The 144,179-nt window shown below is 45.2% G+C and overlaps 4 protein-coding genes across 12 annotated transcripts in view; 1 reads left to right on the top strand and 3 right to left on the bottom strand.

Moving 5' to 3' along the window:
- The window catches only part of snap25b (synaptosome associated protein 25b), a 107,153-nt gene extending 78,154 nt beyond the window's left edge, over window positions 1–28,999 (bottom strand). Inside the window, exon 1 of one of the 2 annotated variants that reach the window (XM_036955261.2) lies at window positions 28,632–28,999. The gene's annotated coding sequence lies outside the window, so the exon portion shown is untranslated. The remainder of the gene's footprint in view (window positions 1–28,631) is intronic. The other variant, XM_090211611.1, reaches the window with a different exon arrangement.
- A 34,538-nt stretch (window positions 29,000–63,537) lies between these two features.
- On the bottom strand, window positions 63,538–84,339 carry ankef1b (ankyrin repeat and EF-hand domain containing 1b). Its single transcript, XM_036955269.2, has 11 exons — window positions 83,974–84,339; window positions 82,167–82,302; window positions 78,416–78,615; window positions 77,973–78,122; window positions 71,629–71,752; window positions 70,497–70,816; window positions 69,734–70,248; window positions 68,538–68,764; window positions 65,981–66,135; window positions 65,071–65,205; window positions 63,538–63,867 (listed from the first exon to the last, which is right to left on the bottom strand). Exons 1-11 carry the CDS (start codon window positions 84,211–84,213, stop codon window positions 63,712–63,714), a joined length of 2,358 nt encoding a protein of 785 aa, XP_036811164.1. The 5' UTR covers window positions 84,214–84,339; the 3' UTR covers window positions 63,538–63,711.
- A 2,549-nt stretch (window positions 84,340–86,888) lies between these two features.
- On the top strand, window positions 86,889–99,490 carry khk (ketohexokinase). 7 transcript variants are annotated; one of them, XM_036955257.2, is made up of 9 exons: window positions 87,343–87,602; window positions 88,173–88,289; window positions 89,192–89,326; window positions 89,863–89,997; window positions 95,212–95,284; window positions 97,501–97,647; window positions 98,323–98,411; window positions 98,648–98,805; window positions 98,921–99,490. In XM_036955257.2, exons 1-9 carry the CDS (start codon window positions 87,511–87,513, stop codon window positions 99,016–99,018), a joined length of 1,044 nt encoding a protein of 347 aa, XP_036811152.1. In that variant the 5' UTR covers window positions 87,343–87,510; the 3' UTR covers window positions 99,019–99,490. The 7 variants fall into 7 exon arrangements, with proteins under 7 accessions (XP_021430541.1, XP_036811152.1, XP_021430540.2 ...); XM_021574866.3 differs by lacking the exon at window positions 89,863–89,997 and having other exon boundaries at window positions 86,889–87,602; XM_021574865.3 differs by lacking the exon at window positions 89,192–89,326.
- On the bottom strand, window positions 99,046–132,379 carry LOC110498234 (hippocalcin-like protein 1). Of its 2 annotated transcripts, none has more exons than XM_036955262.2 (4): window positions 132,020–132,379; window positions 105,331–105,874; window positions 101,458–101,563; window positions 99,046–100,368 (listed from the first exon to the last, which is right to left on the bottom strand). In XM_036955262.2, exons 2-4 carry the CDS (start codon window positions 105,706–105,708, stop codon window positions 100,271–100,273), a joined length of 582 nt encoding a protein of 193 aa, XP_036811157.1. In that variant the 5' UTR covers window positions 105,709–105,874; window positions 132,020–132,379; the 3' UTR covers window positions 99,046–100,270. The 2 variants fall into 2 exon arrangements, with proteins under 2 accessions (XP_036811157.1, XP_036811158.1); XM_036955263.2 differs by lacking the exon at window positions 132,020–132,379 and adding an exon at window positions 109,011–109,495.
- Window positions 132,380–144,179: the final 11,800 nt, after the last annotated feature.

Below are 144,179 nucleotides of genomic sequence, written 5' to 3'. Positions count from 1 at the left end.
GAGGAAAAAGGGGGAGACTTGCAAGCTGAAGAACACCATCCCAATCATAAAACATGGGGGTGGCAGCATCATGTTGTGGGGGTGCTTTGCTGCAGGAGGGATTGGTGCACTTCACAAAATAGAATGGCATCATGAGGAAGGTCAATTATGTGGATATATTGAAGCAACATCTCAAGACATCAGTCAGGAAATTAAAGCTTGGTCGCAAATGGGTCTTCCAAATGGACAATGACCCCAAGCATACTTCCAAAGTTGTGGCAAAATGGCTTAAGGACAACAAAGTCAATGTATTGGAGTGGCCATCACAAAACACTGACCTCAATCCCACAGAAATTTTGTGGGCAGAACTGAAAAAGTGTGTGCAAGCAAGGAGGACTACAAACCTGACTCAGTTACACCAGCTCTGTCAGGAGGAATGGGCCAAAATTCACCTAACTTATTCTGGGAAACGTTTCACCCGAGATAAACAATTTAAAGGCAATGCTACCAAATACTAACTGAGTGTATGTAAACTTCTGACCCACTGGGAATGTGATGAAAGAAATAAAAGCTCAAATAAATCCCTCTACTATTATTCTGACATTTCACATTCTTAAAATAAAGTGGTGATCCTAACTGACCTAAGACAGGGAATGATAGAGCTGGAGAAATGTAACCATGTAATTCATAGACAGAGCTATGGATACAAGGACTGACCATCCAGGATATCAACCATGTATTGAGGCTTTAAAGCTTATATTTTGGGTTCTGGGGGGGTGTGACAGCTGAACTAAGCTCATGAAGCATCTATAAATGATATTCTTTAACAATCAATTGAAATAAACTGAGTGTACAAAACATTAGGAACACCTGCTCTTTCCATGACATAGACTGACCAGGTGAATCCAGGTGAAAGCTATGATCCCTTGTTGATGTCACCTGTTAACTGTTTTGTACGCTCAGTGTATATTATTAATTTATACTTTTTAAAATTGATGTTACAGATTGTCCCTTTTTAAATACAAAACCAATAACAAAACTCCAGAGATAACATTATATGAGAATGTTATTTTTTACTGTTAACGTGACCTGGTGAGACACGATAATGCAGAAAATAAATTCCCTTTTGGTTATGCATTAAGCACTTTGTATTTAGACCTAGTGGATCTGTAGCTATGGTATGTGTTCTATAATCTGGTATTCGCAGAGGAATGGTTTAGGCCTGTTGATTGTCTATGGGAGGAACTGAAGGGATATTCCTGTTTCCTACAGCGTTACAGTCTATAGATGTACTGCTCCAGGGTCAGGGCCATCTGCTCTCTATACACACACCGCACGCACACACACACACACACACACACACACACACACACACACACACACACACACACACCACACACACACACACACACACACACACACACACACACACACACACACACACACACACACACACACACACACACACACAATCAGAGGATCTTTCCTCCAGCACATAGCATGCCTTCCGGCTTAACTCCACCAAAGCCCTGATCCTATGAAGTCAGGGAGACTCCCATATGGTCTGCACCGGAGCAATGGAGACAAGGACCACACACACACACACACACACACACACACACACACACACACACACACAAGCACTGCAATGTAGTTCATAGTCATAACTCATCACCAACTCAGGACCCTGAGACTGAACACTTCCCCTTGCAACTGGATCCTGGACTTTCTGACGGGCCGACCCCAGGTGGTGGGGATAGGCAACATCACCTCCGCCACACTGACCCTCAAACCGGGGGGACCCTCAGGGGTGTGTGCTTAGTCCCCTCCTGTACTCCCAGTTCAACCACAACTCTGGCAACGCACGACTCCAACACGATCATCAAGTTTGCTGAAGACACGACAGTGTTGTGCCTGATCACCGACGATGATGAGACAAGCCTATAGCAGTGGTCACCAATCGGTCGATTGCGATTGACTGGTCGATCTCCAAACATTTATTTTTTTTGTGTGTTTTTTTTGTTGTTGAATTTTACCCCTTTTTCTCCCCAATTTCGTGGTATCCAATTGTTTTAGTAGCTACTATCTTGTCTCATCGCTACAACTCCCGTACGGGCTCGGGAGAGACGAAGGTTGAAAGTCATGCGTTCTCCGATACACAACCCAACCAAGCCGCACTGCTTCTTAACACAGCGCGCATCCAACCCGGTAGCCAGCCGCACCAATGTGTCGGAGGAAACAACGTGCACATGGCCACCTTGGTTAGCGCGCACTGTGCCCGGCCCGCCACAGGAGTCGCTGGTGCACGATGAGACAAGGATATCCCTACCTGCCAAGCCCTCCCTAACCCGGACGACGCTAGGCCAATTGTGCGTCGCCCCACGGACCTCCCGGTCGCGGCCGGTTACGACAGAGCCTGCAACAAATTGGCCGATTACGTAAGGGATGGGCGTGAACCCAGGGTCTCTGGTGGCACAGCTGGCGCTGCAGTACAGCGCCCTTAAACACTGCGCCACCCGATTTCCAAACATTTCGCTTTAAAAAATTATGACAAAGCCTTGGTTGCACACATGATTCAGCAGCCCTAGCGCCTGGAAGGCAAAGTGTTTTGAACCACTTCATGTTTCTGCAGGCCCAGAGTGAAAATCAAGTGCACCTATAGCCTTACCACTGGCCAATCAGATAGCTCAGATCACCACGTCTGTACAGTTTCCTCAAGCCATAGACAGTAATAAGAAGCCTCGAACAATGTTAGAACCAAGACATCAGAGAGACTCAAGGAATACAGCACAGAGCTGCTGTATTTATGAGTAAGTTCATGTTTAAGTTTCTATTCAGACTGTCAACACTTTCATGAGCCATAAAATGTGCGTTCTCTCTACTTCCACTCAGGCTACAACCAGCACTGCAGCTGCACTGAATGAGTATAGCAAAGTGTTCTGGTAAGATTGCGTTGTTATATTAGTGTCTTGTCTTTTTTTTTATATCAAGAAATATTTAACTTTCTCTGGTCATAGTAACATGAGTAACATGATAAGATTGCATTGTTATATAGTGCGACTTGAGTTTGGCTATCAGCCGGAAGACAGTGTCTCCTTTTCTCAGCGGAGGGAGGGAGAGCGGAGGGAGGGAGAGCGGAGGGAGGGAGAGCCTGGTGAGAGACAGCCTCACCGCTGCTCCCTCCGTTCTCCCTCCCTCCGTTCTCCCTCCCTCCGTTCTCCCTCCCTCCGCTGAGAAAAGGAGACACTGTCTTCCGGCTGTTCAAAATTTTGTATCAAGATTGTGCCAAATGTTTTTATTAATAACTTTTCATGTTCAAAATTGTGCACTCTCCTCAAACAATAGGATGGTATTCTTTCACTGTAATAGTTACAGAAAATTGGACAGTGTAGTTAGATTAACAAGAATTTAAGCTTTCTGCCAATATCAGATATGTCTATGTCCTGGGAAATTTTCTTGTTTGCTTACAACCTCATGCTAATCGCATTAGCCTACGTTAACTCAACCGTCCCGTGGAAGGAACACCGGTCCCAAAAGTGACTAGTGTTCCATTATTAAAGTGACCAGTGATTCCATGTCTAGGTATATAGGGCAGCAGCCTCTAAGATGCAAGGTTGAGTAGCCCGGCGGTAGCTGGCTAGTGATGGCTATTTAACAAATCTAATGGCCTTGAGATAGAATCTGTTTTTCAGTCTCTTGGTCCCAGCTTTGATGCGCCTGTACTGACATCGCCTTCTGGATGATAGCAGGGTAAACAGGCCATGGCTCGGGTGGATGATGTCCTTGATAATCTTTTTGGCTTTCCTGTGGCATCGGGTGCTGTAGGTGTCCTGGAGGTCAGGTAGTTTGCCCCTGGTGATGCTTTGGACAGACTGTACCACCCTCTAGAGAGCCCTGCACTTGTGGGTGGTGCAGTTGCCATACCAGGTGTTGATGCAGCCCAACAGGATGCTCTCAATGGTGTATCTGTAGAAATTTGTGAGGGTCTTAGGTTCCAAGACAAATTTCTTCAGCCTCTGGCGCTGTTGCCTCTTCTTCACCACACTGTTTGTGTGGGTGGACCATTTCAGATTGTCAGTGATGTTTGCGCAGAGGAACTTAAAGCTTTCTACCTTCTCCACCATGGTCCCATCGATGTGGAAGGGGGCGTGCTCTCTTTGCTCTTTCCTGAAGTCCACAATCAGCTCCTTCGTTTTGTTGACGTTGAGGGAGAGGTTATTTTCCTGGTACCACTCCGCCAGGGCCCTCACCTCTTCCCTTTAGGATGTCTCGTCATTGTTGATAATCAGGCATACTACTGTTGTGTAGTCTGCAAACTTGATGATTGAGTTGGAGACGTGGGTGGCCACGCAGTTATGGGTGAACAGGGAGTACAGGAGACGGCTGAATACGTACCCTTGTGGGGTCCCAGTGATGTTGTTTCCTACCTTCACCACCTAGGGGCAGACTGTCAGGAAGTCCAGGAACCAGTGTGGGTTCAGACCAAGGGGCAGAGCTCATTGATGAGCTTGGAGGGTACTATGGTGTTGAAGGCTGAGCTAAAGTCAATGAACAGCATTCTGACGTAGGTATTCCTCTTGTCCAGATGGGATCCAGTAGTGTGCAGTGCAATTGCATCGTCTGTGGATCTATTGGGGCGGTAAGCAAATTGAAGTGGGTCTCGGGTGGCAGGTAAGGTAGAGGTGATATGATCCTTAACCAGCCTCTCAAAGCACTTCTTAATGACAGAATTGAGTGCTACATAGATAGTAATTTAGTTCAGCTACCTTTGCTTTCTTGGGTACAGGAACAATGGTGGGCACATTAAAGCAAGTGGGGACAGCAGACTGGGATAGAGAGAGATTGAATATGTCCGTAAACACACCAGCCAGCTGGTCTGCGCACGCTCTAAGGACGCGGTCAACAATGCTGCCTGGGCTGGCAGCCTTGCGAGGGTTAACACGCTTAAATGTCTTACTCACTTCGGCCACGGAGAAAGAGAGCCCACAGTCCTTGAGAATGAGCCGCGTCACTGGCACTGTGTTATCCTCAAAGCGGGTGAAGAAGGTGTTTAGCTTGTCCGGGAGCAAGACGTCAGTGCCTGCGACGTGGCTGGTTTTCCCTTTGTAATCCCTGGTTGTCTGTAGACCCTGCCACAATCATCTCATGTTTGAGCCGTTGAGTTGCGACTCCACGTTGTCTCTGTACTGACGTTTTGACTTTTTGATTGCCTTATGAAGGGAATAACTACACTGTTTGAATTCGGCCATGTTCCCAGTCACCTTGCCATGGTCAAATGTGATGGTTTGCGCAAATGCTGCCATGTATCCACGGTTTCTGGTTTGGGCAGGTTTTAATAGTTGCATTGGGAACAACATCCCCTATACACGTCAATGTTATTCTCAGAGGCTACCCGGAACATATCCCAGTCGGCATGATCAAAATAATCTTGAAGCATGGATTCCGATTGGTCAGACCAGCATTGAATAGACTTTATCACGGGTACTTCCTGTTGGAGTTTCTGGGATAAGTTCAATTGCCCTGGGGGTACCAACAAAATATCCAATTTGGGAAAGTTGTATTCTTAGTCGTAATGCTGGTGAGTTACCACCACTTTGATATCCAAAAGTTATTTCTGGCTGTCCTGTATGTAATAACATAAAATACGTTCTGGGCTAAAAATGTAAGAAATAACACACAAAAAAACAAAATACTGAAAAAGTTGCTTACGAGCTAGAAACAGAGCTGCTATATCGGCGTCATCTTACTTATACAAAAAACTGGGAGCATTGACTTCTACTGTATTCCACTGTATGTAGGCCACTGTATTTAGGCCACGACGCCTTGCTATTCTGTGACTCTGATGCCTTCCAATGTTTGATTTTGCGCCTCTCCCCGAGACAGTCCTGTTTGTGGGCCTCCAGACACTTAAGATGAGAGAGAGAACCCGAACACAACGCTACTCAGCCCTACCCCTAACCCTGCCCTCTCCAGCCCTACCCCTAACCCTACCCTCTCCAGCCCTACCCCAAACCCTGCCCTCTCCAGCCCTACCCCTAACCCTGCCCTCTCCAGCCCTACCCCTAACCCTACCCTCTCCAGCCCTACCCCAAACCCTGCCCTCTCCAGCCCTACCCCTAACCCTGCCCTCTCCAGCCCTACCCCTAACCCTGCCCTCTCCAGCCCTACCTGCTCCAGCTCTACTCTCTCCAGCCCTACCCCTAACCCTGCCCTCTCCAGCCCTAACCCTAACCCTGCCCGCTCCAGCCCTACCCCTAACCCTGCCCTCTCCAGCCCTACCCCTAACCCTGCCCTCTCTAGCCCTACCCCTAACCCTGCCCTCTCCAGCCCTACCTGCTCCAGCTCTACCCTCTCCAGCCCTACCCCTAACCCTGCCCTCTCCAGCCCTAACCCTAACCCTACCCTCTCCAGCCCTACCCCTAACCCTGCCCTCTTAAGCCCTACCCCTAACCCTGCCCTCTCCAGCCCTACCCCTAACCCTGCCCTCTCCAGCCCTACCCCTAACCCTACCCTCTCCAGCCCTACCCCAAACCCTGCCCTCTCCAGCCCTACCCCTAACCCTGCACTCTCCAGCCCTACCCCTAACCCTGCCCTCTCCAGCCCTACCTGCTCCAGCTCTACTCTCTCCAGCCCTACCCCTAACCCTGCCCTCTCCAGCCCTACCCCTAACCCTGCCCGCTCCAGCCCGACCCCTAACCCTGCCCTCTCCAGCCCTACCCCTAACCCTGCCCTCTCTAGCCCTACCCCTAACCCTGCCCTCTCCAGCCCTACCTGCTTCAGCTCTACCCTCTCCAGCCCTACCCCTAACCCTGCTCTCTCCAGCCCTACCCCTAACCCTACCCTCTCCAGCCCTACCTGCTCCAGCTCTACCCTCTCCAGCCCTACCCCTAACCCTGCCCTCTCCAGCCCTACCCCTAACCCTACCCTCTCCAGCCCTACCCCTAACCCTGCCCTCTCCAGCCCTACCCCTAACCCTGCCCTCTCCAGCCCTACCCCTAACCCTGCCCTCTCCAGACCTACCCCTAACCCTAGCCTCTCCAGCCCTACCCCTAACCCTGCCCTCTCCAGCCCTACCTGCTACAGCTCTACCCTCTCCAGCCCTACCCCTAACCCTGCCCTCTCCAGCCCTACCCCTAACCCTGCCCTCTCCAGCCCTACCCATAACCATGCCCTCTCCAGCCCTACCTCTAACCCCTAACCCTTCCCTCTCCAGCCCTACCCCTAACCCTGCCCTCTCCAGCCCTACCCCTAACACTGCCCTCTCCAGCCCTACCCCTAACCCTGCCCTCTCCAGCCCTACCCCTAACCCTACCCTCTCCAGCCCTACCTGCTCCAGCCCTACCCTCTCCAGCCCTACCCCTAACCCTGCCCTCTCCATCCCTACCCCTAACCCTGCCCTCTCCAGCCTACCCCTAACCCTGCCCTCTCCAGCCCTACTCTTAACCCTGCACGCTCCAGCCCTACCCCTAACCCTACCCTCTCCAGCCCTACCTGCTCCAGCCCTACCCTCTCCAGCCCTACCCCTAACCCTGCCCGCTCCAGCCCTACCCCTAACCCTGCCCTCTCCAGCCCTACCCCTAACCCTGCCCTCTCCAGCCCTACCCCTAACCCTACCCTCTCCAGCCCTACCTGCTCCAGCCCTACCCCTAACCCTGCCCTCTCCAGCCCTACCCCTAACCCTGCCCTCTTCAACCCTACCCCTAACCCTGCCCACTCCAGCCCTACCCCTAACCCTGCCCTCTCCAGCCCTACCTGCTCCAGCTCTAACCTCTCCAGCCCTACCCCTAACCCTGCCCTCTCCAGCCCCACCCCTAACCCTGCCCACTCCAGCCCTACCCCTAACCCTGCCCTCTCCAGCTCTACCCCTAACCCTGCCCTCTCCAGCCCTACCTGCTCCAGCTCTACCCTCTCCAGCCCTACCCCTAACCCTGCCCTCTCCAGCCCTACCCCTAACCCTGCCCTCTCCAGCCCTACCTGCTCCAGCTCTACCCTCTCCAGCCCTACCCCTAACCCTGCCCTCTCCAGCCCTACCCCTAACCCTTCCCTCTCCAGCCCTACCCCTAACCCGGCCCGCTCCAGCCCTACCTGCTCCAGCTCTAACCTCTCCAGCCCTGCCCCTAACCCTGCCCTCTCCAGCCCTACCTGCTCCAGCTCTAACCTCTCCAGCACTACCCCTAACCCGGCCCGCTCCAGCCCTACCCCTAACCTGGCCCGCTCCAGCCCTACCTGCTCCAGCTCTAACCTCTCCAGCCCTACCCCTAACCCTGCCCTCTCCAGCCCTACCTGCTGCAGCTCTACCCGCCCCAGCCCGACCCCTAACCCGGCCCGCTCCAGCCCTACCCCTAACCCGGCCCGCTCCAGCCCTACCTGCTCCAGCTCTAACCTCTCCAGCCCTACCCCTAACCCTGCCCTCTCCAGCCCTACCTGCTCCAGCTCTACCCGCCCCAGCCCGACCCCTAACCCGGCCCGCTCCAGCCCTACCCCTAACCCTGCCCTCTCCAGCCCTACCTGCTCCAGCTCTACCCTCTCCAGCCCTACCCCTAACCCTGCCCTCTCCAGCCCTACCCCTAACCCTGCCCTCTCCAGCCCTACCTGCTGCAGCTCTACCCCTAACCCTGCCCTCTCCAGCCCTACCTGCTCCAGCTCTACCCTCTCCAGCCCTACCCCTAACCCTGCCCTCTCCAGCCCTACCCCTAACCCTGCCCTCTCCAGCCCTACCTGCTCCAGCTCTACCCTCTCCAGCCCTACCCCTAACCCTGCCCTCTCCAGCCCTACCCCTAACCCTTCCCTCTCCAGCCCTACCCCTAACCCGGCCCGCTCCAGCCCTACCTGCTCCAGCTCTAACCTCTCCAGCCCTGCCCCTAACCCTGCCCTCTCCAGCCCTACCTGCTCCAGCTCTAACCTCTCCAGCACTACCCCTAACCCGGCCCGCTCCAGCCCTACCCCTAACCTGGCCCGCTCCAGCCCTACCTGCTCCAGCTCTAACCTCTCCAGCCCTACCCCTAACCCTGCCCTCTCCAGCCCTACCTGCTGCAGCTCTACCCGCCCCAGCCCGACCCCTAACCCGGCCCGCTCCAGCCCTACCCCTAACCCGGCCCGCTCCAGCCCTACCTGCTCCAGCTCTAACCTCTCCAGCCCTACCCCTAACCCTGCCCTCTCCAGCCCTACCTGCTCCAGCTCTACCCGCCCCAGCCCGACCCCTAACCCGGCCCGCTCCAGCCCTACCCCTAACCCTGCCCTCTCCAGCCCTACCTGCTCCAGCTCTACCCCTAACCCTGCCCTCTCCAGCCCTACCTGCTCCAGCTCTAACCTCTCCAGCCCTACCCCTAACCCGGCCCTCTCCAGCCCTACCTGCTCCAGCTCTACCCTCCCCAGCCCGACCCCTAACCCTGCCCTCTCCAGCCCTACCCCTAACCCTGCCCTCTCCAGCCCTACCCCTAACCCTGCCCTCTCCAGCCCTACCCCAAACCCTGCCCTCTCCAGCCATACCTGCTCCAGCTCTAACCTCTCCAGCCCTACCCCTAACCCTACCCTCTCCAGCCCTACCTGCTCCAGCTCTAACCTCTCCAGCCCTACCTGCTCCAGCTCTAACCTCTCCAGCCCTACCCCTAACCCTACCCTCTCCAGCCCGACCCCTAACCCTACCCTCTCCAGCCCTACCCCAAACCCTGCCCTCTCCAGCTCTACCCTCTCCAGCTCTACCCTCTCCAGCCCTACCCCTAACCCTGCCCTCTCCAGCTCTACCCTCTCCAGCTCTACCCTCTCCAGCCCTACCCCTAACCCTACCCGCCCCACCCCTACCCCCACCCCTACCCCCACCCCTACCCCGACCTGCTCCAGCTCTACCCCTAACCCTACCCTCTCCAGCTCTACCCTCTCCAGCCCTACCCCTAACCCTACCCTCTCCAGCCCTACCCCTAACCCTGCCCGCTCCAGCCCTACCCCTAACCCTGCCCTCTCCAGCCCTACCCCTAACCCTGCCCTCTCCAGCCCTACCCCTAACCCTACCCTCTCCAGCCCTACCTGCTCCAGCCCTACCCCTAACCCTGCCCTCTCCAGCCCTACCCCTAACCCTGCCCTCTTCAACCCTACCCCTAACCCTGCCCACTCCAGCCCTACCCCTAACCCTGCCCTCTCCAGCCCTACCTGCTCCAGCTCTAACCTCTCCAGCCCTACCCCTAACCCTGCCCTCTCCAGCCCCACCCCTAACCCTGCCCACTCCAGCCCTACCCCTAACCCTGCCCTCTCCAGCTCTACCCCTAACCCTGCCCTCTCCAGCCCTACCTGCTCCAGCTCTACCCTCTCCAGCCCTACCCCTAACCCTGCCCTCTCCAGCCCTACCCCTAACCCTGCCCTCTCCAGCCCTACCTGCTCCAGCTCTACCCTCTCCAGCCCTACCCCTAACCCTGCCCTCTCCAGCCCTACCCCTAACCCTTCCCTCTCCAGCCCTACCCCTAACCCGGCCCGCTCCAGCCCTACCTGCTCCAGCTCTAACCTCTCCAGCCCTGCCCCTAACCCTGCCCTCTCCAGCCCTACCTGCTCCAGCTCTAACCTCTCCAGCACTACCCCTAACCCGGCCCGCTCCAGCCCTACCCCTAACCTGGCCCGCTCCAGCCCTACCTGCTCCAGCTCTAACCTCTCCAGCCCTACCCCTAACCCTGCCCTCTCCAGCCCTACCTGCTGCAGCTCTACCCGCCCCAGCCCGACCCCTAACCCGGCCCGCTCCAGCCCTACCCCTAACCCGGCCCGCTCCAGCCCTACCTGCTCCAGCTCTAACCTCTCCAGCCCTACCCCTAACCCTGCCCTCTCCAGCCCTACCTGCTCCAGCTCTACCCGCCCCAGCCCGACCCCTAACCCGGCCCGCTCCAGCCCTACCCCTAACCCTGCCCTCTCCAGCCCTACCTGCTCCAGCTCTACCCTCTCCAGCCCTACCCCTAACCCTGCCCTCTCCAGCCCTACCCCTAACCCTGCCCTCTCCAGCCCTACCTGCTGCAGCTCTACCCCTAACCCTGCCCTCTCCAGCCCTACCTGCTCCAGCTCTAACCTCTCCAGCCCTACCCCTAACCCGGCCCTCTCCAGCCCTACCCCTAACCCTGCCCTCTCCAGCCCTACCCCTAACCCTGCCCTCTCCAGCCCTACCCCAAACCCTGCCCTCTCCAGCCATACCTGCTCCAGCTCTAACCTCTCCAGCCCTACCCCTAACCCTACCCTCTCCAGCCCTACCTGCTCCAGCTCTAACCTCTCCAGCCCTACCTGCTCCAGCTCTAACCTCTCCAGCCCTACCCCTAACCCTACCCTCTCCAGCCCGACCCCTAACCCTACCCTCTCCAGCCCTACCCCAAACCCTGCCCTCTCCAGCTCTACCCTCTCCAGCTCTACCCTCTCCAGCCCTACCCCTAACCCTGCCCTCTCCAGCTCTACCCTCTCCAGCTCTACCCTCTCCAGCCCTACCCCTAACCCTACCCGCCCCACCCCTACCCCCACCCCTACCCCCACCCCTACCCCGACCTGCTCCAGCTCTACCCCTAACCCTACCCTCTCCAGCTCTACCCTCTCCAGCCCTACCCCTAACCCTGCCCTCTTCAGCCCTACCCCTAACCCTAACCCCAGCCCAACCCCTCTCTGAACCAGCCGGCCCCACTGTTAAATATTTGAAGAAATCTGACAAAGATGGAGCGCAGAAATCCATTCCAGGCTCTAAGAGCGTGAAATAGGTGCTGACAGCTTCCACACAATGGCGGCAAGCAGATAAAACCCAACAGACCTCTCTCTCTTTCTCTCTCACTTACTGTCAGGTGGCACCATGGGGAGGTTAGAGACTTGTAGTCATTTACCAGACGCTCTGATCATTGACTGACGTGGTGAGGTGTGATGGTAAACTCATTAGGGATCTATTCAGTCTGTAAAGTGGTATCAATTGAAAGGTAATTTCTGATTGAGCCGACATATGCAGCATTTACCGTGAATGCTGTCTCTGCTAACGATGTAACATTACCTTTAAATTTCAGTCAAGCAGTAAAGCCGAACTTCCCCGATGCATATTGAATAGAGTGGATTGGCTGTGATTTTGGCTGTGGATTGATCTGTTGTGGTGAAAAGGCTGAAGCCTGGACTACTTAAAGTGGCCCTCCAGTCTCCTTTTCACCTTAGTTAATAACACATGGTTTACTTAACAAAAGGCAAATCTCAATAAGTAGTCCAGGTAAGTCATGACATGGCACAAGTGGGAGGGGCCTTTCCTCTTTTATTCTCTATTGATCCTCAGGCAAGATGGAGGCTGATGACATCACAAATGCCCTCCTGCATTGGGCTGGACGTGTCAATGTGTAGTTCATGCATGCATAATCTATGAGTAAAATTACTGTTTTACCGCAATTAGCCATGAAATCTGGCAGCTGTGCGGCGCCATTTTCCCTACATTTTCTCCCACGTGGGCCACCCACCCTAGCAATTTGAGTTCTAGCCAATGCGTAGTATGCTACTTCTGGGGACCTCTTTTGGATCGTGAGCGCTACTTTCAGAACTACTGGCTAAAAAGTACACAAAAGTACCAGAGAATCTCTTTAATGGTGGGTAATTGATTCCTGGCAACAGTCAGTAGATTTGGATCATTACCATGCATCTGTTGGTCAATTTCCTCAACAAATGATCAGGTCTATATAATTATCAAACATACATTAGTAATGGAAAGGAAACACAGCCTCTTTGTTTAAGTATTAAAATACTCCTTTTAGTAATACAATTGTAGGCAGAAGTTGATACAGAGTACAGTATAACAATATATGATAGTTCTCCCCAAGTTCTGCAAAATGTCTAAGACATCTTGTAACATCCTATAACTCATACAGTCTCTCCCAGTCCTCTGTGCGTGAGTTTCCATGGCAACAACATTTTAATACATCTGACCTCCCCCTGACAGAAGTAACCATCTTATCAGCAATTAAAAGTTCAGAAGTGGGTTTGACCAAAACTTGACCTTTCATCACAAGTATAGGGTCATAACAAGGTGAACGAGCATAAGCATCTTCTGACAGCTGGCTGGTTTCATCGGGTCTTTGGCAGCCTTGTGTTCTCAGAAAACCAGATAACCACGGTGGGATCCAGACAAGAGGAGTCTGAATGTAGATGCCTTCTGATAGTGTCTGAAGGTCAGAACACTCAGAAACAGTTTATAACACACACACACACACACACACACACAGAGAGGTCTCCTGAAGAGGAGACCTTACAGTTTATCATAACACAATTGATTAACACTTTAAAAGGTATGAGGCCTTGGTTTAACCCTCTTCAGAACTAGTGTGTGTGTGTGTGTGTGTGTGTGTAACCCTGACAGATTGTGCATCTGTACACACGTGAAACATAATACAACGCACCCCGATAAACGACACAACTCACACACTCACAACACACTGTAACACCCTGCTAGCACCAACACACTGTAACACCCTGCTAGCACCAACACACTGTAACACCCTGCTAGCACCAACACACTGTAACACCCTGCTAGCACCAACACACTGTAACACCCTGCTAGCACCAACACACTGTAACACCCTGCTAGCACCAACACACTGTAACCCACTGCTAGCACCAACACACTGTAACCCACTGCTAGCGCCAACATACTGTAACCCACTGCTAGCACCAACACACTGTAACCCACTGCTAGCACCAACACACTGTAACCCACTGCTAGCACCAGCACACTGTAACCCACTGCTAGTGCCAACACACTGTAACTCACTGCTAGCACCAACACACTGTAACCCACTGCTAGCACCAACACACTGTAACCCACAGCTAGCGCCAACATACTGTAACCCACTGCTAGCACCAACACACTGTAACCCACTGCTAGCGCCAACACACTGTAACCCACTGCTAGCGCCAACATACTGTAATCCACTGCTAGTATCAACACACTGTAACACACTGTAATCCACTGCTAGCACCAACCCACTGTAACCCACTGCTAGCACCATCACACTGTAACCCACTGCTAGCACCAAAACACTGTAACCCACTGCTAGCACCAACACACTGTAACCCACTGCTAGCACCAACACACTGTAACCGACTGCTAGCACCAACACACTGTAACCCACTGCTAGCACCAACACACTGTAACCCACTGCTAGCACCAACACACTGTAACCCACTGCTAGCACCAACACACTGTAACCCACTGCTAGCACCAACATATTGTAACACACTGTAACCCACTGCTAGCGCTAACACACTGTAACCCACTGCTAGCACCAACACACTGTAACCCACTTCTGGCACCAACACACTGTAACCCACTGCTAGCACAAACACACTGTAACACACTGTAACCCACTGCTAGCGCTAACACACTGCTAGCACCAGCACACTGTAACCCACTGCTAGTGCCAACACACTGTAACCCACTGCTAGCACCAACACACTGTAACCCACTGCTAGCACCAACACACTGTAACCCACTGCTAGCACCAACACACTGTAACCCTCTGCTAGCACCAACACACTGTAACCCACTTCTGGCACCAACACACTGTAACCCACTGCTAGCACAAACACACTGTAACACACTGTAACCCACTGCTAGCGCTAACACACTGCTAGCACCAGCACACTGTAACCCACTGCTAGTGCCAACACACTGTAACCCACTGCTAGCACCAACACACTGTAACCCACTGCTAGTGCTAACATACTGTAACCCACTGCTAGTGCTCACATACTGTAACCCACTGCTAGTGCTCACATACTGTAACCCACTGCTAGTGCTCACATACTGTAACCCACTGCTAGTGCTAACATACTGTAACCCACTGCTAGTGCTCACATACTGTAACCCGCTGCTAGTGCTCACATACTGTAACCCACTGCTAGTGCTAACATACTGTAACCCACTGCTAGTGCTAACATACTGTAACCCACTGCTAGTGCTCACATACTGTAACCCACTGCTAGTGCTCACATACTGTAACCCACTGCTAGTGCTAACATACTGTAACCCACTGCTAGTGCTAACATACTGTAACACACTGCTAGTGCTAACATACTGTAACCCACTGCTAGCACCAACACACTGTAACATACTGTAACCCACTGCTCGTGCTAACATACTGTAACCCACTGCTAGTGCTAACATACTGTAAGACACTGCTAGTGCTAACATACTGTAACCCACTGCTAGTGCTAACATACTGTAACCCACTGCTAGCACCAACACACTGTAACCCACTGCTAGTGCTAACATACTGTAACCCACTGCTAGTGCTAACATACTGTAACACACTGCTAGTGCTAACACACTGTAACCCACTGCTAGTGCTAACATACTGTAACCCACTGCTAGCACCAACACACTGTAACATACTGTAACCCACTGCTAGTGCTCACATCATGGGAATATTACGGATCCTTGTTGAGACACTGAAGCAAATCGGAACAGAAACCTGCTCCGAAGAGCAGGGAAGAGTTCCTCAGAAATCAGAGATTCTACAGAAAACGGTCTTTCAGCTAGGGTCTGTATTAGTAACGGACACAGAGGCAATATCTGAATATAATCAGCCTTCATCAAACATGTTAACCACGGTGATGCCACTTTCCTCATTATACAACTGTTAGTGTGTGCATGTGCGTGATTTTGCGTGTGTACATGCATGCAGGTAGTGGTACGGCCTGTGATGGCAACGCAGTATTCAGGAGATTCGAAGCAATCATCTTTCCCAGAGGGGATTATGGGACTAAAGCCAGAGCGTCCCATTCGGAGAGGATAAAACCTACAGTATTAATCTAGTGGAGTAGGCCTGTTCACAGCCCCTCCCCCTTTCTCTCCCTCCCTCCACCCCCACGCCTCCGCACCATTACCAAGCAGAGCACCCACCCACCCTCCCTCCACCAACCCCCACGCCTCCGCACCATTACCAGGCAGATAGCAGACAGAACACCCATCTCACACACTTGCATAACACATAGTCTCTCTGTCTCTTTGTCTCTCTCTTAACCCGCGACTCCCTCCTCATTCACTTCCCTTTTCTTCCCCTCTCGATGTACTGTACGTACACACACACACACACACACACACACACACACACACACACACACACACACACAGAAAAGTGCTCATGCATACGGCTCACATAGACCGTAGACTCGCAAACACATTCGTGCGCACATGCACATCTGCCCTGAGAGACGCACACTCTTTTATCTCCCTCCCTCCCAGATGTATCTATACAACCTGACACAAGCCATTAGCCATTATTCTGCTCATAATGTTCATACAAATATAGCCCTTGGTTCACTCCAGACCTGTCTGCCCCTGACCAGCACAAAAACATCCTGTGGCGTTCTGCATTAGCATCGAATAGCCCCCGCGATATGCAACTTTTCAGGGAAGTTAGGAACCAATATACACAGGCAGTTAGGAAAGCTAAGGCTTTTTCAAGCAGAAATGTTCCTCCTGTAGCAGAAATGTAGCAGAAATGTTCCTCCTGTAGCACTAAGTTCTGGGATACTGTAAAGTCCACCTCCTCCCAGCTGCCCACTGCACTGAGGCTAGGAAAAACGGTCACCCCCGATAAATCCACTATAATTGAGAATTTAAATAAGCATTTTTCTATGGCTGGCCATGCTTTCCACCTGGCTACCCCTACCCCGGTCAACAGCCATGCACCCCCCATAGCAACTCGCCCAAGCCTCCTCCTGCCTGCACCATCCCGCCCGACTAGCATCACTACTCTGGATGGTTCTAACTTAGAATATGTGGACAACTACAAATACCTAGGTGTCTGGTTAGACTGTAAACTATCCTTCCAGACTCACCTTAAGCATCTCCAATCCAAAATTAAATCTAGAATTGGCTTCCTATTTCGCAACAAAGCATCCTTCACTCATGCTGCCAAACATACCCTGGTAAAACTGACTATCCTACTGATCCTCGACTTCGGCGATGTCATTTACAAAATAGCCTCCAACACTCTACTCAACAAACTGGATGCAGTCTATCACAGTGCCATCCGTTTTGTCACCAAAGCCCCATATACTACCCACCACTGCGACATGTATGCTCTCGATGGCTAGCCCTCGCTACTCGTCGCCAAACCCACTGGCTCCAGGTCATCTACAAGTCTCTGCTAGGTAAAGCCCCGCCTTATCTCAGCTCACTGGTCACCATAGCAGCACCCGCTCCAGCAGGTATATCTCACTGGTCATCCCCAAAGCCAATTCCTACTTTGGACACCTTTCCTTCCAGTTCTCTGCTGCCAATGACTGGAACGAACTGCAAAAATCACTGAAGCTGGAGACACATATCTCCCTCACTAGCTTTAAGCACCAGTTGTCAGAGCAGCTCACAGATCACTGCACCTGTACATAGCCCATATGTAAATAGCCCATTCAACTACCTCATCCCCATACTGTATTTATTTATCTTGCTCCTTTGCACCCCAGTATCTCTACTTGCACATTTATCTTCTGCACATCTACCATTCCAGTGTTTAATTTCTGTATTGTAATTGCTTCGCCACCATGGCCTATTTATTGCCTTACCTCCCTTATCTTACCTCATTTGCACAGATTGTATATAGACTTTTTCTACTGTATTATTGACTATGTTTGTTTATTCCATGTGTAACTCTGTGTTGTTGTATGTGTCAAACTGCTGTGCTTTATCTTGGCCAGGTTGCAGTTGTAAATGAGAACTTGTTCTCAACTAGCCTACCTAGTTAAATAAAGGTGAAATAAAAAATAAATAAATACCCATCCTCCACAGAGCTCTATGCTGTTCACACCCATCCTCCACAGAGCTCTATGCTGTTCATACCCATCCTACACAGAGCTCTATGCTGTTCACACCCATCCTCCACAGAGCTCTATGCTGTTCATACCCATCCTACACAGAGCTCTATGCTGTTCATACCCATCCTACACAGAGCCCTATGCTGTTCATACCCATCCTCCACAGAGCTGTAAACATACCTATCCTCCACAGAGCCCTATGCTGTTCACACCCATCCTCCACAGAGCTCTATGTTGTTCACACCCATCCTCCACAGAGCTCTATGTTGTTCACACCCATCCCTCCACAGAGCTCTGTTGTTCACACCCATCCCTCCACAGAGCTCTATGCTGTTCCTACCCATCCTCCACAGAGCTCTATGTTGTTCACACCCATCCTCCACAGAGCTCTATGTTGTTCACACCCATCCCTCCACAGAGCTCTATGTTGTTCACACCCATCCTCCACAGAGCTCTATGCTGTTCACACCCATCCTCCACAGATCTCTATGTTGTTCACACCCATCCTCCACAGAGCTCTATGTTGTTCATACCCATCCTCCACAGAGCTCTGCTGTTCATACCCATCCTCCACAGAGCTCTATGTTGTTCATACCCGTCATCCATGGAGCTGTAAACATACCCATCCTCCACAGAGCCCTATGTTGCTCATACTCATCCTCCACAGAACCCTGTGTTGTTCATACCCATCATCCACAGAGCTCTATGTTGTTCATACTCATTCTCCACAGAGCCCTGTTGTTCATACCCATCCTCCACAGAGCTCTATGTTGTTCATACCCATCCTCCACAGAGCTCTGCTGTTCATACCCATCCTCCACAGAGCTCTATGTTGTTCATACCCATCCTCCACAGAGCTCTGCTGTTCATACCCATCCTCCACAGAGCTCTATGTTGTTCATACCCATCCTCCATGGAGCTGTAAACATACCTATCCTCCACAGAGCTGTAAACATACCCATCCTCCACAGAGCCCTTTGCTGTTCACACCCATCCTCCACAGAGCTCTATGTTGTTCACACCCATCCTCCACAGAGCTCTATGTTGTTCACACCCATCCCTCCACAGAGCTCTGTTGTTCACACCCATCCCTCCACAGAGCTCTATGCTGTTCCTACCCATCCTCCACAGAGCTCTATGTTGTTCACACCCATCCTCCACAGAGCTCTATGTTGTTCACACCCATCCCTCCACAGAGCTCTATGCTGTTCACACCCATCCTCCACAGATCTCTATGTTGTTCACACCCATCCTCCACAGAGCTCTATGTTGTTCATACCCATCCTCCACAGAGCTCTGCTGTTCATACCCATCCTCCACAGAGCTCTATGTTGTTCATACCCGTCATCCATGGAGCTGTAAACGTACCCATCCTCCACAGAGCCCTATGTTGCTCATACTCATCCTCCACAGAACCCTGTGTTGTTCATACCCATCATCCACAGAGCTCTATGTTGTTCATACTCATTCTCCACAGAGCCCTGTTGTTCATACCCATCCTCCACAGAGCTCTATGTTGTTCATACCCATCCTCCACAGAGCTCTGCTGTTCATACCCATCCTCCACAGAGCTCTATGTTGTTCATACCCATCCTCCATGGAGCTGTAAACATACCTATCCTCCACAGAGCTGTAAACATACCCATCCTCCACAGAGCTGTAAACATACCCATCATCCACAGAGCTCTATGTTGTTCATACTCATTCTCCACAGAGCCCTGTTGTTCATACCCATCCTCCACAGAGCCCTATGTTGTTCATACTCATCCTCCACAGAGCTCTATGCTGTTCACACCCATCCTCCACATAACTCTATGCTGTTCATACCCATCCTCCACAGAGCTCTATGCTGTTCACACCCATCCTCCACAGAGCTGTAAACAGAGCTGTAAACATACCTATCCTCCACAGCAAAATTGTAATTATTCGCCTACCTCCTCATGCCTTTTGCACACAATGTATATAGACTCTCCTTTTTTTTCTACTGTGTTATTGACTTGTTAATTGTTTACTCCATGTGTAACTCTGTGTTGTCTGTTCACACTGCTATGCTTTATCTTGGCCAGGTCGCAGTTGTAAATGAGAACTTGTTCTCAACTAGCCTACCTGGTTATATAAAGGTGACATTTTAAAAAAAGAAAGAAAAAAAAGAGCTGTAAACATACCTATCCTCCACAGAGCTGTAAACATACCTATCCTCCACAGAGCTGTAAACATACCTATCCTCCACAGAGCTGTAAACATACCTATCCTCCACAGAGCTGTAAACATACCTATCCTCCACAGAGCTGTAAATATACCCATCCTCCACAGAGCTGTAAACATACCTATCCTCCACAGAGCTGTAAACATACCTATCCTCCACAGAGCTGTAAACATACCTATCCTCCACAGAGCTGTAAACATATCCATCCTCCACAGAGCTGTAAATATACCCATCCTCCACAGAGCTGTAAACATACCTATCCTCCACAGAGCTGTAAACATACCTATCCTCCACAGAGCTGTAAACATACCTATCCTCCACAGAGCTGTAAACATACCTATCCTCCACAGAGCTGTAAACATACCTATCCTCCACAGAGCTGTAAACATACCTATCCTCCACAGAGCTGTAAACATACCTATCCTCCACAGAGCTGTAAACATACCCATCCTCCACAGAGCTGTAAACATACCCATCCTCCACAGAGCTCTATGCTGTTCATACCCATCCTCCACAGAGCCCTATGTTGTTCATACCCATCCTCCACAGACCCCTATGCTGTTCATACCCATCCTCCACAGAGCTGTAAACATACCTATCCTCCACAGAGCTGTAAACATACCCATCCTCCACAGAGCTGTAAATATACCCATCCTCCACAGAGCTGTAAACATACCTATCCTCCACAGAGCTGTAAACATACAGTGGCAAGAAAAAGTATGTGAACCTTTTTTAAATACCTGGATTTCTGCATAAATTCGTCATAAAATTTGATCTTATCTTCATCTAGGTCACAACAACAGACAAACACAGTCTGCTTAAACTAATAACACACAAACAATTATATGTTTTCATGTCTTTATTGAACACACTGTGTAAACAGTCACAGAGCAGGGTGAAAAAAGTATGTGAACCCTTGGATTTAATAACTGGTTGGCCCTCCTTTGGCAGCAATAACCTCAACCAAACGTTTTCTGTAGTTGCGGATCAGACCTGCATAACGGTCAGGAGGAATTTTGGACAATTCCTCTTTACAAAACTGTTTCAGTTCAGCAATATTCTTGGGATGTAGGGTGTGAACTGCTCTCTTGAGGTCAGGACTCTGACTGGGCCACTCCAGAAGGTGTATTTTCTTCTGTTGAAGTCATTCTGTTGTTGATTTACTTCTGTGTTTTGGGTCATTGTCCTGTTGCATCAATCAACTTCTGTTGAGCTTCAATTGGCGGAGAGATAGCCTAACATTCTCCTGCAAAATGTCTTGATAAACTTTGGAATTCATTTTTGCGTCGACAATAGCAAGCTGTCCAGGCCCTGAGGCAGCAACGCAGCCCCAAATGATGCTCCCTCCACCATTCTTTACAATTGGGATGAGGTTTTGATGTTGGTGTGTTGTGCCTTTTTTCTCCACACATGGTGTTGTGTGTTCCTTCCAAACAACTCAAATGTAGTTTCATTTGTCCACAGAATATTTTGCCAGTAGCGCTGTGGAACATCCAGGTGCACTTTTGCAAACTTCAGGTGTGCAGCAATGGGTTTTTTTGGACAGCAGTGGCTTCTTCCATTGTGTCCTCCCATGAACACCATTCCTGTTTAGGGTTTTACGTATTGTAGACTAGTCAACAGAGATGTTACCATGTTCCAGAGATTTCTGAAAGTCTTCAGCTGACACTCTAAGATTCTTCTTAACCTCATTGAACATTCTCCTCTGGGCTCTTGCAGTCATTTTGAGGGATGGCCACTCCTAGGGAGAGTAGCAACAGTGCTGAACTTTCTCCATTTATAGACCATTTGTATTACTGTAGACTGATGAACATCAAGACTTTTAGAGATACTTTTGTAACCCTTTCCAGCTTTATTAAGTCAACAATTCTTAATCTTAGGTCTTCTGAGATCTGTTTTGTTCGAGGCATGGTTCACATCAGGCAATGCTTCTTGTGAATAGCAATCTCAAATTTAGTGAGTGTTTTTTATAGTGCAGGGCAGCTCAGCTCTAACCAACATCTCCAATCTCGTCTCATTGATTGGACTCCAGGTTAGCTCCTGACTCCAATTAGCTTTTGGAGAAGTCATTAGCCTAGGGGTTCACAAACATTTTTCAACCTACACTGTGAATGTTTAAATGATGTATTCAATATAGACAAGAAAAATACAATAATTTGTGTGTTATTAGTTTAAGCACACTATTTTTTGTCTGTTGTTGTGACTTAGATGAAGATCAGATCAAATTTGATGACCAATTTATGCAGAAATCCAGGTAATTCCAAAGGGTTCACATACTTTTTCTTGCCACTGTACACATCCTCCACAGAGCTGTAAACATACCTATCTTCCACAGAGCTGTAAACATAGTCATTCTCCACAGAGCTCAACTCTAATTATACCCATCTTCCACAGAGCTGCTGTTCATACACATCCTCCACAGAGCTGTGTGTTGTTCATAAGCATCCTCCACAGAGCTGTGTGTTGTTCATATCCATCCTCCACAGAGTTGCTGTTCATACACATCCTCCACAGAGCTGTGTTGTTCATAACCATCCTCCACAGAGCTGTGTGTTGTTCATAACCATCCTCCACAGCGCTGTAAACATATCCGTCCTCCACAGAGCTGTAAACATACCCGTCCTCCACAGAGCTGTAAACATACCTTGCTCTGTGGTGACTTCAAAGTGACAGGACTCCTGTGCCCAGATGTGCCCCGTGCCTCTGCTCTACTGTAAAGGCGTCTAAAAGCTTCCCAGCCGAATCAGTTCGGAAGAGATTGTGCATCTATGATGATGACATTTCGTGATGTTTTGGTCTTCGGTGAGGGTTTTTTCAGCTGTTCAGGCACACAAGATTTTTTTCTGGAGGCAAGCCGAAGTTCGGAGCCGATGTCTACGCTACCTTCGTCTACCTTCGATTCTTCAATAAAGTCTTTGTTGTCATTCATCGAGAGACAACTCATTTTTCATAAAAAAAAACATATTAGTTAGATGTAAAATTGTGGGACTAAGATCTCCTTCGCAAAAACTTCAAAATTAATTGACAGATTTCTTGAGTTATCTTAGATTCATTCTGACTATTTTGAGGAAGTGTATGTTGGCTAAGGTGTCTCAAAATGGGCAAACAGTACTAGTCGCCGCTTTTTTCTTGTTTTTCAAGTGAAGGTTTTTTAAGGGTGTATACGAGCACACTTAGCGGAGTTCTGCTAGCATGCTGACACCTTAACTCCCACCCACACAGATGGTGGAATCATTAGGAACACTGTCTGGGCTGGGGCAGTTGTGTCTATGTTAGTTAGTTAGTGAGTTAGTTAGTCCGACAGGCTCCACAGTTCTGATGGATGACAGTATCACCATGCCCAGCTTGCCCTTGCTTTGAGGTGACTTCTGAGTGTGTGTTTGTGTGTGCATGCATCCGTGTGTGTCGGGGGGGGGGGGGGGGGTTCGGGTTACTGCAAATATGCACTCTCATTCAGATCAAATAGGCATTCCCAGATCAGATTCCAAGAGGTTTCAGAAACGATCTGTATACAGTGTCATAGAACCATAGACCCGTCATAGAACCGCTATGTATACAGTGTCATAGAACCATAGAACCGTCATAGAACCGATATGTATACAGTGTCATAGAACCACAGAACCGTCATAGAACCGCTATGTATACAGTGTCATAGAACCATAGAACTGTCATAGAACCGCTATGTATACAGTGTCATAGAACCATAGAACCGTCATAGAACCGCTATGTATACAGTGTCATAGAACCACAGAACCGTCATAGAACCGCTATGTATACAGTGTCATAGAACCATAGAACTGTCATAGAACCGCTATGTATACAGTGTCATAGAACCATAGAACCGTCATAGAACCGATATGTATACAGTGTCATAGAACCACAGAACCGTCATAGAACCGCTATGTATACAGTGTCATAGAACCATAGAACCGTCATAGAACCGATATGTATACAGTGTCATAGAACCATAGAACCGTCATAGAACCGCTATGTATACAGTGTCATAGAACCATAGAACCGTCATAGAACCGATATGTATACAGTGTCATAGAAGGGTACTAACGGCGTGGTATCTGCTTCAGGACACTTGTATTCATCATTATGCAAACACTGTATTGACGTTTACTAACTTCGCATCAATGTAGTTAGATGATGCCTCATAGACCAGTATTGGGAATGTTGACTCTTAATATGATGACTGGCAAGACCCAAGATTCTGTACCTTTTTCCCGTTCAAGTATTTTTCTAAATGAAAAATCATTAGTAAAAATGTAAATTCAGATGATGAACATACTGTGTTTTTCATACTTTCATACTAGTCTGCACAAAGCCATTTGGATGTGAATTTATTCTGACCTATTTCTTACTGAATAAAAAAAAAAAAACTAAATGTTTTATTGCCACATATACTGGATAGGCTCAGTGAAATGTGTTGTTTTACAGGGTCAGCCGTAGTAGTATGGCACCCATGGAGCAAATTATGGTTAAGTGCCTTACTCAAGGGCACATTGACAGATTTTTATCCTTGTCGGCTCAGGTATTCGAACCACTGACCTTTTGGTTACTGGGCCAACGCTCTAACCTGCTAAACTACCTGCCCACAGCCCAACAACCCAACAGGGTTTCAAATCTTACCCTACGAAGTCCGGACTACTGCTGCTTTTCTGTTCTACTTGATAATTTATGGCACCCATCTGGTGTCCCTGGTCTAAGTCAGTCCCTGATTAGAGGGGAACAATTTAAAAAAGCAGTGGAACTGGCTTCCGGGTCCAGAGTTGAGTTTGAGAGCTATGAAGACATGATCAGTACAGTAGAACAGATATAATTCTCCTGACTCTGATATACTGTTAGTCATCAGTTGTCATGCAGGTGGAAGTCAACAACATCTCTCTTCTGCCGTGTACAGTAATTTGTGGATGACTCTTCCCCCTGAACTACACCCCCCCACAGACCTAATTAAGGGGGCTTTCACACCAAATGCTTGTCCCCCCCCCCCCCCGAACTCTGGTGCGTTTCTCCCCTTAGTTTGGTTCGTCTGGACTGGTGTGAACATCATTTATACTCAGATGTGCACACTAAATGACGCACAGCCATTTCAATTTGTCCCGTGGTGCAGTTCGCTGCAGGTGAGAACGAGGTCCGGACCAAACACAGGAAAAGAACCAGAGGCGCACAATATTATTGGTTGTTTGACTGAAGAGGATGTGATGAAATGCACAAGGTATGTGATGAAATGCATGAGGTATGTGATGAAATGCCCGAGGTATGTGATGAAATGCAAGAGGTATTGATGAAATGCACGAGGTATGTGAGAAAATGCACGAGGTTTGTGAGGAAATGCACGAGGTTTGTGAGGAAATGCACAAGGTATTGATGAAATGCCCGAGGTATGTGATGAAATTCCCGAGGTATATGATGAAATGCCCGAGGTATGTGATGAAATGCCCGAGGTATGTGATGAAATGCATGAGGTATGTGAGGAAATGCACAAGGTATTGATGAAATGCCCGAGGTATGTGATGAAATGCCCGAGGTATGTGATGAAATGCATGAGGTATGTGAGGAAATGCACGAGGTATGTGAGGAAATGCCCGAGGTATGTGAGGAAATGCACAAGGTATGTGAGGAAATGCACGAGGTATGTGAGGGAATGCCCGAGGTATGTGAGGGAATGCACAAGGTATGTGAGGAAATGCACGAGGTATGTGAGGGAATGCCCGAGGTATGTGAGGGAATGCCCAAGGTATGTGATGAAATGCCTGAGGTATGTGAGGAAATGCACGAGGTATGTGTTGAAATGCACGAGGTATGTGATGAAATGCCCGAGGTATGTGATGAAATGCCTGAGGTATGTGTTGAAATGCACGAGGTATGTGATGAAATGCCTGAGGTATGTGAGGAAATGCACGAGGTATGTGATGAAATGCCTGAGGTATGTGATGAAATTCATGAGGTATGTGAGTTGCAGTGCATTTATGAGCGCAGTCAATGCAGATTGGGGAAGACGGTTTTATAGTCCTATCAGGGATATAGACTACTGAATATAGACTATTCATGGTTAGGGGAGAAGGGGTTATAGTCCTATCAGGGATATAGACTACTGAATATAGACTATTCATGGTTAGGGGAGAAGGGGTTATAGTCCTATCAGGGATAAAGACTACTGAATATAGATTATTCACATTGCAGTTAGAGCGGCTATTGTAAGCTGATCCTAGATCTGTTCATAAGGTCATATGTGGCTATTGTGCGGTTTCCTCCCACATGTTGTTGGAAGACAACCAATGGTTAAGGTTAGTATTTAGGGACAATAAGCTGATCCTAGATCTGTTCATAAGGTCATATGTGGCTATTGTGCGGTTTCCTCCCACATGTTGTTGGAAGACAACCAATGGTTAAGGTTAGTATTTGGGGACAATAAGCTGATCCTAGATCTGTTCATAAGGTCATATTTTACATGGAGCCAGCCCTTAGGCTACCACTTTGGAAAACCACTCCATTCCGTGTGTTAGTGAGTGATCCTTATAGCCCAACTCAGCCACCAAGCCACCTACTGTTCTGTTCTGTTGTCAGCCTGCTTGGCCGAACCCAGGCTCCCTAACCCTTATCAAAGCCAGGGACAACAAGGAAAGTACCAACACTCCACGTGTAAATACACTACTCATGTGAACAACTTCAACATACTGCTATGTAGCCTACACAGCATCTCAATAATGTGTCTGTCAGACATTCCCTGCTTCCATTCAAACTAGAGCAGAGATAATCTAGTGCTCCTGTCTCATTATCCCGAGTTAGAACAGTGAATGGGAGAGATCGAGGTGAGTTGGTGAAGTTCTAGACACTCATCATTGAAGCGAATCAACTGGGAAATCAGTTTGGATGTCAGGCTACTGAAGTTCTGCCTACACACTGTACCCCAGGAAGACATGAGGGAACAGTATAAACGTCAGTCTGCCAGACCCTGCTTTCAAATCAACTAGATCTATAGTGCAAAGATAGTCAAGTGCTTCAACATCATTATCCTAACTTATCCCATTGAATAGATGTGATCTGGGTGAGTCTCTGAAGCTCTCTTTGAGCAGCTTTCCTTCACCAATTGTTTGTCTGACTGGGTCAAAGAATGCCGGCTTCATCTTCACGGATCAAAACCCTGGAGAATAACATAGAATCTTGTGTATTAAAGCAGCAGCACTATACAGGCCAATGGTAGACCACACAGTCACTGATACAGAAATAAATACGTTTTGATCTGCCTACCTATTTATCCCATATACTGCCTTCCCCCATTGTACCCTTGAGCACGGCACTTTGCTCCAGGGGGCGTTGCTCGGCAGTGTGTCAGGTTGGGTACTATGACAGCAATAAATAAAGCATATCCATGCAAATGGACCAACAAAGCAAATATTGTGTTGTATTCTACCTCAATGTGGATATCTCTACCTCAGATTGAGCAGGTTGTCTCCCCTGACACATTTATACAAATCTAAATACCCAGAACTCCCGGGGTTAAAGCACTGGGCCTTGAGGCTCAATGTAAGCTATTAAGAAGTGTGAAGGAGGGATATCCCCTTGGCAGCGAATCTGGCAACCCCACCCACAGCTCCTCTCCCACCGGGAACTCTGCCTACACATAGTGTATTAGGTAGGCTATATCATAATCACGTCTTATCCCTGTGTTGGCTGACGGAACTGTGACTACTTTAATGTGTGGTTTAAGCTACACCTCTTTGAACCGAAGAAAGAGACACATGTTCACATCCAGCGACGCGAATGAGCTTTTGGCAGAGGCTGTAGGTGGGCACGAATAGCATGATACATCGCCATAGTCGCTTTGGCTTGAGAAATACTTGACATAACACAGCCACGTGTCTCAAGCAAAACTGTCTTAACCTTTCGCTCCATATAACCTACAATTTGAACCTAAATGATTACCAAAAAAAAGGTCAATGGCAATATCTCACCATCTTACCAATTACATTTAAACAGCGTCTTGACATTTGTTTCCCCGAGAAATACCTTACGGAGCTACTGTATTGCCTTGTCTAGGCTACTGAATGACCCATTTCTGTGACAAATGATGAAGTCTAGCTTGCGAATGTCACAATTGGAGAACATCTCTCTTACTCTTTCAATGCTGACCTCTTAATACAAAACACTGAGTTTTTTCAAAACAAATTACACAGTTGAACTTTTTTTACAGCGTTTCTACAAACAAACTTTAAAATCTCTCTCAACGTTTCTGTGTTGTTTTTGTCGGGATGTTGCCTGTTTGTAGAATGAGCGCCCCAGCGCTGTCCAGGGTTCTGAAACCGACCACACGTAACGCGCGCTCATTAGAACAGGTAACATAGTCGGTAAGCGGCTTTATCACTGAGTTAAAACGGGACGTTTCCCGGAGCTAAATATTTACTCTGTCTTAAAAACAATATCATGTGAATTGATACCGACGTAAAAGTGAATTTATGTTGACCAAACTACAGAATACTGCATTGGAAGTGATTAAGATAGATTTTACAAACCTATATTTACAACCACATTGTTTAATATTTTCATCCGAAACTCGGCTCGGTCGTCAGACATAAACACTTATTTTAATTAATTGAATAACATAGCATATATCTAAACTGAATTAAATCGTTCAGCAACCTACCTGAAGTTGTTTTTAGAGGACCGTTGTCGGTTCAGGACTGGAAAATATCAGCTTTTAGTTCCTACTGTCGCCTCGTTTCAAACGGACTGCCCTCTGAGGAATCTCACAGCCACGCCCCGCCCATTAATGCTATATGGGATCCTTGGGACGTCACTACCCTAAACTCTAATTCTGACTATAACCCCTACCATAAGCCTAACCACAACCCTTACATAACCCTAACCTTAACCCATACCTGTACAATTTTAAATGTCAACTTCAATGGGGTGGCGTTAGAGTTGGGACATCCCAAGGATCCAATTTTAGACGAAATGTATTTCCGTCGAATACCCGGAGGCAAATGCCACGTTCAGAACAACTGAGAACTCGGAAACGTCCGATTTCCGACTTCTGCGTGTTCAAGACAACTGAGTCCTCGGGGAAAAAAACTATCCTTGACTGAGAAAACTACTCGGAATTCCAACTCGCGATCTCGGGTCTCTTTCTAGATCTCCAACTTTCCGACCTGAATATCCCTGAAGTCATGACTTGACCTCATATTTTTCAGAATTCCAAGTTGTCTTGAACACACCATATGTGATTAATTTCAATTTGGGTGATTGGCTGAGGGATGTTGGGTGCGTGACGTCCCTCTTAGCCCTTACCAAAACACAAAAGGTGGCGGTCAATTTCTCTCGCCTCGAGCTGGTCGTCAGTAGATACCACAACCAGAAAGTCATAAACCAGGCCTATTTTATTTTTTTTTACAATTTCTCTTCTTAAAATGTGATTTTTCAACCTAACCCCAACCTTAACCACACTGCTAACCTTATGCATAACATTAAATAAATACATTTAAAAAACTATTTTTTTTCTTCAAGAATCTTGATATAGTCCATTTTGACTTTGTGGTAACTAGTGGAAACTGTCGATCTGAGATCAGTAGCTTCAATCAATCAACTTTATTTATAAAGCCCTTCTTACATCAGCTGATGTCACAAAGTGCTGTACAGAAACCAAGCCTAAGATCCAAACAGCAAGCAATGCAGGTGTAGAAGCACGGTGGCTAAGAAAAAGTGCCTAGAACTTAGGAAGAAACCTATTGAGGAACCAGGCTACGAGGGGTGGCCAGTCCTCTTCTGGAGATTATAACAGAACATGGCCAAGATGTTCAAATGTTCATAGATGACCAGCCAGGTCATATAATAATAATCACATTGGTTGTAGAGGGTGCAACAGGTCAGCACGTCAGGAGTAGATGTCAGTTGGCTTTTCATAGCCGATCATTCAGAGTATCTCTTTCGCTCCTGCTGTCTCTAGAGAGTTGAAAACAGCAGGTCTGGGACAAGGTAGCACGTCCGGTGAACAGGTTAGGGTTCCATAGCCGCAGGCAGAACAGTTAAAACTGGAGCAGTAGCACGACCAGGTGGACTGGGGACAGCAAGGAGTCATCAGGCCAGGTAGAGAGAGAGAGAGCATACTTAAATTCACACAGGACACTGGATAAGACAGGATAAATACTCCAGATATAACAGACTGAACCTAGTCCCCCGCCACCTGAACTATTGCAGCATAAATTGGGGCGGCAGGGTAGCCTAGTGGTTAGAGCGTTGGACTAGTAACCGGAAGGTTGCGAGTTCAAACCCCCGAGCTGACAAGGTACAAATCTGTCGTTCTGCCCCTGAACAGGCAGTTAACCCACTGTTCCCAGGCCGTCATTGAAAATAAGAATTTGTTCTTAACTGACTTGCCTGGTTAAATAAAGGTAAAATAAATAAAAAAATAAATACTGGAGGCTGAGACAGGAGGGGCTGGGAGACACTGTGGCTCCATCTGACGATACCCCCGGACAGGGCCAAACAGGCAGGATATAACCCCACCCACTTTGCCAGGGCGCCAACCCGGACAGGAAGATCAAGTCAGTGACTAAACCCACTCAAGTGATGCACCCCTCCTAGGGACGGAATGGAAGAGCACCAGTAAGCCAGTGACTCAGCCCCTGTAATAGGGTTAGAGGCAGAGAATCCCAGTGGAAAGAGGGGAACCGGCCAGGCAGGGACAGCAAGGGCGGTTCATTGCTCCAGTGCGTTTCTGTTCACCTTCATACTCCTGGGATAGACTACACTCAATCATAGGACCTACTGAAGAGATGAGTCTTCAATAAAGACTTAAAGGTCGAGACCGAGTCTGCGTCTCTCAGATGGGTAGGAAGACCATTCCATAAAAATTGAGCTCTATAGGAGAAAGCCCTGCCTCCAGCTGTTTGCTTAGAAATTCTATGGACAGTAAAGAGTCCTGTGTCTTGTGACCGTGGCGTACATGTAGGTATGGCAGGACCAAATCGGAAAGATACAGTTGAAATCGGAAGTTTACATACACTTAGGTTGGAGTCATTAAAATTCGTTTTTCAACGACTCCACAAATTTCTTGTTAACAAACTATAGTTTGGGCAAGTCAGTTACAGACACATGATTTAACTTATAATTCACTGTATCACAAGTCCAGCGGGTCAGAAGTTTACAAACACTAAGTTGACTGTGCCTTTAACCAGCTTGGAAAATTCCAGAAAATGATGTCATGGCTATAGATGCTTCTGATAGGCTAATTGACATAATTTGAGTCAATTGGAGGTGTACCTGTGGATGCATTTCAAGGCCTACCTTCACACTCAGTGCCTCTTTGCTTGACATCCTGGGAAAATCAAAAGAAATCAGCCAAGACCTCAGAAAAAAATTGAACACCTCCACAAGTCTTGTTCATCCTTGGGAGCAATTTCCAAAAGCCTGAAGGTACCATGTTCATCTGTACACACAATAGTACGCAAGTATAAACACCATGGGACCACGCAGCCATCACACCGCTCAGGAAGGAGACACGTTCTGTCTCCTAGAGATGAACGTACTTCGGTGCGAAAAGTGCAAATCAATCCCAGAACAACGGCAAAGGACCTTGTGAAGATGCTGGAGGAAACAGGTACAAAAGTATCTATATCCACAGGTAAACGAGTCCAATATTGACATAACCCGAAAGGCCGCTCTGCAAGGAAGAAGCCACTGCTCCAAAACCGCCATAAATATGCCAGACTACGGTTTGCAACTGCACATGGGGGCAAAGATTGTACTTTTTGTTGAAATGTCCTCTGGTCTGATGAAACAAAAATAAACTGTTTCGCCATAATGACCATCTTTATGTTTGGTGGAAAAAGGACTTCCAAAGTTGTGGCAAAATGGCTTAAAGACAACAATGTCAAGGTATTGGAGTGGCCATCACAAAGCCCCGACCTCAATCCTATAGAAACTTTGTGGGCAGAACTGAAAAAGGGTGTGTGAGCAAGGAGGCCTACAAACCTGACTCAGTTACACCAGCTCTGTCAGGAGGAATGGGCCAAAAATCACCCAACTTATTGTGGGAAGCTTGTGGAGGGCTACCCAAAATGTTTGACCCAAGATAAACAATTTAAAGGCAATGCTACCAAATACTAACTGAGTGTATGTAAACTTCTAACCCACTTGAAATGTGATGAAAGAAATAAAAGCTGAAATAAATCATTCTCTCTACTATTATTCTGACATTTCACATTCTTAAAATAATGTGGTGATCCTAACTGACCTAAGACAGGGAATGTTTACTAGGATTAAATGTCAGGAATTGTGAAAACTGACTTTAAATGTATTTGGTGTTTGTAAACTTCCGACATCAACTGTATATAATTCTCATCAATCAGCCGCTCTCCTCTCCACAGCGCTCTCCTCTCCACTCCTCTCCACAGCGCTCTCCTCTCCACTCCTCTCCACAGCGCTCTCCTCTCCACTCCTCTCCACAGCGCTCTCCTCTCCACTCCTCTCCACAGCGCTCTCCTCTCCACTCCTCTCCACTCAGCCCTTGCCTTAACAGGAAGCCAGTGTAGGCAGGCTAGCACTGGAGTAATATGATCACATTTTTTGGTTCTAGTCAGAATTCTAGCAGCCGTGTTTAGCACTAACTGAAGTTAATTCAATGCTTTATCCAGGTTGCCGGAAAGTAGAGCATTGCGGTAGTCTAACCTAGAAGTGACAAAATAATGGATTCATTTTTGGACAGAAAGTTTCTTATTTTGGCAATGTTACGTAGATGGGAAAAAAAATCTGCCCTTGAAACAGTCTTGATATGTTCGTCAAAAGAGAGATCAGGGTCAAGAGTAACGCAGAGGTCCGTCACAGTTTTATTTGAGATGACTGTACAACCATCAAGATTAATTGTCAGATCCGACAGTAGATCTCTTTGTTTCTTGGGACCTAGAACTAGCATCTAGGTTTTGTCCGAGTTGAAAATTAAAACATTTGCCTCCATCCACTTCCTTATGTCTGCACCACAGGCTTCAGGAAGGGCAATTTTGGAGCTTCACAACGTTTCATCGAAATGTACAGCTGTGTATCGTCCGCATAGCTGCGAACGTTAACATTATGCTTCTGAATGACATCACCAAGCGGTAAAATATATAGTGAAAACAATAGTGGTTCTAAAACGGAGCCTTGAGGAACACTGATATTTACAGTTGATTTGTCAGAGGACAAACCATTCACAGAGACAAACTGATATCTTTCCGACAGATAAGATCTAAACCAGGCCAGAACTTGTCCGTGTAGACCAATTTTGGTTTCCAATCTCTCCAAAGAATGTGGTGAACAGTGGTATCAAAAGCAGCACTAAGGTCTAGGAGCACGAGGACAGATGCAGTGCCTTGGTCTGACGCCATTAAAAGGTAATTTACCACCTTCACAAGTGCCGTCTCAGTGCAATGATGGGGTCTAGAACCAGACTGAATTATTTCGTATACATTGTTTGTCTTCAGGAAGGCAGTGAGTTGCTGCCTTCCTTTTTGAGCGGAATGGAAGATTCGATATAGGCCGATTAGTTTTTAAAATATTTTCTGGGTCAAGGTTTGGCTTTTTCAAGAGATTCTTTATTACTTCCACTTTAAGTGAGTTTGGTACACATCCGATGGATAGAGAGCCGTTTATTATGTTCAACATAGGAGGGCCAAGCACAGGAAGCAGCTCTTTCAGTAGTTTAGTTGGAATAGGTTCCAGCATGCAGCTTGAAGGTTTAGAGGTCATGATTATTTTCATCAATGTGTCAAGAGATGTAGTATTAAAAAACTTGAGTGTCTCCCTTGATCCTAGGTCCTGGCAGTGTTGTACAGACTCAGGACAACTGGACAACTGAGCTTTGGAGGAATACGCAGATTCAAAGAGGATACCTTAATTTGCTTTCTAATGATCATGATCTTTTCGTTAAAGAAGTTCATGAATGTATCACTGCTGAAGTGAAAGCCATCATCTCTTGGTGAATGCTGCTTTTTAGTTAACTTTGTGACAGTATCAAAAATACATTTGGATTGTTCTTATTTTCCTCAATTAAGTTGGAAAAATAGGATGATCGAGCAGCAGTTAGGGCTCTTCGGTACTGCACGGTACTGTCTTTCCAAGCTAGTCGGAAGACTTCTAGTTTGGTGTAGTGCCATTTCTGTTCCAATTTTCTGGAAGCTTGCTTCAGGGCTCGGGTATTTTCTGTATACCAGGGAGCTAGTTTCTTATGACAAATGTTTTTTGTTTTTAGGGGTGCAACTGCATCTAGGGTATTACGCACGGTTAAATTTAGTTCCTCAGTTAGGTGGTTAACTGATTTTTGTACTCTGATGTCCTTGGGTAGGTGGAGGGAGTCTGGAAGGGCATCTAGGAATCTTTGGGTTGTCCGAGATTTTATAGCACGGCTTTTGATGCTCCTTGGTTGGGGTCTGAGCAGATTATTTGTTGCGATTGCAAACATAATAAAATGGTGGTCTGATAGTCCAGGATTATGAGGAAAAACATTAAGATCCACAACATTTATTCCACGGGACAAAACTAGGTCCAGAGTATGACTGTGGCAGTGAGTAGGTCCGTAGACATGTTGGACAAAACCCACTGATTCGATGATGGCTCCGGAAGCATTTTGGAGTGGGTCTGTGGACTTTTCCATTTGAACTTTAAAGTCACCAAAAATGTGAATATTATCTGCCATCACTACAAAGTCTGATAGGATTTCAGGGAACTCAGCGAAGAATGCTATATATGGCCCAGGATGCCTGGAAACAGTAGCTATAAAAAGTGATTGAGTATGCTCCATAGATTTCATGACTAGAAGCTCAAAATAAGAAAACGCAGTCAATTTTTTGTGGGGGAAATTGAAATTTGCTATTGTGAATGTTAGCAACACCTCCGCCTTTGCGGGATGCGCGGGGGATATGGTCACTAGTGTAACCAGGAGGTTGGGCCTCATTTAACACAGTAAATTCATCAGGCTTAGTAACCACCAACTTCAATGATAATTAACATCAAATGTAAATACGAATGTGACATTCCTGCACCCAAATAACCTTAACCTAATTCTCCTAACTTGCTACGTTAATTCTCCTAACCTGCTACGAAAAGTCAAATCGGACATTAATTTGGCAAAAGCTGGATTCCATAACCCTTCCACTCTCATCCAAGATGGCCACGCCCTATGACATCACAATACCTTTATTAAAGGAGAGGCTCATGTGGTGCTTTTATTGCCGCATTCACGTTCTAGTCGGAACTAGGAAACTCAGAAATGTTCGACTTGCTAACTGGTTGAACGCAGCACGTGTATAACTACAACCAGTTAGTTAGCAAGTCAGAAATATCAGAGTTTCCTAGTTCTGACTAGTACTTGGACGCAGTATAGGACAACTGGGAACTCTGGGAACGAGGTCAAATCAAGACGTCAGTCGTCTTCGGGTTGGAAAGTCTGAGCTCTAGAAAGAGGCCAGAGTTCCCGACTTGGAATTCCAAGTTGGATGACTGTTCAACATTTCTTTTTTCCCCAGTCGGAGCTCATTTTTTTCCAGAGTTCCCAGTTGTCTTGAATGCACTGATGTTGGAAGTCAGAGATTTCCGAGTTATTATAAACACGACAATTAGTCCGTTGTTAGTGGTAACCGATAACCAGGCGAAAAGAGGAATGGGAGATGACTGCTTTATCACGGGGAGCAGCTTTGATGAACCAACTAGTAGGGTTGTTTAGAAGATATAATAAAATATGATTTGAAGCTACTTGAGTTCCTGTGAGTACCTGTGACCTATAGGCAGGAGTGTCAGCCATGACAATGCTACTACATCTGCGTGGAAATGTTAACTGAACCTGGTTTTCAAAACTGTCCTTGCTTACGTTGCGTCACATCATGTTGACCACCCACTGGGGACTGGCTCTGTGGTGCTGTCGTCCTCTAGCAAGGTGTTCTGGGTCTCCATGAAGAGAACTAGGTCTCTGTGGCATAATGCTGGAGAGTTAGTTAGAGAGTAAAGAAATGGAGAGGCTACTCACCCTCCCTCTCTCTCTCTCTCTCGATCTCTTCCTTTTTCTCTCTCTCTCTCTCTCTCTCTCTCTCTCTCTCTCTCTCTCTCTGTCTCTCTCTCTCTCGACTATGTTGTGCGTTAGTGTGTGTAACGGACTTGTAATGTTGATGTTGTGCTGTGTTTCCATCGGATCGATCAGGCTTTAATTGTAGAGAGCATATATTCTAGTCTAGGGATGGGGCATGGGAGACGCTAAGAGCTTAGAGGAAAGGAAACGCTAAAAGGGAGGACACTAACAGGAGACGAGGAAAGGAAACGCTATAAACAATAATGAGACACAACCCTTTATCTAACTAGGTTGAGACAGCCCTATATCTAACTAGGTTGAGACAGCCCTATATCTAGCTAGGTTGAGACAGCCCTATATCTAGCTAGGTTGAGACAGCCCTATATATAGCGAGAGTGAGTGTCCATGCCAATAACCAATATGAATAAACAGCCTAAACAACTTACATACCACCTGTTCTGCTGTGCCCTAATATGGTGAACTCCTGTGTCTGTCTGATGAGTCTACTCATCCATTTCAGAGAGGCTCACTGCGTCACACTCACAGCGGGAACATAAATGTACCCTACACCCAGCAATTAATTAATCTCTCTCTCTCTCTTCTTTCCCTCACTCGCTGTCTCTCTCAAATCAGTCCCTTTCTCTCTCTCGCACTCTCTCTATTTCAATAAGTCTCTCTCTCTCTCACTCTATCTGTGGATCTCTCTCCCTTTCTCCCCCTATCTGTGGATCTCTCTCTCTCTCCCTCTCTATCTGTGGATCTTTCTCTCTCTTCCTCCCTCTGTCTGTGGATCTCTCTCTCCCTCTCTATCTGTGGATCTCTCTCTCTCTTCCTCCCTCTGTCTGTGGATCTCTCTCTCTCTACCTGTGGATCTCTCTCTCTCAATTCAATTCAAGGGGCTTTATTGGCTTGGGAAACATATGTTAACATTGCCAAAGCAAGTGAGGTAGATAATATACAAAAGTGAGATAAACAATAAATATGAACAGTAAACATTACACTCAAAGAAGTTCAAAAAGAGCAAAGACATTACAAATAATCATATTATGTATATATATACAGTGTTGTAACGATGTACAAATGGTTAAAGTACAAAATACTATTATTATATTTCCCATTTGAGTCCATAAGGAGTACAATCTGTGTCTTGTGTATGTCCTCAATGGGTGTGGGGGGGGGGGGGGGGGGGGGTTGTCAGGAGGGCTATCAGGGTGGCTCAGAGGGGGTGAGAGCCCCTGGGCTTGGGGTTCTTCATCTGTCTGTTCTGCTGTGATGTCGACGCTATGGTCAGGGTCTGGTGTGGACTGTTCTGCTGTGGTGTCGAGACTTTTGTCAGGAACTGAGGTGGGCTGGTCTGCTAGCTTCTCTGCGGGGGTGGCCACCTCTCTAGTGGGCTGTTCTCTGTCACACGCCATCCCCCTCAACCTCTCCTCCAGCAGTCTGATCCTCTCCTCTGGTGGTCTGTTCTTCTCCTGCGCTTGCTTTTTATATTGTTGAGGTTGTCTCACCACAGTCTAGAGAGCAGATATGTAGCTCTCCGGGTCTGGTTAAGGGGGTGTTGTTGTGCTGGACTGTTGTCTGGGTCTGTGCTGACTGGAGTGTAATCACCTGCTGTTCCAGCTCCACATGCCTTACCTACAACTGGGTCAATGTATCCTTCATTTCAATGAGGGATTAGTACCCTGTGCTGAGAGGTTGACTTTCTGCTTGGGGTTGCTCGTCTGTGGGGTTATATTATGAAGAGGTCTGGTGTGACCCGCTCGGGGTGGGGGATATTTTTCTCAAGGGAGAGCTTCTCCTGCTGCGCTAATTCTTTGATTAGGTGAAAGTCCATCTGAAACTGTTTGGGGTTACCCTGTACCATTACTGTTCCGGACTTATAGAGGTTTATATTAGCTGACTCTGAGTCCTCGTTGTCTAGTATCCTGAGTTTCCACCCCTCATTAACACCCCCTTTCTTAACAAAGGGGTAGTGAGCTAATATAGCACTGGGCCATGCCAGGGGATGGTTTGTGTGGAAGATGAGGTTGCTGATGTTCCCATTTTTATAATAGTCAGTAAAAAGTATCTCTTGATTTTCCATAAGGAGCTTCATTTTGTGATCTTTTCTTGCCTTATCATTCTTTACAGGGTACTGTATTTTAATTACCTCTGAACAGCGGGAGGCAGCTTCTACGGCCTCTCCATTTGGTTGGAGTAGACTGCTCCACTCTCCTGCCATTGTTGTGCTAAATGACTTTGCCACCTCTCACTTGACACGTCAGTGCTAATTGAAGTTGGCAGCATTAATTTAGCATTCAGTCCTTATAAAGTAATGTAATTTTCTTCTTGGCTTTTGGAAATAAAATATAGCTTCAGACTAAACATTACTCACTCAGTTTTAGGTTGGATGGTGTTTTCAGGTTTCTGTTGTTTTCCAGAGCATTTGCTGTATAGCTTTGGAATAATAATCTTTGGTAGTTGTAAGCCTTCCAGGTGATTCCGTAATTCGGTTCAAAATCAGGTTGTAGGTTTTGAGTTTTGATTTGAAGGGAAGGTTATGTTGTAGAGGGTAGCATCCCATATATGTTCCTGACAAAATATCCAAGTTGATCTAACTCTAAATCTATATTTTTTAAAGAAAATACTGAAAAATGCAGGAGCTCATCTGATCATGACCTCCACTGTGTTCTCTCTCTCTCTATCTGTGGATCTCTCTCCCCCCGTCTATCTGTGGACCACTCTCTCTCTATCTGTGGATCTCTCTCTCCCCCCTCTCCATCTGTGGATCTCTCTCTCTCCCCCATCTCCCTCTCTATCTGTGGATCTCGCCCCTCCCTCTCTATCTGTGGATCTCTTTCCCCCCCCTCTCTATCTATGGATTTCTCCCCCCCTCTCTATCTGTGGATCTCTCTCTCTCCCCCTCTCTCGCTCCCTCTCTATCTGTGGGTCTCTCTCTCCCCCTCTCTCGCTCCCTCTCTATCTGTGGGTCTCTCTCTCCCCCTCTCTCGCGCCCTCTCTATCTGTGGGTCTCTCTCTCCCCTCTCTATCTGTGGGTCTCTCTCTCTCCCCTCTCTATCTGTGGGTCTCTCTCTCCCCCTCTCTCTCTCTCTCCCTCTCTATCTGTGGTTCTCTCTCTCTCCCCCACTCTATCTGTGGATCTCTCTCTCTCCCCTCCCTCTCTCTCTCCCTCTCTATCTGTGGTTCTCTCTCTCTCCCCCACTCTCCCTCTCTATCTGTGGATCTCTCTCTCTCCCCCCCTCTCTATCTGTGGATCTCTCTCCCCTCCCTCTCCATCTGTGGATCTCTCTCTCTCTCCCTCTCTCTTTTTCTCTCAATCTTTTATGATCTTACTTTATCGATCTGTTCATGTTATTTTTCTGACCGTCCAGTTCTTGAGTGGTTTAGATCACGTGGTTCTCAGGGTTTTGACTAAATAGTTTACAGCTCGTGTCAGAATTGACCAGAATTGACTTTTCATAGCAGGTTAGGAGAATTTACCCAGCAGGGTTGGATAATTAACGTAACAGGTTAGGAGTATTAGGTTAATATTAGGAAAAGGGTTGGGGTTAGGAATAGCTAAAATACGAAGAAAAAAACATCTACTTCTGATGTTAATTTGACATAAGCTGTGTTCTATCTACCCATGACCTTTATATGTGGCAACCAGTGTGTTGTGAGATGTTTTTTTTCTGTGATTGATTGATTTAGGCTCCTTATCTGTGCTGTGAGTCAGTCACCACTGGATAGAGCAGGGTTATCTAGAGAGAGAAAGTCATGAGTCAGTCACCACTGGATAGAGCAGGTTTATCTAGAGAGAGAAAGTCATGAGTCAGTCACCACTGGATAGAGCAGGTTTATCTAGAGAGAGAAAGTCATGAGTCTGTCACCACTGGATAGAGCAGGTTTATCTAGAGAGAGAAAGTAATGAGTCAGTAACCACTGGATAGAGCAGACACAGGGTTATCTAGAGAGAGAAAGTCATGAGTCAGTCACCACTGGATAGAGCAGGGTTATCTAGAGAGAGAAAGTCATGAGTCTGTCACCACTGGATAGAGCAGGGTTATCTAGGAGAGAAAGTCATGAGTCAGTCACCACTGGATAGAGCAGACACAGGGTTATCTAGAGAGAGAAAGTCATGAGTCAGTCACCACTGGATAGATCAGGGTTATCTAGGAGAGAAAGTCATGAGTCAGTCACCACTGGATAGAGCAGGTTTATCTAAAAGAGAAAGTAATGAGTCTGTCACCACTGGATAGAGCAGGGTTATCTAGAGAGAGAAAGTCATGAGTCAGTCACCACTGGATAGAGCAGGGTTATCTAGGAGAGAAAGTCATGAGTCAGTCACCACTGGATAGAGCAGGTTTATCTAAAAGAGAAAGTCATGAGTCAGTCACCACTGGATAGAGCAGACACAGGGTTATCTAGGAGAGAAAGTCATGAGTCAGTCACCACTGGATAGAGCAGACACAGGGTTATCTAGGAGAGAAAGTAATGAGTCAGTCACCACTGAATAGAGCAGACACAGGGTTATCTAGGAGAGAAAGTAATGAGTCTGTCACCACTGGATAGAGCAGGGTTATCTAGAGAGAGAAAGTCATGAGTCTGTCACCACTGGATAGAGCAGGGTTATCTAGAGAGAGAAAGTCATGAGTCAGTCACCACTGGATAGAGCAGGGTTATCTAGGAGAGAAAGTCATGAGTCAGTCACCACTGGATAGAGCAGGGTTATCTAGGAGAGAAAGTCATGAGTCAGTCACCACTGGATAGAGCAGACACAGGGTTATCTAGGAGAGAAAGTAATGAGTCAGTCACCACTGGATAGAGCAGACACAGGGTTATCTAGGAGAGAAAGTCATGAGTCAGTCACCACTGGATAGAGCAGACACAGGGTTATCTAGGAGAGAAAGTCATGAGTCTGTCACCACTGGATAGAGCAGGTTTATCTAGGAGAGAAAGTCATGAGTCAGTCACCACTGGATAGAGCAGACACAGGGTTATCTAGGAGAGAAAGTCATGAGTCAGTCACCACTGGATAGAGCAGGTTTATCTAGGAGAGAAAGTCATGAGTCAGTCACCACTGGATAGAGCAGGGTTATCTAGGAGAGAAAGTCATGAGTCAGTCACCACTGGATAGAGCAGACACAGAGTTATCTAGGAGAGAAAGTCATGAGTCAGTCACCACTGGATAGAGCAGGGTTATCTAGAGAGAGAAAGTAATGAGTCAGTCACCACTGGATAGAGCAGGGTTATCTAGAGAGAGAAAGTAATGAGTCAGTAACCACTGGATAGAGCAGACACAGGGTTATCTAGAGAGAGAAAGTCATGAGTCAGTCACCACTGGATAGAGCAGGTTTATCTAGAGAGAGAAAGTCATGAGTCAGTCACCACTGGATAGAGCAGACACAGGGTTATCTAGAGAGAGAAAGTCATGAGTCAGTCACCACTGGATAGATCAGGCTTATCTAGGAGAGAAAGTCATGAGTCAGTCACCACTGGATAGAGCAGGTTTATCTAAAAGAGAAAGTAATGAGTCAGTCACCACTGGATAGAGCAGACACAGGGTTATCTAGGAGAGAAAGTAATGAGTCAGTCACCACTGGATAGAGCAGACACAGGGTTATCTAGGAGAGAAAATAATGAGTCAGTCACCACTGGATAGAGCAGACACAGGGTTATCTAGGAGAGAAAGTAATGAGTCTGTCACCACTGGATAGAGCAGGGTTATGTAGAGAGAGAAAGTCATGAGTCTGTCACCACTGGATAGAGCAGGGTTATCTAGAGAGAGAAAGTCATGAGTCAGTCACCACTGGATAGAGCAGGGTTATCTAGGAGAGAAAGTCATGAGTCAGTCACCACTGGATAGAGCAGGGTTATCTAGGAGAGAAAGTCATGAGTCAGTCACCACTGGATAGAGCAGACACAGGGTTATCTAGGAGAGAAAGTAATGAGTCAGTCACCACTGGATAGAGCAGACACAGGGTTATCTAGAAGAGAAAGTCATGAGTCAGTCACCACTGGATAGAGCAGACACAGGGTTATCTAGGAGAGAAAGTCATGAGTCTGTCACCACTGGATAGAGCAGGTTTATCTAGGAGAGAAAGTCATGAGTCAGTCACCACTGGATAGAGCAGACACAGGGTTATCTAGGAGAGAAAGTCATGAGTCAGTCACCACTGGATAGAGCAGGTTTATCTAGGAGAGAAAGTCATGAGTCAGTCACGACTGGATAGAGCAGGGTTATCTAGGAGAGAAAGTCATGAGTCAGTCACCACTGGATAGAGCAGACACAGAGTTATCTAGGAGAGAAAGTCATGAGTCAGTCACCACTGGATAGAGCATGGTTATCTAGAGAGAGAAAGTCATGAGTCTGTCACCACTGGATAGAGCAGGGTTATCTAGGAGAGAAAGTCATGAGTCAGTCACCACTGGATAGAGCAGACACAGGGTTATCTAGAGAGAGAAAGTCATGAGTCAGTCACCACTGGATAGATCAGGGTTATCTAGGAGAGAAAGTCATGAGTCAGTCACCACTGGATAGAGCAGGTTTATCTAAAAGAGAAAGTAATGAGTCTGTCACCACTGGATAGAGCAGGGTTATCTAGAGAGAGAAAGTCATGAGTCAGTCACCACTGGATAGAGCAGACACAGGGTTATCTAGGAGAGAAAGTCATGAGTCAGTCACCACTGGATAGAGCAGGTTTATCTAAAAGAGAAAGTCATGAGTCAGTCACCACTGGATAGAGCAGACACAGGGTTATCTAGGAGAGAAAGTCATGAGTCAGTCACCACTGGATAGAGCAGACACAGGGTTATCTAGGAGAGAAAGTAATGAGTCAGTCACCACTGGATAGAGCAGACACAGGGTTATCTAGGAGAGAAAGTAATGAGTCTGTCACCACTGGATAGAGCAGGGTTATCTAGAGAGAGAAAGTCATGAGTCTGTCACCACTGGATAGAGCAGGGTTATCTAGAGAGAGAAAGTCATGAGTCAGTCACCACTGGATAGAGCAGGGTTATCTAGGAGAGAAAGTCATGAGTCAGTCACCACTGGATAGAGCAGGGTTATCTAGGAGAGAACGTCATGAGTCAGTCACCACTGGATAGAGCAGACACAGGGTTATCTAGGAGAGAAAGTAATGAGTCAGTCACCACTGGATAGAGCAGACACAGGGTTATCTAGGAGAGAAAGTCATGAGTCAGTCACCACTGGATAGAGCAGACACAGGGTTATCTAGGAGAGAAAGTCATGAGTCTGTCACCACTGGATAGAGCAGGTTTATCTAGGAGAGAAAGTCATGAGTCAGTCACCACTGGATAGAGCAGACACAGGGTTATCTAGGAGAGAAAGTCATGAGTCAGTCCACCACTGGATAGAGCAGGTTTATCTAGGAGAGAAAGTCATGAGTCAGTCACCACTGGATAGAGCAGGGTTATCTAGGAGAGAAAGTCATGAGTCAGTCACCACTGGATAGAGCAGACACAGAGTTATCTAGGAGAGAAAGTCATGAGTCAGTCACCACTGGATAGAGCAGGGTTATCTAGAGAGAGAAAGTAATGAGTCAGTCACCACTGGATAGAGCAGGGTTATCTAGAGAGAGAAAGTAATGAGTCAGTAACCACTGGATAGAGCAGACACAGGGTTATCTAGAGAGAGAAAGTCATGAGTCAGTCACCACTGGATAGAGCAGGTTTATCTAGAGAGAGAAAGTCATGAGTCAGTCACCACTGGATAGAGCAGACACAGGGTTATCTAGAGAGAGAAAGTCATGAGTCAGTCACCACTGGATAGATCAGGCTTATCTAGGAGAGAAAGTCATGAGTCAGTCACCACTGGATAGAGCAGGTTTATCTAAAAGAGAAAGTAATGAGTCTGTCACCACTGGATAGAGCAGGGTTATCTAGAGAGAGAAAGTCATGAGTCAGTCACCACTGGATAGAGCAGGGTTATCTAGGAGAGAAAGTCATGAGTCAGTCACCACTGGATAGAGCAGGTTTATCTAAAAGAGAAAGTAATGAGTCAGTCACCACTGGATAGAGCAGACACAGGGTTATCTAGGAGAGAAAGTCATGAGTCAGTCACCACTGGATAGAGCAGACACAGTGTTATCTAGGAGAGAAAGTAATGAGTCAGTCACCACTGGATAGAGCAGACACAGGGTTATCTAGGAGAGAAAGTAATGAGTCTGTCACCACTGGATAGAGCAGGGTTATCTAGAGAGAGAAAGTCATGAGTCTGTCACCACTGGATAGAGCATGGTTATCTAGAGAGAGAAAGTCATGAGTCTGTCACCACTGGATAGAGCAGGGTTATCTAGGAGAGAAAGTCATGAGTCAGTCACCACTGGATAGAGCAGGGTTATCTAGGAGAGAAAGTCATGAGTCAGTCACCACTGGATAGAGCAGACACAGGGTTATCTAGGAGAGAAAGTAATGAGTCAGTCACCACTGGATAGAGCAGACACAGGGTTATCTAGGAGAGAAAGTCATGAGTCAGTCACCACTGGATAGAGCAGACACAGGGTTATCTAGGAGAGAAAGTCATGAGTCAGTCACGACTGGATAGAGCAGGGTTATCTAGGAGAGAAAGTCATGAGTCAGTCACCACTGGATAGAGCAGACACAGAGTTATCTAGGAGAGAAAGTCATGAGTCAGTCACCACTGGATAGAGCAGGGTTATCTAGAGAGAGGAAGTCATGAGTCTGTCACCACTGGATAGAGCAGGGTTATCTAGAGAGAGAAAGTCATGAGTCTGTCACCACTGGATAGAGCAGGGTTATCTAGAGAGAGAAAGTCATGAGTCAGTCACCACTGGATAGAGCAGGGTTATCTAGGAGAGAAAGTCATGAGTCAGTCACCACTGGATAGAGCAGACACAGGGTTATCTAGAGAGAGAAAGTCATGAGTCTGTCACCACTGGATAGAGCAGACACAGGGTTATCTAGGAGAGAAAGTCATGAGTCAGTCACCACTGGATAGAGCAGGTTTATCTAGGAGAGAAAGTCATGAGTCAGTCACCACTGGATAGAGCAGACACAGGGTTATCTAGGAGAGAATGTCATGAGTCAGTCACCACTGGATAGAGCAGGGTTATCTAGAGAGAGAAAGTCATGAGTCTGTCACCACTGGATAGAGCAGGGTTATCTAGAGAGAGAAAGTCATGAGTCAGTCACCACTGGATAGAGCAGGTTTATCTAGAGAGAGAAAGTCATGAGTCAGTCACCACTGGATAGAGCAGGTTTATCTAGAGAGAGAAAGTCATGAGTCTGTCACCACTGGATAGAGCAGGTTTATCTATAGAGAGAAAGTCATGAGTCTGTCACCACTGGATAGAGCAGGGTTATCTAGAGAGAGAAAGTCATGAGTCTGTCACCACTGGATAGAGCAGGTTTATCTAGAGAGAGAAAGTCATGAGTCAGTCACCACTGGATAGAGCAGGGTTATCTAAAAGAGAAGGTCCTCAGTCAGTCACCACTGGATAGAGCAGGGTTATCTAGGAGAGAAAGTAATGAGTCTGTCACCACTGGATAGAGCAGGGTTATCTAGAGAGAGAAAGTCATGAGTCAGTCACCACTGGATAGAGCAGACACAGGGTTATCTAGGAGAGAAAGTCATGAGTCAGTCACCACTGGATAGAGCAGGTTTATCTAGAGAGAGAAAGTCATGAGTCAGTCACCACTGGATAGAGCAGACACAGGGTTATCTAGGAGAGAAAGTCATGAGTCAGTCACCACTGGATAGAGCAGACACAGGGTTATCTAGGCGAGAAAGTAATGAGTCTGTCACCACTGGATAGAGCAGGGTTATCTAGAGAGAGAAAGTCATGAGTCAGTCACCACTGGATAGAGCAGACACAGGGTTATCTAGGAGAGAAAGTAATGAGTCAGTCACCACTGGATAGAGCAGGGTTATCTAGAGAGAGAAAGTCATGAGTCTGTCACCACTGGATAGAGCAGGGTTATCTAGGAGAGAAAGTAATGAGTCAGTCACCACTGGATAGAGCAGGGTTATCTAGGAGAGAATGTCATGAGTCAGTCACCACTGGATAGAGCAGGGTTATCTAGAGAGAGAAAGTCATGAGTCAGTCACCACTGGATAGAGCAGGGTTATCTAGAGAGAGAAAGTAATGAGTCTGTCACCACTGGATAGAGCAGACACAGGGTTATCTAGAGAGAGAAAGTAATGAGTCTGTCACCACTGGATAGAGCAGACACAGGGTTATCTAGGAGAGAAAGTAATGAGTCTGTCACCACTGGATAGAGCAGACACAGGGTTATCTAGGAGAGAAAGTAATGAGTCTGTCACCACTGGATAGAGCAGACACAGGGTTATCTAGAGAGAGAAAGTCATGAGTCAGTCACCACTGGATAGAGCAGGGTTATCTAGAGAGAGAATGTCATGAGTCAGTCACCACTGGATAGAGCAGGTTTATCTAGAGAGAGAAAGTCATGAGTCTGTCACCACTGGATAGAGCAGGGTTATCTAGAGAGAGAAAGTCATGAGTCAGTCACCACTGGATAGAGCAGGGTTATCTAGAGAGAGAAAGTCATGAGTCTCTCACCACTGGATAGAGCAGGGTTATCTAGGAGAGAAAGGGAGAGAGGAAACGGTAGCCTGGGGAGGAGGACAAGGGATGAGGGTACCGGCGTGTTACAAGCTGGTGTGTGTGTGTGTGTACACACAAGTACTGTATGCATTTCAGTGGCGGTCTGGGTGGGTAAGAGTGTGTTTTTTAGCCGAGTGAGAGTCGTAGAGTGTGTGTCAGGGTGTTTCTACAACAGAGAGAAACGATGTGACATGGCTGAGTAGCCACATGGCAGTGATACATAGTCTGTGTTTCAGTGTTTGCTGGTGTCCTATCTACATAAACAAACACATCTGCCTGTTTACCTAGTGATCCTGGGTGACCCACTGATTACTAATACAGTAGCTATGTTCTCTGACCTTCACTCAGAGGTACACACAGGTTAGCCTTCTGATCTGAACGACCTTCACTCAGAGGTACACACCGGTTAGCCTTCTGATCTGAACGACCTTCTCTCAGAGGTACACACAGGTTAGCCTTCTGATCTGAACGACCTTCACTCAGAGGTACACACCGGTTAGCCTTCTGATCTGAACGACCTTCACTCAGAGGTACACACAGGTTATCTATCTGATCGAAGTTTTCAATTTAGCTCATATATCCTGATGGACTCAGTCATTGTCTCATCTGTATGTACGGTGGAGGTGGATGCTATTGGTTGGGGGATGAGTTCCACCAATTACAAGAGAGCTTTGAGTGTGAGAAAAGTGTCAAAACGTACATTCTAATGACACTATTCTCCTCTAACTGCCATATAAACCTCATTGGATATCATAGTTGCACCAGTGCGTGTGCATTTGTGTGTTTGTGTTTAGAACCAGGCTAGTGTTCAGAATACTGATTCTGCACGGTTGAGTCAGAGATACATGTATCACAGTGGGCTAATCCATGCATGTCATAGAGCTAGATGAAAGATTTAAAATGCCTTGCTATTTCACCTGAACCGAATACCTTATCCTTAAATGAAATGTCTCATATCTTCTCAAGCCTGGTTCTCATTACTCCGTCCGGATCGGGAAAATCATATTCTATTGTTTGCTGCATAGATGTTCCATTGATGCCTCTGATGTTCCAACAATAACAGTTATTTATTGATCACGGACACCTAAGTCAATGGTGGATTTGTCATGATTTACACGCAGTATTAGGTACTGGAGGCAAGGTGTTTCTCCGTGATGATTCCACAGTGCATTGCTGAACACATACTAAAGCATAGATCACTAACACAGTCCCGGGCTCTGTACCAAGTGCCACCTTATTCCCTACATAGTGCACTACTTTTGTCCAGAGCCCTATCGTTCTAAGGGTTTAACCAAGCAGAATGAATGTACAATAAATATGAAGCTGCTATGTCACATTTCTGTTGTCTCTAATAGACATGTGACATGCCTTGTAAATACGAGCCAATAGAAACCTACTTAATATCCGCTAGCTGGGGCCAATAAACCTTTTAGTTTCCTTTATTTAAATAAGCTAAGTCATTGAGAACACGTTCTCTTTTACAACAATACTATCTGACCACGATAGAGCATGTCATGTATGCATTAGAATGGATGGCTGAGGTGCTGATCTGTTTACAGTCTATGTGAGAGTAACCTTCGTCTTAATGAGACCATAACATCCCCTATAGAGCTATTCTAAGTGATATACTATACAACACATGACCCAGTGCATGCAGGACCCGGTTCATTAGGAGGGTAATGGAGAAAGCAGAGGCCCACTGATTTCAGGAAGAGAGTCTGCTGCTGCCATTGGTTTGGTATGAGACTAAGGCTACATTCAGACAGCCAACCCAATTCTGATCTTTTCCCCGACTAATTGGTCGACCAATCGACCAATCCCATCAGATCTTTTTCTGAGCTGATCTGATTGACCAAAAGACCAATTGATGGAGAAAAATAAGATCAGAATTGGTCTGGATGTCTAAACGCATTCTAATTGCTTCCTGATGTATTGAGTGTCGCTGTGTATTCAGAGAGGCTCTGCATGCTATAGAGCAGTTTCTTTATTCACTAGACTGGAGGGCTGTAGTGTATAAACCTCCACCCTGTTAGACTGGAGGGCTGTAGTGTATAAACCTCCACCTTGTTAGACTGGAGGGCTGTAGTGTATAAACCTCCACCTTGTTAGACTGGAGGGCTGTAGTGTATAAACCTCCACCCTGTTAGACTGGAGGGCTGTAGTGTATAAACCTCCACCTTGTTAGACTGGAGGGCTGTAGTGTATAAACCTCCACCTTGTTAGACTGGAGGGCTGTAGTGTATAAACCTCCACCTTGTTAGACTGGAGGGCTGTAGTGTATAAACCTCCACTCTGTTAGACTGGAGGGCTGTAGTGTATAAACCTCCACCTTGTTAGACTGGAGGGCTGTAGTGTATAAACCTCCACCTTGTTAGACTGGAGGGCTGTAGTGTATAAACCTCCACCTTGTTAGACTGGAGGGCTGTAGTGTATAAACCTCCACCTGGTTAGACTGGAGGGCTGTAGTGTATAAACCTCCACCCTGTTAGACTGGAGGGCTGTAGTGTATAAACCTCCACCTTGTTAGACTGGAGGGCTGTAGTGTATAAACCTCCACCTTGTTAGACTGGAGGGCTGTAGTGTATAAACCTCCACCTTGTTAGACTGGAGGGCTGTAGTGTATAAACCTCCACCTGGTTAGACTGGAGGGCTGTAGTGTATAAACCTCCACCTTGTTAGACTGGAGGGCTGTAGTGTATAAACCTCCACCTTGTTAGACTGGAGGGCTGTAGTGTATAAACCTCCACCTTGTTAGACTGGAGGGCTGTAGTGTATAAACCTCCACCTGGTTAGACTGGAGGGCTGTAGTGTATAAACCTCCACCTTGTTAGACTGGAGGGCTGTAGTGTATAAACCTCCACCCTGTTAGACTGGAGGGCTGTAGTGTATAAACCTCCACCCTGTTAGACTGGAGGGCTGTAGTGTATAAACCTCCACTCTGTTAGACTGGAGGGCTGTAGTGTATAAACCTCCACCTTGTTAGACTGGAGGGCTGTAGTGTATAAACCTCCACCCTGTTAGACTGGGGGGCTGTAGTGTATAAACCTCCACCCTGTTAGACTGGAGGGCTGTAGTGTATAAACCTCCACCTTGTTAGACTGGAGGGCTGTAGTGTATAAACCTCCACCCTGTTAGACTGGAGGGCTGTAGTGTATAAACCTCCATCCACCCTGTTAGACTGGAGGGCTGTAGTGTATAAACCTCCATCCACCCTGTTAGACTGGAGGGCTGTAGTGTATAAACCTCCACCCTGTTAGACTGGGGGGCTGTAGTGTATAAACCTCCACCCTGTTAGACTGGAGGGCTGTAGTGTATAAACCTCCACCTTGTTAGACTGGAGGGCTGTAGTGTATAAACCTCCACCCTGTTAGACTGGAGGGCTGTAGTGTATAAACCTCCATCCACCCTGTTAGACTGGAGGGCTGTAGTGTATAAACCTCCACCCTGTTAGACTGGGGGGCTGTAGTGTATAAACCTCCACCCTGTTAGACTGGAGGGCTGTAGTGTATAAACCTCCACCTTGTTAGACTGGAGGGCTGTAGTGTATAAACCTCCACCTTGTTAGACTGGAGGGCTGTAGTGTATAAACCTCCACCTTGTTAGACTGGAGGGCTGTAGTGTATAAACCTCCACCCTGTTAGACTGGAGGGCTGTAGTGTATAAACCTCCACCTTGTTAGACTGGAGGGCTGTAGTGTATAAACCTCCACCCTGTTAGACTGGAGGGCTGTAGTATATAAACCTCCACCCAGTTAGACTGGAGGGCTGTAGTGTATAAACCTCCACCCTGTTAGACTGGAGGGCTGTAGTATATAAACCTCCACCCAGTTAGACTGGAGGGCTGTAGTGTATAAACCTCCACCCTGTTAGACTGGAGGGCTGTAGTGTATAAACCTCCACTCTGTTAGACTGGAGGGCTGTAGTGTATAAACCTCCACCCGGTTAGACTGCAGCGTCATGTGGCTGGTGAACCTCCACCCTGTTAGACTGCAGCGTCATGTGGCTGGTGAACCTCCACCCTGTTAGACTGCAGCGTCATGTGGCTGGTGAACCTCCACCCTGTTAGACTGCAGCGCCATGTGGCTGGTGAACCTCCACCCTGTTAGACTGCAGCGTCATGTGGCTGGTGAACCTCCACCCTGTTAGACTGCAGCGTCATGTGGCTGGTGAACCTCCACCCTGTTAGACTGCAGCGTCATGTGGCTGGTGAACCTCCACCCTGTTAGACTGCAGCGTCATGTGGCTGGTGAACCTCCACCCTGTTAGACTGCAGCGCCATGTGGCTGGTGAACCTCCACCCTGTTAGACTGCAGCGTCATGTGGCTGGTGAACCTCCACCCTGTTAGACTGCAGCGTCATGTGGCTGGTGAACCTCCACCCTGTTAGACTGCAGCGTCATGTGGCTGGTGAACCTCCACCCTGTTAGACTGCAGCGTCATGTGGCTGGTGAACCTCCACCCGGTTAGACTGGAGGGCTGTAGTGTATAAACCTCCACCCTGTTAGACTGCAGCGCCATGTGGCTGGTGAACCTCCACCCTGTTAGACTGCAGCGCCATGTGGCTGGTGAACCTCCACCCTGTTAGACTGCAGCGCCATGTGGCTGGTGAACCTCCACCCTGTTAGACTGCAGCGCCATGTGGCTGGTGAACCTCCACCCTGTTAGACTGCAGCGCCATGTGGCTGGTGAACCTCCACCCTGTTAGACTGCAGCGCCATGTGGCTGGTGAACCAATCCTAATCTAGAAACAAAGGAGCTGGAGGAAGCAGTCATCTGCAACTGAAAAATGGTGGAATATTAATTAGCATTTGTGTTACAATCATGATTATAGGTTGTTGTCAGTAATGGCTACTGACGCTAAGCACAATAGAATTTACATTTCAAACAAATGTGTCAATCAGACAATACACTTAACCTAAATGCAATCTATACAGCTATATGATTTTCCATGCGCCAATGGTCAAATATACAGTATATTGCTTGTGAAATCCCAGCACATCTATACCCTGGGGTGATACACAGTAACAGAGAGGTACTACTCCTGCACGGCAGGTAATCACCATGTCAACAATATCCTGCTAGCAGCTGAACTCATGCCCCCTTTATTTAGGTGTGAATCTGTTACACTAAGATTGCTCTCCTCCTCAAGCGTTAGGGGCATCTAGTCCCAGTGGGAATGCCCACAGGGACACTTGGAACACACACACACACACACACACACACACACACACACACACACACACGCTGCCTCGGTACACATTGAGGATCATGTCAGATCCATACATACAGGAGGACAGGGACGTTGGGAATGATTGTCCACATGCTGCTCTGCCAGACTGTGGGGAATACAGAACTTAGAATTTAGAAATCTAGTTACAATTCCCTCAGATTCTAATGTAGAATGTAGAATTCCCACAGATTCTAATGTAGACTGTAGAATTCCCTCAGATTGTAATGTAGAATGTAGAATTCCCTCAGATTCTAATGTAGAATTCACTCAGATTCTAATGTAGAATGTAGAATCCACTCAGATTCTAATGTAGAATCCATTCAGATTCTAATGTGGAATCCACTCAGATTCTAATGTGGACTGTAGAATTCACTCAGATTCTAATGTAGAATGTAGAATTCTCTCAGATTCTAACGTAGAATGTAGAATCCACTCAGATTCTAATGTAGAATGTAGAATTCACTCCGATTCTAATGTAGAATGTAGAATTCTAATGTAGAATACACTCAGATTGTCATTCTATAGTGTCAGATTATTGATAGGGCCAACCTTATCCACATTCATAGTGCTGTCTCTGATCTACAGTATGTAGGTTAGGTGATACATAATCGTTATTGTATAAGACAGTAGCATACTAATTCATGCAGTTATTACATAGTGACATGCTCATACATTAAGAACACCAACACACTGGCAACATGAGCAGGGACAGATAAATGCATCACATCCCAAGGGGGGTTTCAGTGTGAAGAGAGTGGGTGGAGAAAGAGAGTGTAGAGAGAAAGAGAAAGATGGGGGATGGAGAGACGAGAGAGCGAGAGAAAGAGAAATTCATAAATTAATAAGGAAATTATCTCAACAGAGAAAAATGTCCTCATGTGCGCTACCTATATCCCCCCAATAAAATCCCCATACTTGAACGATGACAGTATTCCCTCCCAAATATGCCCCCCTAGACACAACTATGGCAAAACAATCAACAAAAACAGTTCACAACTCCTACATCTCTGTCACACGCTGGGTCTGCAGATAGTTAATGGTAGGCTTTGAGGAGACTCCTATGGTAGGTACACCTACAGCTCTGTCACACGCTGGGTCTGCAGATAGTTAATGGTAGGCTTTGAGGAGACTCCTATGGTAGGTACACCTACAGCTCTGTCACACGCTGGGTCTGCAGATAGTTAATGGTAGGCTTTGAGGAGACTCCTATGGTAGGTACACCTACAGCTCTGTCACACGCTGGGTCTGCAGATAGTTAATGGTAGGCTTTGAGGGGACTCCTATGGTAGGTACACCTACAGCTCTGTCACACGCTGGGTCTGCAGATAGTTAATGGTAGGCTTTGAGGGGACTCCTATGGTAGGTACACCTACAGCTCTGTCACACGCTGGGTCTGCAGATAGTTAATGGTAGGCTTTGAGGAGACTCCTATGGTAGGTACACCTACAGCTCTGTCACACGCTGGGTCTGCAGATAGTTAATGGTAGGCTTTGAGGAGACTCCTATGGTAGGTACACCTACAGCTCTGTCACACGCTGGGTCTGCAGATAGTTAATGGTAGGCTTTGAGGAGACTCCTATGGTAGGTACACCTACAGCTCTGTCACACGCTGGGTCTGCAGATAGTTAATGGTAGGCTTTGAGGAGACTCCTATGGTAGGTACACCTACAGCTCTGTCACATGCTGGGTCTGCAGATAGTTAATGGTAGGCTTTGAGGAGACTCCTACGGTAGGTACACCTACAGCTCTGTCACACGCTGGGTCTGCAGATAGTTAATGGTAGGCTTTGAGGAGACTCCTATGGTAGGTACACCTACAGCTCTGTCACACGCTGGGTCTGCAGATAGTTAATGGTAGGCTTTGAGGAGACTCCTATGGTAGGTACACCTACAGCTCTGTCACACGCTGGGTCTGCAGATAGTAAATGGTAGGCTTTGAGGAGACTCCTATGGTAGGTACACCTACAGCTCTGTCACACGCTGGGTCTGCAGATAGTAAATGGTAGGCTTTGAGGAGACTCCTATGGTAGGTACACCTACAGCTCTGTCACACGCTGGGTCTGCAGATAGTTAATGGTAGGCTTTGAGGAGACTCCTATGGTAGGTACAAATACAGCTCTGTCACACGCTGGGTCTGCAGATAGTTAATGGTAGGCTTTGAGGAGACTCCTATGGTAGGTACACCTACAGCTCTGTCACACGCTGGGTCTGCAGATAGTTAATGGTAGGCTTTGAGGAGACTCCTATGGTAGGTACTCCTACAGCTCTGTCACACGCTGGGTCTGCAGATAGTTAATGGTAGGCTTTGAGGAGACTCCTATGGTAGGTACTCCTACATCTCTGTCACACGCTGGGTCTGCAGATAGTAAATGGTAGGCTTTGAGGAGACTCCTATGGTAGGTACTCCTACAGCTCTGTCACACGCTGGGTCTGCAGATAGTTAATGGTAGGCTTTGAGGAGACTCCTATGGTAGGTACACCTACAGCTCTGTCACACGCTGGGTCTGCAGATAGTTAATGGTAGGCTTTGAGGAGACTCCTATGGTAGGTACACCTACAGCTCTGTCACACGCTGGGTCTGCAGATAGTTAATGGTAGGCTTTGAGGAGACTCCTATGGTAGGTACACCTACAGCTCTGTCACACGCTGGGTCTGCAGATAGTTAATGGTAGGCTTTGAGGAGACTCCTATGGTAGGTACACCTACAGCTCTGTCACACGCTGGGTCTGCAGATAGTTAATGGTAGGCTTTGAGGAGACTCCTATGGTAGGTACACCTACAGCTCTGTCACACGCTGGGTCTGCAGATAGTAAATGGTAGGCTTTGAGGAGACTCCTATGGTAGGTACACCTACAGCTCTGTCACACGCTGGGTCTGCAGATAGTAAATGGTAGGCTTTGAGGAGACTCCTATGGTAGGTACACCTACAGCTCTGTCACACGCTGGGTCTGCAGATAGTTAATGGTAGGCTTTGAGGAGACTCCTATGGTAGGTACACCTACAGCTCTGTCACACGCTGGGTCTGCAGATAGTAAATGGTAGGCTTTGAGGAGACTCCTATGGTAGGTACACCTACAGCTCATCTCTTGGCAGTAGTACTATAGACTACTTTATCACTGACCTCAACCCAGAGTCTCTCAGAGCGTTCAGTCAGTCCACTAACACCTCTATCACATCACAGCAAAATCACAGTCTACCTGAACAGAGCAAAACTCAATCATGAGGAATCAAAGCCAAAGGAACTGCACAATATTAAGAAATGCTATAGATGGAAGGAAAGTAGTATAGAAACCTACCAAAAAAAATTAATAGATAACAACAAATTCAATCCCTTTTAGACAACTTCCTGGACAATACATTTCACTGTAATAGTGAAGGTGTAAACTTGGCAATAGAAAACATAAACAGTGTATTTGACCTCTCAGCTTCTCTATCAAATCTAAACATTTCAAGAAACAACCTAAGAAAATGAACAACAATGACAAACGGTTTGATGAAGAATGCAAAAACCTAAGAAAATAATTAAGAAACCTTTTCCAACCAAAAACATAGAGACCCAGAAAACCCAGAGTCTACACCTTCACTATGGTGAATAACTAAAACAATACAGAAATACACTACGGGAAAAGAAGGAACAGCACGTCAGAAATCAGCTCAATGTCATTGAAGAATAGATAGAATCTATCCACTTCTGGGAAAATTGGAAAACACTAAACAAACAACAACATGAAGAGTTATCTATCCAAAATGGAGATGTATGGGTAAACCACTTCTCCAATATTTTTGTCTCTATAACAAAGAACAAACAGCAAAAACATACACACACGATCAATTAAGAATCATCTATTAAAGACTACCAGAATCCACTGGATTCTCCAATTACATTGAATGAACTACAGAATAAAATAAAAATTCCCCAACCCAAAAAGGCCTGGTATCCTACATGAAATTATAAAATATACACACCACAAATATACAGACCACAAAATATGCAGACTAGAATTGTCTATACTTTAACATCATCCTCAGCTCTGACATCTTCCCAAATATTTGGAACCAATAACTGATAACCCCAAACCCCAATCCACATAAGTGGAGACAAATTTGACGCCAATAACTACCATGGGATATGCGTCAACAGCAACCTTGGGAAAATCCTCTACTTTATCATTAACAGCAGACTTGTACATTTACACAGGAAAAACAATGTACTGAGCACATTTCAAATGATATTTTTACCAAATTACCGTACAACAGACCACATATTCACCCTGCACACCCTAATTCACAAACAAACAAATCAAAACAAAGTATTCTCATGCTTTGTTGACTTCAAAAAAGCTTTAGACTTGATTTAGCATGAGGATCTGCTATAACAATTGATGGAAAGTGGTGTTGGGGGAAAAACATATGACATTATAAAATCCATGTACACAAAACACACATTTCTTTCCACAGGGCCATGGGGTGAGACAGGGAGCAGCTTAAACCTCTTCAACATGTATATCAACAAATTGACAAGGGTACTAGAGCAGTCTGCTGCACCCGGTCTCACCTCTACTAGAATCTGAAGTCAAATGTCTACTGTTTGCTGATGATCTGGTGCTTCTGTCCCCAACCAAGGAGGGCCTACAGCAGCACCTAGATATTCTGCACAGATTCTGTTAGACCGGTTGCCAGGACCACAAATACAAATTCCATCTAGACACTGTTGCCCTAGAGCACACAAAAAACTATACATACCTCGGCCTAAACATCAGTGCCACAGGTAACTTCCAAAAAGCTATGAACGATCTGAGAGACAAGGCAAGAAGGGCCTTTGATGCCATCAAAAGGAACATAAAATTTGACATACCGATTAGAATCTGGCTAAAAATACTTGAATCCGTTATAGAACCCATTGCCCTTTATGGTTGTGAGGTCTGAGGTCCGCTCACCAACCAAAAATTCACAAAATGGGACAAACACCAAATTGAGAATCTGCTTGCAGAATTCCGCAAATATGTCCTCCTTGTGTAACGTAGAACACCAAATAATGCATGCAGAGCAGAATTAGGACGATACCCGCAAATGATCAAAATCTAGAAAATAATTGTTAAATTCTACAACCACCTAAAAGGAAGCAATTCCAACGCCTTCCATAACAAAGCCATCACCTACAGAGAAATTAACCTGGAGAAGAGACCCCTAATCAAACTGTTTTTGGGGTTCTGTTCACGAACAGACCCCTCATGAGAAAACAAAAATATAATTACTTGATACATTGGAAAGAATTAACAACAAAACAGAGCAAACTAGAATGCTATTTGGCTCTAAACAGAGAGTACACAGTGGCAGAATACCTGACCACTCTGACTGACCCATAATGAAAGAAAGCTTTTACTATGCACAGACTCAGTGAGCAAAGCCTTGCTATTGAGAAAGGTTGCTGAAGGCAGACCTGGCTCTCAATAGAAGACAGGCTATGTGCACACTGCCCACAAAATGAGGTGGAAACTGGACAACTGTGTGATCACGCTCACCGGAGCCAATTAGAGCAAGACCTTTAAAGAGGTCAATATTCACAAGGCCGCGATGCCAGACAGATTACCAGGACGTGTACTCAAAGCATGTGCAGACCAACTGGCAAGTGTCTTCACTGACATTTTCAACCTTTTCCTGACTGAGTCTGTAATACCTACATGTTTCAAGCAGACCACCATGGTCCCTGGGACCAAGAAAGCGAAGGTAACCTGCCTAAATGACTACCGCCCCGTAGCACCCTAGAGCAAAGTGCTTTGAAAGGCTGGTCGTGAGTCACATCAACACCATAATCCCAGAAACCCTAGACCCACTCCAATTCGCATATCACCACAACAGATCCACATATCATCACTAAGCTAAGGACCCTGGGACTAAACTCCTCCCTCTGCAACTGGATCCTGGACTTCCTGATGGGCCGCCCCCAGATGGTAAGGGTAGGCAACAACACATCTGTCACGCTGATCCTCAACACAAGGGCCGCACAGGGGTGCGTGCTTAGTCCCTCCTGTACTCCCTGCTCACACAAGATTGCGTGGCCAAGCACGACTTCAACACCATCATTAAGTTCCCTGACGACACAACGGTGGTAGGCCTGATCACCGACAACAATGAGACAGCCTATAGGGAGGAGGTCAGAGACCTGTCAGTATGGTGCCAGGACATCAACCTCTCCCTCAGTGTGAGATGAACGTGAACTTCAGAAAAAGGAGGGCCGAACATACCCCCATTCGCATGGAAGGGGCTGTAGTGGAGCGGGTCGAGAGTTTCAAGTTCCTTGGTGTGCACATCAACAACAAACTATCATGGTCCAAACACACCAAGAAAGTTGTGAAGAGGGCACGACAACGCCTTTTACCCCTCAGGAGACTGAAAAGATGTGGCATGGGTCCCCAGATCCTCAAAAAGATCTACAGCTGCACCATCGAGAGCATCCTGACGGGTTGCATTGAAGAGGGTTAAACCAAGGCCTTATACCTTTAAAAGGGTTAATACATTATGATAGACTGTAAGGTCTCCTCTTCAGGAGACCTCTCTCTGTGTGTGTGTGTTAAAACCTGTTTCTGAGTGTTCTGACCTTCAGACACTATCAGAAGGCATCTACATTCAGACTCCTCCTGTCTGGATCCCACTGTGGTTATCTGGTTTTCTGAGAACACAAGGCTGCCAAAGACCTGATGAAACCAGCCAGCTGTCAGAAGATGGTTTCGTTCACCTTGTTATGACCCTATACTTGTGATGAAAGGTCAAGTTTCGGTCAAACCCACTTCTGAACTTTTAATTGCTGATAAGATGGTTACTGCTGTCAGGGGGAGGTCAGATTTATTAAAATGTTGTTGCCAAGGAAACTCACGCACGGAGGACTGGGAGAGACTGTATGAGTTATAGGATGTTACAAGATGTCTTAGACATTTTGCAGAACTTGTGGAGAACTATCATATATTGTTATACTGTACTCTGTACCAACTTCTGCCTACAATTGTTTTACTAAAAGGAGTATTTTAATACATAAACAAAGAGGCTGTGTTTCCTTTCCATTACTAATATATGTTTGATAATTATATAGACCTGATCATTTGTTGAGGAAATTGACCAACAGCATCACCGCCTGTTATGACGACTGCTTGGCATCCAATCCTAAGGCACTACAGAGGGTAGTGTGTACAGTTGCCTCCTGCCATCCAGGACCTATACACCAGGCGGTGTCAGAGGAAGGCCCAAAAAATTGTCAAAGACTGCAGTCACCCAAGTGATAGACTTTTCTCTCTGCTACCGCATTGTAAGTGGTACCGGAGTGCCAAGTCTAGGTCCAAATGGCAGTGATGGAAAAATACCCCGTTGTCATACTTGAGTAAAAGTAAAAATGCCTTAACAGAAAATAACTCAAGTAAGTGTGAAAGTTACCCAGTAAAATTCAAATTGAGCAAAAGTTTTTAAAAAGTAAAAAAAAAAAGGTTTTATATACGTATCAAAAGTAAATGTATAAATCATTTCACATTCCTTATATTTAGCAAACTAGACGGCACGATTTTCTTGTTTTTTAAATGCCAGGGGCAACACTCAGATATCATTTAAAAACAAAGCATTTGTGTTTAGTGAGTTCGCCAGATTAGAGGCACCAGGGATGTTCTCTTGATAAGTGTGTTAATTTGACCATGTTCCTGTCCTGCTAAACATTCGAAATGGAATGAGTACTTTTGAGTGTCAGGGAAAATGTATGGAGTAAAAAGTATAATATTTTTATTAGGAATGTAGTTGAGTAATAGTTGTCAAAAATATAAATAGTAAAGTACAGATACCCCCAAAAAATTACATATGTAGTAGGGTAAAGTATTTTTACCTAAGTAATTTACACCACTGCCAAAAGGTTCCTTAAAATTAACAGCTTCCACCCCCAAGCCATAAGACTGCATAACAATTAATAAAATGGCCACCCAGACTATTTGCATTGACCCCCCCCTGTTTTACACTGCTGCTACTCGCTGATAATCTTCTATGCATAGTCACTTCACCCCTACCGACATGTACAAATTACCTAGACTAACTTGTACCCCTGCATATTGACTCGGTACCGGTACCCCCTGTATATAGCCTCGGTTATTTCATTTTTTTTAAACTTTAGTTTTTTTAGTAAATATTTTCTTAACTCTATTTTCTTAACTGCATGGTTGGTTAATGGCTTGTGAGTAAGAATTTCACAATAAGGTATTTCTACACCTGTTGTATTCGGCGCATATGACAAATACATTTGATTTGATTTTAATCTTGGTAAGATCATCATATATTGCAGTGTATGTGTCACGACTTCCGCCGAAGTCGGTCCCTCTCCTTGTTCGGGCGGCGTTCGGAGGTCGACGTCACCGGTCTTCTAGCCATCGCCGATCCACCTTTCCATTTTCCATTTGTTTTATCTTGTCTTCCCACACACCTGGTTTCAATTCCATCATTACATGTTGTGTATTTAACCCTCACTTCCCCCCATGTCCTTGTCCTGTGTTGTTTATTGTAGTGCTTGTTCACGTTATGCTGGTGTGTAACGGGTTTTGCTGACCCATTGATTTATTGTTCTGTTTACGGTGGTTTTGTTAATTAAACTGGGCCGTTGTAAATCAGTTTTTGCTCTCCTGCGCCTGACTTCTCTGCCGCCAGTACGCACCCCCTACAGTATGTGACTGTGAGGGCCTACAGAATGGTAAATATTCTCTCCTCCTGTCTGTCCAGTCGGCAGAGAGCTGATAGTCCCTCATGGTAGACAGACAGAGAGCATCATCTCATACAGTTCCAGAGGGGATGTGCTCAGTAGTCATAGTCAGAAACGGACTGGCCAAAGGGCAGTTTGGGCAAAACTCAGATAGGCTGGTCCATTTTTAGCCAAGTGTGCCTGTCCAAATTGATGGTTTAGTGCAATTGATTTGGCTAATATAACGGGCCTCGAGGAAAAACTTTGGCCGATGTAGGGGCCTTGGGGAAAACAATGGGCCAGTGTGGTAGAAATGCCCAAGCCAATTTCTGGTCCCAGTCCGTCCCTGCTACATACTATTGATCTAAATAATGGAGCCGGCCCCTGTCCTGTCCCCTCCCCTCTACCCTCACCATTATCCCTGACTCACTCTTCTCTTATCTCCTTTCCTCCACCTCATTATCTCTATCCCTCTGTTCAATCCCTCCCTCTAACTTTTTTCTAAGAGTGCACCCTCGTTCTAGTTCCCTCTCTCTCTCAGCCCTCCAACCATCTCCCTGCTCATGAATATCTCCTCCTTTAAATGTCTCACCCTCAAAAATCCATTCCCCATCTTTCTCACCCTCCCACATTCCATCCCTCCGTGTCTCTCCCTCCATCTGAGAGTCATGTCTATCACCTCAACAGCATGTTTCACTCTACCCTTCTCTCTCGTTCTTTCTCTCAGATCCCTTTACTGGTTTGAACCCATTCAACACAATGACTCCAGAGGTACAAACCGTGAACACATCATGTTGTTTCACAGCAAACCAGCTCAACATTAGGCTCCAATGGGAAGAGTAGTCTACCTACTAACAGTGCCCCTTTCACACGCTGAGAAGAGTTGGCTCCCGTTGTTTTCTCTGCCTTCTTGGTGGCTCTGACATTTAATTTGTGTCCCAAATCGCACCCTATTCCATATATAGTGCACTACTTTGGACCAGGACCCATGGGGCTTGACACATACTGTCCCAGGTCTCCTCTCCTTCATCAGCACAGGCCGAAAACACAGGATGGGTGACAACAAAGGCAGAAGCCTACTGTAGTTATCTTTTCAACATCAGCAGGTTAGTGAAAGACTGAAGCACAGACTACCGGCTTGGAGAGAGAGAGAGAGGGATACTGGAAGGAGGGTGTGTGTGTGTGTGTGTGTGTGTGTGTGTGTGTGTGTGTGTGTGTGTGTGTGTGTGTGTGTGTGTGTGTGTGTGAGACAGGTGGTGCTCACAGCGAGAGGGACATGTTGTATAAGCACATGAGGGTGGGGTGAGGAAGTAGATATGTTGCCAATGAACCCCGGGCCTGGAGATGTGTTAATTTAGCTTGTTAGTCTTTCTGTTTACTATGTAAACAAACGATGGACATTTACAGTGTCAGGTATACACACGTAATTACTGTGACCTAAATGCAATAAAGAAGGGGTTGTAAAGGAATAGGAAAGATTAAACCCTCTTGCTTTCATCTGCAGGATATCTGAATAAAACAGCTATCAACTCCTATCAACTCCTATACTATTAACTCCTATACCACTAACTCCTAATCAACTCCTATCAACTCGTATACTATTAACTCCTATCAACTACTATATAATAAACTACAATACTATTAACTCCTATATAATTAACTACAATACTATTAACCCCTATCAACTATTATATAATTAACTACTATACTATTAACTCCTATCAACTACTTTCAACTCCTATCAACTCCTATACTATTAACTCATATCAACTCCTATCAACTCCAATACTATCAACTCCTATACTATTAACTCCTATACTATCAACTCTTATCAATTAACTATTAACTCCTATCAACTCCTATACTATCAACTCCTATACTATCAACTCCTATACCATCAACTCCTATACCATCAACTCCTATCAACTCCTATACTATCAACTCCTATCAACTCCTATACTATTAGCGCCTATCAACTACTATACTATTAACTCCTATCAACTCCTATACTATTAACTCCTATCAATTCCTATACTATTAACTCCTATACTATTAACTCCTATACTATCAACTCCTATACTATCAACTCCTATACTATCAACTCCTATACTATCAACTCCTATCAACTCCTATACTATTAGCTCCTATCAACTCCTATACTATTAACTCCTATCAACTCATATCAACTCCGATATCAACTACTATACTATTAACTCATATACTATCAACTCCTATACTATCAAGTCCTATACTATCAACTCCTACCAACTCCTATAATATCAACTCCTATACTATCAACCCCTATACTATTAACTCCTATCAACTCCATCACTATTAACTCCTATCAACTCCTATACTATCAACTCTGATACTATCAACTCCTATATTATTAACTCATATACTATCAACCCCTATCAACTACTATACTATCAAGTCCTATACTATCAACTCCTATCACCTACTATACTATTCGCTCCTATCAACTACTATACTATTAACTCCTATCAACTTCTATACTATTAGCTCCTATCAACTACTTATCTATTAAGTCCTATACTACCAACTACTATAAACTCATATACTATTAACTCCTATCAACTCCTATACTATTAACTCCTATCAACTCCTATACTATTAACTCCTATCAACTCCTATACTATCAACTCCTATACTATCAACTCCTATCAACTACTATTAACTTTAATTAAAACATATAGAGCACAGGAGGCTGCTGAGGAGAGGATGGCTCATAATAATGTCTGGAACAGAGCGAATGGAATGAAACCACGTGTTTGATGTATTTGATCCCATTCCACTGATTCCGCTCCAGTCATTACCACAAGCCCGTCCTCCCCCAATTAAGGTGCCACCGACCTCCTGTGATGTACTAAGAACTATGGTGTCTATCGTTATGTTACAATGCTACAATATGGCATATGTGACCTGTATTTCAGTAACAATATGATAGCATGCTGGCATTATAAAAACTGCTAGTTGAATCAAAACTGACTGGACATATGGTTTATTTTTGTCTCTTTCTGCATGCATCTGAAATGGCACCCTATTCCTCATATACTGCACTATGTTGACAAACACTATGTTTGTGCCCTATGGGCACTGGTCAAATGTAGTGCACTATATAATAGGAAAAGGGTGTCCATTTGGGACACCCTGTCTGTGTCAGTTGTTGAGGCCTCCCAGTTCCTGGGCCTTCTGCCTGATGTTCTGGTTGAAAGGCATCATGAAGTCCTCAAAGTCCACCTCGTAGGACAGACGGTCTCTCCTCTCCTCCTTCCTCTCAATCAGCTGGCTGCTGGTCAGCTGCTTACCCCACACCTGACAAGGGAGTGAGGAGGGAGAGAGAGAGAGCGAGAGAGAGAGAGAATTAGAGAAGGGGAGAAAGAGAGAAGGAAAGATTGGTAGAGAAATAGAGAGAAGAGATGTTAGAGTGAGAAAAAAAGAGAGAGGGGGGTGGGAGGGGCAGCAGAGTGAAACAAAGGGGGAGGACAGCAGAGTGAGACAAAGAGGGTGGGTTGGGAGAGGGGCAGCAGAGCGAGACAATGTTGGGGGAGAGGGGCAGCAGAGTGAGACAAAGAGGGTGGGGTGGGAGAGGGGCAGCAGAGCGAGACAACGTTGGCGGAGAGGGGCATCAGAGCGAGACAAAGGGGGGAGAGGGGCAGCAGAGCGAGACAAGGTTGGGAGGAGGGGCAGCAGAGAGAAACAAAGAGGGGGGGAGGGGCAGCAGAGAGAAACAAAGAGGGGGAGGGGCAGCAGAGAGAAACAAAGAGGGGGAGGGGCAGCAGAGACAAAGAGGGGGAGAGGGGCAGCAGAGACAAAGAGGGGGGAGAGGGGCAGCAGAGCGAAACACAGAGGGGGGAAAGGGGCAGCAGAGCGAGACAAAGAGGGGGGAGAGGGGCAGCAGAGTGAAACACAGAGTGGGGAGAGGGGCAGCAGAGCGAGACAAAGAGGGGGAGAGGGGCAGCAGAGCGAAACACAGAGGGGGGAGAGGGACAGCAGAGCGAGACAAAGAGGGGGGAATGGGGCAGCAGAGACAAAGAGGGGGGAGAGGTGCAGCAGAGACAAAGAGGGGGAGAGGGGCAGCAGAGACAAAGAGGGGGAGAGGGGCAGCAGAGACAAAGAGGGGGAGAGGGGCAGCAGAGACAAAGAGGGTGGAGAGGGGCAGCAGAGACAAAGAGGGGGGAGAGGGGCAGCAGAGACAAAGAGGGGGAGAGGGGCAGCAGAGCGAGACAAAGAGGGTGGAGAGGGGCAGCAGAGACAAAGAGGGGGGAGAGGGGCAGCAGAGCGAGACAAAGAGGGAGGGGAGGGACAGCAGAGCGAGACAAAGAGGGGGGAGGAGGGGCAGCAGAGCGAGACAAAGGGGAGGAGGGAGAAAGAAATTGACGTTATGTAATAGCCACCTAAGAGTGCCTCCATAGAAAAAACAAGTTGAGAACAAAACAACAGGCTAATCAAAGGATGAGGTCATTGGCTAGATCAGGTGCCTTCTGTCACGGAGGAAGCGGAGAAGTGAGAACCTACTGTTTTTGGCACAAAGCTGATGTCGAGGCGGTTGGTGGCTCCGCTGGTGATCTGGGTGTTGAGGAAGATGATGTTGTCCTTCAGAGAAACCTTCCTCACCGTCGTCTCAGAGGAGGTCGCAGACACAGAGTCAGACTGGATGGAGACGGATAGACGGAAACACACACACATGCACACAAACGTTACACAGGCAGATCCACCCATCAAATCAAACACTACACATAACACACATAGCAAATAACATACATATTGAAGCATATGTCATACATTTTAAAAAAACACACTGAGTTTACCATACATAAGGAACATCATCCTGATATTGAGTTGCACCCCCCCTTTCCTCAGAACAGCCTCAATTCATCGGGGGCATGGACTCAACAAGGTGTCTAAAGAGTTCCACAGGGATGCTGGTCCATGTTGTCTCCAATCTTTCCCCACAGTTGTGTCCAGTCGGCTGGATGTCCTTTGGGTGCTGGACCATTATTGATACACACAGGGAAACTGCCGAGCGTGAAATACTCAGCAGCGTTGCAGTTCTTGACACACTCAATCCGGTGCACCTGGCACCTACTACCATACCCCATTCGAAAGCACTGAAATATTTTGTCTTGCCCATTCACCCTCTGAATAGCACATATTAACACAATCCATGTCTCAAAAAATCTCGCTAGAACCTGTCTCCTCCCCTTCATCTAAACTGACTGAAGTGGATTTAACAAGTGACATCAATAAGGGATCATAGCTTTCACCTGGATTCACCTGGTCAGTCTATGTCATGGAGAGAGCAGGTGTTCCTAATGTTTTGTCCACTCAGTGTATATACAAGACACATAAAACTAGTCTGCACTATGTGTATGTTTGTAACCATGGTGAGGAAATAACATAACCCCACAACCAGGTAGTTATTTACCTTAGGAGCAGCTAGACTGGCTAGCTTGGCCACAGGTTTGCCTCCTCCCTTCCCCTTCCCCTCCTTGGACTTGGGGAGGCTGTCAAACTTAGCCTGGACCAGATCAGTTATCCTGATGTCTCCATATGCTCTGGCAATGTCCAGGCAATTCTGCTCTGAAATGAGACCCATAGCGTTTTAATTAGAACCCTATTCTGTACCTTCCCGAGTAACATAACAGTAGCTAAAGCAGTTACACATGCTCTAGATACACGGTGGTCTTACAGAGCTCAGTTGACAGAGTGATAAAAGCAATGATAAAAGCATTGGCTAAATGGCCTATATTATTATACTGAACAAAAATATGAATGTAACATGCAACCATTTCTAAGATTTTGCAAAGTTACAGTTCGTTCATCTAAGGAAAACAGTCAATTGAAATACATTCATTAGGCCCTAATCTATTGATTTCACATGACTGGGCAGGGGCACAGAGAGCCTGGCCCAGCCAATCAGACCGAGTTTTTCTCCAGAAAAGGGCCTTTTTACAGACAGAAATACTCCTCTGTTTCTTCAGCTGTCCGGGTGGCTGGTCTCAGACGATCCCGCGGATAAAGAAGCCGGATGTGGAGGTCCTTGGCTGGCGTGGTTACATGTGGTCTGAGGTTGTGAGGCTGGTTGGACGTACTGCCAAATTTTTTAAAACAATGTTGGAGGCGGCTTATGGTAGAGAAATTTACATTCCATTCACTGGCAACAGCTCTGGTGGACATTCCTGCAGTCAGCATGCCAATTGCACGCTCAGTCATTGTGTTGTGTGGAATTGTGTTGGGTGACAAAACTGCACATTTTAGAGGAGCCTTTCATTGTTCCCAGCACATTAACCTGTGTAATGATCATGCTGTTTAATTAGCTTATTGATATACCACACCTATCAGGTGGATGGATTATCTTGGAAAAATATATTCTGGTTAGAGCCATTTTACACTGTTCTGTGAAGGGAGTAGTACACAGTGTTGTATGAGATCTTCAGTTTCTTGGCAATTTCTCACATGGAATAGCCTTCATTTCTCAGAACAAGAATAGACTGATGAGTTTCAAGAAGAAAGTTATTTGTTTATGGCCATTTTGAGCCTGTAATCGAACCCACAAATGCTGATGCTCCAGATACTCACGTAGTCTAAAGAAGGCCAGTTTTATTGCTTCTTTAATCAGAACAACAGTTTTCAACTGTGCTAACATAATTGCAAAAGGGCCTTTTTGGCCTTTTAAAATGTTAAACTTGGATTAGCTAACACAGGAGTGATGGTTGCTGATAATGGGCCTCTGTATGCCTATGTAGATATTCCATTAAATATCAACCATTTCCAGCTACAATAGTCATTTACAACATTAACAATGTCTACACTGTATTTCTGATCAATTTGATGTTATTTTAAAAATGGACAAAAAAATGACTTTCCTTCAAAAACAAGGACATTTCTAAGAGACACCAAACTTTTGAACGGTAGTGTATATTAAAATCTAAACCAGTGATACACAAATACACATGGAGGTAATAATTGGAAATCAATGTGGACAAGAAATAGCATAGATAACATAACAGTAGTCCTCTACTCTGGACCTTTCATACATAACAGTAGTCCTCTATCCTGCACCTTTCATACATAACAGTAGTCCTCTATCCTGCACCTTTCATACATAACAGTAGTCCTCTATCCTGCACCTTTCATACATAACAGTAGTCCTCTACTCTGGACCTTTCATACATAACAGTAGTCCTCTATCCTGCACCTTTCATACATAACAGTAGTCCTCTACTCTGGACCTTTCATACATAACAGTAGTCCTCTATCCTGCACCTTTCAAACATAACAGTAGTCCTCTATCCTGCACCTTTCATACATAACAGTAGTCCTCTATCCTGCACCTTTCATACATAACAGTAGTCCTCTACTCTGGACCTTTCATACATAATAGTAGTCCTCTATCCTGCACCTTTCTCTCCACCTGTCCACAGTTGCTACAGGGATTTTGGGGATGATAGACCTGTTATCGTATCACATTTTAATTTCACGCGTGAGTGAGGAGCCAGAGACTGTGAGCTGGGCTGGAAGAGGTTGAGGGGGAGGTGGAAGGGGTGGAGAGGGATGGGGGGAGGAGGTGGGAGGGCTGGAGGGGAGTGGAGGAATACATCACATCAAGGGAAACAGGGCCGTCTGCTGGACTATTGATAACATGAACGTGCCACCCTTTTCCCGATACACTGAGTGGACAAAAAATTAGGAACACCTTTCTAATATTGAGGACATGGACTCTACAAGGTGTCGAAAGCGTTCCACAGGGATGCTGGCCCCATGTTGACTCTACAAGGTGTCGAAAGCGTTCCACAGGGATGCTGGCCCCATGTTGACTCTAATGCTTCCCACAGTTGTGTCAAATTGGCTGGATGTCCTTTGGGTGATGGACCATTCTTCATACAAACAGGAAACTGTTGAGCGTGAAAAAAACCCAGCAGCGTTTCAGTTCTTGACACACTCAAACCGGTGCAGAGTGTACAGAGTATGAATAGTAGTACCTTTCTTGTTCTCTGCCTGCACCTTGGCTCCGGCCTTGATGAGGTAGTCCACACAGCACGGTCTGCAGCTCTCGATGGCCCTCATGAGGGGCGTGGCTCCATTCATGGCCACGGCGTCCACCACTGACCCAGAATGCACCAGGAGGTCCACGATGTCCACCTGGCCTGCATGGGAGGCGTGGTGCAGCGGTGTCCAGCTGAACTGGTCGCACGCGGTCACGTCAGCACTGTAGCAGATCCATATACCTGATTAATGGCCATTAACCTGATCACTGACCGAAGATGCATCGGCAAGTATCGAATAAGATTCACTCAAAATAGGGATCAATAGACTTGATAAGTGAAACCCCCTTGTGGTCCAGAGCTGGCTCATTGACTAATGATCAAAAAAAACTAAACTGATCACTACTGAATAAACCAGCATCAGCACTGAGACCTGATCACTACTGAATAAACCAGCATCAGCAATGAGACCTGATCACTACTGAATAAACCAGCATCAGCACTGAGACCTGATCACTACTGAATAAACCAGCATCAGCACTGAGACCTGATCACTACTGAATAAACCAGCATCAGCACTGAGACCTGATCACTACTGAATAAACCAGCATCAGCACTGAGACCTGATCACTACTGAATAAACCAGCATCAGCACTGAGACCTGATCACTACTGAATAAACCAGCATCAGCAATGAGACCTGATCACTACTGAATAAACCAGCATCAGCACTGAGACCTGATCACTACTGAATAAACCAGCATCAGCACTGAGACCTGATCACTACTGAATAAACCAGCATCAGCACTGAGACCTGATCACTACTGATTAAACCAGCATCAGCACTGAGACCTGATCACTACTGAATAAACCAGCATCAGCACTGAGACCTGATCACTACTGAATAAACCAGCATCAGCACTGAGACCTGATCACTACTGAATAAACCAGCATCAGCACTGAGACCTGATCACTACTGAATAAACCAGCATCAGCACTGAAAATGAGGGCTGTATAATGCTCATTGTTCACCAGGATTGGGGTCAATTCCATGTTCAATTCAAATTGCAATTCCAATCATTTTTTCATGCTTTTCAATTAGGAATATTTGGAATTGGTATTTGGTTAACTTTCTAAATTGACTGGAATTTAAATGGAATTGACCACAACCGTGGTATAACGCTCAATGCTCACCCCAGGCTGATGAGGAACTTGGCCACCTCGTAGTTCCCGCTCCCGCAGGCCGTCATCAGGGGCGTCTTATAGTAGCAGTCCTTCACATCCACAGGGACCCCCTGACTGAAGGCCAGGCTCAGAGACTCCAGGTCCCCCGTCTTCACACAGTAGTTGATGTTGATATAGATTTTCTCCGGCTCGTCCACGTACCACGCTGAGTCGTCTTCGATGGGGTGGCCCGGCGGGTGGTCGCGGTCGAACCGCTTGGTGTCGGTGAACTGCTGGTAGCTCTCCACCATGAAGTTTGGCGGCCCGCCGTCCTCGCGCCGGAAGATGAGCTCCGGAGGGACAATGCAAATGGGCATGGGGAGGACGAACTTACCTTTCTTTTTCCCCTTCCCCCCTTTCCCAGCTTTCTTCTTCTTGGGCTCGTAGGAGGGAAGGGTAAAGGCTTTTTGGAGGTAGCGCACCCCTTTGAAGAAATCAGTCACGTTGATCAGTCCCTCGCGCTTCTTGTCGTGCTCCAGAATCACCTGGATAGAAATAATCACAACAATTCATTTTAATTCAAGTGTTTTTCTTCTGGCATCCATGAAGCTATAGATCAGGACATACTGCAGAATAAGAGCGCAATGTAAAACTGTACTGCTTTGCCCATGAGGGTTGTCCATTAAAGCCAAAAACAAGAACACAACCCAACGTCCCACAGATCAGATATCAAACACATACAGTTAAACATCAGCTCTATACATTCTAGAATGACAATCAGTTCTAGAATGACCTTCTGGAGGTTCTCGTCATCCACTGGCGCCCGGTGATCCTGCAACACCGCCACAAACGTCTCCCGGGTAACCGTCTCCATGGGACCCACAGCCTCCTCAGCGATCTCCATGGCGGTGCGAAGCGACGCCTCGTGCTCGCAGGACCAGTCGTGCAGCGTGAGCGCCCACAGCTCATTGGGATTGACGGCGCCCGGTTTGGAGAACTTCACCTCCAGACGCTCTGCCTTCTTCAGCTCCTTCATGGCTGGCTTCTGGTTGTTGTTCTTGGCAATCTGACTGGGGATGAAACCCTCGGTATTCTTCAGCTTGGCGTTGCAGCCTGGGGTTGACACAGGAGGCAATTTGAATTTTTAAATGTAATCTACAGGTAAGAGTTGGCTGGCTTTATCTACAGTATATATGGTGCTGGGATTAGAGTTGATTGACTTTAGCTACAGTATATATGGTGCTGGGATTAGAGTTGCTTGACTTTAGCTACAGTATATATGGTGCTGGGATTAGAGTTGCTTGACTTTAGCTACAGTATATATGGTGCTGGGATTAGAGTTGCTTGACTTTAGCTACAGTATATATGGTGCTGGGATTAGAGTTGCTTGACTTTAGCTACAGTATATATGGTGCTGGGATTAGAGTTGCTTGACTTTAGCTACAGTATATATGGTGCTGGGATTAGAGTTGCTTGACTTTAGCTACAGTATATATGGTGCTGGGATTAGAGTTGCTTGACTTTAGCTACAGTATATATGGTGCTGGGATTAGAGTTGCTTGACTTTAGCTACAGTATATATGGTGCTGGGATTAGAGTTGCTTGACTTTAGCTACAGTATATATGGTGCTGGGTTAGAGTTGCTTGACTTTAGCTACAGTATATATGGTGCTGGGTTAGAGACTTTCTAATCTTCTGTGGATGAAAGAGAGGTCAACACCCGTGGTCCTAGAGAGGTACAGGGTGTGCAGGCTTTTTGTTCCGTCACTAAAACCCATCCCATCACTAAAACATCAGATTCGGCCAATCAATGTCTTCATGAGCAGTTGACTGATTTATTGAATTTCAGTGTGCTAGCAGTGCTGGGCTGGAACCAAAGCCTGCACAACCCGTGGGCTCTCTGCCCAGTCAGTCAGGTTCCCCACCTCTCTGAGCCAGGAACCTGCAGCACTCAGTGAAGCCTCCAGCTGCAGCCAAGTGCAAGGGGGTGTTTCCGTCCATGGCAGTCACACTCAAGTCTGCAGAGTAAGCAGACAGCACCACTATCACCTGGAAGGGAAAAGAGAATTAGACCTAATCTATCAATTTGATTCCATTTATTTTTAGGGTTGCAAAGCTAGCAGTAATTTACCAAAGTTACGGTAATTTTGGTAATTAACAGGTAATCTATGGCAATGTGCGGTAACATTGGTAATGTACACTTGAATAACTTAAAAATATATATATTCCTATATAGTATTAATTTTTGTGTACAGTACCAGTCAAAAGTTTGGACACACCTAATCATTCAAGTTTTTAAAAATAATTTTTACTATTTTCTACATTGTAGAATAATAGTAAATACATTAAAAACTATTAAATAACACATATAGAATCATGTAGTAACCAAAAAAGTGTTTTAAAAAAATCACAATATTTTAGCACCCCCACACCATCACACCTCCTCCTCCATGCTTCACGGTGGGAACCACACATGCCGAGATCATCCGTTCACCTGCTCTGCGTCTCACAAAGACAAGGCGGTTGGAACCAACAATCTCAAATTTGGACTCATCAGACCAGAGAACAGATTTCCACCTGTTTAATGTCCATTGCTCATGTTTCTTGGCCCAAGCAAGTCTCTTCTTATTATTGGTGTCCTTTAGTAGTGGTTTCTTTGCAGAAATTCGACCATGAATTTATTTACTGTATATATTTATTTATTTTGCTCCTTTGCACCCCAGTATTTCTACTTTGCACATTCATCTACTGCAAATCTACCATTCTTGTTCTTCTAATTGCTATATTTTATTTACTTCGCCACCATGGCCTTTTTATTGCCTTTATCTCCCTTATCTCACCTCATTTGCTCACATTGTATATAGACTTGTTTTTGTACTGTATTATTGACTGTATGTTTGTTTTACTGCATGTGTAACTCTGTGTTGTTGTATGTGTCAAACTGCTTTGCTTTATCTTGGCCAGGTCACAATTGTAAATGAGAACTTGTTCTCAACTTGCCTACCTGTTTAAACAAAGGTCAAATAAAAAAAATACAAAAATGAAGGCCTGATTCACGCAGTCTCCTCTGAACAGTTGATGTTGAGATGTGTCTGTTTCATTAACTCTGTGAAGCATTTATTTGGGATGCAATTTGAGGTGCAGGTAACTCCAATGAACTTATCCTCTGCAGCAGAGGTAACTCTGGGTCTTCCTGTCCTGTGGTGGTCCTCATGAGGGCCAGGTAACTCTAATGAACTTATCCTCTGCAGCAGAGGTAACTCTGGGTCTTCCTGTCCTGTGGTGGTCCTCATGAGAGCCAGGTAACTCTAATGAACGTATCCTCTGCAGCAGAGGTAACTCTGGGTCTTCCTGTCCCGTGGTGGTCTTCATAAGAGCCAGGTAACTCTAATGAACTTATCCTCTGCAGCAGAGGTAACTCTGGGTCTCCCTTTCCTGTGGTGGTCCTCGTGAGAGCCAGTTAACTCTAATGAACTTATCCTCTGCAACAGAGGTAACTCTGGGTCTTCCTGTCCTGTGGTGGTCCTCATGAGAGCCAGGTAACTCTAATGAACTTATCCTCTACAGCAGAGATAACTCTGGGTCTTCCTGTCCTGTGGTGGTCCTCATGAGAGCCAGTTAACTCTAATGAACTTATCCTCTGCAACAGAGGTAACTCTGGGTCTTCCTGTCCTGTGGTGGTCCTCGTGAGAGCCAGTTAACTCTAATGAACTTATCCTCTGCAACAGAGGTAACTCTGGGTCTTCCTGTCCTGTGGTGGTCCTCATGAGAGCCAGGTAACTCTAATGAACTTATCCTCTGCAGCAGAGGTAACTCTGGGTCTTCCTGTCCTGTGGTGGTCCTCATGAGAGCCAGGTAACTCTAATGAACTTATCCTCTACAGCAGAGATAACTCTGGGTCTTCCTGTCCTGTGGTGGTCCTCATGAGAGCCAGTTTCTTCACAGCACTTTATGTTTTTTTCGACTGCACTGGAAGAACCTTTCAAGTTCTTGAAATGTTCCAGATTGACTGACCATGTCTTAAAGTAATGATGGATTGTCATTTCTCTTTGCTTATTTGAGCTGTTCTTGCCATAATATGGACTTGGTCTTTTACCAAATAGGGCTATCTTCTGTATACCAGCCCTACCTTGTCACAACACAAATGATTGGCTCAAACGCATTACAAAGGAAAGAAATCCCACAAATTAACTTTTAACAAGGCACACCTGTTAATTGAACCGTCTTCCAGGTGACTACCTCATGAAGCTGGTTGAGAGAATGCCAAGAACGTGCAAAGCTGTCATCAAGGCAAAGGGTGGCTATTTGAAGAATCTCAAATATATTTTGATTTGTTGAACACTTTTTTGTGTTATTTAATAGGTTTGATGTCTTCACTATTATTCTACAATGTAGAAAATAGTAAAAATCAAGAAAAACCCTTGAATAAGTAGGTGTGTCCAAACTTTTGACTGGTACTGTATATGTGTCCATACAGTACATGAGTTTCTAGTGGATGGATAGACCATATGGTTCAAGAGAAGATAGCCTAGTTAATAAAAAAAAACAGCTAATCAACAATGGAATCATTTTTAATTAACTTTACAACTCTTCCAACTATTGACGTTTTTCACAACTGCCACCAGTTTGCTCTCCAAAAACTTGAAAGTTACCAAAATTCTGGTAGTTTACTGGTAAAACTAGAAAGTTTCCAGTAATATACAGTGCCTTGCGAAAGTATTCGGCCCCCTTGAACTTTGCGACCTTTTGCCACATTTCAGGCTTCAAACATAAAGATATAAAACTGTATTTTTTTGTGAAGAATCAACAACAAGTGGAACGACATTTATTGGATATTTCAAACTTTTTTAACAAATCAAAAACTGAAAAATTGGGCGTGCAAAATTATTCAGCCCCCTTAAGTTAATACTTTGTAGCGCCACCTTTTGCTGCGATTACAGCTGTAAGTCGCTTGGGGTATGTCTCTATCAGTTTTGCACATCGAGAGACTGACATTTTTTCCCATTCCTCCTTGCAAAACAGCTCGAGCTCAGTGAGGTTGGATGGAGAGCATTTGTGAACAGCAGTTTTCAGTTCTTTCCACAGATTCTCGATTGGATTCAGTTCTGGACTTTGACTTGGCCATTCTAACACCTGGATATGTTTATTTTTGAACCATTCCATTGTAGATTTTGCTTTATGTTTTGGATCATTGTCTTGTTGGAAGACAAATCTCCGTCCCAGTCTCAGGTCTTTCGCAGACTCCATCAGGTTTTCTTCCAGAATTGTCCTGTATTTGGCTCCATCCATCTTCCCATCAATTTTAACCATCTTCCCTGTCCCTGCTGAAGAAAAGCAGGCCCAAACCATGATGCTGCCACCACCATGTTTGACAGTGGGGATGGTGTGTTCAGCTGTGTTGCTTTTACGCCAAACATAACGTTTTGCATTGTTGCCAAAATGTTCAATTTTGGTTTCATCTGACCAGAGCACCTTCTTCCACATGTTTGGTGTGTCTCCCAGGTGGCTTGTGGCAAACTTTAAACAACACTTTTTATGGATATCTTTAAGAAATGGCTTTCTTCTTGCCACTCTTCCATAAAGGCCAGATTTGTGCAATATACAACTGATTGTTTTCCTATGGACAAAGTCTCCCACCTCAGCTGTAGATCTCTGCAGTTCATCCAGAGTGATCATGGGCCTCTTGGCTGCATTTCTGATCAGTCTTCTCCTTGTATGAGCTGAACGTTTAGAGGGATGGCCAGGTCTTGGTAGATTTGCAGTGGTTTGATACTCCTTCCATTTCAATATTATCGCTTGCACAGTGCTCCTTGGGATGTTTAAAGCTTGGGAAATCTTTTTGTATCCAAATCTGGCTTTAAACTTCTTCACAACAGTATCTCGGACCTGCCTGGTGTGTTCCTTGTTCTTCATGATGCTCTCTGCGCTTTTAACAAACCTCTTAGACTATCACAGTGCAGGTGCATTTATACAGAGACTTGATTACACACAGGTGGATTGTATTTATCATCATTAGTCATTTAGGTCAACATTGGATCATTCAGAGATCATCACTGAACTTCTGGAGAGAGTTTGCTGCACTGAAAGTAAAGGGGCTGAATCATTTTGCACGCCCAATTTTTCAGTTTTTTGATTTGTTAAAAAAGTTTGAAATATCCAATAAATGTCGTTCCACTTCATGATTGTGTCCCACTTGTTGTTGATTCTTCACAAAAAAATACAGTTTTATATCTTTATGTTTGAAGCCTGAAATGTGGCAAAAGGTCGCAAAGTTCAAGGGGGCCGAATACTTTCGCAAGGCACTGTACCCTCCCTTTGCAAACCTATTCATTTTTATTTCAGTGTCATACACCAATTGGTGCCTAGCCCACATGGGCTTATGAGACACTATTTCTGTAAGCCTGTGTGCACAAAATGCAAAACAAAATAACGTTTGACAAATTAAATGCATAATTAATCATCATGGCAAGTATAGGGTCTGTCTAACGCTACAGGGTCCGTCTATCGCCACCCTGTCACATTATACAAACAATACATTTATCGTTTATTTATTATTTATTTCCCCCTTTGAAAATAAATGGGCCATTATGAAATACAGCCTTTCTGAAACATGATTCCAGCCTGTGTTCGTCATGTAGCCAGAACACTTCACATAACAGTTTAGTGCAGTGCTTTCGGAAACTATTCAGACCCCTTTTTCCTACATTTTGTTACCTTTACAGCCTTGTTCTAAAATTGATTAAATAAACACATTTCCTCATCAATCTACAAATAATAACCTATAAATGACAAAGTGAAAACAGGTTTAGAAAGTTTTGCAAATGTATTTAAAATAAAAAACAGAAATGCCCTTCTTTACATAAATATTCAGACAATTTGAGACTTGAAATTGAGCTCAGGTTAATCCTGTTTCCATTGATCATCCTTGAGATGATTCTACAACTTGATTGGAATCCACCTGTGGTAAATGTAATTGGACATGATTTTGAAAGGCACACACCTGTCTATATAAGGTCTCACAGTTGATGGTGCATGTCAGAGCAAAAACCAACACATGAGGTTGAAGGAATTCCAGTAGAGCTCCGAGACAGGTTTGTGTCGAGGTACAGATCTGGGGAAGGGTACCAAAAAACGTCTGCAGCATTGAAGGTCCCCAAGAACACAGTGGCCTCCATAATTCTTAAATGGAAGACGTTTGGAACCACCAAGACTCTTCCGAGAGCTGGCCACCCGGCCAAACTGAGAAATCAGGGGAGAAGGACCTTGGTCAGAACCCGATGGTCACTCTGACAGAGCTTCAGAGTTCCTCTGTGGAGATGGGAGAACCTTCCAGAAGGACAACCATCTCTGCTGCACTCTACCAATCAGGCCTTTATGGTAGAGTGTTCAGACTCCTCAGTGACAGCAAATGACAGCCCCGCTTGGAGTTTGCCAAAAGGCACGTAAAATAACTCTCAGACCATGAGAAACACGATTCTCTGGTCTGATGAAACCAAGATTGAACTCTTTGGCCTGAATGCCAAGCGTCATGTCTGGAGGAAACTTGGCACCAGACCTACGGTGAAGCATGGTGGTGGCAGAATCATGCTGTGGGGATGTTTTTCAGCGGCAGGGACTGGGAGACTAGTCAGCATCGAGGGAAAGATGAACGGAGCAAAGTACAGAGAGATCCTTGATGAAAACCTGCTCAGGACCTCAGACTGGGGCGAAGGTTCACCTTCCAACAGGACAATGACCCTAAGCACACAGCCAAGACAACGCAGGAGTAGCTTCGGGACAAGTCTCTGAAGGTCCTTGAGTGGCCCAGCCAGAGCCTAGACTTGAATCCAATCTAACATCTCTGGAGAGACCTGGAAATAGCTGTGCAGGGACACTCCCCATCCAACCTGACAGGGCTTGAGAGGATCTACAGAGAAAAATTGGAGAAACTCCCCAAATACAGGTGTGCTAAGCTTGTAGCGTCATACCCAAGAAGAGTCAAGGCTGTAATCGCTGCCAAAGGTGCGTCAACAGAGTAGAGTAAATGTGGTATTTCAGTTTTTTTATTTGATTAAATTTGCAACAAATTCCCAAAACATTTTTTGCTTGGTCATTATGGGGTATTGTGTGTAGATTGATGAGGGGGGAAAAAACTATGTCATCCATTTTAGAATAAGGCTCTAACGTAACAAGGGGTCTGAATACTTTCGGAATGCACCGTATGTTGAAGAACCTGGTTTTAAACCTGATTACTAAGGTATCCTTTTGTTAACCAGCACCTCTGTAGTACCTCAAAGAAGCCCCCCTCTGCAGCGAGGTGGGCAGTGTGTATCCTCTTCTTGTCCACAGCGTTGGGGTTTCCCCCTTTCTGGAGGATGGCCCTGACCAGGTCTACCGCTCCCGCCCTGGCTGCCTCCATCAGAGCCGAACGACCAGACGCCTGGAGGGGGGAGAGGAGAGCCAACAACAGGCTAATGTTAATGACAAAGTGAAGGAGACGAAGGCAATGAAGGGCGGAGTATTAGGAAGAGAGCGGAGATCTCGGTTGTCACTATTTTATAATCATTACAAGAAAGGATTGAAGTAAAGTACAAAAAGAACACTCTTAATTTTATCAAGACCAAACGCCTCATTTACAGAGTATTCGGCACATGTGACAAATAACATGTGATTTGATGTCTGATGATGTCATAGCCAATTGCGTCCTGTCCAGCGCGGTTGTCTTGTGATTACCTCGTTGGTGGCGTTGGGGTCAGCCCCTCTTTCCAGGATGCTGATGCACATGTTCTCACAGTCGTGGGCGCGCTCGCAGGCCAGCAGAAAGACGGGCGTCCCGGCTGTGGACACGTTGTTGACGTTGGCCTTGCTGTTGAGCGCCACCTGCAGGCAGCGCATGTGACGCTTGGTGGGAGAGATGCAGTAGAACAGTGTGCCTGGAGAGAAACGTCTTGTCTGTTAGGGTTAAGATGTTAGGGTTAGGGGGGGTTAAGGTTAGGTGGGTTAGGTGGGTTGGGGGTTAGGGTTAGGGGGGGTTAGGGGTAGGTAGGTTAGGGGGGTTAGGGTTAGGTGGGTTAGGGTTGGGGGTTAGTGGTTAGGGTTAGGGGGGTTAGGGTTAGGTGGGTTAGGGTTAGGAGGTTAGGGTTGGGGGGGTTAGGGGAGGTTAGGGTTAGGTGGGTTAGGGTTGGGGGTTAGTGGTTAGGGTTAGGGGGGGTTAGGGTTAGGTTAGGGTTGGGGGTTAGGGTCAGGTGGGTTAGGGTTAAGGGGGGTTAGGGTTAGGTGAGGTTAGGGTTGGGGTTGGGGGTTAGGGTCAAGTGGGTTGGGGTTAGGGGGGGTTAGGTGGGTTAGGGTTAGGGTTGGGGGGGTTAGGGTCAGGTGGGTTAGGGTTAGGGTTAGGGGGGGTTAGGATTAGGTGAGGTTAGGGTTAGGGTTGGGGGTTAGGGTTAGGGTTAGGGGGGGTTAGGGTTAGGGTTGGGGGTTAGGGTTAGGGGGGGTTAGGGTTAGGGTTTGGGGTTAGGGTTAGGGGGGGTTAGGGTTAGAGTTGGGGGTTAGGGTTAGGTGAGGTTAGGGTTACGGTTGGGGGTTAGGGTTAGGTGAGGTTAGGGTTAGGGTTGGGGGTTAGGGTCAGGTGGGTTGGGGTTAGGGGGGGTCAGGTGGGTTAGGGTTAGGGGGGGGTTAGGATTAGGTGAGGTTAGGGTTAGGTTTAGGAGAAAATTGCCCTTCAAGAGGACCAAATACACGGGTGCCTGTTCTCTAATTCTATTGCTCCTAAGGATACATAATTGTTCTACGGGAAATTAGGAGGTATTCCCCAAGAGCAGGGGTTATGGTTCATACCGGAAGGAAAGCAAATTAAATTAACCTTTTCCTCCATGAGGATAAACCCCCAGGCAATGCATCGACCCCTGCTCCCTAATTCCCAGGCTCTTCAGGATGCCTCTTTATGGAGCCCGAGTTCAAGTTTAAGAATCCGGTTTAGGGTTAGGCTGGTTAATCTCTATCAGGCCTGAAGGGATTCCTTATGTCCACGTTTTGAGCCCAAGGGGTTAGGTTTAAGGTTAGGGTTAGTTTAAAAGGCTTGGGTTCGAATTCAAGTCAGAATCTAGGTCAAGGTTCAGGATTAGGGATTAGAGTTTGAGGTGGGGTTAAGCTCAGGATTATGTTCAGGGTCAGGATTAGATCTGAGGTTATTGTCAGGGCTGAGGTTAAATTCAGGATCGGGGTTAAGGTTAGAGCTAGGGTGGGGATTGCTGCGGTTAAGGGTGAGGTTAAGGTCAGGGTTAGGGTCAGGGTTATAGTCAAAATTAGGTTTTAGGATTAGGTTTAGGTTTATAGGGTTAAGGTTAGGGTTTGAGTTAGGGTTTAGGATTACGGTTAGGAAAAAATTGCCCTGGGATTAGGGCTTGTTAAAGTGGGGTTAAAATTAGGATTATATTTAGGGTCAGGATTAGATCTGAGGTTATTGTCAGGGCTGAGGTTAAATTTAGGATCGGGGTTAAGGTTAGAGCTAGGGTGGGGATTGCTACGGTTAAGGGTGAGGTTGAGGTCAGAGTTAGGGTTAGGGTTATAGTCAGAATTAAAATTAGGTTTTAAGCTTAGGTTTAGGCTTATAGTTAGGGTGAGCCAAGGGGTTAGGTTTGGGGTCCTAATTAGACCTACATTTGAGGCTGGGGTTGGAATTAGGTTCGGTATTGGGCTATAATAGGGTTAGGGTTAGGGGGGTTTAGGGTTAGGGTTGGGGGTTAGGGTAAGGGGGGGTTAGGGTTGGGGGTTAGGGTTAGGGTTGGGGGTTAGCGTTAGGGTTGGGGGTTAGGGTTAGGTGAGGTTAGGGTTAGGGGGGTTAGGGTTAGGATTGGGGGTTAGGGTTAGGGGGGGTTAGGGTTAGGTGAGGTTAGGGTTAGGTGAGGTTAGGGTTAGGTTAGGGTTAGGGTTGGGGGTTAGGGTTAGGTGAGGTTAGGGTTGGGGGTTAGGGTTAGGGTTAGGTGAGGTTAGGGTTAGGGTTGTAGTCAGAATTAGGTTTTAGGATTAGGTGTAGGTTTATAGGGTTAAGGTTAGGGTTAGAGTTAGGGTTTAGGATTAGGGTTAGGAAAAAATTGCCCTGGGATTAGGGCTTGTTAAAGTGGGGTTAAAATTAGGATTATATTTAGGGTCAGGATTAGATCTGAGGTTATTGTCAGGGCTGAGGTTAAATTTAGGATCGGGGTTAAGGTTAGAGCTAGGGTGGGGACTGCTACGGTTAAGGATGAGGTTAAGGTCAGAGTTAGGGTTAGGGTTATAGTCAGAATTAAAATTAGGTTTTAAGCTTAGGTTTAGGCTTATAGTTAGGGTGAGCCAAGGGGTTAGGCTTGGGGTCCTAATTAGACCTACATTTGAGGCTGGGGTTGGAATTAGGTTCGGTATTGGGCTATAATAGGGTTAGGGTTAGGGTTAGGGGGGGTTAGGGTTGGGGGTTAGGGTTAGGGGGGGTTAGGGTTAGGGTTGGGGGTTAGGGTTAGGTGAGGTTAGGGTTAGGGTTGGGGGTTAGGGTTAGGGGGGGTTAGGGTTAGGATTGGGGGTTAGGGTTAGGGGGGGTTAGGGTTGGGGTTGGGGGTTAGGGTTAGGTGAGGTTAGGGTTAGGTTAGGGTTAGGGTTGGGGGTTAGGGTTAGGGTTAGGGTTAGGGTTAGGTGAGGTTAGGGTTAGGGGGGGTTAGGGTTAGGTGAGGTTAGGGTTGGGTTAGGGGTTAGGGTTTAGGGTTAGGTGAGGTTAGGGTTAGGGGGGTTAGGTGAGGTTAGGGTTAGGGTTAGGGGGGGTTAGGGTTAGGTGAGGTTAGGTTAGGGTTAGGGTTAGGGTTAGGGTTATAGGGGGGGTTAGAACAGATACAAAACTCCTCTACAGTTGGTGTTGTTCAGAGCCATGTATTTAGAGAGATGGGACATTGAAGTTTCCTCATTATCATGCATTTACATGATGATATGGCAGCCATGTTAGCTGTCCATTAACATAACATGAGGAATATTTAAACAACGCCATGCCACTGAATGTCTAGAATTAGAACGATATGAAAGTTGGCCCAACCCTCTAAGTATATGGCTCTGGTGATGTTTGGCCCATCATTTTCAACATCCCTTAGCCTGCTCCCACATCTGTTTGTTCTGGCTTGACCACGGGAGTCACTGTCACAGACAAAGACCACGGGAGTCACTGTCACAGACAACGACCACGGGAGTCACTGTCACAGGCAACAACTACAGGAGGCACTGTCACAGACAACGACCGCAGGAGTCACTGTCACAGACAACGACCACAGGAGTCACTGTCACAGACAACGACCGCAGGAGTCACTGTCACAGACAACGACCGCAGGAGTCACTGTCACAGACAACGACCGCAGGAGTCACTGTCACAGACAACGACCACGGGAGTCACTGTCACAGACAACGACCACGGGAGTCGGAAAGACAGTGCAAACAGATCTGGGAGCAGGGTAGAGAACCTCTCCCTACCTACCTTTTCCCTCGGTGTCGACCACGTCCATGTTGGCGTGATTCTTGGCCAGCAGGGCGACCATGTTGTCATGGCCCAGCTGAGCTGCCAGGATGACGGGCGTACGCCCCTTCTTGTCCTGGATGTTAGGGTGTGCACCCTGGGAGGAAACGGTGGGGAAGATCAATAGAGATAAAGGTTTTATCAAATACATTTGTGAAAAAGTGCTTAACAGTAAAACCTGGTCTAAACCGCCCAAAGAACAAGCAGGAAATATGACGATGGATACTGTAACGGTTCAGGGAATGAGCTAGAGCAGGGCTTGAACCAGAGACTGTATGACTGCACGCCCACCTGCGGCACAAAGGTCCAGACCTCTTGGTCGATGTTGTACTGTAATCACAAATAGGGGAACTACACTGGTATCAGGATTTAAAAGGACAACAAACCCAGTTTTGGATGAAGGCGATGGTTTTGATAACGCTAAATGATGATTGGTAGACTGGACACCGGGCCTGATAACGCTAAATGATGATTGGTAGACTGGACACCGGGCCTGATAACGCTAAATGATGATTGGTAGACTGGACACCGGGCCTGATAACGCTAAATGATGATTGGTAGACTGGACACCGAGCCTGATAACGCTAAATGATGATTGGTAGATTGGACACCGGGCCTGATAACGCTAAATGATGATTGGTAGACTGGACACCGGGCCTGATAACGCTAAATGATGATTGGTAGACTGGACGCCGGGCCTGATAACGCTAAATGATGATTGGTAGATTGGACACCGGGCCTGATAACGCTAAATGATGATTGGTAGATTGGATACCGGGCCTGATAACGCTAAATGATGATTGGTAGATTGGACACCGGGCCTGATAACGCTAAATGATGATTGGTAGACTGGACACCGGGCCTGATAACGCTAAATGATGATTGGTAGATTGGACACCGGGCCTGATAACGCTAAATGATGATTGGTAGACTGGACACTGGGCCTGATAACGCTAAATGATGATTGGTAGACTGGACACCGGGCCTGATAACGCTAAATGATGATTGGTAGACTGGACACCGAGCCTGATAACGCTAAATGATGATTGGTAGATTGGACACCGGGCCTGATAACGCTAAATGATGATTGGTAGACTGGACACCGGGCCTGATAACGCTAAATGATGATTGGTAGACTGGACGCCGGGCCTGATAACGCTAAATGATGATTGGTAGATTGGACACCGGGCCTGATAACGCTAAATGATGATTGGTAGATTGGATACCGGGCCTGATAACGCTAAATGATGATTGGTAGATTGGACACCGGGCCTGATAACGCTAAATGATGATTGGTAGACTGGACACCGGGCCTGATAACGCTAAATGATGATTGGTAGATTGGACACCGGGCCTGATAACGCTAAATGATGATTGGTAGACTGGACACCGGGCCTGATAACGCTAAATGATGATTGGTAGATTGGACACCGGGCCTGATAACGCTAAATGATGATTGGTAGATTGGACACCGGGCCTGATAACGCTAAATGATGATTGGTAGATTGGACACCGGGCCTGATAACGCTAAATGATGATTGGTAGATTGGACACCGGGCCTGATAACGCTAAATGATGATTGGTAGATTGGACACCGGGCCTGATAACGCTAAATGATGATTGGTAGATTGGACACCGGGTCTGATAACGCTAAATGATGATTGGTAGACTGGACACCGGGCCTGATAACGCTAAATGATGATTGGTAGATTGGACACCGGGCCTGATAACGCTAAATGATGATTGGTAGATTGGACACCGGGCCTACCTGTGAGAGTAGGAAGCGCACCATGTCGGTGTCGTTGGCCACGGAGGCCAGGTGCATGGCGGCGTTTCCCTCGCTGGGCTCTGTCAGGTTGATGAGGTTGGGCACGCCCAGGCGCACCATCTTCTCTATCGCGGGCGTGTCTCCCTCGCGTACGCACTGCAGCAGACGGTACACCTGCAGCACCTCCAGACGATCCTCGGCCACTGCGCTGTGCACGTTCACACCTCCACTCTGGGTCATGGTTGCAGCCTGGGGAGGGAGAGGAGATGGAGAGATGATGGGCAGGGGAGAGAAGAAGAGAGTGAATGTAGATACGAGAGAGTAGGGGAGAGAGGAGAGGAGAGAAGAAGAGAGTGAGTGTAGCTACAAGAGAGGAGGGGAGAGAGGAGAGGAGAGGAGAGAGTGAGTGTAGATACTAGAGAGGAGGGGAGAGAGGTAGAGGAGAAGATAGTGGGTGTAGATACGAGAGAGGAGGGGAGAGAGGAGAGGAGAGGAGGGGTGTATATAGGGTGAGTAGGGGAGGAGGTATTGGCAAGGGTTACATTTGATTTTTCTCAAATTGTATTTTCTACCAATAACGCTTACTGTATTTATCTAGCCGATTCCACGCCGGGAAAATAGCCAGAAAATATTTTGGGAATCTCAGACTGTTCTGCCAATTCTCACATTGAAACTTCTTTGGGAGGAAGGATGTTTGAAATGCTTTTTACATTTCTACCACCAGCTATTTCAGTGAAAATCATATGTGGACATTTTAGGCTGTTTATAGACTTTCACATGCCTTATGTAAGGCCTCTTAATAGACCTTCACATGCCTCCTGTAAGGCCTCTTTATAGACCTTCACATGCCTCCTGTAAGGCCTCTTTATAGACCTTCACAAGCCTTCTGTAAGGCCTCTTAATAGACCTTCACAAGACTCTTGTAAGGCCTCTTAATAGACCTTCACATGCCTCCTGTAAGGCCTCTTTATAGACCTTCAAATAACTCCTGTAAGGCCACTTTATAGACCTTCACATGCCTCCTGTAAGGCCTCTTTATAGACCTTCACAAGCCTTCTGTAAGGCCTCTTAATAGACCTTCACAAGACTCTTGTAAGGCCTCTTAATAGACCTTCACATGCCTCCTGTAAGGCCTCTTTATAGACCTTCAAATAACTCCTGTAAGGCCACTTTATAGACCTTCACATGCCTCCTGTAAGGCCTCTTTATAGACCTTCACATGCCTCCTGTAAGGCCTCTTTATAGACCTTCGCATACCTCCTGTAAGGCCTCTTTATAGATCTTCACATGCCTCCTCTAAGGCCTCTTTATAGACCTTCAAATGCCTCCTGTAAGGCCTCATGCACCAATTCATGTTGTTACTCCTGTGACCAGAGAAAGTGAAATATTTCTTGATATTAAAAAAAAGACAAGATTGCGTTGTTATATTAGTGTCTTATCAGAACACTTTGCTATACTCATTCAGTGCAGCCGCAGTGCTGGTTGTAGCCTGAGTGGAAGTAGAGAGAACGCACATTTTATGGCTCATGAAAGTGTTGACAGTCTGAATAGAAACTTAAACATGAACTTACTCATAAAAACAGCAGCTCTGTGCTGTATTCCTTGAGTCTCTCTGAAGTCTTGGTTCTAACATTGTTCGAGGCTTCTTATTACTGTCTATGGCTTGAGGAAACTGTACAGCCGTGGTGATCTGAGCTATCTGATTGGCCTGCGGTAGGCCTATATGGTGCACTTGATTTGCTCTCTGGGCCTGCCAGGGAGGCAGAGTTCTACCTTCAGACAAAGGAAATTGTTCAAAAAGGAAACACTTTGCCTTCCCGGCGCTAGGGCTGCTGAATCAAGTGCACCTACCACCAACAGCACAAAACCCCCGCAAAAATATGTACGCAAGGCTTTATCATTGTTTTTTTAAACAGAAATGTTTGGTGATCGACCAGGAATTCCTTGGAGATCAACCAGTCGATCGCCCGGGTTGATGACCACCGCTCTACAAGTACATCACATTTCCAGAGTGGGCTCTCTGCTCATTTTTAAGTGATGACGCATTTAATGAGCACCTCCAACACAGTGAATGGGAAAACAGATTAAAAAAGAACTCCCTCTGTTGGTGAGTTACTGAATGTGCAATTGTAAAGGACTGCTGTGATTGGTTAATTAATGACCTATAACATCAATAATGTCATATCTTCAAAAGTACCTGGTAGCCCACTCTGGAAATGTGATGAATTTGACGAATATAATGTTCCAAACATTCTTTCTAAAAATACATTTAAAAAAAAATAGTACTTTTCTTTTTAGATATTACCTTTTTTTTTGTTTAAGAAATGAATGTGATTTAAAAAAAAAAAACATTTCATCAACACACTGCATATGTTAGAGCACACTATGAGGAATATAATGACAACAAGACGTCTGTATCATAAGATGTCTGCATCATAGGGTCTTTTTAGAACTATACATGGTATGTATAGGTAGGTCTCCAAAGAGCATAAAATTGCCACTTTCATAATTTTCTAAAACATTGTTTTGGATAGAAATGTAAAAAGCGTTTCAAACATCCTTCCTCCCAATGACGTTTCTATGTGAGACTTGCCAGAACAATCTGAGAAACCAACAATATTTTCGGGCTACCCGGTAGCATAGTTCAGGCCCCATAACCTTACCCTGTCAAATCCAGTGCCTTCGAATTGCCACTGCCTCTCTACAGTATCCCCAGACAAAAGAGTCCAAATACCACCATTCTATTCAGCAACATGGTGACACTGCGCTGTTGACCACTGTACCTAACTCGTACCAAATCACTAGTGACAGGACATATTGTTTCGAAGCAGAACCTCTCAGTCTGGGATTTGTCTGGTCACCGGAGCAACCCGCGCACTGTGAGATCACATTCTGAGCTGGTAGAACGGGTCTGCATTCTAAACGCCACAGGCCAGGAATATCAAGTTACTATTGTAACACTTTATTTCAATGTAAACACTGGGTACATGGTATATGTCGTAGGCTTTCATGTCAAGTCACTCTGACCTATTTATACATTTCGAAAACGTGCGCAAATAAATAAACACTTGCAACTTTCCAACACTTTATTCAAGCCATAACAAAATCATTTCTGATATGCTAGCTCAGTGGTTCTCAACTCCGAGCCTAGAGACCCGAGTACTGCTGGTTTTAATTATATCACTCTAATCAGGGGCTGATTTAGAGCTGGGACACCAGATGAATCCAATGAACTATCAGGCGAACGCAATTAACTACCAGGTAGCTTAGAGTACCTGAAGCATACCGTATGATTAAAGTTGGGCGTTCAACAGCACCATCTTTCGGTTACACTCGGGAACTTTCAGGAGGAGGGAAACATGTTTCTTTAAAGATAAAGGATAAGCGGCGCAGGCGCACACGCTCCGCAAAGCAGAGCCAGACCGTGTTCGTCTCGCCCTATTGGTGGTCACCTATCTGGGGTTCAAAGACCACACAAGTGTGATATGAGCAACTTTGTATCCGAAGTTCAAAGTCCCGTTATTTCACGCAGGGAACATGGGTGACAAAAAGATACTGTGTATCGGGCTGGTATGTCTGGATATTATCAATGTAGTGGACAAATACCCGGAAGAGGACACTGACACCAGGTAAGTGATGTTTCATACTGAATGCACTCATCATCTCTGGTGCATTTACCGTTTCAATTACATAGCTACAGTCCTAAAAACACTCACACCCTTTTTATGACTACGGAGCGGAGCGAATAAAGCTCCGCGCATGCGCAATACTCTGCTACTTAGCTCATTGCGATGCGGGATCCTTGGTACGTCCCTACCCCATTTGAAGTTGACATTTAAAATGGTTAAGGTTAGGGTTGGTTAAGGTTAGAGTAAGGGTACGCGTAAATGTTATGGCTAGGGGCTGTGACAGATCCACTTGTGAACGAACTACACACTTCGCTGTACCACTGGCTTGCAAAAATGATAATGAAGTGAATTTTACGTTAACTTCGATCTGACGTTCTTCACGCCTAGACCTACTAAGATATATCCTACTTGCACTAGACTAGCCCGAAAAGAAACATGAAAGCCGTTGTTTCAATATTGCTACCCTAGTCAGTAAATTCACAACAGCAAATTAATGACTTGAAGGAGGGCAGTCATGGTTACTACCTAAACTGTCTGTTGTTCCACCCATGCCTCTGCATGTGCGCACAGGTGTTTGTCTCAACGATGGCAGCGTGGTGGGAACGCGTCCAACTCGTGCACTGTGCTGTCACTCCTTGGCGCTCCCTGTGCGTTCATGGGGTCCCTAGCTCCTGGGCATGTTGCAGAGTAAGTAGTATGTTGTCAATTTAAAGCAATAAGGCCCGAGGAGGTGTGGCTAAGGGCTGTATGCGTCGTGTGCCTGGACACAGCCCTTAGCAGTGGTATATTGGCCATATATCACAATCCCCCAAAGGTGCCTTATTGCTATTATAAACTGGTTGCCAACGCAATTAGAGCAGTAAAAATAAATGTTTTGTCATAACCCATGGTATACTGTCTGATATACCATGGCTGCCAGACAATCAGCATTCAGGGCTCAAACCACCCAGTTTATAAAAACAGATATTACATCTGACAAACTCTTGGATTATCATAGAATAAAATACATATTATTTTTATCATCTTCCTTAGGTCTACTTTTGGGGGATTTATTTAATGTGTTTAGGTAGAATCAAATCCTTAGGTCTACTTTTGGGGGATTTATTTCATGTGTTTAGGTAGAATCAAATCCTTAGGTCTACTTTTGGGGGATTTATTTCATGTGTTTTGGTAGAATCAATTTCTTAGGTCTACTTTTGGGGGATTTATTTCATGTCTTTTGGTAGAATCAATTCCCTAGGTCTACTTTCGGGGGATTTATTTCATGTGTTTAGGTAGAATCAAATCCTTAGGTCTACTCTTTGGGGGTTTATTTCATGTGTTTAGGTAGAATCAAATCCTTAGGTCTACTTTTAGGGATTTATTTAATGTGTTTAGAATCAATTAAGACATGCTATTTTTTTGTTGTTATTTCATGTCCTTTTGGTGTTACAAAGACATCTTCCAAAACTTCTGTGAACTGCCATCATTTATTCCAGTTTTTCCTGAGGTGGTGGTGGTGCTATGATCAAGAACAGTTATGGATCTCAACAACAACTAACTGTCTATCTAGATGTCTCTCTTTCTTATACAGTGACTATATCCCACAGCTTCGTACTAGATGACTTTCAGAAGTACCAGATTGACATCTCTCTCCTATCAGAACACCTTCACAGCTCCTTCCCTACCTCTATGATCATAAGCAATGTGACCACGGGCACTCGCACCATCCTACACATGAACAGGTTTGTGTGTGTCTTTGTTTAGGTGTGTGTCTGTGTTTAGGTTTGTGTCTGTGTTTAGGTTTGTGTCTGTGGTTAGGTGTTTGTGTTTGTGGTTAGGTGTGTGTGTCTGTGGTTAGGTGTGTGTGTTTGTGGTTAGGTGTGTGTGTCTGTGGCTAGGTGTGTGTCTGTAGGTTCAATTCAGATCCTCTCCTGAAATTCCTCACTCACTTCTCCACTTGCTCACTTTTCCACTTGGGCTCTCCTGTGCTGCTATCCCTGTCTCTACCACTAGGTGGAAACCGTCCCCACTAACCCCCTGCTCTACCCCATCTCCCAGGTATGCTTCTCAGAGGTCATAGGTTATGCCCTGGTCTCCCAGCCTGCAGCAAATGTTCCCACCTGCTCCGTCCCTTCAGGCCAGAGGAAACGCGTGTTATTTATCATCATTATTCTATTACAATAATGATATGATATAACGACAATGTATATAGTATCATTATCATTGGGTTCATTGAGGGTTTGCGTGTTTGTGTGTGTCTGTCTCTCTGCTCTGTCAGCTTCATCGTGGGCGATTTCTCGCGCCGCGGGGTGGACATTTCATCCGTTGCCTGGCAGCGGGAGGGGGAGACCCCGTGTGCCTGTTGCGTGGTGTGTCCCCCCAGAGGCTCACGCACGGTCGTGCTCTCCGACACGTAAGACACGCAGGCGATGGACGATCCGGCGCTGGATTCTGTAATGCTGTGTTTGGGTCTAATACGGGATGTGCAGCTCCACTGCAGTAGACTAGAGCCAGAATGGAGCGTCACACAACGCTGTAGCCAGATAACTGCCTCACAATATCAGCTCAAAGGGTGTTGGAAGATTGTCATTCTTAGTCAAACTTCTTGAGCCAAGTGAGTTAATAATTAGTGAGTGAGTTAATCATTAGTGAGTGAGATATTCATTACACTATAGATTAATGTTACTCAGAAGCCAAGTCAGTTAAGGCCATGATACACTAGCAAATTTTTGAGGCAATATTGCCGATGTATCATCAGCTTTACAGTTTGTAGCAGTATGTCCCGTAAACCTAGGGTTAGGGGCGTGTCAGTCTGTAGTGGCGCTGCGTGGGTTAATTCTGGGGATTATCTCTAATTCTACCAATTCGATCGTTGCATGCTAAATGTGTTGTCACAATGTCATTTCATCCATTGATAATACTGTATCATGTGATGTGATTTCCAAGGAGAAGTAGTACTATACCTTTATTTCAACAAGGAACACATACTGAGACCAAGGTCTCTGTTACAGCTGGGCCCTGCTTATACATGTTTACACATACAGTTCAGGTACAATGATTAAGAAACTACACAAGACAAAACAATCACAGATAACACAAGCAGTTACAAGCAATAGAAAAATAAAAACAGGAAAAGGCAGCCATACCCAACTCTGTGGAAATCACATGGGCCTCAAGTGTAATCCATGTTTGAGACCTGTTTTAATGAATTATAATTATAATGTTGAGAAGTGATGATAAATCAGAAGGTAGTTTATTCAGAAGTGCTTTATAGACATTCGAGAGCATGTTGTTCTCGTCTCACGGACAGCGAAGTCCAACCCACATTTTGATATAAAACACAGTGGTGAGTTCTGTAGCTAGCGCCCGTAATAAACCTAAGTGCGCAATGATAAGTAGCATCCAGTGGTTTAAGTGTTGATGCCGTAGCATGCATGTACAGTTGAAAACGGAAGTTTACATACACCTTCGCCAACTACATTTAAACTCCAGTTTTGCACAATTCCTGACATTTAATCCTAGTAAAAAATCCCTGTTTTAGGTCAGTTAGGATCACCACTTCCTTTTAAGAATGTAAAATGTCAGAATAATAGTAGAGAGAATTATTTATTTCAGCATTGCTTTCTTTCAACACATTCCCAGTGGGCCCGAAATTTACATACACTCAATTAGTATTTGGTAGCATTGCCTTTAAATTGTTTAACTTGGGTCAAAAGTTTTGGTTAGCCTTCCACAAGCGTCCCACAATAAGTTGGGTGAATTTTGGCCCATTCCTCCTGACAGAGCTGGTGTAACTGAGTCAGGTTTGTAGATCTCCTTGCTCACACACGCCTTTTCAGTTCTGCCCACACATTTCCTATAGGATTGAAGTCAGGGCTTTGTGATGGGCACTCCAATACCGTGACTTTGTTGTCCTTAAGCCATTTTGCCACAACTTTGGTAGTATGCTTGGGGTAATTGTGCATTTGGAAGACCCATTTGCGACCAAGCTTCAACTTCCTGACTGATGTCCTGAGATGTTGCTTCAATATATCTACATAATTTTCCTTACTCATGATGCCATCTATTTTGTGAAGTGCACCAGTCCCTCCTGCAGCAAAGCACCCTCACAAACATGATAGTGCCACCCCCGTGCTTCACGGTTGGGATGGTGTTCTTCGGCTTGCAAGCTTCCCCATTTTTCCTCCAAACATAACGATGGTCAATATGGCCAGTTCTATAATGCGTCTCCTTCCAGAGAGGTATGATGGCTGTGTGGTCCCATGGTGTTAATACTTATTTATATGCAGAGACCTGATTCATTCAAGAGCCATCTGAGCTCGTAAGTGCAAGAGTATTTTCAACCAACTTTTTGGACCTATTAAAAATCATAAAATGTGTTTTTTCTTTGCATTTAAAACCCATTTCAACTGTAAAAAAGTGCTTGGTCAGCCGTTGAAGCAACATAGTACATGACAGTGTCATGCATATAGATTAATTTGACACTTTCTTATCTCATCACCGACATTGTTTATGTAGAGAGTGAACAGTAATGGACCAGGTATAGAGCCTTGTGGGACCCCTTTAACCAATTCCAAAGAGTTGATGGCAACCAGTCGAAGCCAAACAGCTTGACTTCTATCCTTTAGCTAGTCATGAAACAAACGACAGGCATCCAATCCTAGTCCTATTAACAACAGCTTACCCAAAAGTATCGCATGGTCGACAGTGTCAAAAGCTTTAGACAAATCTATGAACAAGGCAGCACAGTACTTTCTATTATCTAGGGCATTAGCAATATAATTTACAACACGTACAGTGGCCGTAGTGGTACTGTGTTTAGGTCTGAAGCCAGATTGATTGCTAGAAAGAGTATTGTTAACAGTTAAAAATGATTGTAGTTGCCTATTCACCAATGACTCTAGAATGTTAGCCAAACAGGAGATCTTAGAGATGAGCCGAAAATTATCCAATTCACTACAATCACCTCCCTTGAGGAGTGGTTAAACAAAACCTGTTTTCCAAGCTTTAGGAATCTTTCCTACCACTTTGATTGAAGATATGCGTCAATACACCAGCAATGATGGGTGCCACACACTTGAGTAAATATGGATCCAGATTTATCCAGATTGTCTTCTGTGACCTTTTGGAAATTAAAAACTGGCTTACTGTTTTCCACATCAGCTGGGGGCCAGCGGGCTGAAACAATAGACCGGTCAGGATGGTATTGGCCTTTTTATTTATTTAAAGAGAACCAGCAGAAATAAAGTGCCAATTAAAAACATCACAAATGTAAGTTTGGTCACTGACGATCCTAGATTCCGATGTAATTTGCTTTGGCAGGGACGTCGAGGAGTTTCCTCGTTTAAGTGAGTTAATCTCGCTGGGATATTCGGGACGGTAGCGTCCCACTCCGCCAACAGCCAGTGAATGTGCAGGTCTCCAAATTCAAAACAACAAAAATCTCATAATTAAAATTCCTCAAGCATACAAGTATTTTACACAATTTTAAAGAAACATTTCTCTTTAATCCAGCCACAGTGTCTGATTTCAAAAAGGCTTTACAGCGAAAGCACCACAAACGATTATGTTAGGTCACCACCAAGTCACAGAAAAACACAGCCATTTTTCCAGCCAAAGAGAGGAGTCACAAAAAGCACAAATAGAGATCAAATTAATCACTAACCTTTGATCTTCATCAGATGACACTCATAGTACTTCATGTTACACAATACATGTATGTTTTGTTCGCTAAAGTGCATATTTATATCAAAAAATCAAATTTTACATTGGCGCATTACACGTTCAGTAGTTCTAAAACATGCGGTGATCTTACAGAGAGCCACATCAATTTACAGAAATACTCATCATAAATGTTGATGAAAATACAAGTGTTATACATGGAATTACAGAGATACTTCTCCTTAATGCAACCGCTGTGTCAGATTTGAAAACTTTACGGAAAAAGCTAACCATGCAATAATCTGAGTACAGCGTTCAGACAACAAAGCAGCCAAAAAGATATCTGCCATATGTGTAGTCAACATTAGTCAGAAATAGCATTACAAATATTCACTTACCTTTGATTATCTTCATCAGAATGCACTCACAGGAATCCCAGTTCCACCATAAATGTTTGATTTGTTCAATAAAGTTAATAATTTATGACCAAATAGCTTCTTTTGGTAAACAAATCCAAACGCGCGTTCAGGTCCAGCCGAACATCGGACGAAAAGTTTAAAAAAGTTCCGTTACAGCCCGTAGAAACTTGTCAAATTAAGTATAGAATCAATCTTTAGGATGTTTTTATCATAAATCTTCAATAATGTTCTAACCGGACAATTCCTATGTCTGTAGAAAAGCAATGGAACGAGAGCTAACGCTCTTGTGACCGCGCGATACGAGCCTGTGGCACTCTGCCAGACACCTGACTCATTCCTCTCTCATTCGGTCCCACTTCACAGTAGAAGGCTCAAACAAAGTTCTAAAGACTGTTTACATCTAGTGGAAGCCTTAGGAAGTGCAACATAACCAAAAATACTAATAATAGCCTTTTTTTATTTTATTCTTCCGGTCCATTTATTTCTCAATTGCCTAAAAAGCAGCCAATCAGCTAGTAGGGTGGGAGTATGAACTTCCCTCGTTTCAAGATGAGTTCTCTGTCAAACTTGGTAGGGTGCATTTCTGGGGCTCTATGGTGTAACATGACAACCAATCAGATTTGAGATTGACACCCTCCTCCCCTCCCAGTTTCTGATTATGAACTCAGTAGCCTAACTTTTCTCATTCTAATCTATTCTATATCTATTACGCTAGCTTGATTTCCTATCTCAGCCTGTTCTCGTAGACTTAATATATAAATGTAAATCCGGGGACACTCAAATTCGTATGATATGTTACGTTTGTTATGTTTACGAAAGACAGAAGGTTACTTAAGGCAAACACTAAAGTAGGGTGGATGAGCAGGCATATAAAGCAAATGTCTAGCAACCCAAAGGTTGTGTGTTAGAATGTCATCATGGACAAATTTAAAATTTTTGCTAACTAGCTACTTTGCTGCTAATTGCTACGTTGTAACTTCTTAGCTAACCCTTCCACTAACCTTAACCCTTTAACCTTGACTCCCCAACCCCCCAGCCTAGCTAACTTTAGCAACCTAGCTAATGTTAGTATTTGCCACCGAGCTAATGCTAGCTACAACAAATTGGAATTCGTAATATATTATACGTTTTGCAAATTCGTAGCATATTGTACGAATTGCAGTTCATAACATATCATACGAAATGGATAATGGACATCCACAAATTAATACATACCATACGAAACACAACTTTTTATTTCACTATTATTTAACCTGGTAGGCCAGTTGAGAACAAGTTCTCATTTACAACTGCGACCTGTCATACTAATTGTGTCCCGGAATAACATTTTCTATGTTACATCTACCCCTGAGTCCAGGTTGCCTATCCAATAAGGTTACTAATAATTTTGTTTACAAAAGGACATCTCTTTGTTTCTCTTTCCCCTCTTCCCCTCCTCTCTCTTTCTCTCTTCCTCCCCCTCCCTCCCCTCTCTCCAACTCTCTCCCCTCTCTCTCTTCTCCCTCTTCCCCTCTTTCTTCCCCCCCCCCCCTCTCTCCTTCTCTCAGAAACCTGCCTGATGTGTCAGCAGCAGATTTCTCTAAGGTAGATCTCAGTCAGTACAAATGGATCCACTGGGAGGTGAGCTCACAAAGAGGTTATAGAACACTCTACTCTAGATTTAGGTTCAACTTTGACCTTATTGATCAAATCAAATGTTATTTTTCACATTCACCAAATACAACATGTGTAGACCTTACAAGACCTTAACCAACAATGCAGTTTTAAGAAAGTATTTACTAAATAAACTAAAGTAAAAAAATAACTAAAAAAAAGTACCACAATAAAATCACAGTAATGAGGCTTTATACAGAGGGTACTGGTACCGAGTCCATGTGAGGGGGTACAGGTTAGTCGAAGTAATTTGTACATGTCGGTAGGGGTAAAGTGGGTATGCATAGATAATAAACAGTGAGTAGCAGCAGTGTACAAAACAAATGGAGGGGGGAGGGAGGGGGGGTCAATGTAAATAGTCCGGTGGCCATTTGATTAATTGTTCAGCAGTCTTATGGCTTGGGGGTAGAAGCTGTTAAGGAGCCTTTTGGTCCTAGACTTGGCGCTCCGGTACCACTTGCTGTGTGGTAGCAGAGAGAACCGTCTATTACTTGGGTGACTGGAGTCTTTGACAATGTATTGGGCCTTCATCTGACACCGCCTGGTATAGAGGTCCTGGAGGGCAGGAAGCTTGGCCCCCGTGATATACTGGGCTGTATGCACTACCCTCTGTAGCGCCTTACGTATGCCGAGAAGTTGCCAGACCAGGTGGTGATGCAACCATGCTCTCGATGGTGCAGCTGTATAACTTTTTTGAGGATCTGGGGACCCATGCCAAATATTTTCAGTCTCCTGAGGGTTAAAAGGCGTTGTCGTGCCCTCTTCACAACTTCTTTGGTGTGTTTGGACCATGATAGTTTGTTGGTGATGTGCACACCAGCCCTAGTGATGTTAATGGGGGCGTGTTCAGCCCTCCTTTTCCTGTAGTCCACGATCATCTCCTTTGTTTTGCTCACGTTGAGGAAGAGATTGTTGTCCTGACACCACCACACTGCCAGGTCTCTGACCTCCTCCCTATAGGCTGTCTCATTGTTGTCGGTGATCAGGCCACTGTTGTGTCGTCAGTGAACTTAATGATGGTGTTGAAGTCATGCTTGGCCACGCAGTCTTGTGTGAGCAGGGAGTACAGGAGGGACTAAGCACGCACCCCTGTGGGGCCCTTGTGTTGAGGATCAGCGTGGCAGATATGTCGTTACCTACTCTTACCACCTGGGGTCGGCCCGTCAGGAAGTCCAGGATCCAGTTGCAGAGGGAGGTGTTTAGTCCCAGGGTCCTTAGCTTAGTGGTGATCTTTGTGGACACTATGGTTTTGAACGCTGAGCTGTTGTCAAGGAACAGCATTCTCATCTGTGTGTCTGTTGGTGCGGTATGTGAATTGGAGTGGGTCTAGGGTTTCCGGGATGATTGTGTTGATGTTAGCCATGTACAGCCTTTCAAAGCACTTCATGGCTACTGATGTGTGTGCTACGGGGCGGTAGTCTTTTAGGCAGGTTACCTTCGCTCTCTTGGGCACAGGGACTATGGTTGTCTACTTAAAACATGTAGGTATTACAGAGTTGGTCAGGGAGAGTTTAAAAATATGTCAATGAAGACTCTTGCCAGTTGGTCCGCGCATGCTCTGAGTACACGTCCTTGGTAATCCGTCTGGCCCTGCGGCCTTGTGAATGTTGACCTGTTTAAATGTCTTGCTCACATCGGCTACGGAGAGCGTGATCACACAGTCATCCGGACACTCTACTCCGAGGCTAAAGGTGCAATCGATTGCCTGGACGTTGAAATGAATGATATATAGCCATTGATTATTGAAGAATATAACTTTTATATATGCCTCATGAGCTTTGTTCAGCTGCGTAACCCCATCATAACCCAAAGTATAAGCTTGTTTTACGCCATTGTTTGTAAACAATGTAATTGTAAGACTCATGGTTAAAACAAGAATTTTAATGGATCCTTTTATCCATAACCCTGTCTATGAATTTGTGAGTGGTTACATTTCTCCAGCCCCATCCCTCAACTGTTTACCTAAAAAGGTGTCTTGGTGTCCACTTTGGCTGTTATTTGAACTGCAGATTGACCCTTTAACCTTCATTTCATAGAACTCTATATTTAATCATGATTCAACCATTTTTGTATCATGTACTGTTTATAACACTTAAAATACGAACATGTTATAAACATGACCAACAGTGTAACATCCCATGACCGGTTTTGATCATGTTTATAACATGTTTGACACATGACAGGGCCGTAATGCCGAGGAGCAGGTGAAGATGATCCAGCAGGTGGAGCTGTCTAACAACACGTTGCCACAGCAACACAGGATCACCGTATCCGTGGAGATAGAGAAGACCAGGGAGCCTCTGTACCAGCTCTTCCACTATGGTGATGTGGTACGACGCCCTCGCTGACAGCATGAGTATCACCCATAACACTCTGGAACAATGCCTCCCGACAACATTTAGACAGACAAAAACATGTTCAGTGTTCTCTACAGGTTTGGAGATTGATTTTGATACATTTTTATTGTGAGAGTGCCTTGCATCTTCAGGATGCCCAGTCCACATGGCCTTATAAGGATGCCCAGTCCACATGGCCTTATAAGGATGCCCAGTCCACATGGCCTTATAAGGATGCCCAGTCCACATGGCCTTATAAGGATGCCCAGTCCACATGGCCTTATAAGGATGCCCGGCCCACATGGCCTTATAAGGATGCCCGGCCCACATGGCCTTATAAGGATGCCCGGCCCACATGGCCTTATAAGGATGCCCGGCCCACATGGCCTTATAAGGATGCCCGGCCCACATGGCCTTATAAGGATGCCCGGCCCACATGGCCTTATTAAGGATGCCCGGCCCACATGGCCTTATAAGGATGCCCGGCCCACATGGCCTTATAAGGATGCCCAGCCCACATGGCCTTACAAGGATGCCCAGCCCCCCTATATAACATGTATAGAATGATAGTTCATCACTATTTATCCTGATTATGTCATTGCTGGCATTAAAGAGGGCATTACCAAACCTGGTAACTGTCAATAGTCAACGTTTTTCTCTCCTCTCCAGGTGTTTGTCAGTAAAGACGTGGCCATGCATTTTGGCTTCCACTCTGCTGCCAGTGCTCTGAAGGGCCTCTACCACAGAGTGAAGAAAGGGTGAGTGGACACACAGATGGAGGAAGAGAGCGAGGGACAGGCAGGTAGGCAGGTAGGTAGGTAGAGAGACCGATGGACGGAAAGATGGCTGGAAAGAGACTGGCTGACAGACGGATTGGGGGAAAAGAGGGCGAGGATGTGCAGTCTAAAACTTTATGTCACTGTTAACTCTTCATATTCTGATCCAGTTTGCCATTGTAGTCTCAACACCTGAAAGCAGGCTTCCTGTGTTCCAGGGCTGTCCTCATATGTGCCTGGGCAGAGAAAGGGGCAGATGCGATGGGTCCTGATGGCATAGTGGTCCACTCAGATGCCTTTCCACCGGAGGCCGTTGTGGACACGCTTGGAGCAGGCGACACTTTCAATGCTTCAGTGATCTACACCCTGTCAAATGGTGAGAGGATATTACTTTTATTTATTTTTTTACACATAGTCAAATGGTAAGGTGATATTTGTATTTTCTACACCCAAAATGCAATCAATCATCTTGTCTCCCTCTCCCCTGGTAGGAGGAGGAGTACAGGAAGCTCTCACGTTCGGTTGCCAGGTGGCAGGCAGGAAGTGTGGTGTCCACGGATATGACGAAATAGTGACAAAGACGGAGTGAAGAATAACGTGCACTGTAGCTGGAGGGTTTTTGACAAAACAGTTCACTTTATTTTCAACTCTACAAACACAAACTTGGCAGTAGGTATAGGAATGTTTTGTCATGTCACAAAACTCAACACTCAGCAAAACAGCATTAGAGGTATTATTAGTTTTAACAGACACATTTCAAGGCAAACCCCTGTGTTTTGGAGGTTAAAGTAATTATTTAGCAGTTTTATTCTCATCTTTCCCTATTTACGTTTCCTCCCAACCATTGTTAGCTGTTTGTTAAGCAATGTCCAGATTCTCCTGGCTAGCATTTTTTTTTTTGAGAATCTAGCAATGCTAGCGGAAGTGGGTTGTATCAGTTAGCCACACATTCAAAGGCACAGGGCCTAAAACCTAACTTATGGTGAATTTAACCATATGAATTTAACAAAAATGTTTTTGCAATTAAACAGAATAAATATCACATTTATAGTTATCTGGCATCAAAGAGTCTTGTAAGTTTTTCTCAGGTGCCTTGGGCCTTTCTCAGGTGCCTTGTGTCTTTCTCAGGTGCCTTGTGTCTTTCTCAGGTGCCTTGGGCCTTTCTCAGGTGCCTTGGGCCTTTCTCAGGTGCCTTGGGCCTTTCTCAGGTGCCTTGGGCCTTTCTCAAGTGCCTTGGGCCTTTCTCAGGTGCCTTGGGCCTTTCTCAGGTGCCTTGGGCCTTTCTCAGGTGCCTTGGGCCTTTCTCAGGTGCCTTGGGCCTTTCTCAGGGGCTTGGGCCTTTCTCAGGGGCTTGGGCCTTTCTCAGGGGCCTTGGGCATTTCTCAAGGGGCTTGGGCCTTTCTCAGGGGCTTGGGCCTTTCTCAGGTGCCTTGGGCCTTTCTCAGGGGCTTGGGCCTTTCTCAGGTGCCTTGGGCCTTTCTCAAGGGCCTTGGGCCTTTCTCAGGGGCCTTGGGCCTTTCTCAGGGGCCTTGGGCCTTTCTCAGGGGCTTGATACAGCATATGCAATACTTCACTTCATTCTAGATGTCATTGTTGCGCAACAAACACTATCAGGATACTAAAACATACTTATGGACCAAAACATGTGGACACATATTACATTTACAGGGAAATACAATATGAAAATGATTACATTTTATAAACATCTTCCTATGGATTGAAATGGAACTGTCACAGTACAAATCAAACCATCTTCAAAACAACAGTGATGATAATTACAATATTTATATAATATTAGTCATGTGACAGTGGGCTTAAAAGTAGTGTGTGTGTGTGTGTGTTCAGAACTGACTGGCACTGCTGGGGTCACACTGTAACAGGCGGACTATTGACGGGTCACTCTTGGCACCTTTGATGAATTCCTCCAGGGACAGCCTACCTGCAATAATAAGCCACATGATTGGATGAGGAACTTGGTTACTCATCGCAGGTTAAGAATAATTAAAATTGGTTAAAATAAGAGCTAATGGGTGGAGGCAGAGAAAGAGGTACAGTCTAAAGTGGCTCCCTCTCATACACTGATTTCCCTCTTCTGCAACCCACTTAGCCTGTGTGGCTCAGTTCAAAGCTATCACTTAGCCTGTGGGGAAAGGAAAGAGGGATACCTAGTCAGTTGTACAACTGAATGCATCTTCTGCATTTAACCCAACCCCTCTGAATCAGAGAGGTACAGGGGGCTGCCATAGTCAACATCCACGGCACTGAGGGAAAAGTGGGTTAACTGCCTTGCTCAGGGGTAGAACGACAGAATTTTACCTTGTCAGCTCAGGGATGTCGATCCAGCAACCTTTCAGTTACGGGCTCAACGCTCTAACCCCTCGGCTACCTGTGTGGCTCAGTTGGAAGGTCATGGGTTCAATTCCCCCAGGGATCACACATACTCAAACTCCAGTCCAATGACTATCAACCCAACATAGCTGTTACGCCAAGAGATCCGAACCCTTTGACAAGGTCGCTAGATGTTGGGTTAAGGTCTCTATTGTCGGAGTCCATGTATCTTATGCCTTCACATAAAGATAGAGGGCTCCTTCACATAAAGATAGAGATTCGCCTAATAAAGCAGGCCATTAAATGATGTGCAGAAATAATTTGCTTCTTTCTTTCAATCAATTGCTATCAAACTATTTAAATATCAGACTATCAAGCTATCAAACTATCAAATGATCAGGGAGAAGAGAGAACCATCAGTAAAGTTGTTTTTATCCTAACCCCTTTATGGGCCTGTAGTTGAATATCCATGCAGAAGAAACCACTTAATAGCGACGGCACTAAAAAGTCCTGGGTTGGATATGTCCCAAATGGCATATATAGGGTGCCATATTACCTATATAGTCCCCAAATGGCACCATATTCCCTATATAGACCCCAAATGGCACCATATTCCCTATATAGTCCCAAATTATTCCCTATTCCCTGTATTTGTGGAATAGGGTGCCATTTGGCACGAATCCCATGCTGGGTTCCTCACCGTCGTTGTTTGAGTCCATCTGTCTGAAGATCTTGTCTGTCCTCTTCTCAGGTGTGGACTCGTCTTCTGGCATCTTCATGACCGAGGACACCATTTTGTAGATGGCCTAGGGAGATGGCACATTGATGAATAGAGAGAGGACCATAGGAGTAGATAGTTAAAGCTAGAATCCTTAATTGAAACAATAACAATGCAGGCACCCCGCCTCTGTTTTCTTAAAAAGCTGAGGAATGTATACATATAACCCCTAAAATTCATATAGAGCTAAGGATGCCAGGACTGACTGAAAACTATAGTTTTAACCATTTTTTTATAAGCTATACAGTGTTTGTTTACATTTATATTGTTTATAAACATTGTAGTAAAACAAGATTCTATTTTGGGTTCTGATGGGGTACGACAGTTGGGGTACGACAAGCTCATGAGTTGGAGCCGTGGTTTATGATGCACTTTTTGAGGCACTGTGATTTTACCGGTGTTTCTAGCGTTATCCACTACTGTTGCTGCAGGCAGAAGATTCTAGGAAATGTTCTGTAATTGACACCAGGCCATCCTCCAAAAGTCTTGCAGATGCACTCACACCTGCCTGCTGCCATTCCTGAGCAAGCTCTGTACTGGTGGTACCCCGCAGCTGAATCAACTTTAGGAGACGGTCCTGGCACTTGCTGGACTTTCTTGGGCACCCTGAAGCCTTCTTCACAACAATTGAACCGCTCTCCTTGAAGTTCTTGATGATCCAATAAATGGTTGATTTAGGTGCAATCTTACTGGCAGCAATATCCTTGCCTGTGAAGCCCTTTTTGTGCAAAGCAATGATGACGGCACTTGTTTCCTTGCAGGTAACCATGGTTGACAGAGGAAGAACAATGATTCCAAGCACCATCCTCCTTTTCAAGCTTCCAGTCTGTTATTCGAACTCAATCAGCATGACAGAGTGATCTCCAGCCTTGTCCTCGTCAACACTCACACCTGTGTTAACGAGAGAATCACTGACATGATGTCAGCTGGTCCTTTTGTGGCAGGGCTGAAATGCAGTGGAAATGGTTTTGGGGGATTCAGTTCATTTGCATGGCAAAGAGGGACTTTGCAATTAATCTGATCACTCTTCATAACATTCTGGAGTATATGCAAATTGCCATCATACAAACTGAGGCAGCAGACTTTGTGAAAATTAATATTTGTATCATCTTTAAAACGTTTGGCCACGACTGTACAGTATATCTCACGTTGCTGATCCTCTCCAACATGCTCAGAGGTTGTAGTAAATAATGTGGGTCAGTTAAAGGTAAAATCCACAAAATAACTATTTTGGTATTTGTTTCATTAGTCCTCTATTGATTCAGTCCCAAACTGTTTTACATGTCAGTGATCAAGGTGTCAAGATTTAGAACTTTCAAAATACAGAAAGTTTCACAGTATGATGCATTTTGCATCATATGACCTCTTGACGAGCTCGCTAGATGTTGGCTTAACCTTTTTATTGTGGTGGGCTAAATCAGGATCACACAGAGTGTTTCTTGGTAGTCTTAAAACAAATCCACTTTGAAACAAATGAATACACTTCACACACGGTTATGGGCTTAAAAACAAGAACACACCTGTACCAATACAGATATGGAGATGAAATATATTACCTTTTGAGTTTGCGTCCCAATATTGCACTTTTTACACATCACAGAAGACTGAAATATAACAAAACTGTTTGATAGTGAAACACCGGATTTTCGGTGGGTTATTTTTTAAAAATGTTTATTAATTATGAAAAAGAACAATAGCATTCCACCCATGAGGCCACTAGACTACAGGAAATGGATCTATGGTTGCAACACTACCTCCTTCCTTCAGGAGAGTGTGTCCCCACTTACTATACCAACTCCCTCACGTGTACACGTCTCTTGGATGGCCTCTAGGGCACCATCCGACTTCTGAAAACCAATGTAGTGAATTCTGGGGGAAGCCCCGACTGGGACTCAACCCCTGATCCAGCGTCTGTCAAGCCAACACCTTAACAGTTACACTAAGAGGTTCGTAGCTACAGTGCATTCGGAAAGTATTCAGACCAATTCATTTCCCTAAACATTGTTACTTTACAGCCTTATTCTAAAATGTATTAAATGTTTCCCTCATCAATCTACACACATGTTGTTTAGAATTTGTATCACATTTATTACAACAAAAAACAGAAATACCTTCTTGACATAAGTATTCTGACCCTTTGTTATGAGACTCGAAATTGAGCTCAGGTGCATCCTGTTTCCATTGATCATCCTTGAGATGTTTCTACAACTTGATTGGAATCAACCTGTGGTGAATTCAATTGATTGGACATGATTTGGATAGGCAAACCCCTGTCTATATAAGGTCCCACAGTTGAAAGTGCAGAGCAAAAACTAAGCCATGAGGTCGAAGGAATTGTCCGTAGAGCTCCGAGACAGGCAGAGATCTTGGGAAGGGTGCCAAAACATTTCTGCAGCATTTAAGGTCCCCAAGAACACAGTGGCCTCCATCATTCTTAAATAGAAGAAGATTGGAACCACTAAAGACTCTTCCTTTAGCTGGCTGCCCAGCCAAACTGAGCAATCGGAGGAGAAGGGCCTTGATCAGGGAGGTGACCAAGAACCCAATGGTACTACTCTGACAGAGCTCCCGAGTTCCTCTATGGAGATGGGAAAATCTCTCAGAAGGAAAACCATCTGTGCACCGCTCCACCAATCAGGCTTTTATGTTTGAGTGGCCAGACAGAAGCCACTCCTCAGCCCACTTGGAGTTTGTCAAAGGCACCTAAAGGACTCTCAGACCATGAGAAACAACATTCTCTGGTCTGATAAAACCAAGACTGAACTCTTTGGCCTAAATGCCAAGCGTCACATCTGGAGGAAACTTGCCATCATCTCTATGGTGAAGCACGGTGGTGGAAGCATCATACTGTGGGGATGTTTTACGGGATAGTCAGGATCGAGGGAAAGATGAACGGAGCAAAGTACAGAGAGATCCTTGATGAAAATCTGCTCCAGAGCTCTGAGGACCTCAGACTGGGGCGAAGGTTCATCTTCCAACAGGACAATGACCCTAAGCACACAGCCAAGACAATACAGGAGTGGCTTCGGGACAGGTCTGTGAATGTCCTTGAGTGGCCCAGCCAGAGCCTGGATTTGAAACCGATCGAACATCTCTGGAGAGACCTGAAAATAGCTATCCAGCTACACTCCCCATCCAACCTGACAGAGCTTGAGAGGATCTGCAGAGAAGAATGAGAGGAACACCCCAACTACAGGTGTGCCAAGCATCCCTAAGAAGGCTGTAATCGCTATCAAAGGTGCTTCAGCAAAGTACTGAGTAAAGTGTCTGAATACTTATGTTAAAATGATATTTGCATTTTTGAAATTTTACACAATTAGAAAAAATGTCTAAAAATCTGTTTTTGCTTTGACATTATGGGGTATTGTGTGTGGATTGATGAAGGGAAAAAAATGATTTAATTATTTTTTTAAGGCTGTAACGTAACAAAACGGGGAAAAGATGAGGTCTGACTACTTTCCGAATGCCCTGTAATTCCAAAAATGTATGTAGCAACTGCAGATTGTAGCTTCACGGTGGATAAATGAGGGATACACTGATTAGCACTGTCTACTTACTATGTGATAGATGCTGTGTTTTGACACTTCAGTCTATTAGCTTCCACAAACTTTACTCATTTCTATAATCCATTGGTCCTTGTGTTGATTTTATAACAAATTTTAAATTCGTATTTACAACGACGGCCTACCCCAGACCAAACCCGGACGATGGTGGGCCAATTGTGCGCCGCCTTACGGGACACCCAATCACGACCGGATGTTACGATACATCGGTGGAAGATAGATTGAGACTAACCTGTACGATCTCCAGCATCTCCGCGCGGCTGATGTATCCGTTCCCATCCAGGTCGTACATGCTGAAGGCCCACTTGAGCTTCTGCTCCAGCTTGCCTCGTGACGTTACGCTCAGCGCAATGATGAACTCCCTGAAGTCTATCGTCCCGTCTGCGTTGGTGTCGAACGTGCGGAAGACGTGCTCGGAAAATTTGGAGGCGTCCCCGTACGGGAAGAAGTTGGCATAGATCTTCTTGAACTCATCCACAGTCAGGTGGCCCGTGGGGCAGTCTTTTAGGAAGCCTCTGTACCACTCCTGGAGCTCGTGATCAGTGAACTCTGTGTTCTCGCGCAGGTCATTCAACACCTCCGGCCGTAGCTTGCTGTTCTGTTTGCCCATGGCTGAGGCAGCCCCTCCTCTCGCCCAGTTTGTGTTTCTCTCCCTCCTTCAAGATGAGTCTTTTGACGTTTTCTTGTTTTCTTTCACAGTCTTGTGTTTTCCTCCACTCTGCAACTGACTCCTTTTTCTTGGAGGGGAATGGGCAGGGGGGTTGATGGAAGATAGCCTATAGAGAGGACAGAGAGAGAGAACCTGGTAATAGGGATACGTACACTAGGTATATTTTTTATCCTTTAGAAGGCTAGGATCCAGTTTGTTTGGAAAGAACCCATGACAACATCTGGCCAACTTTGAGTTAGCATCTGCATGACAACGTCTGTCAAGCTCTGAGGTAGCATCTGCATGACAACGTCTGTCAAGCTCTGAGGTAGCATCTGCATGACAACGTCTGGCCAGCTCTGAGGTAGAATCTGCATGACAACATCTAGCCAGCTCTGAGGTAGAATCTGCATGACAACATCTGGCCAGCTCTGAGGTAGAATCTGCATGACAACATCTAGCCAGCTCTGAGGTAGAATCTGCATGACAACATCTGGCCAGCTCTGAGGTAGCATCTGCATGACAACATCTAGCCAGCTCTGAGGTAGAATCTGCATGACAACATCTAGCCAGCTCTGAGGTAGAATCTGCATGACAACATCTAGCCAGCTCTGAGGTAGAATCTGCATGACAACATCTAGCCAACTCTGAGGTAGCATCTGCATGACAACGTCTGGCCAACTCTGAGGTAGCATCTGCATGACAACGTCTGGCCAGCTCTGAGGTAGCATCTGCATGACAACGTCTAGCCAGCTCTGAGGAAATTAGTTAGAATGTCATAAATGTCTAATTGATCAACAGCCCTGCCACAAGCCATTACTCATTCTAGTTCTCAATCAATGAAAACCAAACATAAAAACTGCAGTCTTCAATAATGGTATAATCTGAAATGAGTCGACTTATTTCTTGAAAACTTCACTGCTGACACACTTTTATGGGATTGTATTAACAGCGGACTAATAAAAAAAAATATATAGTTTTGAGTGAACTATCCCTTTAACATACAGTGTACTCATTCACAAATGAAACAAACAAGAGGTTACTAAGGCAACGAGCAGCTCAAAATATGAAACTCCAGCTGTCCGTAATGAAACACAATGAGATCTACATTTTTAGATAAATCGCTTTATGCATCTGATGGAAAACCTACAATACATCAATTAGCTGGTAAATCCTGACTAATTTGCCAATTCATTTGTCTATTAGGAGATGAAAAAATCACACGCAGAGCATATTCATTAGGCATCATTATTGACCTTAAAGAAAAAAACCTTACATCATCAGAGTGTTTTACAATGATGTCTAAATGGTTTTTCAAATACATGTGTGATTTTCCATTGTCGTGAGTTTAGCTATGCACACTGAGTGTGTGGGATTTTCCATTGTCGTGAGTTTAGCTATGCACACTGAGTGTGTGGGATTTTCCATTGTCGTGAGTTTAGCTATGAACACTGAGTGTATTAGTTGTGTGTATGCCTTTATATTTGAGTGTCTGATAATCCATTAATTAATAAGACTGCATTACGATTAATGAGAAACAACTACCATCTGCTATAAAATAAACACTAGTTTCAGATGAAGTACAGGAAGATGGAAGGTACTATACAGGACATGATGAACTACAGGAAGATGGAAGGTACTATACAGGACATGATGAACTACAGGAAGATGGAAGGTACTATACAGGACATGATGAACTACAGGAAGATGGAAGGTACTATACAGGACATGATGAACTACAGGAAGATGGAAGGTACTATACAGGACATGATGAACTACAGGAAGATGGAAGGTACTATACAGGACATGATGAACTACAGGAAGATGGAAGGTACTATAGAGGACATGATGAACTACAGGAAGATGGAAGGTACTATAGAGGACATGATGAACTACAGGAAGATGGAAGGTACCATAGAGGACATGATGAACTACAGGAAGATGGAAGGTACCATAGAGGACATGATGAACTACAGGAAGATGGAAGGTACTATACAGGACATGATGAACTACAGGAGGATGGAAGGTACTATACAGGACATGATGAACTACAGGAAGATGGAAGGTACCATAGAGGACATGATGAACTACAGGAAGATGGAAGGTACCATAGAGGACATGATGAACTATAGGAAGATGGAAGGTACTATACAGGACATGATGAACTACAGGAAGATGGAAGGTACTATACATTACATGATGAACTACAGGAGGATGGAAGGTACCATAGAAGACATGATGAACTACAGGAGGATGGAAGGTACCATAGAAGACATGATGAACTGCAATCCTGCATTGTGGTATTACACAATAGCTATTTTGTCCTCTATTGCTCCTCTATTGTTCTTCAAGCAAGATGGAGGCCGATGACATCACATCAGAACATCAGACCAACTCCTTGAAAGCCCTACTCCTTCCACTTTGCAGTTGTGTCTAAACATGTTTTTGTACGCTTTAGTGTGTGTACTTTACTGTTTTTATACTTTTGAGTTTAGCGTTCAAGGTGTGCAGAGCTGTATATCAATCAAGGATGCATTTTTAATCAAAGGGATGTGGAATGAGCAAGTTACAAGCTTTTCATGATGGGGTCTTGTTCTGGTGGCAGCTCTGCCGAGTGAATTTGATTTTCAACCCAACCTTAATCACACTGCTAACCCTAATGCCTAACCCTAACCTCAAATTAGGAACAAAAATCTTTAAAAAACATTTTTTTTTATACAATTTAGCCAGTTTTAACTTTGCAGCTGGCCTATCTACGGGGAAATCGGTCAGTTCTGCCTCCACGGCAAGACTCGTGACAATAAACGTCAATTTGCATAGTCATAATAAGGGCTAACCTACGGCCTGACCCATCTCCTTATGTATTCCTAACCCCCTGTTGCAAAAAGTGACATCCACAAAACATATTACATTTTACATTTATATTTGAGTAATTTAGCAGACACTCTTATCCAGAACGACGTACAGTAAGTGGGTGTATACATCTTCATACTGCCCCCGGTGGGAATCAAATCAATATACAACCCAAAAGGCTCCTTGCGTCCCACGCATGTTTTCTTTAACCTAAACACTAAAACTAAGGGCATTTATATATATGAAAGTCACTACCCTGGTTTAGTTCCTGGAGTGTTTGTGAGAATTCAACAGAATACGTTTTGCTTTCACAAAACAGTTTCAGGGTGCGATTAGCAAGACGCACATTCTACATGACGTTCGTGAGATTGTTTACAACGGGCACAAAAGTTCCACGCGAGTCACAATACCTGGTAATCTGGTCCTGGATCTTGGACCCGCTACCAAACGCTCCAGTATCTGGATCATAAGGGGATATGTGAAAGTGGCCTAAAACTGAAACTAAGGGGCTGGATTCAATCCGTGTCGCCGAAGTATCGTGGAAGATCCGCATTAAAATATAAAGGTAATTACCGATTGAGCCGACATATGCAGTGTTTACCGTGAATGCAGTCTCCGCTTTTAATTGCCAATCGCACTATACAACGGATCTCGAGCAATACGGATTGAATAGAGCCTTAAATAATATTAAAACAAAATATAAATATCTGTATACAACTTCAACTAAACAAACAATAGCAAATCAGGTCTAAAAAACTAACTGAAACTAAACTGAATTCAAGATACATGTATAATATAAACACTATAATAATCTTGGTGTGTGTCTGTGTGGGAGACCTGCTAGTGGCTCTAATGCCCTGATGTGAGTAGATGGAGCATGCAGAATGGGTTACACTGCAGTCGTTCTCTGTGGAAATCTCATATCAGGGCATTAGAGCCCTGCCACACACACACACACACACACACATTAAGTGGTGCTGGATGATCACTGACTATAGGAGGGGTCGAATTCTTCGGCCTGCTAGTCAACTCAAAGATAATTGTAGCAGACACTCAAGTCAATTCCAGTCCAAACTGCTTAATAGGACTAGAGTACAACATAATTTCTGCTGCTTTTTCTTTCATTAGTCAGCTCAGACACACAGTTGTTAGATAGAAACTACGTGTGATTATTTGAAGGATGATGTGCCAATTAGCTGACGACTTTTATTTAAAAGCAACTTACAATCATGCACGCTTACATTTTCCATAAAGGTGGCCCCAGCGGGAATCGAACCCACAACCCTAGAGTAGCAAGTGCCTTCCTTTATCAACTGCGCCACAGAGGACCACATATACTATGTTGTTATATGTGAATGCAATTGACTGCAGCCATTTTGATTTGAACCCCCAAAAAAATGTTTGTCATGTGGAACGCTATTTTGGCTGACTGTTTATGACAGTTATCCATCCTCTCTGATCCAAAATATGCCCTCTCCTGGGGATGCTTGTTCCAAGCCAGGGCTGTTCAATTACGGTTCTGAAGGGTTGAAAAACTGTTTGTTTCTGCCTGGTAGTTAATTGCACTCGTCTGGTGTCCCTGGTCTGAATCAGTCCCTTATTAAAAGGAGAGAATGTAAACCAGAAGGGATTCTGCCCTCCAAGACCGACATTGATCATTTTATTTGTCATGCGAATATAGTGTAACAATATGTGCTCCCTCCTTTCCCCCTGGCTTGGCACCCCCTGGCTTGGCTGTGTATTGTATTGGCAGGTGCTTAGCACCCCCTGGCTTGGCTGTGTATTGTGTTGGCAGGTGCTTGGCACCCCCTGGCTTGGCACCCGTTGGCTTGGCTGTGTATTGTGTTGGCAGGTGCTTGGCACCCCCTGGCCTGGCTGTGTATTGTGTTGGCAGGTGATTGGCACCCCCTGGCTTGGCTGTGTATTGTGTTGGCAGGTGCTTGGCACCCCCTGGCTTGGCACCCCCTGGCTTGGCTGTGTATTGTGTTGGCAGGTGCTTGGCACCCCCTGGCTTGGCTGTGTATTGTGTTGGCAGGTGCTTGGCACCCCCTGGCTTGGCACCCCCTGGCTTGGCTGTGTATTGTGTTGGCAGGTGCTTGGCACCCCCCTGGCTTGGTTGTGTATTGTGTTGGCAGGTGCTTGGCACCCCCCTGGCTTGGCTGTGTATTGTGTTGGCAGGTGCTTGGCACCCCCTGGCTTGGCACCCCCTGGCATGGCTGTGTATTGTGTTGGCAGGTGCTTGAAACCCCTGGCTTGGCTGTGTTTTGTGTTGGCAGGTGCTTGGCACCCCCTGGCTTGGCTGTGTATTGTGTTGGCAGGTGCTTGAAAACCCTGGCTTGGCTGTGTATTGTGTTGGCAGGTGCTTGGCACCCCCTGGCTTGGCACCCCCTGGCTTGGCTGTGTATTGTGTTGGCAGGTGCTTGGCACCCCCTGGCTTGGCTGTGTATTGTGTTGGCAGGTGCTTGGCACCCCCTGGCTTGGCTGTGTATTGTGTTGGCAGGTGCTTGGCACCCCCTGGCTTGGCTGTGTATTGTGTTGGCAGGTGCTTGAAACCCCCTGGCTTGGCTGTGTATTGTGTTGGCAGGTGCTCGGCACCCCCTGGCTTAGCTGTGTATTGTGTTGGCAGGTGCTCGGCACCCCCTGGCTCGGGTCCCAGTGAGCCCTTTGTGTGATGGTCCGACAGCTGGCACTATGCCCTCAGAGCCAGGAGACCAGGGCATCTGCTTTGGGGCCTTCTGGGACTTCCCTGGGAGGTTTTCTAAGGACTGCTGCACTCACTACCCCATAATCACAAACTGGTTGAATCAATGTTTTTCCACATCATTTCAACAGAAAAATGCAATGTGATGACGTTGTGGAAAACTGATTCGATTTGCAAAAAGTCATCAATGTAAAGGAATTTGGGAAATATGTCCTTTTAAAAATGTTTTAAATCCAATGACTTGGTAAAAATTATTTGTTGATTTCATGTTGAATTAACTCAATGAAATGTAAATCAAACTAGATGTTGAACTGAAAGGGGTATTGTTTCACCTCACAACAATAGTGAGCGCAGGGTTCAGACTGTTCAACCAGGGCTAGGTTTAGCAGTTCAATCAAATCTGCACTAAAAAAAAACATTGTTCCTGTCTGCACCTTGGGAAGACTTGTTTCAGATCATATAACTGGGACTAAGCTAACTGGTTTGGGACAGATCAACTGTTATACATTTCATATGTATGCATGTACACTGAACAAAGATATTAACACAACATGCAACCATTTCAAACATGTTTACTGAGTTCATAGAAGGACATCAATCAATTGAAATAAATAACTAAGGCCCTAATCTATGGATTTCACATGACTGGGAATACAGATATGCATCGGTTGGTCACAGACACCTTAAAGAAAGGTAGGGGCGTGGATCAGAAAAACAGTCAGTATCTGGAGTGACCACCATTTGCCTCATGCAGCTCGACACATCTCCTTCGCATAGAGTTGGCTGTGCGAAGTTGCTGGATATTGGTGGGAACTGGAACACGCTGTCGTACACGTCGATCCAAAGCATCCCAAACATGCTCAATGGGTAACATGTCTGGCGAGTATGGAGGCCATGAAAGAACTGGGACATTTTCAGCCTCCAGGAATTGTGTACAGACCCTTGCAACATGGGGCCGTGCATTATCATGCTGAAACATGAGGTGATGGCGGTAGATTATAGGCACGACAATTGGCCTCAAGATCTCCTCACGGTATCTCTGTGCATTCAAATTGCCACCGATAAAATTAAATTGTGTTCGTTGTCTGTAGCTTATGCCTGCCCATACCATAACCCCACCGCCACCATGGGGCACTCTGTTCACAACGTTGACATCAGTAAACCGCTCACCCACATGACGCCATACACGCTGCCATCTGCCTGGTACAATTGAAACCGGTGAGGAGCACACTTTTCCAGTGTGCCAGTGGCCATTGAAGGGGAGTATTTTCCCACTGAACTCAGTTACGACTGGTGAGGACGACGAGCACACAGATGAGCTTCCCTAAGACGCTCTCTGACAGTTTGTGCAGAAGTTATTCAGTTGTACAAACCCACAGATTCATCAGCTGTCTCGGTGGCTGTTCTCAGACGATCCCGCAGGTGAAGAAATCGGATTTGGAGGTCCTGGGCTGGCGTGGTTACATGTGGCATACGGCTTATGGTAGAGAAATTAATATTACATTCTTTGGCAACAGCTCTGGTGCACATTCCTACAGTCAGCGTGCCAATTGTACACTCCCTCAAAACTTGAGACATCTATGGCATTGTGTTGCATATTTTATAGTGGCCTTTTATTGTCCCCAGCATAAGGTGCACCTATGTAATGACCATGATGCTTAATCAGCTTCTTGATATATCACACCTGTCAGGTGGATGGATTATCTTGGCAAAGGAGAAATGCTCACTAACAGGGATGGAAACACATTTCTGCACACAATTTGAGCGAATAATCTTTTTTGTGCGTCTGGAAAAGGTCTGGGATCTTTTATTTCAGCTCATGAAACGTGGGACCAACACTTTACATGTTGCGTTTTATATTTTTGTTCCGTGTATTTTTCTCCATGCAGGGAAATGCGCTTTTCGAAAGTGCAGGTTTATTGAGGACACCAAAGTTAACACACTATTGTAACGTTTCTGAAATATTCTCCTCATTACATTGTCGTATTGCTGTTTGTTGTGACTTGACTACCTGCCTAACTTTTCATTTTTTTACTTTTAATAACCATTTAACCAAAACTCTGCATTTAACACATTTAACACGAACATCTTAGTTTTTTTCTCGCTCAACTTTCTTCATTCAACTTTCAACCCCGCACGCTTTAATACTTGGATACCAACAACCGAGCCAGGCTACCAAGAGCTGAACTCATTCAACGCTCTCTTTGGGTGTTCCCTCCATGGCTGTGGATGCCCCTTCAGCTACCTCTCCCTGTCCTAGTCAATAAACTGCCTGGGCACAGCCTGGACCACCGCGGCCCCCTTCCCCTGGGCCGTGCTCTCTGGATCAGAGCTCTGTCCCTTTGGCTGTTGAGGCCTGAACACAGCCCTCCTCTCAGGTGAGTTCTTTGGCTCTGGCCTCACAGTCTGCTTTGAGACACGGCAGATGCTGGATCATTCCGGGCTGTTGTGATAGGTTCGATGTTGAGGCATATATCTAAACCTGGGGCAATGACTTTGTGTTTTCCTGGGGCAAAAGTTCAGGATATCACCAGGTTGCTTCCCGAGGCTGTGTGTCAGGGAATGATGCTGTCATGGTTCATGTGGGGTCAAAGTTCAGGACATCATCAGGTTGCTTCCCGAGGCTGTGTGTCAGGGAATGATACTGTCATTGTTCATGTGGGGTCAAATGGCATTTTGAAAGGCAGCTCAGAACAGCTGAAGATGGATTTTAAAGAACTGATTGGGTCACTACTTGTCACCAACAAACGCCCCATAATATCTGTCCCTTTGCCTTCCCTAAATGGTGGCATTGAACGGTTCAGCAGGCCTGGATCCTTTCACAGCATTGTAAGGCTGTGTTGACACAATTACTTATCAATGACCCAAGCCCAGCTCAGCTAATCCCTACCATTGTGTCGCAGAGTTGTCATAATGCTTAAGCAAATGTACATTATCCCAGGGGCGTTGGAAGACAATATAAGTAACCTAATTTATGTCCCTCTTACTGCCCTGAATGGCTCTGCTGATCCTACAGCTATTGTATGCAGCAATCATATGCCTATGAACCATTTATACTGTTAGCACTGAGGTGGTGTGTCCTAGTAGGAAGTCCACTGTGTGCAGCTCACCCTGCAGTAACATAAATAACCCAAGCATGTCTACCTCTGCTAAGCTTCCCAGTAAAGCAAGTTAAACTATCAAGAATCCCAGAAAAGGGTTTAAAAATAGCTCACGTTAACATATGCAGCTTAAGAAACAAGGTTCATGAAATCAATCATTTGCTAGTAACAGATGACATTCATATTCTGACAATCTCTGAAACTCACTTTGATAAAACCTTCGATGATGCTGTCACACCCCGATTTGTTTCACCTGTCCTTGTGCTTGTCTCCACCTCCCTCCAGGTGTAACCCATCCAGGTGTTGCCCATCTTCCCACTATCCTGTATATTTATACCTGTGTTCTCTGTTTGTCTGTTGCCAGTCATCTTGTCTGGTCAGGTTTTACCAACGTGCTTTTCTGTCTTCCTTTTTTAATCATGTTCTATTTGCTAGTTTTCCCGTTTCTGACTATTCTGCCTGCCCTGACCCCGAGCCTGCCTGTTGTCCTGTACCTGTCTGACTCTGACCTAATTACGAACCTCTGCCTGCCCTGACCCCGAGCCTGCCTGCCTGCCATCCTGTGCCTGCCTGACTCTGAGCTAATTACGAACCTCTGCCTGTCCTGACCCCGAGCCTGCCTGCTGTCCTGTACCTGTCTGACTCTGACCTAATTACGAACCTCTGCCTGTCCTGACCCCGAGCCTGTCTGCCATCCTGTACCTGCCTGACTCTGACCTGATCACAAACTCCTGCCTGTATTCGAACTGCCCTTTGCCTGCCCCGTGTTTACAGTAAATTATCTGACAACTGTACAGTCTGCTTCCTGTGTCTGTATCTGGGTCATAGCCTGAGTCGTGATGCAGTGGTAGCAATATATGGTTATAACATATATCAGTTTGTCTCTGTGAATGGTCTGTCCTCTGACAAATCAACTGTAAATTTCGGTGTTCCTCAAGGTTCCGTTTTAGGACCACTATTGTTTTCACTATATATTTTACCTCTTGGGGATGTTATTCGAAAACATAATGTTAACTTTCACTGCTATGCAGATGACACACAGCTGTACATTTCAATTAAACATGGTGAAGCCCCAAAATTGCCCTTGCTAGAAGAATGTGTTTCAGACATAAGGAAGTGGATGGCTGCAAACTTTCTACTTTTAAACTCGGACAAAACAGAGATGCTTGTTCTAGGTCCCAAGAAACAAAGAGATCTTCTGTTGAATCTGACAATTAATCTTAATGGTTGTACAGTCGTCTCAAATAAAACTGTGAAGGACCTCGGCGTTACTCTGGACCCTGATCTCTCTTTTGAAGAACATATCAAGACCATTTCAAGGACAGCTTTTTTCCATCTACGTAACATTGCAAAAATCAGGAACTTTCTGTCCAAAAATGATGCAGAAAAATTAATCCATGCTTTTGTCACTTCCAGGTTAGACTACTGCAATGCTCTACTTTCCGGCTACCCGGATAAAGCACTAAATAAACTTCAGTTAGTGCTAAATACGGCTGCTAGAATCCTGACTAGAACCAAAAAATTTGATCATATTACTCCAGTGCTAGCCTCTCTACACTGGCTTCCTGTCAAAGCAAGGGCTGATTTCAAGGTTTTACTGCTAACCTACAAAGCATTACATGGGCTTGCTCCTATCTATCTCTCTGATTTGGTCCTGCCGTACATACCTACACGTACGCTACGGTCACAAGACGCAGGCCTCCTAATTGTCCCTAGAATTTTTAAGCAAACAGCTGGAGGCAGGGCTTTCTCCTATAGAGCTCCATTTTTATGGAACGGTCTGCCTACCCATGTCAGAGATGCAAACTCGGTCTCAACCTTTAAGTCTCTACTGAAGACTCATCTCTTCAGTGGGTCATATGATTGAGTGTAGTCTGGCCCAGGAGTGGGAGGGTGAACGGAAAGGCTCTGGAGCAACGAACCACCCTTGCTGTCTCTGCCTGGCCGGTTCCCCTCTTTCCACTGGGATTCTCTGCCTCTAACCCTATTACAGGGGCTGAGTCACTGGCTTTACTGGGGCTCTCTCATGCCGTCCCTGGAGGAGGTGCGTCACCTGAGTGGGTTGAGTCACTGATGTGGTCATCCTGTCTGGGTTGGCGCCCCCCCCCCCCTTAAGTTGTGCCGTGGCGGAGGTCTTTGTGGGCTATACTCAGCCTTGTCTCAGGATGGTAAGTTGGTGGTTGAAGATATCCCTCTAGTGGTGTGGGGGCTGTGCTTTGGCAAAGTGGGTGGGGTTATATCCTTCCTGTTTGGCCCTGTCCGGGGGTGTCCTCGGAGTGGGCCACAGTGTCTCCTGACCCCTCCTGTCTCAGCCTCCAGTATTTATGCTGCAGTAGTTTATGTGTCGGGGGGCTGGGGTCAGTTTGTTATATCTGGAGTACTTCTCCTGTCCTATTCGGTGTCCTGTGTGAATCTAAGTGTGCGTTCTCTAATTCTCTCCTTCTCTCTTTCTCTCTCTCGGAGGACCTGAGCCCTAGGACCATGCCCCAGGACTACCTGACATGATGACTCCTTGCTGTCCCCAGTCCACCTGGCTGTGCTGCTGCTCCAGACCTGAGCCCTAGGACCATGCCCCAGGAATACCTGACATGATGACTCCTTGCTGTCCCCAGTCCACCTGACTGTGCTGCTGCTCCAGTTTCAACTATTCTGCCTTATTATTATAGGGACCATGCTGGTCATTTATGAACATTTGAACATCTTGACCATGTTTTGTTATAATCTCCACCCGGCACAGCCAGAAGAGGACTGGCCACCCCACATAGCCTGGTTCCTCTCTAGGTTTCTTCCTAGGTTTTGGCCTTTCTAGGGAGTTTTTCCTAGCCACCGTGCTTCTTCACCTGCATTGCTTGCTGTTTGGGGTTTTAGGCTGGGTTTCTGTACAGCACTTTGAGATATCAGCTGATGTACGAAGGGCTATATAAAATAAATTTGATTGATTGATTGATTATAAGAACTATAGAAAAGACAAATGCCAAAGGTGGAGATGTGGCTGTCTATATTCAGAACCACATTCCTGTAAAGCTTAGAGAGGATTTAATGTTAAATACAGTTGAAGTAATATGGCTACAGATTCATCTGCCTCACCTAAAAACCCATTCTGGTGGGAAGCTGCTAAAGACCACCAAGTGCTAACAGTCAGTATTTGGATAACATGTGTGAAATGCTTGATAATGTGATATCAATAGAGAAGTATATTTACTGGGAGATTTAAATATTGACTGGCTATCATCAGGCTGCCCACTCAAGAGAAATCCACAAACTGTAACTAGTGCCTGTTACCTGGTACAGGTTAACAATCAGCCTATCAGGGTTAACAATCAGCCTATCAGGGTTAACAATCAGCCTATCAGGGTTAACAATCAGCCTATCAACAATCAGCCTATCAGGGTTAACAATCAGCCTATCAGGGTTAACAATCAGCCTATCAGTGTTAACAATCAGCCTATCAGGGTTAACAATCAGCCTATCAGGGTTAACAATCAGCCTATCATGTCATGTATTGTCATGTTGTGTCTTGTTTCTGTCCTTTCCCTTCACCCTGTCTCCCTCTGCTGGTCGTTATTAGGTTACCTTTTCTCCCCCTCTTTCCCCCAGCTGTCCCTTGTCTCCTCCTAACTACCTCGTCACCCCTTTTCCCACCTGTTCCCTTTTTCCCTCTGATTAGTCCTCTATATCTCTCTCTGTTTTTGCTCCTGTCTTTGTCGGATTCTTGTTTGTGTTATTCATGCCTGAACCAGACTATCGTCATGTTTGCTGCAACCTTGTCCTGTCCTGTCGGAATCTGCCGGTCCATCTGAGCCTACCTATGTTTTGTCATTAAAGAAGCTCTGTTTACGTTAATTCGCTTTTGGGTCCTCATTCACGCACCGTAACAGAAGAATCCGACCAAGAATGGACCCAGCGACTTCGGATCCTCTCCACTCAGCCGTCGAGATCCAGGGAGCGATGCTAGGCAGACACGAGCAGGAATTGTCTGCTGCTCGACATGCCGTTGAGACCCTGGCCACCCAAGTCTCCAACCTCACAGAACAGGTTCACCATCTCCGCCTCGATCCACCGGCCACTTCCAGGGCTTTCGAATCTCCGGAGCCCAGAATCAATAACCCGCCGTGTTACTCTGGGGAGCCCACTGAATGCCGCTCGTTCCTCACCCAGTGTGATATTGTGTTTTCTCTCCAGCCCAACACTTACTCCAGGAGCACTGCTCGTGTCGCCTACGTCATATCTCTCCTTACTGGACGGGCTCGTGAGTGGGGCACGGCAATCTGGGAGGCAAGGGCTGAGTGTACTAACCAGTATCAGGACTTTAAGGAGGAGATGATACGGGTTTTTGATCGATCTGTTTTTGGGGAGGAGGCTTCCAGGGCCCTGTCTTCCCTATGTCAAGGTAATCGATCCATAACAGACTACTCTATTGAGTTTCGCACTCTTGCTGCCTCCAGTGGCTGGAACGAGCCGGCTTTGCTCGCTCGTTTTCTGGAGGGTCTCCGCGCAGAGGTAAAGGATGAGATTCTCTCCCGGGAGGTTCCTTCCAGCGTGGATTCCTTGATTGAACTCGCTATTCGCATTGAGCGACGGGTTGATCTTCGTCACCGAGCTCGTGGAAAGGAGCTCGCGTTCTCCGTTGCCCTCCTCTCCGCATCACTACCATCTTCCTCTGCCGGCTCGGGTGCTGAGCCTATGCAGCTGGGAGGTATCCGCATCTCGACTAAGGAGAGGGAACGGAGAATCACCAACCGCCTCTGTCTCTATTGCGGTTCTGCTGGTCATTTTGTCACTTCATGTCCAGTAAAAGCCAGAGCTCATCAGTAAGCGGAGGGCTACTGGTGAGCGCTACTACTCCTGTCTCTCCTTCAAGATCCTGCACTACCTTGTCGGTCCATCTACGCTGGACCGGTTCGTCAGCTTCCTGCAGTGCCTTAATAGACTCTGGGGCGGAGGGCTGTTTTATGGACGAGACCTGGGCTCGGGAACATGACATTCCTCTCAGACAGTTAAGGGAGTCCACGGCCTTGTTCGCCCTGGATGGTAGTCCTCTCCCCAGGATTCAGCGTGAGACGCTACCTTTAACCCTCACTGTTTCTGGTAATCATAGCGAAACCATTTCTTTTTTAATTTTTCGTTCACCTTTTACACCTGTTGTTTTGGGCCATCCCTGGCTAGTTTGTCATAATCCTTCCATTAATTGGTCTAGTAATTCTATCCTCTCCTGGAACGTCTCTTGTCATGTGAAATGTTTAATGTCTGCTATCCCTCCTGTTTCCTCTGTCTCTTCTTCACAGGAGGAGCCTGGTGATTTGACAGGGGTGCCGGAGGAATATCACGATCTGCGCACGGTGTTCAGTCGGTCCAGGGCCACCTCTCTTCCTCCACACCGGTCGTATGATTGTAGTATTGATCTCCTTCCGGGAACCACTCCCCCCCGGGGTAGACTATACTCTCTGTCGGCTCCCGAACGTAAGGCTCTCGAAGATTATTTGTCTGTAGCTCTTGCCGCCGGTACCATAGTCCCCTCCTCCTCTCCCGCCGGAGCGGGGTTTTTTTTTGTTAAGAAGAAGGACGGGTCCCTGCGCCCCTGCATAGATTATCGAGGGCTGAATGACATAACAGTGAAGAATCGTTATCCGCTTCCTCTTATGTCTTCAGCCTTCGAGATCCTGCAGGGAGCCAGGTTTTTCACTAAGTTGGACCTTCGTAACGCTTACCATCTCGTGCGCATCAGGGAGGGGGACGAGTGGAAGACGGCGTTTAACACTCCGTTAGGGCACTTTGAATACCGGGTTCTTCCTTTCGGCCTCGCTAACGCTCCAGCTGTCTTTCAGGCATTAGTCAATGATGTCCTGAGAGACATGCTGAACATCTTTGTTTTCGTTTACCTTGACGATATCCTGATTTTTTCACCGTCACTCCAGATTCATGTTCAGCACGTTCGACGTGTCCTCCAGCGCCTTTTAGAGAATTGTCTTTTTGTGAAGGCTGAGAAGTGCTCTTTTCATGCCTCCTCCGTCACATTTCTCGGTTCTGTTATTTCCGCTGAAGGCATTAAGATGGATCCCGCTAAGGTCCAAGCTGTCATTGATTGGCCCGTCCCTAAGTCACGCGTCGAGCTGCAGCGCTTTCTCGGCTTCGCGAACTTCTATCGTCGTTTCATCCGTAATTTCGGTCAGGTGGCAGCTCCTCTCACAGCCCTTACTTCTGTCAAGACGTGCTTTAAGTGGTCCGTTTCCGCCCAGGGAGCTTTTGATCTCCTCAAGAATCGTTTTACATCCGCACCTATCCTTGTTACACCTGACGTCACTAGACAGTTCGTTGTCGAGGTTGACGCGTCAGAGGTGGGCGTGGGAGCCATTCTTTCTCAGCGCTCCCTCTCTGACGACAAGGTCCACCCTTGCGCGTATTTTTCTCATCGCCTGTCGCCGTCGGAACGTAACTATGATGTGGGAAACCGCGAACTGCTCGCCATCCGCTTAGCCCTAGGCGAATGGCGACAGTGGTTGGAGGGGGCGACCGTTCCTTTTGTCGTTTGGACTGACCATAGGAACCTTGAGTACATCCGTTCTGCCAAACGACTTAATGCGCGTCAGGCGCGCTGGGCGCTGTTTTTCGCTCGTTTCGAGTTCGTGATTTCTTATCGTCCGGGCTCTAAGAACACCAAGCCTGATGCTTTATCTCGTCTCTTCAGTTCTTCAGTAGCCTCCACTGACCCCGAGGGGATTCTCCCTGAGGGGCGTGTTGTCGGGTTGACTGTCTGGGGAATTGAGAGGCAGGTAAAGCAAGCACTCACTCAAACTCCGTCGCCGCGCGCTTGTCCTAGGAACCTTCTTTTCGTTCCCGTTCCTACTCGTCTGGCCGTTCTTCAGTGGGCTCACTCTGCCAAGTTAGCCGGCCACCCTGGCGTTCGGGGTACGCTTGCTTCCATTCGCCAGCGTTTTTGGTGGCCCACCCGGGAGCATGACACGCGTCGCTTCGTGGCTGCTTGTTCGGTCTGCGCGCAGACTAAGTCCGGTAACTCCCCTCCTGCCGGCCGTCTCAGGCCGCTTCCCATTCCCTCTCGACCGTGGTCTCACATCGCCTTAGATTTTGTCACCGGACTGCCTTCGTCAGCGGGGAAGACTGTTATTCTTACGGTTGTCGACAGGTTCTCTAAGGCGGCTCATTTTATTCCCCTTGCTAAGCTTCCTTCTGCTAAAGAGACGGCACAAATCATCATCGAGAATGTTTTCAGAATTCATGGCCTTCCGTCAGACGTCGTTTCGGACAGAGGTCCGCAATTCACGTCTCAATTTTGGAGGGAGTTTTGCCGTTTGATTGGGGCTTCCGTCAGTCTCTCTTCCGGCTTTCACCCCCAGTCTAACGTTCAAGCAGAACGGGCCAATCAGACTATTGGTCGCATCTTACGCAGTCTTTCTTTTCGCAACCCTGCGTCTTGGTCAGAACAGCTCCCCTGGGCAGAATACGCCCACAACTCGCTTCCTTCGTCTGCGACCGGGCTATCTCCTTTTCAGAGTAGCCTCGGGTACCAGCCTCCGCTGTTCTCATCTCAGTTCGCCGAGTCCAGCGTCCCCTCCGCTCAGGCTTTTGTCCAACGTTGCGAGCGCACCTGGAAGAGGGTCAGGTCTGCACTTTGCCGTTATAGGGCGCAGACTGTGAGAGCTGCTAATAAGCGTAGAACTAAGAGTCCTAGATATTGTCGCGGTCAGAGAGTTTGGCTCTCCACTCAGAACCTTCCCCTTAAGACCGCTTCTCGCAAGTTGACCCCGCGGTTCATTGGTCCGTTCCGTATTTCTCAGATCATTAATCCTGTCGCAGTTCGACTTCTTCTTCCGCGATATCTTCGTCGCGTCCACCCGGTCTTCCATGTCTCCTGTATCAAGCCCGTTCTTCGCGCCCCCGCTCGTCTTCCCCCCCCCCCCCCCATCCTTGTCGAGGGCGCACCCATCTACAGGGTCCGTAGGATTTTGGACATGCGTCCTCGGGGCCGTGGTCATCAGTACCTAGTAGATTGGGAGGGGTACGGTCCTGAGGAGAGGAGTTGGGTTCCCTCTCGGGACGTGCTGGACCGTGCGCTGATCGAGGATTTCCTCCGTTGCCGCCAGGTTTCCTCCTCGAGTGCGCCAGGAGGCGCTCGGTGAGTGGGGGGGTACTGTCATGTATTGTCATGTTGTGTCTTGTTTCTGTCCTTTCCCTTCACCCTGTCTCCCTCTGCTGGTCGTTATTAGGTTACCTTTTCTCCCCCTCTTTCCCCCAGCTGTCCCTTGTCTCCTCCTAACTACCTCGTCACCCCTTTTCCCACCTGTTCCCTTTTTCCCTCTGATTAGTCCTCTATATCTCTCTCTGTTTTTGCTCCTGTCTTTGTCGGATTCTTGTTTGTGTTATTCATGCCTGAACCAGACTATCGTCATGTTTGCTGCAACCTTGTCCTGTCCTGTCGGAATCTGCCGGTCCATCTGAGCCTACCTATGTTTTGTCATTAAAGAAGCTCTGTTTACGTTAATTCGCTTTTGGGTCCTCATTCACGCACCGTAACATATCAGGGTTAACAATCAGCCTATCAGGGTTAACAATCAGCCTATCAGGGTTACAAACAGCCTATCAGAATTAACAATCAGCCTATCAGGGTTAACAATCAGCCTATCAGGGTTACAAACAGCACAGGAATTAAATCAACCAACATGTATTGATCAAATCTTTACTAATGCTGCAGAAATTAGTTTGAAAGCAGTATCCGAATCCATTTGATATAGTGATCACAATATAGTAGCCATAGGAAAACCAAAGATCCATATCCTAAGGCTGGGCCTAAGAGGTCATACAATAAGTTTTGTAGCGATTCATATGTTGTTGGTCAGTGGTGTGTAATGAGGAGCAACCAGACGCTGCACTTGACACATTTATGAAATTGCTTATCCCAGTTACTAATAAGCATGAATCCATTAAGAAAATTACTGTAAACACTGTTAAATCCCTGTGTAATGATGAGGAATTGAAAAACTGTATAGTTGAGAGGGATGAGGAAAAATAATTGGCAAATAGGTCTGGCTGTACAACCGATTGGCAAACGTACTGCAAATTGAGAAATCATGTGACTAAACTGAATAAAACTAAGAAAGTACAGAATGAAACCAATATATATATTTGTATTTATTTAGCTAGGCAAGTCAGTTAAGAACAAATTCTTATAGGAGCCTCTCTAACATAATCTAGGTAGAATCAGGAATTCCCCAGGGCACAGTCTAGGCCCCTTACTTTTTTGCAATCTTTACTAACGACATGCCACAGAGACACACTGAGTAAAGGCATTGTGTCTCTGTATGCGGATGCCTCAACACTAAACACGACAGCTACCACAGCGGCTGAAAGGACTGCAACACTTATCAAAGTATCAAATTAGTTTCAGAATGGGTGGCAAGGGATAAGTTCGTCCTAAATATTTCAAGAACTGAAAGCATTTCATTTGGGACAAATCATTCACAAAATCCTAACCCTTAACTAAATCTTGTAATGAATAATGTGGTAATTGAGCAAGTTGAGGAGACTAAACTGTTTGGAGTAACCCTGGATTGTAAACAGTCATAGTCAAAACATATTGATACAACAGTAGCTAGGATGGGGAAAAGTCTGTCCATAATAAAGCCCTGCTCTGCCTTCTTAACAACAATATCAACAAGGCAGGTCCTACAGGCCCTAGTTTCTACCTTCTTAACAACACTATCAACAAGGCAGGGCCTACAAGCCCTAGTTTCTACCTTCTTAACAACACTATCAACAAGGCAGGTCCTACAGGCCCTAGTTTCTGCCTTCTTAACAACACTATCAACAAGGCAGGGCCTACAAGCCCTAGTTTCTACCTTCTTAACAACACTATCAACAAGGCAGGTCCTACAGGCCCTAGTTTCTACCTTCTTAACAACTCTATCAACAAGGCAGGTCCTACAGGCCCTGGTTTCTACCTTCTTAACAACACTATCAGCAAGGCAGGTCCTACAGGCCCTAGTTTCTACCTTCTTAACAACACTAACAACAAGGCAGGTCCTACAGGCCCTAGTTTCTACCTTCTTAACAACACTATCAGCAAGGCAGGTCCTACAGGCCCTAGTTTCTACCTTCTTAACAACACTATCAGCAAGGCAGGTCCTACAGGCCCTAGTTTCTACCTTCTTAACAACACTATCAGCCAGGCAGGTCCTAAAGGCCCTAATTTTGTCACACCTTGACTACTGTTCAGTTGTGTGGTCAGGTACCACAAAGAGGGACTTAGGAAAATTTCAGTTGACAGCATAGCTGGTCCTTGGATAAACACAGAGAGCTAATATTAATAATATGCATGTTAATCTCTCTTGGCTAAAAGTGGAGGAGAGATTGACTTCATCACCACTTTTATTTGTGAGAGGTATTGACATGTTGAAAGCACCGAGCAGTTTGCCAGTAGTTTGAACTACTGGCACACAACTCGGACACCCATGCATACCCCACAAGACACGCCACCAGAGGTCTCTTCACAGTCCCCAAGTCCAGAACAGACTATGGGAGGCAAACAGTACTATATAGAACCATGACTAAATGGAACTATATTCCACAGTACTACATAGAGCCATGACTACACGGAACTCTATTCCACAGTACTACATAGAACCATGACTACATGGAACTCTATTCCACAGTACTACATAGAGCCATGACTACATGGAACTCTATTCCACAGTACTACATAGAGCCATGACTACATGGAACTCTATTCCACAGTACTACATAGAGCCATGACTACATGGAACTCTATTCCACAGTTCTACATATAGCCATGACTACATGGAACTCTATTCCACAGTACCACATAGAGCCATGACTACATGGAACTCTATTTCACAGTACTACATAGAGCCATGACTACATGGAACTCTATTCCACAGTACTACATAGAGCCATGACTACATGGACCTCTATTCCACAGTGCTACATAGAACCATGAATACATGGAACTCTATTCCACAGTACTACATAGAGCCATGACTACATGGAACTCTATTCCACAGTACTACATAGAGCCATGACTACATGGTACTCTATTCCACAGTACTACATAGAGCCATGACTACATGGAACTCTATTCCACAGTACTACATAGAGCCATGACTACATGGAACTCTATTCCACAGTACTACATAGAGCCATGACTACATGGACCTCTATTCCACAGTACTACATAGAGCCATGACTACATGGAACTCTATTCCACAGTACCACATAGAGCCATGACTACATGGAACTCTATTCCACAGTACCACATAGAGCCATGACTACATGGAACTCTATTCCACAGTGCTACATAGAACCATGACTACATGGAACTCTATTCCACAGTACTACATAGAGCCATGACCACATGGTACTCTATTCCACATCAAGTAACTGATGCAAACAGTAGAATCAGATTTAAAAAAACAGATACAAAAACACCTTATGGAACAGCAGGGACTGTGCAGAGGCACACACACACACAGAGGTACAGACACATGCATACACACACACGATAACATACGCACTATACACAGTGTTGTGGATATGTGGTAGTAGAGTAGGGGCCTGAGGGCACACACTTAAAATGTAGTGAAATCTGTTGTGAATGTCTTGTATTGTTTTTAAAAATATTAGAACTGCCTTAATTTTGCTGGACCCCAGGAAGAGTAGCTGATGCCTTGGCAGCAGTTAATGGGGATCCATAATAAATCCAACTCAAACTGTAACGTTTAAAGTCACATTGCTCAATGCTCTGGCCACATCTGCAGTGACCGAGGGTTAGCTCAATGATTGTGTTCATGTCAGAAAAAGTTATATACATTATTTACTTCCTGATTTACCTTCAACCTGACAATTGTGTTACTTTATATTACATTGACTAATTATATTACTTTGACATTACATTCACTATTAATAATGCCTTATGACATCACAGTCACTATTAATAATGCCTTATGACATCACATTCACTATTAATAATGCTTTATGACATCACATTCACTATTAATAATGCTTTATGACATCACATTCACTATTAATAATGCTTTATGACATCACATTCACTATTAATAATGCTTTATGACATCACACTCACTATTAGTAATGCTTTATGACATCACATTCACTATTAGTAATGCTTTATGACATCACATTCACAATTAATAATGCTTTATGACATCACATTCACTATTAATAATGCTTTATGACATCACAGTCACTATTAATAATGCTTTATGACATCACATTCACTATTAATAATGCTCTATGACATCACATTCACTATTAATAATGCTCTATGACATCACATCCACTATTAATAATGCTTTATGACATCACATTCACTATTAATAATGCTTTATGACATCACATTCACTATTAATAATGCTTTATGACATCACATTCACTATTAATAATGCTTTATGACATCACATTCACTATTAATAATGCTTTATGACATTACATTCACTATTAGTAATGCTTTACGACATCACATTCACTATTAATAATGCTTTATGACATAACATTCACTATTAATAATGCTTTATGACACCACATTCACTATTAATAATGCTTTATGACATCACATTCACTATTAGTAATGCTTTCTACCTTCCCCTCCTCTAATCCCGATTCCCTCCTTTACTGAGTGCCTGCTCTCCCCTTATCTAATAACCAGGTAGGAAGGATAAGGAAGGAGAACTAGATACCAATCTCTAACTTCCTGGGATACACAAACACATGCGCGCAGGCACGCACACGCACGCACACACACACACACACACACACACACACACACACACACACACACACACACACACACACACACACACACACACACACACACACACACACACACGAGACAGACTCACTAAATGACTCCAGACTGATTCCTTGACCTTTTTCTTTTCAGGATCTGAAAGGATGGGACTAATATCAGCAGTATGGGTTTCCATGGGGGGATTCCCTCCTGTCTAATAACCAGGAAGGAGGAATAAGGAAGGGAAACTAGATACCAATCTCTAACTTCCTGGGATACATAAACACGCGCGCAGTATTTTCAGATCTGCAAAGGAGTCGTCAATGGGAGGCCATAAGGATAGGGGTCAGTGATGGGCTTGAAATGGATTCAACATTACAATAGGGGTCAGTGATGGGCTTGGAATGGATTCAGCATTACAATAGAGGTCAGTGATGGGCTTGGAATGGATTCAGCATTACAATAGGGGTCAGTGATGGGCTTGGAATGGATTCAGCATTACAATAGGGGTCAGTGATGGGCTTGGAATGGATTCAGCATTACAATAGGGGTCAGTGATGGGCTTGGAATGGATTCAGTATTACAATAGGGGTCAGTGATGGGCTTGGAATGGATTCAGCATTACAATAGGGGTCAGTGATGGATCCAGGGTCCTATTGATATAAAAAATTTCACATCACAGTTTCTATCTGGAAATATGTTATGATGCTTCAAAAACTGACAAAAACTAAGTCTGAAAGGAGTGTGACTTATCTGGACAGGGTGAGACTTTAGGAAACATACAGTAGTGTATGATCAATCATTTTAAACGTTCTGGAAATGATTCAGAAAAATAAATCATCCAATCATCATAATAAGAAACATTTAGAGGGTGGGACAACAACAAGGAATAAGAAAAACAGGAAGTGGAAAATCGAGCAGCCCCAAAATATCCTGTGGGCTGCTGGGTAACAAAAGGGCTATCCACTTCCTGGTGTGGGGTTTTGGCCATCGCCTCCGTTCATCGAGGGAAGGAAGTCATTGTGGATGACAATAGGCTTGGAGACCATACCCAGCCTGGATACACACACACACACACACATACACACACACACATACACACACACACACACACACACACACACACACACACACACACACACACACACACACACACACACACACACACACACACACACACACACACACACACACACACACACACAGAGTGAAGGAAGGATCTATTTTTATTACTGTAGCACATTGATTGAAATGTAAAATCTGTGTCCTGTGTCTCACCACATTAAGTATTTTGTATAAATAACTTCCTTGATTTCTTTCTCTCACCTTCTGATTCTGTCTAACGGGGTATGCCTTCTCCCAGGGTGCACCACACATGAAATGAGATGACACTGCACACTCATAAAAGCCTAGTGCAGCCAAAAGTGTGATTTTCTTGTGTTATATTTCCACACTATGATGTTGGAATAATACTGTGAAATTATGAAAATGATGATAATATCCTTTTAGTGTCAGAGCTGTATGGAAAGACCTACCTGAAATTTCAGCCTGTTTTGGTGGGATGGAGTTTTGGCCTGTGTGATGACATCACCAGGTGGAAAATTAGTTAAAGATGAACTCCAGGATCTTAACCTCATTAAATTCGTAACATATAGTACGAATTCGATTCGTGACGTAGTACACAACAGAAACAGGGATTACTTTTGGCCACTTTCAAAACCACTGGCTGAAATTATACAAAAGTTTGACAGTGTAGGCCTCCTGAGTGGCGCAGTGGTCTAAGGCTCTGAATCGCAGTGCTAGCTGTGCGACTAGAGATTCTGGGTTTGAGTCAAGGCTCTGTCCCCCGACCGGCAGACCCATGGGGCGGCGCACAATTAGCCCAGCGTCGTCCGGGTTAGGGGAGGATTTGGATGACAGGGATGTCCCATCGCGCTCTAGCGACTCCTGTGTTAGGCCGGGTGCAGTGTACGCTGACACAGTCGCCAGGTGTACGGTGTTTCCTCGGACACATTGGTGCGGCTGGCTTCCAGGTTAAGTGGGCATTGTGTCAAGAAGCAGTGCGGTTGGGTTGTGTTTCGGAGGACGCACAGCTCTCGACCTTCGCCTCTCCCGAGTCCGTACGGGAGTTGCAGTGATGAGACAAGACTGTAACTACCAATTGGATACCACGAAATTGGGGAGAAAAAAGGGGTAAAAAAAACGAAAATTAAAAGAAAAATAAGGGTTTTAGAGTGCATCTTAAATAGACCAATAAGACTGAAAGTTCCAAACCCCTCTGCCAATAACAGTTACTTTTCAGTTTCCCCCCTCCCCACTCAGACCACTCCCAGACAATCAGTGAGAAATTTTTATTTTCTAATGAGCTATTTTTGTGTCTTTTTACCTATTTTAATTGAAAACAATAACAGTAAGGTGCTTAATTGTCACCCAGAAAGGATTTGATATTGAGATAAAAACGGCCGCATTGGACCTTTAAAGCAACACTATTAGGACACAGGGCTACATTCAGTAGCCAAACGCTATCGAACATTGCAGATACAAGTGCCACAAACAGCCAATGGGATGCTTTGATGTGCATACATGTCAGGCATGTTTATTCTACATAGCATATTCCTATCGGAATGTTCCAAAAGGTTGTGTCCTGCTGAACGCTCCCCAAGACGGGAAGGGCGAGAGATTTCCTGTGAAAACACGATGTTAGGAAACGGAATTTCCCACCGTACCTCTCCCCTATCTTAGGGACACGCTCTGAATGTCTCCATGTTGCTAATGACTTACTGTAACACGTCTACCTGCACTCGTCCCTCCTTTTAAAATTCACCTCTGTTTTTAGTTGATACAATGCAAGGAGACCAACAGAGACCCTCCAGTGGAGCGTTATGTTCTACAGCTGTCAATCATAGGACATGATGCCAGTTCCTCAGTCATTATCAGTGACAGTCATGACGTTTAGGGCAGCTCTAACCTTTTCGAAAGTGTGCTAACCACAAATTGTAACGGCCAATTACAACAGCGGCCAATTACAACAGCGGTCAATTACAACAGCGGCCAATTACAACAGCTAAACTCTAAAGTCCTAATGGCAACAGGTCCTTAATACATGGAGACAGGGGATCCCTATCGTCACATATCAAATACAAAAACACTCAGACAGACAGACAGGGGATCCCTATCGTCACATATCAAATACATAAACACTCAGACAGACAGACAGGGGATCCCTATCGTCACATATCAAATACATAAACACTCAGACAGACAGACAGGGGATCCCTATCGTCACATATCAAATACAAAAACACTCAGACAGACAGACAGACATACAGACAGACAGACAGACAGGGGATCCCTATCGTCACATATCAAATACATAAACACTCAGACAGACAGACAGACATACAGACAGACAGACAGACAGGGGATCCCTATCGTCACATATCAAATACATAAACACTCAGACAGACAGACAGACATACAGACAGACAGACAGACAGGGGATCCCTATCGTCACATATCAAATACATAAACACTCAGACAGACAGACAGACATACAGACAGACAGACAGACAGGGGATCCCTATCGTCACATATCAAATACATAAACACTCAGACAGACAGACAGACATACAGACAGACAGACAGACAGGGGATCCCTATCGTCACATATCAAATACATAAACACTCAGACAGACAGACAGACATACAGACAGACAGACAGACAGGGGATCCCTATCGTCACATATCAAATACAAAAACACTCAGACAGACAGACAGACATACAGACAGACAGACAGACAGAGGATCCCTATCGTCACATATCAAATACATAAACACTCAGACAGACAGACAGACATACAGACAGACAGACAGACAGGGGATCCCTATCGTCACATATCAAATACATAAACACTCAGACAGACAGACAGACATACAGACAGACAGACAGACAGGGGATCCCTATCGTCACATATCAAATACAAAAACACTCAGACAGACAGACAGACATACAGACAGACAGACAGACAGGGGATCCCTATCGTCACATATCAAATACATAAACACTCAGACAGACAGACAGACAGACAGACAGGGGATCCCTATCGTCACATATCAAATACAAAAACACTCAGACAGACAGACAGGGGATCCCTATCGTCACATATCAAATACATAAACACTCAGACAGACAGACAGACATACAGACAGACAGACAGACAGGGGATCCCTATCGTCACATATCAAATACATAAACACTCAGACAGACAGACAGACATACAGACAGACAGACAGACAGGGGATCCCTATCGTCACATATCAAATACATAAACACTCAGACAGACAGACAGGGGATCCCTATCGTCACATATCAAATACATAAACACTCAGACAGACAGACAGACATACAGACAGACAGACAGACAGGGGATCCCTATCGTCACATATCAAATACATAAACACTCAGACAGACAGACAGACATACAGACAGACAGACAGACAGGGGATCCCTATCGTCACATATCAAATACATAAACACTCAGACAGACAGACAGACATACAGACAGACAGACAGACAGGGGATCCCTATCGTCACATATCAAATACATAAACACTCAGACAGACAGACAGACATACAGACAGACAGACAGACAGGACACACAGATGCACAGACAGACAGACAGACAGACAGACAGACAGACAGTACACACAGACAGAGAGGACACACACACACACACACACACACACCAAATAACAGCTACACATGCAATAGTTTTTGCATGACTTTCAAATGTTCCTCTCTTTCTCTCTCCCAGAATAAGCGTGCATATCTAGTCAGCTTACCACATGGAACTCTGACTCCCTCTTCTTCTCTCCACTGTCTTCTCTAAGCCAGAGTGTAACAGGATTCAGAGGGGCTCATCTGATCTGATCATAGTCGAGGCCCCCAGGCAAAACCACCGCTACTCCGCCACTAAGCACTGCCTAACGACGTCACTCCCGGGAGAAATAGAGAGAAGTGAGGGTGATTCTCTCACCGCGGCAGGCAGGAGACATTCACCAGATCCCCACACATCCCACAATCCCTCCCTCCTCCTCTAACAGGGTCACTACCCCTCCCAGCACTCACTCACACACACACACACACACACACACACACACACACACACATGTAAACACACACACACACACACACACACACACACACACACACACACACACACACAGGGTCGCTCCTCCCAGCAGGCTTGACGGCTAACACACTCTGACTGGAGGATGCAGTTGGTTCAGAGATAAGTTAACATACTGTATTAGAGCACATTCAGGCATAACATACTGTATTAGAACACATTCAGGCATAACATACTGTATTAGAACACATTCAGACATAACATACTGTATTAAGGCACATTCAGACATAACATACTGTATTAGAACACCTTCAGGCATAACATACTGTATTAGAACACATTCAGGCATAACATACTGTATTAGAGCACATTCAGGCATAACATACTGTATTAGAACACATTCAGGCATAACATACTGTATTAGAACACATTCAGACATAGCATACTGTATTAGAACACATTCATACATAACATACTGTATTAGAACACCTTCAGGCATAACATACTGTATTAGAACACATTCAGGCATAACATACTGTATTAGAACACATTCGGGCATAACATACTGTATTAGAACACATTCAGACATAGCATACTGTATTAGAACACATTCAGACATAACATACTGTATTAGAACACCTTCAGGCATAACATACTGTATTAGAACACATTCAGGCATAACATACTGTATTAGAACACATTCAGACATAACATACTGTATTAAGGCACATTCAGACATAACATACTGTATTAGAACACCTTCAGGCATAACATACTGTATTAGAACACATTCAGGCATAACATACTGTATTAGAACACATTCAGGCATAACATACTGTATTAGAACACATTCAGACATAACATACTGTATTAGAACACATTCAGGCATAACATACTGTATTAGAACACATTCAGACATAGCATACTGTATTAGAACACATTCAGGCATAACATACTGTATTAGAACACATTCAGACATAACATACTGTATTAAGGCACATCAAATTATACTGACAAGACCAAACTGGTAGTGCGAGTGGGGAAGTTTTTTTTTCTCCATTAAAAAAAGAGGTTTCACAGACTTGACAAGGAGAGCCTTGGACCGAAACAAACAAAATACACTGCAATTAAGGAACATACCTGGGTTTAAATAGTATTTGTAGTTTTCTTTCAAATACTTGAAAGGATCCTGAGGCTAGCCTGGCGCAACAGAGCCAATGGAATGCTGTTTTTATTTTATTAGGTCAATCAGTTATGAACAAATTCTTGTTTTCAATGACAGCCTAGGAACAGTGGGTTAACATCCTTATTCAGGGGTAGAACAAAAAACGTTTAAGTTCTCAGCTCATGGATTTGACCTTACAACCTTTCGGTTTCTAGTCCAACGCTCTAACCACTAGGCTACCTGAACCCAGGTCTGCATTTGTGAGACAATGAACATTCTTACTACCCAGTCTTACTAACGACATACAACACACACAACAACGAGAGAGGAGATTGACTAGGAGAACCCTTGACTAGGAGAACCCTTTGACTGAAATGTTTCTCACGTCTAGGTTCTTACCAACTTCACAAGTTTATTCAATGAGAATAACAGGACATGCAGAGACCTAAACATGTCGAGGTCTGGTGGCTTTCAGTAAGGACACAAAGACTGTCAAACTCTGTTACGCAATAGTATTAATATGACTATTTTAGCCCTAAATGTATAATCATCAGCTCTGCCAGACAGACACTTGCTTTCCACTCCATAGTCTTTTTCCATGAGACCCTGACGGTTTTATAGTGTAATTATGTAAATGTCTGACAGTTAAATCACTGTGAAAAATGAGACCTTGAATGCTTTTCATTCTTTGTTTAACATTCTATTGGTGTGGCTTAAAAGGGTCAAGTGAGAGTTGGTTTCAGCTTTATATCAACTGTCATCACCCCAATCTGCTAATAATATTAATAATAATAACAACAACAACAACAACAACAATAAAAATATCACTAATAACAATACAAATAATAATAATACTAATAATAACAACAATCATAATAAAAATAATAAAAATATTAACAACAATAATCATAATAATCATGATAATAATAACAACAACAATAACAATATCAATAATAACAATACTACTAATAATAATACTAATAATAACAATAATCATAATAAAACATTAATAATAATAACAACACTGATAATAATAACAACAATAACAATAATAACAATAATTATTATTATTTATTTAGCTTGTATAACGCTCTTCATTACATAAATAATCTCAAAGCGCTTTCAAGCAACAACAAAAAAAGACAATCGATTTAGAAAAACAACATCATTCATAACGCTCATAATGCCATTTCAAACTCCTCTTCAGTAGTCCCGTTTATACCTGGTGCTAACATGGGCCCTTTGTCCTGATCCTGTCTACATTCTGATTGTGCCCACATTTAAAGAAATTTGATATTAAAATGTGTTTGTTATCAGTCCACTGTGTCTGCATTGTGACTAGATTTTCTGGTCGCTTCCTATATGCATTTTATATCACATTTGATGTCCCCTTCACTAATAGATGTCAGTCTGATGTCCTCATCACTACTAGATGTCAGTCTGATGTCCTCATCACTAATAGATGTCAGTCTGATGTCCTCATCACTACTAGATATGTCTGATGTCCCCTTCACTACTAGATATGTCTGATGTCCCCTTCACTAATGGATGTCAGTCTGATGTCCCCTTCACTACTAGATATGTCTGATGTCCCCTTCACTAATGGATGTCAGTCTGATGTCCCCTTCACTAATGGATGTCAGTCTGATGTCCTCATCACTAATAGATGTCAGTCTGATGTCCCCTTCACTACTAGATATGTCTGATGTCCCCTTCACTAATGGATGTCAGTCTGATGTCCCCTTCACTAATGGATGTCAGTCTGATGTCCTCATCACTAATAGATGTCAGTCTGATGTCCCCTTCACTACTAGATATGTCTGATGTCCCCTTCACTAATGGATGTCAGTCTGATGTCCCCTTCACTAATGGATGTCAGTCTGATGTCCTCATCACTAATAGATGTCAGTCTGATGTCCCCTTCACTACTAGATATGTCTGATGTCCCCTTCACTAATGGATGTCAGTCTGATGTCCTCATCACTAATAGATGTCAGTCTGATGTCCCCTTCACTACTAGATATGTCTGATGTCCCCTTCACTAATGGATGTCAGTCTGATGTCCCCTTCACTAATGGATGTCAGTCTGATGTCCTCATCACTAATAGATGTCAGTCTGATGTCCCCTTCACTACTAGATATGTCTGATGTCCCCTTCACTAATGGATGTCAGTCTGATGTCCCCTTCACTAATAGATGTCAGTCTGATGTCCTCATCACTAATAGATGTCAGTCTGATGTCCCCTTCACTACTAGATATGTCTGATGTCCCCTTCACTAATGGATGTCAGTCTGATGTCCTCATCACTAATAGATGTTAGTCTGATGTCCCAGTCACTAATAGATGCCAGTCTGATGTCCTCGTCACTAATAGATGTCAGTCTGATGTCCTCATCACTAATAGATGTCAGTCTGATGTCCTCATCACTAATAGATGTCAGTCTGATGTTCCTGTCACTAATAGATGTCAATCTGATGTTCCTGTCTCTAATAGATGCCAGTTTGATGTCCCGGTCACTAATAGATGTCTGTCTGATGTTCCTGTCACTAATAGATATCAGTCTGATGTTCCTCACCACTCATAGATGTCAGTCTGATCTCCCTGTCACTAATAGATGTCAGTCTGATGTCCTCATCACTAATAGATGTCAGTCTGATGTCCTCATCACTAATAGATGTCAGTCTGATGTCCCCTTCACTACTAGATATGTCTGATGTCCCCTTCACTAATGGATGTCAGTCTGATGTCCTCATCACTAATAGATGTTAGTCTGATGTCCCAGTCACTAATAGATGCCAGTCTGATGTCCTCGTCACTAATAGATGTCAGTCTGATGTCCTCATCACTAATAGATGTCAGTCTGATGTCCTCATCACTAATAGATGTCAGTCTGATGTTCCTGTCACTAATAGATGTCAATCTGATGTTCCTGTCTCTAATAGATGCCAGTTTGATGTCCCGGTCACTAATAGATGTCTGTCTGATGTTCCTGTCACTAATAGATATCAGTCTGATGTTCCTCACCACTCATAGATGTCAGTCTGATCTCCCTGTCACTAATAGATGTCAGTCTGATGTCCTCATCACTAATAGATGTCAGTCTGATGTCCTCATCAGTAATAGATGTCAGTCTGATGTCCTCATCAGTAATAGATGTCAGTCTGATGTCCTCATCAGTAATAGATATTAGTCTGATTTCCTCATCCACTTTAACTCATAAAGGAGCAGCAGAAACCAGATCCGCTCCCAATGCTACACGGCACTCCACACACACAGGGGGACAAAGAGATGGATACAAGAGTGGAAGAAGGGTGGGGATAGTGTAGGAAAGAAGCACAGGAAAGAAAGAATCAGCAATGAAAACTGGGAAAATACGACAATGAAAGGACGATGGTCTAAACAGAGAGTGGTACTGGAATAGTTTGGATCAAGTTTGGGGTTAATCCACTTGACTCCGGGGAAGAGTTGGAAATGTTCCTTGAAAATTCACAAACGGTGATTTGTGCCTGGATCAAATTAATGACACCAGTTACCCAATAAAGACATCAGAATGCACCTGACCATGTGCTCTCTTTGACACCTGGGTTCACTTGAGTTCAACATGGGTTCAACATGGGTTCACCTGGGTTCAACATGGGTTCACCTGGGTTCAACACCACTTTTATCTGACAACAACATTATCAGCTACTTTACTCCTATACTTTTTTTGTAATGTTTAAGATTCTAAAGCCTGACGCACCCACCATGGGTTCAACCTGGGTTCAACTTGGATTCAACAATAACATTGTCTGCGACATACTCGTTTGAATTAATATACTTTTTCTTTCTTCTTTCAAAGACAAACATACAGGTATTGGCACCAAAAATGCTTTGTAGCCAATGTACCCAATGCAGACAAGCAGACAGGCAGACAGACAACGCCCCCAAAACACAGTAAGTACCAATACACACAAACGAGAACCAACTTGTTTCTTCAAAAGAGGGTTATGCGAAGGTCATCTCTTCAGTCTCAAAAGCACTAGTTCAGACAGATAATTAAATTGGTGCTGAAGTGAACACTACTTTTGTGTGCATGCACCATATCTGTGGCAATACCCCAGAGACTTGCTGACGTCACAACCAGAAACACCAGATAATAGCCAAGCCACAGGGTTTGTCACAACCAGAAACACCAGATAATAGCCAAGCCACAGGGTTCGTCACAACTAGTCCTGCCACTCTATCAGGGCTCTCTTGGTTTTAGGCCTAAACTCTAAATCTGTCCCCCATTGGTGGGTGCATCAGGCTTTAGAATCTTAAACATTACCAAAAAAAAGTATAGGAGTAAAGTAGCTGATAATGTTGTTGTCAGATAAAAAGTGGTGTAACGAATCACAAAGCATTGTCCCAAAGCATTGTTTTTCTGCTGGTTGCTAAAAGCTGATAGGTCCTCTTTCTGTAGTTCTTTAATACCCCAAAATCTCCCACATTGTTGCCGTTTGTAACATTGTCGATAATACAATATCTAAGATCTTAAACTGAAAACTCAAACCGGAGTTGTGTACCAAGACACACTGAGAGGAACAGGAATCCTAGACACAAGGTACATAACAAATTGGTTCTTAGGTGTGAGCCAGCAACATGCTTTGCCCCTAACTCAGGGTTTAAAATAACATAAAAATGCCGTGACTGAATCTCAAGTCGATCTCAGATCGATTGTCTGGGGCCAAATTAACCTGCCCTTTCATGTCAGAAAGTCGTGACCATCATGCTTTTAGGGAAAGTGCAGTCCCCTTGCTTAGGTGATCCGGAGTCCTCCCCGGGATCATTTTTAGAAAGAAGTACCGAGAAGCTCAGTTCTGGTGACTTTTTAAAAAGTCATATTACTATAAAATGAATTAAAATGAAATGATGCCGACACCAAATGAAATATAATTAGCATCTCCAGAAATGAGCCCAAAAACATATTGGTAAAAATGAAGGGGAGGAGACAGGTTAAAGATGCTGAAACTGTCTTTACCATATGGCCTATTGGTCTATTATCAGAGTTGCTATTAGTAATAAGCATTATCACCTGTAGCCCAACTGATGCAGCATAGTGGCTTAAAATGCACGTAGGGCGAAGCATGCCGTTGTTCCATCTGCATTTACCCCACTGGGAACAACATCCTGATTGATATTATTATTATTAATTATTGTTTCATTATAAATATAAATAATAATTATTCACTCGAAGAAAAAAAAATTGTTTCTATTACAAAGTATGTAATTCCCCTTTTAAACGCCATTTGAGCTCTGTTCTGTAGTGAGTCTTTTCTGTGAGCCGGATCATTTGGCTCCATTCACCTACAAGAGCCATGATCATTTGGCTCCATTCACCTACAAGAGCCATGATCATTTGGCTCCATTCACCTACAAGAGTCATGATCATTTGGCTCCATTCACCTACAAGAGCCATGTTCATTTGTCTCCATTCACCTACAAGAGCCATGTTCATTTGGCTCCATTCACCTACAAGAGTCATGATCATTTGGCTCCATTCACCTACAAGAGCCATGTTAATTTGGCTCCATTCACCTACAAGAGCCATGATCATTTGGCTCCATTCACCTACAAGAGCCATGTTCATTTGGCTCCATTCACCTACAAGAGCCATGATCATTTGGCTCCATTCACCTACAAGAGCCATGATCATTTGGCTCCATTCACCTACAAGAGCCATGTTCATTTGGCTCCATTCACCTACAAGAGCCATGATCATTTGGCTCCATTCACCTACAAGAGCCATGTTTATTTGGCTCCATTCACCTACAAGAGCCATGTTCATTTGGCTCCATTCACTTACAAGAGCCATGATCATTTGGCTCCATTCACCTACAAGAGCCATGTTCATTTGGCTCCATTCACCTACAAGAGCCATGATCATTTGGCTCCATTCACCTACAAGAGCCATGTTCATTTGGCTCCATTCACCTACAAGAGCCATGATCATTTGGCTCCATTCACCTACAAGAGCCATGATCATTTGGCTCCATTCACCTACAAGAGCCATGTTCATTTGGCTCCATTCACCTACAAGAGCCATGATCATTTGGCTCCATTCACCTACAAGAGCCATGTTCATTTGGCTCCATTCACCTACAAGAGCCATGTTCATTTGGCTCCATTCACCTACAAGAGCCATGATCATTTGGCTCCATTCACCTACAAGAGCCATGTTCATTTGGCTCCATTCACCTACAAGAGCCATGATCATTTGGCTCCATTCACCTACAAGAGCCATGTTCATTTGGCTCCATTCACCTACAAGAGCCATGTTCATTTGGCTCCATTCACCTACAAGAGCCATGTTCATTTGGCTCCATTCACCTACAAGAGCCATGATCATTTGGCTCCATTCACCTACAAGAGCCATGTTCATTTGGCTCCATTCACCTACAAGAGCCAAGATCATTTGGCTCCATTCACCTACAAGAGCCATGTTCATTTGGCTCCATTCACCTACAAGAGCCATGTTCATTTGGCTCCATTCACCTACAAGAGCCATGATCATTTGGCTCCATTCACCTACAAGAGCCATGATCATTTGGCTCCATTCACCTACAAGAGCCATGATCATTTGGCTCCATTCACCTACAAGAGCCATGATCATTTGGCTCCATTCACCTACAAGAGCCATGTTCATTTGGCTCCATTCACCTACAAGAGCCATGTTCATTTGGCTCCATTCACCTACAAGAGTCATGTTCATTTGGCTCCATTCACCTACAAGAGCCATGTTCATTTGGCTCCATTCACCTACAAGAGCCATGTTCATTTGGCTCCATTCACCTACAAGAGCCATGATCATTTGGCTCCATTCACCTACAAGAGCCATGTTCATTTGGCTCCATTCACCTACAAGAGCCATGATCATTTGGCTCCATTCACCTACAAGAGCCATGTTCATTTGGCTCCATTCACCTACAAGAGCCATGTTCATTTGACTCCATTCACCTACAAGAGTCATGATCATTTGGCTCCATTCACCTACAAGAGCCATGTTAATTTGGCTCCATTCACCTACAAGAGCCATGTTCATTTGGCTCCCAAACGGCTCTTCGTTCAGTAAGGCTTAAAATGGAAGGAAAAAAAAAACATGAAAAAAGACAAAAAACATTATGTCATATAGTGAAATGTGCCATTCAAATAGATTCTCACCTGAACACATCATTAGATGGCCTGCAATTGATTTTATTACGCAGTGAAAAAGAATGACGATCTCTCCTCACTATGTTGTTCCTCAAATCCAATCGAATGTTATTTGTCACATGCCCCAAATACAACATGTGTTGTTGACCTTACCGTAAAATGCTTACTTTACAAGCCCTTAACCAACAATGGAGGGTTTAAAAAAAAAAAACAAGTATGAAAAATAAACTACAGGAAAAATAGTACTACAATAAAATAACAATGAAGAGGTACAGAGGCAATGTGCGGGGGTACAGGTTAGTCATGGTAATTGAGGTAATATGTACACGTCGGGGTAAAGTGACTATGCATAGATACTAAACACAGTGTAGCAGCAGCATATGTGAAAAGGGTGAAGGAATGTGAATGTGTGCGTGTGTGGGTAGAGTCCAGGGAGTGTACATTGAGACTGTGCAAGAGAGTCAGTGTTGAAAATACAATAAAAAATAATAAAATAAGGGGGTCAATGTAAATAGTCTGGGTGGCCATTTGATTAACTGTTCAGCAGTCTTATGGCTTGATGGGTAGAAGCTGTTCAGGAGCCTGTTGGTCCCAGACTTGGAGCTCCGGTACCGCTTGCTGTGCGGTGGCAGAGAGGACAGTCTATGACTAAGGGTGGCTGGAGTCTTTGACAATTCTTAGGGTCCTCCTCCGACACCGCCTAGTATAGAGGTCCTGAATGGCAGGAAGCTCGGCCCCAGTGATGTCGTGGGCCATACGCACTACCCTCTGCAGTTGCCATACCAAGCGGTGATGCAACCAGATGCTCTCATTGGTGAAGCTGTAGAACTTTTTCAGGATCGGAGGTCTGAGGTCTCTTTTCTTTTCAGCCTCCTGAGGGGGTAAGAGGCGTTGTCGTGCCCTCTTCACAACCGTCTTGGTGCGTTTGGACCATGATAGGTCCTTAGTGATGTGGACACAAAGGAACATGAAGCTCCTGACCCGCTCACTACAGCCCTGTCAATGTGAGTTCTTCAGTGATGTTCCGGACCAGTCTGTGAAGAAGTACTTTTGCTGGGACTTTGGCAGCAGCAGCCCCAAGTGGATTTGTTATTTTATTATTTTGGTGTGCCACCACTGCTGGGAGACGGTTTCATGCTAACAGACTTTGGTAATAAGCAGAATGTGCGGGGAGCACGGGTTTGGACATCTCAGCAGGGATGCTGTCAGGGCGGCAGGTGGTTAGAGCGTTGGACTAGTAACCGGAAGGTTGCGAGTTCAAACCCCCGAGCTGGGTTGTCGTTCTGCCCCTGAACAGGCAGTTAACCCACTGTTCCTAGGCCGTCATTGAAAATAAGAATTTGTTCTTAACTGACTTGCCTGGTTAAATAAAGGTAAAATAAAAAATAAATAAAAGGGCCAGGGGTCTTGTTGTTCTTCGGGGATTTGTCTGCAGATCTCTAAGGTTGGTGAAATCTCCAGGTATACTCTAGTATTAGAACAGTACAGCATAGGGGTCTTGATGCAGAAGAGGCTCAGTACTGACAAGGGGAGACTCACCATGAAGGCTAGTGGCTAGTGCCCTCTGCCCTCCTTTCTCTCAACCCCCCACTTGTTTTCTCCTTTTCTATTCTTTTCTATTTCTACTCTCTCTCTCCTCCTACTTCCACCTGTTTTTTTTTTATACCTACCTTTCATCTCCTCTCTATTGTTCCAGTCTCCACTGCTTCTCTGTTCGCTTCGGCATGACAAAAGACAGAGGAAATTGTAAAGGTGCTGTGTGACTGTCATTTTTCATGGTTTATTCTTGTCTTTCTGAATAAAAGGCTTACTATTTGAACATCTTTCAAATCAGAAGAATATCCACCAATCCCACCACTGAAGAAAACAAAATGGAGGACACTCCATGAGGTTGGTGAATGTCTTTAGAAAACATCTCTGGAAAAAATAAATATTCCAAGAACTGCTACACAATTTACAGAAACACTTAATTGAAATATAGATATGCTTCTGCATATGCTTGTTTTATTGTGCTATAGTATAGGTTATATTTAAATACCCAGAACCGTACAGAAAGGACAGGCATCTCTTTGTCCATGTTAAAATGAGGTAAGTAGCCTTGACCCAAATGGCTCGTAGGAGTAGATATCCTGTTTCTGTAGCATGACTAATCTTGATGTACACACTCTGGACAGGATGCTAGCCTGTCGCAGGGCCTTACTCCTAATCTACATTTACACATTTTAGTCATTTAGCAGATGAGGACAATTCCTTCGACCTCATTTTGCTCTGACATGCACTGTCAACTGTGGGACCGGTGTGTGCCTTTCCAAATCATGTTCAATCAATTTAACCTACCACAGGTGGACTCCAATCAAGTTGTAGAAACATCTCAAGGATGATCAATGGAAACAGGATACACCAGATCGGAATTTTCGAGTCTCTTACCAAAAGGTCTGAATACTTATGTAAATATGTTTTTGTTGTTGTTGTTGTTATTAATAAATTAGCAAAACATCTCAAAAAACAGTTTTCACTTTGTTATTGTGGGGTATTGTGTGTAGATTGGTGAGGAAAATATTTAATTGAATCCATGGTTGAATAAGGCTGTAACGTAACAAAATGTGGACAAAGTCACGGGGAGTAAAGTCTGAACACTTTCCCGGGTGTATCTCCTTAATGCCAAACAGAGCGTATTGGACTCCATGTTTACAGTCGTTGGTATCACTTGACCTGGGATCAAACTCACAACCTTCCAATCTCAGGGCAGACGATTTAACCACAAGGCCACCGAGTTGGGGAGCAGGGCCAGCCCTGTGTCGTAAGCAACATAGGTACAGTAGCTACCAAATTAAAAAAATAAACTTGGTGGTTCATCAGCAGTTTTCCTCTTGTTATGTCAGTCACTGACAGTCACTCAATTAGCCCATGTCAGCTAAAATGTTTTGGATTGGTAAATTAGTCTACCCAGCTATCTAAATCATGGCTGAATTACAGACCGGACGTGAAGGACACGTGCCCAGGGGCCCTGACCTCCAAGGGGCCTCCATTGATTTTGTTATTCATTCTCACTCTGCTATCATACTAACATGGTATAAGAGATAGCATCAGAAATGGCTAACTGTGTAGAATTGCAGATAATTAGTTTTAAAAGTACAAATGTTTCTCTCCACCCCATGGCAAAATGTGTAGAAGTTTAGGAAATTAACTTAACTTCTTAGGGCTAGGCCCTTTTCTTCTCCACTTCCTGTCTGAATTACGTGCCCAAAGTAAACTGCCTGAAGCCAGGATATGCATATAATTGGTAGCATTGTAAAGAAAACACTTTGAAGTTTGTAGAAATGTTAAAATAATGTAGGAGAATATAACACAATAGATATGGTAGTAGAAAATCCATAGAAAACCAAACCTGAACTTTTTTTTATGAGAGACCATCCTCTTAGAAATGCAAGAAAAAGGTCATATACAAAATTAGCTCCCTGGATGCAATTCCTATGGCTTCCACAGGGTGTAAGCAGTCTATGTTCAAGCTTTCAGGCTTTTTACTTCAAAAATAAG

This window comes from Oncorhynchus mykiss, chromosome 19 (assembly GCF_057628025.1).
Source record: "Oncorhynchus mykiss isolate SJ-2025 chromosome 19, ASM5762802v1, whole genome shotgun sequence".
Classification (NCBI taxonomy): domain Eukaryota; kingdom Metazoa; phylum Chordata; class Actinopteri; order Salmoniformes; family Salmonidae; genus Oncorhynchus; species Oncorhynchus mykiss.
The sequence above is the reverse complement of the archived record's forward strand: the minus strand, read 5'-3'. Positions and strand labels throughout refer to the sequence as shown.

Coding starts and splice junctions, on each gene's coding strand:
- ankef1b (XM_036955269.2), bottom strand. CDS start 84,213: ATGACCCAGAGTGGAGGTGTGAACGTGCACAGCGCAGTGGCCGAGGAT. Junction 71,753..77,972: donor CAGAGGGGGGCTTCTTTGAG/GTACTACAGAGG, acceptor TTTCCCTTCCAG/GTGATAGTGGTGCTGTCTGC. Junction 68,765..69,733: donor AAGTTCCTCATCAGCCTGGG/GTGAGCATTGAG, acceptor GATCTGCTACAG/TGCTGACGTGACCGCGTGCG.
- khk (XM_036955257.2), top strand. CDS start 87,511: ATGGGTGACAAAAAGATACTGTGTATCGGGCTGGTATGTCTGGATATT. Junction 95,285..97,500: donor ACAAATGGATCCACTGGGAG/GTGAGCTCACAA, acceptor GACACATGACAG/GGCCGTAATGCCGAGGAGCA. Junction 97,648..98,322: donor TCTTCCACTATGGTGATGTG/GTACGACGCCCT, acceptor TCTCCTCTCCAG/GTGTTTGTCAGTAAAGACGT.
- LOC110498234 (XM_036955262.2), bottom strand. CDS start 105,708: ATGGGCAAACAGAACAGCAAGCTACGGCCGGAGGTGTTGAATGACCTG. Junction 101,564..105,330: donor AGATGCTGGAGATCGTACAG/GTTAGTCTCAAT, acceptor CCATCTCCCTAG/GCCATCTACAAAATGGTGTC. Junction 100,369..101,457: donor GATGGACTCAAACAACGACG/GTGAGGAACCCA, acceptor TTATTATTGCAG/GTAGGCTGTCCCTGGAGGAA.